Source organism: Hirundo rustica, chromosome 6, assembly GCF_015227805.2.
Source record: "Hirundo rustica isolate bHirRus1 chromosome 6, bHirRus1.pri.v3, whole genome shotgun sequence".
Classification (NCBI taxonomy): domain Eukaryota; kingdom Metazoa; phylum Chordata; class Aves; order Passeriformes; family Hirundinidae; genus Hirundo; species Hirundo rustica.
The window spans coordinates 23,414,081-23,554,960 of NC_053455.1; the positions used below are offsets into that span (position 1 = coordinate 23,414,081).

At 45.4% G+C, this 140,880-nt stretch overlaps 6 protein-coding genes across 8 annotated transcripts; 3 read left to right on the top strand and 3 right to left on the bottom strand.

Annotated features, from left to right (window-relative positions):
* Positions 1-2,999: 2,999 nt before the first annotated feature.
* RPS6KL1 (ribosomal protein S6 kinase like 1) lies at positions 3,000-10,847 on the top strand. The gene is made up of 10 exons (XM_040066677.2): positions 3,000-3,237; positions 3,524-3,648; positions 4,461-4,553; positions 5,351-5,398; positions 6,167-6,299; positions 7,655-8,521; positions 9,338-9,427; positions 9,581-9,663; positions 9,949-10,044; positions 10,168-10,847. Exons 1-10 carry the CDS (start codon positions 3,000-3,002, stop codon positions 10,276-10,278), a joined length of 1,884 nt encoding a protein of 627 aa, XP_039922611.1. The 3' UTR covers positions 10,279-10,847.
* Positions 10,848-12,895: 2,048 nt separating this feature from the next.
* Positions 12,896-29,175, bottom strand: DLST (dihydrolipoamide S-succinyltransferase). The gene is made up of 15 exons (XM_040066177.2): positions 29,057-29,175; positions 24,593-24,626; positions 23,234-23,282; positions 22,158-22,213; positions 21,777-21,851; positions 21,329-21,384; positions 20,524-20,635; positions 19,874-20,029; positions 19,507-19,592; positions 18,755-18,852; positions 16,776-16,906; positions 16,147-16,220; positions 15,266-15,349; positions 14,564-14,731; positions 12,896-14,107 (listed from the first exon to the last, which is right to left on the bottom strand). The coding sequence occupies exons 1-15, from the start codon at positions 29,123-29,125 to the stop codon at positions 13,973-13,975; spliced, it is 1,383 nt and encodes a 460-aa protein (XP_039922111.1). The 5' UTR covers positions 29,126-29,175; the 3' UTR covers positions 12,896-13,972.
* Positions 29,176-32,917: 3,742 nt separating this feature from the next.
* Positions 32,918-36,249, top strand: PROX2 (prospero homeobox 2). The gene is made up of 5 exons (XM_040066678.1): positions 32,918-32,932; positions 32,989-34,781; positions 35,233-35,344; positions 35,769-35,963; positions 36,064-36,249. The coding sequence occupies exons 1-5, from the start codon at positions 32,918-32,920 to the stop codon at positions 36,247-36,249; spliced, it is 2,301 nt and encodes a 766-aa protein (XP_039922612.1).
* Positions 36,250-52,943: 16,694 nt separating this feature from the next.
* On the bottom strand, positions 52,944-88,584 carry YLPM1 (YLP motif containing 1). Its single transcript, XM_040066768.2, has 21 exons — positions 87,547-88,584; positions 82,112-82,348; positions 81,009-81,203; positions 78,480-79,222; positions 74,043-76,352; positions 71,597-71,702; positions 69,336-69,816; positions 68,058-68,150; positions 67,523-67,697; positions 67,224-67,369; positions 66,695-66,882; positions 66,005-66,067; positions 65,601-65,720; positions 65,143-65,319; positions 64,841-64,924; positions 64,528-64,611; positions 62,964-63,050; positions 59,887-59,938; positions 55,288-55,418; positions 53,708-53,887; positions 52,944-53,344 (listed from the first exon to the last, which is right to left on the bottom strand). Exons 1-20 carry the CDS (start codon positions 88,582-88,584, stop codon positions 53,741-53,743), a joined length of 6,657 nt encoding a protein of 2,218 aa, XP_039922702.2. The 3' UTR covers positions 52,944-53,344; positions 53,708-53,740.
* A 4,478-nt stretch (positions 88,585-93,062) lies between these two features.
* FCF1 (FCF1 rRNA-processing protein) lies at positions 93,063-98,421 on the bottom strand. Its single transcript, XM_040065992.1, has 8 exons — positions 98,343-98,421; positions 98,188-98,255; positions 97,958-98,029; positions 97,530-97,678; positions 97,044-97,116; positions 96,078-96,165; positions 95,533-95,627; positions 93,063-93,434 (listed from the first exon to the last, which is right to left on the bottom strand). Exons 1-8 carry the CDS (start codon positions 98,343-98,345, stop codon positions 93,386-93,388), a joined length of 597 nt encoding a protein of 198 aa, XP_039921926.1. The 5' UTR covers positions 98,346-98,421; the 3' UTR covers positions 93,063-93,385.
* AREL1 (apoptosis resistant E3 ubiquitin protein ligase 1) lies at positions 98,419-139,747 on the top strand. Of its 3 annotated transcripts, XR_005701185.2 has the most exons (22): positions 98,432-98,495; positions 103,574-103,836; positions 104,971-105,030; positions 105,679-105,905; positions 107,536-107,773; positions 108,754-108,923; positions 109,002-109,182; positions 109,890-110,137; positions 111,858-111,935; positions 112,436-112,577; positions 112,982-113,103; positions 114,830-114,905; positions 115,299-115,408; positions 115,903-116,082; positions 116,223-116,348; positions 116,605-116,734; positions 116,817-116,875; positions 117,066-117,155; positions 118,124-118,299; positions 118,477-119,520; positions 137,011-137,153; positions 137,495-139,747. XR_005701185.2 is itself a non-coding variant. In XM_040065990.1 (20 exons), exons 2-20 carry the CDS (start codon positions 103,746-103,748, stop codon positions 118,577-118,579), a joined length of 2,607 nt encoding a protein of 868 aa, XP_039921924.1. In that variant the 5' UTR covers positions 98,419-98,495; positions 103,574-103,745; the 3' UTR covers positions 118,580-121,606. The 3 variants fall into 3 exon arrangements, 2 of the variants coding, with proteins under 2 accessions (XP_039921924.1, XP_039921925.1); XM_040065990.1 differs by lacking the exons at positions 137,011-137,153; positions 137,495-139,747 and having other exon boundaries at positions 98,419-98,495; positions 118,477-121,606; XM_040065991.2 differs by lacking the exons at positions 98,432-98,495; positions 137,011-137,153; positions 137,495-139,747 and adding an exon at positions 100,702-101,304 and having other exon boundaries at positions 118,477-121,568.
* The last annotated feature ends 1,133 nt before the right edge of the window (positions 139,748-140,880 follow it).

A 140,880-nucleotide genomic window follows, 5' to 3' on the forward strand; every position in this document is an offset into this window, starting at 1 on the left:
GCCCCAAATCCAGCAGCATCCAGCATGGACAGACAGAAAACATGTTCCAGCCCCAGTGCTCCCAAATCCCTCATCCTTTCCCTGTCTGTGTACTCCTTGCAGACAGGCAGCTATCCCACAGAACCCAGGGAGCAACAAACCACTGGGTTATCAGCGTCCCTGGGCTCCCTGCGTCTTCTAGCCTTGCAGGGCAAAGGTTTGTTTAATAAGGCTTTAGGAGCCTGAGCTGCAGTAAGATGGTTTAGGAGGAGAGTTATAGGGGAGACGAAACATAAAGTGGCCTTATGCACCAGGAGCAAAATTTTATGGTTTTTTGGAAGTAACTGTAGAGGTGATGTGGGGATTGGCCCAGAGATGTATGATTGTAGCTGATGAAGCCCTGACGTTAAACCTTCACTGGTTACCTCTGGTCTCTCTGAGTGCAGGATGCCACTGAAGCACTGCTGACCAGCAGCATCTCCCAGCCATGCCCGTGCAGGCCTCCCACGTGTCTCCATGAAAATAAAGAAACACCGAGGCCCTAACTTCTTGATTGTGACTTACAGGTCTTTTGCATCCTCACAAAGTTTGGCATTATCCTGCCTGTTGAAGCTAATGATGTTTGCAGTCTCAGCATATTTTAAGCTTTTGCAAGCTCTCGTGTCAATTTTAGCCAGTGAGAAAAAAGGCAGCTCTCACTCCTCTCCCTGTTACTTATCTGTGCTGGTTTTGCTTTGGCAGTTCCCATTTTTCAACAAAGACCATAAGCTCTTCAACAGGTTAATCTAAAAGTAATCCCCCAGATTTAATGTCCCCTGTCCGGCACTGGCATGCAAACCTGGAAGCCCACAGATAAAGGCAATTGTGCCTCAGGGCTGGTACAAGGCTTCTTCCCTTGCAAGGCTTTTCCTCACAGGAACATCCTTGAGGCACTTCCTGCTGATGCCTTCAGCTCACTCTCTTCTGGCCACTTCAGAGGTGTTTGATGAAGAACTTAACCAAGTTTTGTACCCTCCTGACAACTCCTCTTCACACATCTTCCTGTCACCATCACCTCAATATCCAAACCACTCTACAGAAACGTTGTGCTGGATTTTGTGGTTTCTCTGTGCCCTCTGTCCTCTCCAGGCCCACACAGATCTGCTGAAGCCAGGCAGGTGAGTTGTGCCAGCAGCACCCCTGCTCTCATCCCTGACTCTCCTTTGCTTCTTGCCTGCTCGGACTTTTCACTTCAAAGAGGAGCCTCCAGTCTCTGGTGGGAATTAAAACACCCCAGAGACTGTGGGGTATAAATAGGCTGGGCAGAAACAATTGGTCTCTGTTAGGCAGAGGTGAAAAAAGGAACCTGGAAGCTTTTTGAGGAGAAACCAAAGAACCAAACACACTGATTATGTCTGGGCAGTGAGTTGTCTTACAAAGCAGATGGCTTTGTATCCTCCTAGACCTGCCCTCTGAGGCACAGTCAATACTTTCATACCCCCAAAGAAATGGTCTTTGTAAGATAGACAGTGTGGGGCTGCTGGATGCTGAGCCAAGCTATGGGCACAGGCTTCACTGTCCTGTTTTGCTGTTAACAGGCTGGGCTGTGCAAAAGAGCTGCCCAGGCCACCTGAGCCCGGGGAGATCCCCTCCACGTGTATGCAGCATATGGAGTAGTCACAGGTCAGCCACAAACGGGCACTCCTCTGCCAGTCCCACAGCAAGTACCAGGTCTAGCAGGGGCTGAACTCAGTGACTGACCAGGCTGGTGTGGCTGTGATGGCACAGCACAGGGCCAGCTCCTGACAAAATGAAAATCCCCATCTTAGGATCATTTCCTGTTGCAATGGGACATGTACACAGGTTAGCAAGGGATGGACAAAGGAGCAGGGGCCTCCCTCTTCCCAAACAATCTTAGTACAGTTTTTCTAAGGGCATCCCTTGGATTTCATTCCAGCCCTCCTTCCTTTTCAGGTCCCTTGCATGCCTGTGGTGAGGCCGTTATTTAACCTGGGACCAACCACCCCACAGACACAGCAAACCAGTTGGCCAGTTGATAGTAACCACTTGAGCGCTCCTGGTTCGGCAAATCTCCTTCACTGATAACTGCAGTAACGTAGCAGGCCCTGCAAGGCCTCCTGGCCTTCCAAGAAAAATCAGGCTAGGAGGGCAGGAATACATGTTTCTAGAATCAGCCAAAGACCAGTATTTTCCACATACAAAGAATTTGTTAACCACCAGCTGGGATCTCAATTAGGTTGTCACTTTGACACACCTTAATGCATTTGTGCTGATGTTCCCCACGCTGTACATTTGGAATAAGCTTGTAAAACCCAATGAGTCTGCAAGAACTGGTAGAAGGGACGGCGGAGAGCCCGGTGTCAGGGCCAATGGCACCCACTCGAAAGGGGAAATCGGGAAGAGCCGGGGAACCTGGGCTGGCCACGATGAAGTGGCAAGACACACACCACCTTAACTGCGGCAGTGGGGAGCTGCTGGAATGGGTGCAGCTGTCAGGAGGACGGCAGAGACAAAGGCTAATTAAAATACAGCTCATTACACATTATGAGAGGAAGGCAATGCTGCGGCAAAGGCATCATTTAATGAACGGGAGCTTGGTTAATTATGGACAATTAATGGTGAATGAGGCTGACAATGAAGCAAGCAGAGCGACGGCGCTGATGGCGAGTTAACGGAGAGGTGGAGCGCCTGCCTGGGGCGGGGGCGGGACCCCGGGGGGGACCCGGGCGCGGATCCCGTGGGGGTTGATGATGATGAGATGATGATGAGATGATGATGATGATGACGATGATGATGATGATGATCTCATCCGCGGCCAATCAGCACGGCCCGCCCCTGCCGCGCCCCTGCCGCTCCGCCCGGCGGTGCCGGGGGATGCTGCCGGCCGCGCTGCCCAGGTGCGGCGCGGCGGGGGCGGCGGGGGCGCGGAGCCGGGGGCCGTGCCGGTAAGCGAAGGGGCCGGGGCCGACCCCGCAGCCCCGCTCCTGTGTCCCGGCTGCGCGGGGCGGCGGCGCGGGGCCATGAGCCGGGCGGAGGCCGAGCCCTGCTCCCGGGCGCTGGCGCAGGCCCGCGTTTACCTGGGGCAGCTGCGGGGCCGCGTCGTCCCGGCGGGGCCCGAGGGCGGCGGGCGCCGGGACTACCTGGTGGAGGCGGCGCGGCAGCTGCGGCTGGCGCTGGAGCGGGACGTCAGCGAGGACTACGAGGAGGCCTTCAACCACTACCAGAATGGCGTGGACGTGCTGCTCCGCGGCGTGCAGGGTGTGTGCTGTCTCCCGGGGGCGGCGGACCGGGGCATCCCTCCGGGGAGACCAGCCAGGGGACGTATCGGGAGTCCCGTGAGGGGCCAAGGTATCCCTGCGGGGAGAATGATGAGGGGACGGGAAAATCCCTTTAGAGAGAGTGTTTAGGGCGCTGGGGCGTCTGTCCAGGGAGTGCGTCCCTACCGGGAGAAGGGTGAGAGGGCTGGGCCATCCCCCTGGGGACTGTGGCCAGTCCTCCGGGGCCGAGCCGGGCCCCTCACACGCACCCTTTGCGCCGACCGCAGTTGACCCCAACAAGGAGCGTCGGGAGGCCGTGAAGCGGAAGATCACCCAGTACCTGCGGCGCGCCGAGGAAATCTTCAACTGCCACCTGCAGCGGGCGGCGGGGGGTGGCACCTCCGCTGCCACGGTGAGGGGCTGGCCTGGGGGTGGCAGCGGTTCTGCGGCACCGGGAAACGGGGGTGGGGGGTGGACACGCAGGTAAAGCAGCCCCGGTTGTCCTCCTTGTCTGCCTCTGCGAGATGCCACGCTAAGATGGCAGGCACATCGGGCCGCCGAGTGTCCCGGCCTGCCAGTGGCTACAAGGGAGCTGGCAGCTCTTCACCCTGCCTGCAGCAAGGAGCCGAGGCGGGCCCAGGCTGCCCAGGGTACTTCCAGGACCCCACCCTCCAAAGGGTGCATGCTTAGCTTGCTGCCACCGTAGTGGGTATGGACATTTGTGTGGAGACTGAAGCCACTGCGGGGAACCACCCTGTCAAATATTAAAAATGTCCTCTTCCCCTCTGTCATCGTTTCCATCTGTACGGAAATCAAAGGCAATGGCTGCTTTTTGCATTGTGGGAAGGAGGTGTTTAAAGAAGGGAGAAGGGAGTGAGGCAGGGAATGGTCAGAGCCTAGTGGGAAGAATGTGGGGAGAACTACCTTCCACATACATCCCCTTAATGTTGAAACAGTCCAGATCTAGCTTCAAATTTTGGTGTGATTTCTACCTCTGCTGAAAGTGAAAGCTTTCCTTAAAGAATTTAGAAATCCGGGGGTTGGCGAAGAAAATGACCCAGCTGATGTTAAAAATGAATCATGGCTGTTGGAGTGTTGTCTCTGCATGTTGACCAGCTGGGTGGTATTGCTGCCTTCTCTGGAAAATGCAGGGACTTTTTCCACCCACTGTAATGGATAACAGCATTTCTAGGTCCTACATCCTCTTCTTTTATCACCTTGCAGGGCTACAGCAGCCTGCGTTTCCGGCCGATCAGGACACTGAGCTCAGCAGTGGAGAACCTGAGACGGTGTAAGGTTGTGGGAGTGATTGATAAGGTAATGACTTGACCTGGAGATGGGGGCTGAGGCTGGACCAAAGGGAGCATAAGCTGGAGGGTCCTTGCAGCTGGAATGGGAGTACCAGCCCTCAGCACATCCATCAAGCAATGTTGGGGTATATATCCACACCATTCCCACCCAGAAAAATTCAGAGGAGAGGACTCAAGACCCCTTAAGGAACTCCTTAACAATTAACTAATTGGGAAATCTGTTAATGTCCCTGTTACTTTTCCTTACCAGACCTCCCAAGATATTTACAGGGAGGTTTATACATCTTGTTCTTTCCCACATATGGAATCGTGTTTGATGCCCAGGCGCCACAATGGATTATCCACTGGACTCCTGTGGATAATCTAGACTTCAGCAGAAGCTGAACTATTTGGATGAATAAACTAATTAGAAGTTCATTATCTTGGAGTGAAGATGCCAGGCTTACTGTATCCACACGCACATGGCACAGTGCTCTCCACGGCTGTTCACACATCTCAGTTTGTTAGGACTGATGTGATCCTCCTGTCTTGATGAGGCCCAGGTTTGAGCCCAGAAAGAGCATTGTGAAACCCTTCAGTGTGAAGGAAGTAAAACTGGCATGGGAACCACCTCTTGATTTAATTAGTGTCCTGCTTCTTGGCTGCATGGCTAGCCCCTTGCAGATAATCTGTGTTTTGTCTTTCACAAAACTCTTCCAGCTGGGTGGGAGTTTGTTTCAGTTCAAGAGTTGAGTCCCTTGGGTCATTCCTGTAGGCTGTGTGTTGGGTCACCACTTCTGACCAGTACTGTGTGTACTGCCCCAGGTGCAGGTTGTCCAGGATCCGGCCACTGGTGAGACCTTTATACTCAAGGTGGGTGTTTTCGGTTTCATCTGCCTGCTTCTCCCTCTCAGGCTGGGGCCACCTTGTCCAAGCGGATGGCCAGGCAGGTGAGAGGATAAAAAATAGCCGCTCTCAGAGGTTGGGCAAAGTTCATGGTTCCAAAATCTTCTTTTGACTGCCTCAGCCATCCTCTGTGATCAGAAAGGAAGTGGTTCTCCTTGGCCATCTGTTTCTCTGACTCGTAACACTTCAAGCCTGTGTTAAACTGTGTCAAGCCCTGAAACAAGTTGGGAGGTGTGCTCAGTACAAGTCCTAGATTATTTTTCTGTGCCCTTGGAACTAATAATGAAGTACTTCAATAACTGGACAAGGAGGGTCTGGCATGAGAGGGAGAAGCATAATTTCCATCATCATGGAAAGGATTCCCATCAGGGGAAGAGGAGAAAGGATTGGGATGGCAGGTTCCTCCCTGAAGGGAGCAGGGTGGTTGCAGAGGAGTCATTGCTCTGGAGCAGCGACTCTGGGTCCCACAGTGCAGCTGTGGAGTGCCCTACCTTGGCAGAGCTTTGCAGAGCGCTGCCTTGTCACAGCTGGGTGCTGGGGACTGACAGACTCCGTATGAGCTGAAAGTTTGCGCAGAAGGCGCAGCTCCATTGTGGGTGACATGGGAGCAGCCATGGGGCTTGGCAGAAGGCACACTCCCTTCTGGCTGGCCTCCAGCCCTGCCAGGTGCTAGGCTGCACAGAGTCCACGTCCCTACCGTGGTGCTGTACCACCCATCTACCTGTACCTCCTCAGAGCCTCCCCAAATCCCACGTTGAGACACGTGAGCGACAGACCATCATCCCTCATGGGGTCCCCTTCATGGTCAAGCTGCTGTGCTACTATGTGAGTGAGGACTCCATCTTTCTCCATCTGGAGCACGTGCAGGGTGAGTGAGGACAGCCTTGCCTCCCATCTGTGAAGCATCTGGTTTATCCTTAGCCGTCCTTTCTTTCAAATTCGAAGTATGTTCCTCCTCCTGTTTTGCGACTGTTCCTTACAGTGATAGTGTGAACTGTCTTCTTCATAGAGGGGTGGTGGGTACTAGGGCTTGGAGACTTAGCAAACAGAACTGTTCCACTGTGAATTGCAGAGGTTTGACAAGAACTGGCTGGGGAAGTAGCCTAGAAATGGATCTGTGGAGACTTACAAGGAGAAAGAGGTTGTGTGTGTGTGGGCGTGTTACGTGGAAACCAGCCTTAGTCTCTAGAGAGATGAGCCACTGGGCCTCATGGGAGGGAGTGGCCATGCCTTTAAGAAATGAAGCTGATGTGATCCAGCATCTTAAAAAGAAAAACCTCTTCATTTTACTGGCATTGTCTGACCATAAGAGGAAGGTAATGGAGAACGAAAACTAAGTGAGGTTCTTCACCTGAATTGATGAGATAGTTATAAACTCTTTTTTTTTTTTTTTTTTTTTTTTGGTTACAAAAGATCACACTGGCTTTTGAGATCACATCAAAGAGAGGAGATGGAAAATTAGGGCATAAGGGGCAGCAAGCACACTGGGGTTTGGGTACATCAAGGAGGCACACCTGAGATTGTCCCAGATCCTGGTGAAGAAGTATGACAAAGTGGAGGCTTGTCCCATGGAGCATATTTACTCCCTGATGGTTGAATGGATGTGTAGGGAGCAGCAGCTGGAGTCCAGTAATGACAAATGGAGGCTGACGTGTGTTGGAGAACAGGCTCAACTCCTTGTGTATTGCTGTAGGATGAGTTTACAGAAAGAAGCCAGCACTGAATGTAGTGAGGCTGGGAAGCCCTGGCAACATGCTGTGGGCTCCAGGGTTTGCTGCTCTGGCTCATTGCTGACCCATGGCCTCATGCCATGCTGTGGGAGCTCTCTGGAATTTCTGCCACATTGGAAGGAAAGGCTTTCTGGGGAAAGTGGGGATGGCAGTGGGATCAGGAGCATTTCTGAATATGTGGCTTGTCTGTGACATGGAAGTGGCAGAGGTGGAATCAAGGAGACTGGGCAGAATGGGGAGAGGGCTGCTAAAGGAGAAGGGAATGGGACTTAGGTGTGCCAGGTCCTAGGGAAGGCGTGGCACTGGGCATGGTGTGCTTGTAGGGCAAGGGTGTATTCTGCATGAACTTGAGCTTTGCTGCTGGCGAGATTAATGATGTTCAGCAATGACCGCACTGTGTGGGCCTTGGCCTGGGCCTGAATGGGTCCTATTGACAGTGGGGGAACCAGGGATACTTTCTGAATCATCACTTGTTCTCCTTTCTGCTTTCCAGGGGAGACACTGTGGTCTCACCTCCGCTCCAAGTACTGTGTCCAGCAGGACTGTGGCAACTCAAACACTGTTCAAGCTCTGAGGGACCATGGCACAGAGGATGGTGTGGGAAACTCCCTGGGTGGCAGCCAAGTATCCATCCTCCGAGTACTGGGAAACACTGATGCCTCACTACGTCAGGAGCAGTCCCCTGGCCCCTCAGACTCTGGCTCAGGGAATCACTGCCAGCTTCTCCTGGCTCCTGCTGGTGGCAGGGGCGCTGCACCTGGAGGACGGGATCTGAGTGTGACACAGACTGTGTCTGGTGTTGTGGACCATTTTTCAGCAGCGTCAGCCAAATGCCCTGGCCACCTTACCAGCCAGGGCCTGGTTGTCTACCCGTGGAATGATCTAACCAGCAGCACAGGCTGCATATCTGAGAGAACAGACTCACAACAAGGCCTCAGGCTTCCCCAGGGGCTTGTCCCTGTACCAAAGACTGTGAGAGGGGGCCAGCCAGGGGCAGGGCAGCTGCCAACTCAGAAAGCGCCCGAGGCTCCCCAGGCTCAGCTCCTCCTGACCTTGGGTGAGAGGCAGCTTTCTGCAGGAGTTGCCCCGTCCAGCTCTGGCAAACCTGGTGTCCCTGACCCAGCCATGTGGGAGCCCTCATGGGGAGCAAGCCTGACCTGTGGCCAGCTCAGCAAACAGCCACCACCAGGAAAATGCAGGGCTTTGGCTTCCCATGGGCACAGCCGGAGAGCATGGGCTGTAAATGAAGAACAGGTGCAGCTGTGGGCAGCAGAAATCCTCCTGGCCTTAGAGGGACTTCACCAACAGGGGGTATTGTGCCGGGACCTCAACCCCAGGAACCTGCTGCTTGATACAGCCGGTAGGTAATGCCCCATGCTGCTGCCCCAAGGATGAGGGAATTGGTCTCTGGGAGACTACTGCTTGCTCCATTTCCAGAAGCTGTGGACTTTCTCGCGTTTGCTTTGGAGGAGGGAGGGAGTCTGGGAAGGTTTGGTATTTCTGAAATTGGAAGTGTGATCTTACTTAGGTTTTCCAAGTAATTATTTCATGAGATAACTCTGCAGCAGGAGAGTTGAGGGCCATAGCCACAGAAATGCATTACCCCTGCTCCCAAGAGGGGGTTGGCTGCCTGGGAAATCCCAGCCTGGGGAAGCTGAGACCAGCTGAACTGTGCCTGAGGTTAGTGGGACTAGTGGGTTAGTTTTCCCCTGCTTATAGTAACTGCCTGCTGGGGGTGTTCTGGAGCCATCCCATCCCTCTGAGCCATGGGTATTTGCTGTCAGTGCAAGTCCCTGCTCAGCTGGCAACATCTGGGACAAACTGGAGAGCTACAAATTGCTTACGAAAAGAAAAATGCAGAGAGTTTTGGAAGGAGAAAGCTAAGCTTCTCCGCCTTTCCCTTTAAAACCTACTTCTTTCCTCACCACAGCTTGCACTGAGATCTGTGAGCTTGCTGCCCACCTAAGCAGTGTCACCTGTTGGGCACTTCAGGCAAGCCCTAGGAGGGCAGCGGGGGCTGTGTGGTGCCAGAGGATGCTCAGTGCCTCTGTGTTCAGGGCATGACAGGTGCTTGGTGCCCTGGCTGTTCCCAGGGATATGGCTTGGCTTCATGCCATGACCAAAGCCCCAGTGTTGTCCTAACCTTCCTGCTTTTGACTCTGGTGCTGCTCTGCAGGTCATGTCCGTCTCACCTTCTTTGGCCAGTGGACAGAGGTGGAGCCCCAGTATTGCAGCCAGGCACGGGAAGAGCTGTACAGTGCTCCAGGTAAGGGATGTGTCCCCTGGCTTCTCCAGCTCTCTGCCCAGTGGCACCAGCTGGAGAGAGAGAACTTCCACAGGCAGCAAGGTGTGCCTAGCACAGTGTGGCCACTGGTGCTTCCTGCCTCCAGCTCTAACCCTTCTCTGTCTCTTTCTGCAGAAGTGGGGGGGATCATGGAGCCCACTGAAGCAGCTGACTGCTGGAGCTTTGGCTCTCTCTTGTATGAGTTGCTGACAGGAGTGGTAAGAGGCTGAGGGGCTGTGCAAGGAGGACAGGGGAGGAGGAGGCTCAAGGGTTGCCTGCTGTGTAGGGCTGGGAGGGTGCCTTGCCCTGTTTGCCACCTCAGTTCTTGGCCAGGTTCCTTTAGACATATGATTTTCAGTGCCTGTGCATGGTCTGTGGGTGTTAAGGGCCCTGGCTTTTAAATGCTGCTGTGTAGGGCTGGGGTTATGTGGCAATGAAGACTCAACAGGGTGCTCCTACCCTCCTTGGTGCCTCTGCTTACCATCACCCTCTGCCTCCTGCAGCCACTCTCCCAAAACCATCCATCAGGGATTCAGCCTCACACCCAGCTGCATCTGCCAGAGGGCCTCAGCCTGGCTGCTACATCACTGCTCACTGAGGTGAGAGGCTTGGGTGGATGGGAGGGAGAATGGGACTAGAGGTTGGGGAAGGGCAGGGTCCAGCCTGGGTACCTTCTCCAGTGTGCCCATCTGCCCATCCTGTCCCATTGCTTTTCTCTGCAGCTCCTGCAGTACAATCCAAACCGGCGCTTGGGCTCTGGAGGAGGTGGCATAACAAAGCTGAAGTCTCACTCCTTCTTCAGCACAGTCCCATGGAACAAGCTGGTGGGCTAGGCAGGCTGTCCTTCCCCCAGGGAGCTGGGCCCTGGGCTGCTTCCCTGGCACTTGTGACTGCAGGTGGCACTGGCAGCACTGCCTGCTGGGGAAGGCTCGCCTCAAGGGCTGCCCCGAGGTGGGGCACACACGAGGTACACAAACTGACATGTCCTTCTGTTTCTGCTTTTGTTCCTTGGCACCTCCAAAGAGGAAGTGTCAGGCTGGGCCAGGCTGTCTTCTCCAGGTCCTCCCTGGTGGGAAAAGGAACCTGGGTGCCCACCTCCAGGAAGAGGTAGTGTTCCCCTTCTTGGGGCATCCCTTCCTCAGCTCAGCACCATGTCCTGGAACTCCCTCCCTGTGTTTTTTATCTCTGCTGCTACCATAGTGACTCCCCTGCTCTGTTACTTTTTGTGGCTTTCAAATGCAGCCCCTCTGGGCCCTGCTGGCTGGAGCCCAAGCCCGTGGCCTCTGCCCCTCCCTGACTGCATGTGTGTATGTGTGGCTCATTCCTGCTGCAGGGGTGAGACAAGAGCCCTCTGCTCTTCTCCCCCTCTGAAAAAATAAACTACTCAGTATCACTTAGAGAAGTGTCCTTTTGTTTCTGAGCTGCACCAGCCAGGTGTAGGCCAAGCCTGCTGTGGGACAGAGAGCCCCAAATCTGTTTCTGAAAGCTGCTTGGGAGGCCCGGGTTGGTGTCATCCCCAGCCACCAGCACCCTGTGGCCAAGCTCCAGAATGTGGCACTGAGTACCTGGCATCTGCCCTTGTGCTCCTACCTGCCTCACAGCCTCTCAGGTCTGCACAGCTGTATGGCTGCAGCTCAGATTTGGAAGAAATGCCTGGATTTTCTTCCAGCCTTTTGTCATTGTTATGTGGCTCCAGCCTTCCACGCCTTGGTGCACCTTTCCACTGGCAGGGCAGCAGCCCTCGTAACTGTGCTTTGAGCACGGTCATCCCTGGTAGAGCACACAGTGAGGGTTGAAAGGAGTGAGCTCTGAGAACCAGCACAGAAGGAAGGAGGCCAAGTGTAATTCTGTCTGGATTAAAGAAAAAGCACCAAACATCTGTGTCTGCTGACAGCACAAGGTGGAGGCTGTTGTGCCCAGCTGTGGAAGTCAAAGCCATAGGCTGAAGGATGAGCTCACAAGGGCAGCGGTGCTGTTCTGGCCCTGCTCTCCCAGCACCCCTCACTGCTCACTTAATTTCCCACAGTAAGGAATTACTGTCCCAGCTCCTGCTAGCCCACTGCACTAAAGACACCCTCCCAGGCAGCAGCAGGAGCGCTCATCCAGCAGAGGGAAGCAGAGCTCTGGAGAAACTCATCTACACCAGCAAAGGCACGGACACCTAAACTGCTGTGCAGAAACCGGAGGACTGAGCAGGGAGCCGACCACTAAAGCCACAGAAGGCCAGAGAGCAGGAGCAGCTGAGCCTGGGGCTTTTCTTCTCCATGGCAGCCCGCATTGGCTGAACCCTCCAGCTGCAGCCTTGCATCCCTGCCCACCAGCCTCCTTGTCCTGTGATTCAGGAGAGGTTCAGGAGGAAAGACCCTGTGTCCAAAGCCACACCACAGCATCTTGCAACGCAGTGCCATGGGAGTCACCCGAGTCAAAAGAAAGCTTCAGGCACTCTCTTACAGCAAACCTTGACAGGGCAGTTAAAATAAAGCCGTTTGCTGGGCTGCATTATTTTAAGAGTTTGACCGTACATTCCCTTCCTGATTGGTTCAAAGGCCTCATTTATTGCAGCTCCAGAATAAAGGCTCATGTACAAAGTCAAGGTGGACCCTCTGAATCCTGAACTAAGAGGCTGAGTGCAAGCACCATTTTTAATTCAAAACACTCTCTTTCACTCAACTTATTTGTGCAAGAATTAGACTCTACCCTTCCCAGAACAAGGAAGGGTTTTTTTCCTCTTCCCCTAACCTGCCTTAGCCAGGGCCAGGCAAAAAAGCTGATTCTGCACTGTTTTTGTCCCTAGCTGCCAGGAAAACAGGCACCAGTACTAGGAACTGCTCTCCCTTTCATCCACATGGCAGCTGTGAGTGCAATTGTTTTCTGTTAGAAGAGAATGCCCTCTTCACCCACAGCCAGGAAGGGTAAACCATCTCTGAAGTGGATGTCAGGACTGGGAAAACTCTGCCATGATCCAGGAGTGATTCTGTATAGTCCCAACAAGGACAGCTTCCTGGGGAAGCACACAGCACCACAAACAGCTTCTGCTGTTCCTTCCTCTTCCTTCCTTTCTCCTTCTGCAACAGCATGAATTACAACTCTCCCCTGTTGCAGCAGTAAAAACCCAACTTCTGAAAAACTTTATGAGCCTGTCCCAGGTCTCCCTTTTGGCTATCATGCCCTTTAGCAAACACTGGCAATTCCTCACCATCTGTAACAGTTCTGTTAGAAAAGCATGACTTCCAGCCCTAAAAACCTCCTCTTTGCTGGGAAGAGCCAATTCCTTGGCAGAGAGTTTGAGGACAGCAGTGTTCACAGGCAGAGAAGACTCAATTTACTGCCACCAGCGATGAGCTCAGCTCCTACTGCCTCCTTTCTTTCACCACCAGCTAACAGGGCTCTTGCACTACACTCGGGATGCTGCCAATGCCGGAGCCCTCGCCCCCTCAAACACACTCCACCTTGCAGTCGTTGCACGGTTTTATTTCATTTAAAATCCGCTGTGTTAAATATTTTTGTTACAAGTTCTGTGTAGGGGGTAAGAGTAATAGACTCTGCAGGCACTAGCAACCCCCTCACCCCTCGATTCATGTGTGCGCTATCGGATTAAGAACCGCCCCCCTCCCCCCAGAACCGGCACCCGTGGGCTGGGATGTAGATTACAGCGAAAGGCCCGGCCCCTCCCGTGCGTGTGCCGGGAGCAGGCCGGGCCCCCGCACGCAGGAAGCCAGCAGTCAGATCCGCCGCCAGTGAGCTGTGAGTCAAGGAGAGTGGCTGGGGGCCGCTTCTCAGCCCCACGTCGGGCATGTGATGGTGAAAGGCTTGTCCCCAGGAACAGCGCTGCCTCCACAGAGGTCACGGGCTCTGCCCACCCCGACAAGAACATTCACGCCACAGTGACTAGGCTGCTGAAAGACAATCTCCACGGGAAAGTAGGGGAGCTGCCACCCCGTGTTACTGTCTGTGGAGGGAGTGTTACTAGGGCACTGCCAGAAGCATGACACCTACCTCAAGCCCTGCTCTGACCAAAACTTTTCCTGCAAGTGGCCTCGGGGTCAGACCACCCTTGCGAGGCAGATGAGTGTGAAATATTTTCAAGCAAACGTGGACAGGACGGTAGCCTTTCCTCTCCTCTGCCTCCCAGGAACCTTAGTGCTAGGCAATAAAGCTGAACCTGCCACGGAGGGGCAGGGAAGGGTACCCTAGCACAGCAGCAGCAAGCAGTTTCCAGTGGTATAGGACAAGCTAGAGGTGAGAGTTTGGTGCTGTGAGGGAGAGGACGCCACACAGATGGCTCTGGAAAGGCAGTGCCGTTCAGTGGTCGGCCCACTGCATGGCAGTTCTTTTGAGATACTAAACCTTCATTAAACAAAATAGGAAAGGAGGTAGGAGCTATCCCCGTAATTCCCTCTAGGATAGCTCCAATCACAGAGGAGGGAGAAAGACTGGAATGACCCCTGCCAGTTCCTGAATGCCCTGCATTGTCCCTGCTGGTGCTGCGGCCCTGTCCTGGGTGGGTTGTGTGGGGGTGTGGCTGCCCTACAGGTCGAGCAGCAGCACGCGGGGATCCTCCACCGCTGCCTTAATCTTGCGCAGGAAGGTCACGGCCTCTCTGCCGTCGATAAGCCGGTGATCGTAGGTCAGCGCCACGTACATCATAGGCCGCACCTCGATCTGCGGAGGGACACGGCGATTAGCAGCTCAGTGCTCCTGCCTGCATGGTCCCCTCCGCTGAGCTCAGGAACACCTGGCTTTTTAACACCCCCAGTCCTGGGGTCTGGCCCTCCTGGATGTGTCCTGCCTGGCAAAATTACCCCCACCCAGGCTGGGGCCCATGCCACATACAAGATCAGGTCCCTTCCTGGAACTGTTCCCTAGCATAAAAGCTACAACCTCCTCCTTCCCACACCTAAGCAGATTATAACCAGTTTGCCCACTCACAGACAGGACGAAGTCCCCTGCACAGCTCAGGCAAGTACCAGGGCCAGCAAAGGTGCCCTATACCCATTAGTCTCTGCTCCTCCTTCACACTAAAGTGTTTCAGAAGTGGCACCAATCCCTTAGAAAAAGGCCCTCAGTCTGCTGAGCCCTGTCCTTTGTTCACTAAAACCCCTGTGCAGGTCCACCTACCTTGCCTCCCACAGCCACAGGCCTGTCAAAGATGGCATGCATGCCTAAGATGGCAGACTGGGGTGGGTTAATGATAGGTGTTCCAAAGAGTGACCCAAAAACCCCACCATTGCTGATTGTGAAAGTGCCGCCATCCATGTCTTCAATGGCCAGTTCATTCTTCCGTGCCTAGAAGTAAAAGTAAGGTCTTAGAAACTCACACAGACCACAAAGAGCAAAGAACAAGGGTTTGGACGCCCACTCTACACTCTCCAGGAATAAATACTGATTGCAAGAGCTTTTCTTATTGATCTGTTAGCTGAAAACCATCACAAACTGCTCAAAAATGCATCCCTGTCCTTAGAGTGAACATCTAGTGGCTTTGGGGAAGGATTCTCTTGCCTTTGCCTCCAACTCCTGCTTTTGCAGGAGACAGACACAGGGACTTCTACCCCACGGCAGTTCAGCCTTGGCCTCTAAAGACAAAGGTGAAGATACACCAAGTCACTAATGCATAGATTGCAGTCTTCTGGAAGGGCAACAAGTAGAGCTGTCCTAGAAGGCAGAGGCACAGCCAAACATGTAACTGGATCACTCCCCACACCACAACTCAGTGTGTTAGAGGTCAGAGATGATGACACAGAGACCAAATCAACACATGCTGATCCCCCACTTCCAATTCCTTCCATTCCTCCAAAACCCTCTTCAGAAAACTTTCCTTACCTTCTCTCCCAACTCGTAGATAGCACGTTCTATGTCAGCAAAGTTCATGTTTTCTACATTCCTAACCACAGGGACCACCAGACCCTGAGGAAAAGCAAAGTCCATGAACAGCAAATTCAGTGCAGTGACACATACATACCTGTCATGGGGCAGGAACCTGGACACAGCCCCCTAAAGTTCCTGCCTCCACCTCAGCCCACATCAGCTGGCTGGCAGAGATGCCTCACACCCTAACAGCCTGACGGGAAACCTGGCATGACACACATCAAGGGCTGACACCTAAAATTGAGCCACCATCTTCGCCTTTGCTAGCCTATCTCATAAAATCAACTAGGTCTGTCTGGAGCCAGCTCCACATTGATAAATTCCCAGGTGAGGCACTGGGAGACTTCAGCTGGCACCTCTTTATGCTGGGCCTCTCCTAGACTTTGTGAGAAGACAGTGACAGAACTTCAGTCCTCATCAAATCTCTGCCTCACAGCAGAACCTTCTAATCAAGAAGGTAATTCACTAATTCAACATCTGTAACTCCATCTCATACTCTCCCTGGATAGAAACATCTCTGTGGAACAGTACAGCAAAGTTAGCCAGAGGACACGATGTTCAAAGCTTTTACTGCCTATGTCACGGATTCATGACAAGAAAGCGTTTCCCTAACCTGGCCCCTACTCATTAACAACTGAGATTTATATTGACCCTGTTACCAGATCTCTTATTAAGATTAATATAGTAGCAGAATATTCTTGGCCCTCCGTCTTCTCTCACAATCTATCTCAGCAGTTTCTGCTGCAGCAGAGCACGAAGCTGAACTGGCTCCAAGTACATGATCATCCCATAGGAAAGGCTGTGGGAAGCATGGACAAGGCATCCAAGGTACCTACCCGGGGAGTTGCTACAGCGACACTGATGTCCACATAGTCCCTGTACACAATCTCTTTGGTCGTGTCATCAATCACTAGGAAGAGAAAATCTTGTGTTACATATGCAGAACCTAGGATCAAGTGTTTGGCAGGCCACAAAATCATAACAACCTGCCCCTGTCTAGCTTAAACGTAACTCCAGAGAAGAATGAGCCCTTGCTGTACCTGTGGGAGAGGCACCAGGATAGACAGAAAGAAAACAGTCCACACAGCTCAGTCCTCCTCAGTTATTCTCCCCTTGGTTATTCTGTTCTGCATTTCAGCAAGCACCTCTGACACACCCAAGAACTGCACTGTGCCTACAGCAGCCACCTGTACACCAGCTAGCAGGCTCTGCCTTCTGCAGGCCCCTATGCATGGCCCCAGCCCCACTCTTGTTTCCCCTTCCTGAGTCCCTCTTGGCAAGCTGTCCTCTAGGGCCACCAGTGGCTTTAGGAGTTCAGCTGCAGTGTGCAGGACTGTCCCCTTTTTCCTGTGTATTTGACTTGCTTCTCCAAGCTACTACTCCTGCCATGGACTTGGCCATTCGCTTTCCTCCATTCTGCTGTGTTCCCTAGACATGCAAGTCACCAGCAAGGGTGACCACTCACCTGCATTCACAACAGGCTGGTCCTGCAGAGCAAAGGCTGCAGCTTTCACAAAAGCTGACATGAAACCTAGCTTCAGGTTGTGCTTTTTCAGAAAGGTATCCTTGTGTACAGTTCTCATCTCCCGGATGTTGCTGCAAAACACACGATAACACTGGTGAACAGGGAGTCAAAAAAAACCACTGTTCCCTCACCCTGTAAAAGATTTCAGTGCCAGCCCAAAGGATGTAGATCTGCACCACTGAGTGGGAAACCTCCAGCCTGCTGCAAAACCCTTCACCTATCATAGGTACTGAACAAGAATCAAATGGAAACTGGTCCTGGACCACGAACTGCACAGCCAGGGTAAACCTCCAAGGCCCACACTGCCAGGCACAGAAGCAAGATGGGGCATGGCACATTTCCTGCTTAGGTTTGATGTTGCCACCTATTCTCTGGAGACACGAGAGCTCATACCAGTGTGGCACCACAGACAGCAACTGCAAGTGTGGCTGGGCGGACACAGAAGGATGAAAAAAACAAGAAATGCCAAAGTAGTGAACAGGCAGGAAATGAAATCGAAGTGATCAAAGGAAAATACCTCAATCACTCTGCAAATTCAGCACAGGACAGCACAACACCAGCTTTGTACCCAACTCTCTTGCTTTGGGAGTTGAGTGAATATGAAAGGAATTTTCCCAGGTGCTGTAGCAGTGGGTGCCAGTCCACTCACAGCTCTTGACCAGACAAATCATGTTTTCTCACTGTTTCTATTAATCAAAATTGAGGCCCTTTACAAAATATTAACCAAGCTGTGTTTACAAGCTCTGCCTATTCCAGGCTAATACCAGATGCTGTGGAATCGCACGATTCATCCCTTCCCCATTCAGAGACCTTGAGTCTTTGAAGAGAGGGTTTCACCAAGGAGCAGGATTTTCCATGGTTTCGAGTGTTTGTTTTCCTGCGCCTAATCTTGTTTAGGGTTAGGATTACTACCCAAAGACATTAGTGCCTCCCAAGACACAAGGACTGCAGCAATGAGGGTTCAGCTTGCTATGGAACTGGCTCATTAAGGCCTCCACCTCTCAGACACTGACCCCTGTGGGAAGCAGGAGGCCCCAGCACAGGTCCTCACGAATCAACTTCACAGTAATCAATCCAAACCACATTACCAGATGCAATGAGAGCCCCAGGCTGGCGTAAAGCGACACCTCAATGAGCCTCTGAGAGGAGATATAGCTGCAGCACTTCCCTCCAATAAAGACTGTTTTGCCAGCCTTATTGTTCTGAGACCCAAATATTTACATGTTTTGTCTTAAGGAGTAGCATAGGATTTCACAAGGCAATTTGATTTGAGCACAATTTCCCCTTAATGCACTGTAACATAAGCTGCCCATCCTCCAAAGACATTAGTGTGCTCAGTCCACGCAAGCACTTGAGTCAGGAGCCCCCCACCTGCTTGAGAGGATGGGGAAGGGTGCTGGTCTGTCTCTGGAAAGCTGTACCATCTGACAGCAAAGGCCTTAGGCCTAAGCAACGCTCACCTGAAAGGCTGATGAGCCCTGGAGAACTAACTCACTGGATGTTAAATACCTCCAAAAGCAGTAACCTGGTGGAGTGACAGAAAGTAGATGCTACATCTTGCTGTCTTCTAACAGCCATTATAAGCAAGTGATACTAGCCCCTTCTGGTCTTCTGCTCAACATTTACCAGTCTTCCACCAAAAAGCCCACAGAAGAGGAACCAGAGACTACCCCTATTACAAGTAGCAGATGGCTCCCAAGGAATGACAGGCCATTAGGAAGCTTTGTACCCCCTCATACCACAACACCACGGCATCCCGAAGAAGCGGTGCAGACTGTGGTACACACCTAAGAAAGAGGTCTCAAAAGACATGCTGCAAATCTCCCCAAGGAAAACCTGCAAGGTTTTGACTGCTATTTAAAGATGATGGCCTTCATCTGTTTCTATTCATAAAGGGAAAAAAGAGGTTTGCTCCTCACCTCATATCGATCTCATTGAAAGTGGTCAGCATGGCACAAGTATTCTGAGCCTCTTTCAGCCGCTGAGCAATACGCTGACGCATCCTATTCATTTTCACCTGCAAATTAAAAAGGTATAAGCAGAAGCTGCCTCAAGCTCATCCAAGTGCAAAATGCACAAGAAACCCAAAAGGCCCTTCTCTTGCCATCTAATTGACTAGATGCCCAAGGCCAAGGTTTTCACTGTAGGTCAGGAGCACAATGGGCTGAGGAGTTTATTTCACTGCTCAGCTCAATACACTGTTCACTTAAAAAGCAGTGCTGAAATGCATCACAGTATAGCTTCTTCTGACCTCTGCATTCCTCAAGACCTCCAAGCATGTGGCTAACGTGAGAAGAGCAGGACTGCTAAGAAAGCAGGCTGCTCAACCATGCTCTCTTAAGAATGCACAAGGTAGTTTCAGCAGCCTCAACCCTTTGCTGAAGGCTTGTGTACAAACCAAGCTGATCACACTGAGTCCTTCTGTCCTGAGTCAGCAGAGCTCAAGACAAGACCTTTGCCTAGAAAAGACCCGTGCCAGATTGGTCCAGGCTCTTCCTCCACAGCACTCATAAGCTGTTCCCTCATGCAGAGAATTTTCCCACTTGTCACAGCTCTACTGAGCTGGGTGTGTACAGGTGGATATGGACACGTCTGGAAAGCTGAAGGCTTATACCAGAGATTATCACCTAGCAACAGAAGTGCGGGCAAGGCCCCTGTTCCCACAGCTTACCCTGTGCTCTGATCTGGCACCTTTGGTGGGCACTGCCTCCCCAGGAGAGGCTGCTGCTGGGGCTGCAGCCGGCTTCACAGCAGACACTGAGGGTAAAAAACACATCAGTCAAAACCAGAAGCCAGGTAGAAAAATCCTTGAGGTAGAAAGCACATTTGAGCTCCTTGTTTAAGCAACACAATATGGAAGCAGCCCTGAATTAGGCTGGGAAGGTTCCAGGCACAGCTGAGCAATCCAGTCTGGAGCATGCAGGGCAATACTGTGGGAGGCCTTCACCATAAACGCCTCTGTTTGCTGTCTTTAACCTTACACACTCTCCCCTAAAGAAGAGAGACTTGAGAACAGGAACAAATGGCTGTTGTCTCACCTGGTTTGCTGTCGATGGGCTGAGCTGACACAGGTGGCACTGGTGGCATTGTAGTGGGAATTGGTGCTGCAGCAGGGGGAGGAGCAGGCGCAGCTACAGGTTCAGGGGCTGCAGGAGGAGGAGGGGCTGCTGCTGGCTTAGCCTTGGCAGGAGCAGCTGAAAGAAAAGGAAGAACCATGGTAAGACCACCAACTTTCAGCAGCAGAGATCTGTGAGTCCAACCAACCTAACAAAAGTAAACCCTCAGGCGGAGTGCCTTTATGTTCTCAGTACTACTGAGCTGACAGAAATCGCCACAGGAGAAGGCCATTGTGAAAGTGTTTTACTCATCAACACCCCTGACCTCCTCACTGGAGAAGGCTGGATGCTACAGAGAAGAAGGCACAGAAGGGAATGGAAATAGGGGAATTCTCAACTAGTTATAGCTAAGAGCTCAGCCTCCTCCAGAGGGAACAAAAGGGAAGATTCCCCTCAGAAAGAATAAAATGATGCTTCTCTAACTGACAACAGGAGTATTTTCTTCCAGTTATAGAGGCAGAGAGAGGAATTATTTAACCTCTCTCAGGATCCCTCTAAATGCTTTGCTTTCATCTTCAGAAAACACTGGTGGAAACACAAAGGCCTATGCAAGTTATACATGCCTGACTTACCTCCAGTTTTCCTGAGTTTGAATAGAGGTGTCCCCCCTTCCACTTTGCCACCATCGGGTACCAGAAGAGCTTCAATCACACCAGCTGCTGGGGCTGGAACTTGCACTGATGTCTGAAAAAAAAGAAAATCAGTGAATTTCTCCCAAGCATTGGCTGGAGAAAAAGTGACCAAGAGAAGATGCCAATATGTGCAGATACACATTATAATTTGGCACAGACAGCAGCCATGTCTAACACTATTTGCACCAGTTTTTCACACCCTCCACCAGGATTTCGTGCCAACAGTTAGAAGCCTTAGGAGAAGCTGGCAGTGTAACTTATAGCCTGATCTCTGGGGTATATCAAGAACTGACCCACTGCCAGCATCTTCCTGACAGCAAAGCTGAAAACAGAACTCGAGAATTCAGCAAGAACTTCAAGGCTTAACATTCCTTTCAAGGGTGGGTAAACTTAAAGCCTAAATTTAAAACAATCTGAAGACAACCTATGGCTTGCAGATTTCTCCTTTGTTTAAACACAAACAAGTTTCAAAACTCAAAGCACTCAAACTGGAAGGAGGAGTAGAATTACAGCTCCAATAAACATCAACACCAGTGATGATTAATCAAATGGATAAGTAAGGGTGATCAAGAATTCTCACTTAAGGCACAGCAAGTTTTCATACTACATGAGAAAAGCTTTTCTCCATGAAGAGAGCAGGAGACACAGTCAGGGCCCTGCAGGCTCTAGGAGCTCTTAGCAGGAGAGAAGCCATACAGGGTGCCTGCTATAGAACTAGAAAAGGTTTTGGTCCAGAAACTCCTACCTTGTCTGTTTCAATCTCACACACCACTTCATCTTCCGCCACTGTGTCTCCAACAGCTGAATGACAGATATGAAGACCACTGTGAGGAGGGAGGTGTGCTCCAGCCTCCCCTCTTTACCCACAGCAGTTTCCCACACTAACCCATAAGCTTTTCATCCCAGTTCTCTACAACTTCTAAAGAAAAGACTAGCTCAAGCAATCTACTGCACAGTTAAGAGTCTGATTCCAGCTTAGACATCTCCCTTCATTCAACACTACCCCTGACAGAGAGGTGATGAGGCAGTAACTGCAATCCTTACCCATTAGGAGAGCTGTAATTAAATGCCTCATTTGGCACAGACTGAAAGGCACAGAGCAGGACGTTAGCCAGTGAACTGTAATGCATCCCCAAGGTGTCCAACACAGCCATAAAAGCAAGGAGAATTGCAGGGAAGAGGCAATTGCTTACCTTTCTCCCACCTGACATCTCCTTCTGTGACTGACTCTGCAAAGGCTGGTGTGTTCACCGTAACCACGTCATCCCCTGTGAGAGAGACAGACTTGACTGCATTCAGAGCTAAAAATTTATGGCATTGCTTCATTCTTGTCATCACAACTTGGCTAAAGGGGGTGGGCCATCAGATATCAAACTGCTGTCCGTCTCCTTGCTTCAACACTGATCAACATTTAAACACCAGAGAAATTCACATTAGACTGAAAGGCACACAGTGACAGGAATGCCAGACAAAATCTTTAGGGCCCTGGGGATATAACCCTGAGTCATCCATGCAGGCAGGACAGCAAGAGCTCTCAAAAGAAGCATCACACTAATTCCTGACTTTTTACTTACTATGCACCGCAGTGGTTCTGAAGTAGCGGACAGTGAAGACACTGGAGCTATTTACTCTGCAGAAAGAGAGAAAAGTATCAACACAGACAAATGTTCCCCTGCAGGCTGCCAGCACCAAGCTCAAGCACATTTCACATTTGCTTAACTGATGTGAAAGGCTGCTCAGCAATTCTGATGTATTTGTTTCAAAGGACTCCTACTTACTGTTCAAGTTGCAACAGTCCAGTGAGAAAGGAAAGGTTACATCCTACTATCATTAGTCCTCTCAGAAACTCAGTGAGATTTTTTCATGTATGGAATTTTAATTTAGACAGACAACCCAACAGAACCCTTATGGCTTAAGCACTGATTAAAGGGTGACCTGGCCAGCCCATGCAATGCCCAAGTGCCCAAGACTAGTGCAGCAACAATTTTTTTACCTCCAGATTAGGACTGTCATCTCTACAGAAGTTGTTAGATTGCTCAAATGAAAAAAAAAAAAAAAAAAAAAAGCACCATAAATTGCCTATGGCAACGCTTCCAAAACACAGCTATTTCCCTCCACCACGTTTCTTCACAGGGAGCTGGCAATCCAAATCATTCCAAAGGATGATTTTTACACCTAATGACATCAGATTTGGAAAACTGAAACAAATGTGCTTTAGCATTTCCTCTAGCACAGGCTACTTTGCACAAACAGTCCAGTATTACAGGCTTTTATGCATGTACTCTTGTAGTTATTTCCCCAAATACATTTTTAGAAGACCACCTCAGTAATGTAAACCCTGACATATGAACAACAGCTCTGTGAATGAACCCACTTCTCCTGACAGAAAATCTACCAGGAGACCACCATGGAGCAAACAACACCTCTAGTCAGATAATCAAAGAGCAGAAATCCATTTTTCATTGGTTTCCTCACTCTTATCCCTTCCCTTCTCAGTATCTGGTTGCAGACAAAGCCTGTTTTCAGTTCCCAACCTGCAAAACCTAGATTTCATGACAGCCAACCATATTCCATTTCTCAGACCTCAAATCTTATCATGGCTAGAGCAGCCCCAGTCTCCCCACATGACACTTTTCCTGTGCATACTTACACAAGCTTCCTGCTGTTTGTGTAAGCCAGTCCTTGGCTCCCAGACACACCTGTGAATGAGAAAGAAGTTACCCACAGCAATATTATCCAGCTGTCCAGCCCTCAAGTATCCCTGTCATATAAAAGGCGGCAGAGGACACCGCTGCCCACCCTGAAAGAAGTTTGGGACCAAATGGGGAATATACCCATGCAGACACCTCAGTGCCATCAAACCTGTCCAGAGCTTGCCAAGAACAGTGGTCTTGTCTTCATCTAGATTTATAGGGATGAGGAAAGCAGTTATAGCTTCACAACAAAGCTATTAAGGATAACTTTGAAAAGGGCAAAGCAGCAGCTGCCCTGTTCAGAGCAAAACCAGGAAAGAGCTATGAGGGACTACCTGCAGGACTGCTGAGTTATCCTACCCATATGAAGGGTAGGAGCAAAGTATCATCCCTGTAAGAGGCACCCCCAAGAAGTCTCACAGTCGCAGAGACAGCTAAGGAGGAAAAAAGGACTGAAAAGAGGGTGTAGGGCACAGCAACAAGCCACCATCATCCCTCTTCTCTGTCCATTCCCTGTCCAGAGAAATTATTTTCCAAAACTCACAACAGGGAAATACTTGCACAGCTTCCCAGTTTCGCATACTCCACTGTCCCCTTCCCACACTGCTCGTATGCCCTGACACTGCAATTTTTATTATGAACTGAACTCCCGTCCTTTGTCTCTTGTAGAGCACAGTTTTCCAGACTGATCCTAAAGAGAGTCAGTGTAGTAACTGGAAAACATAATTATCTCAATTACACAATGCCAGAGGGAAGAACCATTTCCCCACTTTATTTTTTTAAAAAGCAACACAATTTCTACACCATCCCCTACTAAATAGTTGATATTGAACTCTAGAGACCAAAAAAGATAAGCAAATTTAACTGGTTTTACAAAGTGGAATCAGAAGTGAGTGAAGTAATGGTATATAAACATAGTACAGCTAGAAAAAACAGAACTCTAAGGAAAAACAGTTTAAGCACTGAAGTGGAGTTCACAGGCACACCAGATTTGACATATCTCTTAATATTCACCCATCATTCTCAAAGGAGTTTATTAGAGAGCTAAGGCTCTGCAACAGCATGTGCTTCAAGTACTGCAATGCTTGAAATACACTGTGCTGCTGCTGGGAAATCTTCACCAGAGCCAAATGGATCAGGCAGCATTTACCTCAGGCAAAGGAGGTACTCCTTTGGAGTGGAAACTTAGCTCATTCCACTGCTTCTTCACTACATGACTGATAGAAATAAACCCCAATTAGACCTACTACCAACCTCCATCATCAGCTCTGTTCTTTTCTAGGTAGCCTGAAATGAAATAAAAGTGTAAGACTCACCAGACAGAGGGCATCTTGCCAGAGTACAGTTCCCCTGTCAGAGAGAAGAGGATGTATCAGTATTGCAAGAAGACAAACTCACCCTAGAAGGACTTAGGTTTTCCCCTGAGATCTGAATCAGACATGGGACCCACCATTCCCATGCTCCAGTCTGCAGGCATGCCACTTTCCCACAGTGTGCCAGAGCAGGAGAGCACCTATGCCCTTCTCTATCCTTTGTCTCCTGCCAGGGTACTTTATGATGCAGTGATGTTACATTTGATGCTTTCATCTTCCAGTTCTGGATCCAGAAGTTTTGACCTTCTCATGTACACTTTCCTCCTCAAGAAGGAACAGATTTCAAATAAAATCTGTTATGAACGAGAAGTTAAAGGGTAGGTACTGGATATGATGAAAAAACATCCCATGATGTTTACTCCTACAGTCATGAATGCAGCATCTAGGGTTTTTTTCTAAAGCTATGGAGCCTTTGAACTCCATAAGGCCAGAATGCCTCTCAGAGGCAAAATTTCTACTGCTGCCATTTAGCCAGGAATTCCACATTCTTTGATGTTTCACTTCATACCTATGTAATCATTGACTGCACTCCTAGTTCAGCATAACAGTGCTCAAAAGTAGAAGACATTTCAAAATATTCCAGTTACTTCCCCTGCTGCTATTACATATTTCTCTCACATCAAACCTGCAGGATTGGAGAAGCTAGGAGCTCTTCAAAAGCAATAGGAAAATAGCCCCATAACCATGACTGAAACGCACTTGACTTGCTTAGAACAATACCACCTTGAGAGCTCAAGGCACTCTTATCCAGCAGCTAAGGTTAGGTCTCCTTCACACCTTCAGCACCTAAAGTGAAGTTTGCATACAAGTCCTGATTTCAGCTTCAGCAAAGCAAGCTGGATGGGATATAACTGACCTTAAATATCAAGATAATTTTAGGAGCCGTGTGGCAAGACAACACAGACACCAAGGACCAACAATATACTTAAGCTTGGCACACCATCTACAGGACAGCTGCAGCATACAAAAACATATTCAATGAACACTTAGTATCAAAACTACTAACAGTAGTTTTGGAATCAAGCCCTTGGTGGTTTAATTATCCAAGCTTATAAATGGATTTGACTTGTTGGATATTAACACAGAGTGAACTCAGTGATCAATGGGCAATTCAACAGGGTCATGATTAGCTGTGCCAAGATGCAGGCAGCCAGTCTGACTTGCAGCTAAGCTCCAGCACAACACCATGCAGCTACCCTGCTTGCCAGTTCACTGCAGGGATCAACAATCCTGAACCAAGAGTTCTGCAAAACCAGCCTGTGGCAGGGCCTGTGGAGCCCCTGCCCCAAGTCTGGCTGGGTAAGGGAAAGCAGGAAGCACTGTGCCGACTTTGCAGAGTCATCTTGAATGCTACAATGCCTAATCTGGGTACAGCACTGGCTCCTGCTAGTTCAGATCTGGTTTGTGTAGAGCCAGCTCTAAGCCAGGGTCAGGAGGACTAACTCCAGCTTAACTCCACGGTGTCAGCTGTCTAGAGCACCACAATCCTCAGCACTCTGTATTGATCGTATCTTCTCTATTTTCTATAGCGTCCCAGATAGCATGGGGTCAATCACAAATGAGTATCAAGCAACCTGAGTCCTCCCCCTCTATCCATTAATGTTTCCCCAGGTGTTTAATTAAAAAAAGTGGTTAAAGGCATCCCTAGCATGCCAGACAACAAATTGTTAAGAAAGGAACAGCCTCAGACTGAAGCAAAACCATACAATTTTATTTGCTTAGCACCAGTATACTGAGGAGTTAAAACAAAAAGGAAAGTTTAGAAGGCCTGTCCTAAAATAAATCGCTGTAAGAAAACGCATCTGCAGCTCTCTTCCATCAGTGGTGTGAAGTCTCTGTTCTACAACTGCAGCAAAATTAAGGAAAAAATTGATATCACTTTACCCTCTGTCTTTTAGGTTAAGAAATTAGGTTAAGAGCTTAACATGAGGAAGCCACTAATAAAAGATACTGTGCTTTCTCTGGCTTACATTCTGCAGAAATGCTGTGTGTCTATCTCTTAACTACAGTACTTCAGAAATGAACATGCAGCTTCAGGAGACACCGGACAGGGCTGCTTCCTGTTCCCTTCTCCTGAAGGAAGCATTTTGAATGCATTTCTTCCTGGATAACTTGGCTAAATGTGCCCTCTGCCTTCTATTGGAGCTTTTTTAGTGAGAATGGAAATATTTCAGTTTTGCTACCTGGCATTAACACTTTGGGTCACTTTAAAAAGACAGCCTTCACTTGGGGAAAGAAGTCTTGGTCTAATTAATCAGTGACTCATGTACCAAGTGATTAATATTTCCCTCTCGTTTCACATGACTTATCAGAATTGTTTTTATATCTGTTATTACGTCAAAGTGACCCTGGCATGCACCGTCCCAAGCCACACCTTTCAAGAAGCCATCACCTTCCAGAAGGTCGCTACACACTGAAATGAATGATGGAACATCAGCTAAAGCAACAGCCTGTATATCAACAGTGAGAGACCAGTTCAGGTGAGGAATCTGATGAACTTGACGGGGCAGCTCATTTCAACGGAGGCAAACCAGAAGGCAAACCAGTGCTGTGCAGCTCCAGCAACAGGCAAAGCAGCAACTGAGTCTCCAGCCATGGCTTCCTGAGAGCAAAGCAGCTGCTGCTTCAACGATGAGCACAAACCACTGCTACACGTGAAAACCCCACTGCATGGCTTTCATGGGTATCAAAACAATTATCTACAGCATGGGAGGGCAAATGCCAAGATGGGATGGAGATAACAATGCTGAGTGGTGAAGGACAGTGTTACCAAGACAACAGGCTCAGAACTCCTCCAGCATGAGGGGAAGATCAAACAGGGAAGAAAAAGTTCTTTACCAACTCCTGCCCAGATAAACAGAAGGATTTGATTCTCAAAGCATTTTACACAGCTCCTGATCAAACCAATCTTTTCTAGACTAGCTTTTCTCTGGACTTTTTCACGTATCCTTCAACGCCTGCCTGTCCTTGCCCAGACGTGCTACAGGCCATTGATGCGCATTTGTGGTTTCTACTTGATATGAGTTCAGGACCTTTTCTTCTTTTACAGACAGTCAAAATCCAGTAAACCCTTCCTCACCCTCACTGACTCCACTCTTCTCCCATTCAATCCTCCACTTCTGAATTTTGTACATCTACTGTTCTCACTTCTGCCAGCAGAGGTTTGCGAAGTCCTGGAATTTCTTTCTACCTCTCCAAAAAGCCTGTATCATAATCATAAATAATAATCATCATAATCAAAATTTATTTCCAATATCGCTGCTCAAATGGAAATCAAACCGCTACTACAACTTTTCCAGTACATCTAACAGATTAACTAGCATTCAGCCTAAAACCTCCTGATTTTCAGACTAGTTTTGTAAAAGATATCAATACTCCATCTGACTTCTCTCTGTTCTTTATAATTACACAGAATCACTGAGAGACGATAAAGCGTAAATATCAATAAAATGCCATTTTAACAGCTTGTTTAAGCTGCATTATAATCAATTTGTCTCTACATATATGTATAACAAACTGTAACTATAGTTACGTGTAAATTGTTCATAACGCAGTTTTACATGTATACACACGTATTTATAAACACAAATGTGTCATTACATTACAATTGGTTGTCAACACTTCTTTGCCTACGTTTACAGGATGTCTAAAATCGAGTCTCATGCTCTTAGGCTCCAGCTGGTCACTGGAAGAGAAGTGATCTTTCTCATCCTATATGCATGCACATATATGTGTGTACACATGAAGCCGTGCATGGTCGCTATTTAAACGAAGATGCGTGCAGCAGTCACTGAACGACAGGACCCAGCTGGCCAAGGGCAGCCTCAGGGTTAAGTAGCTATCGGGCTCTGTCAGCCCACGCTGCAGCCAGCAGAGGTTACCGCCGTTTGCAGCGGTTCAATGACTGCCCTGAAACCCAAGCGCACAATTTAAACAACAAACCGCATACCGGCTTGTTGCCGTTCCAGCACCGGGCACGCCCCGGCCGGGGGGGTCTCTGTCAGCGCAGGCCGGCGGCTGCCAACAGAGAGGGCCCCGAAAGCTACAGCCACTGACAGGCGGGGACGGCGGAGCCCGAGAGCGCCGGCGTTCGGACGCCCTTCCCGGTCGGCTCTGCCAGGTGCCGCCGCGCCGCCGCCCTTCCCGCCGGGCCGGGCCGGGCCGGGCGGCAGCGGGGCAGCGGCACTCCCTGGGAAGGGGCAGCGCCGCGCTCACCGCAGCCCCTGCTGGGGGACAGCCTCGCCGCTCCTTCCCGCGCCCGGCCCTGCCGCGTCCCCGGGGCGGCGGCGCCGAGCGCCAGGCGGCAGGGGACGCGTCCCGGTGCCCTTGGCGCCGCCGACCTCGCCCGCCCAGCCGCCGCCCTCCCTCGCTGCCCCGCTCCCCGCGGCCGGTGCCCGCGGGCCGTACCTGTCGGAGGGCGCGCAGCGAGCGGCCCAGCGCGCGGCCGAGGCAGCGGGACCGCCACAGCGGCACCATCGCGGCGGCGGCGGCGGCGGCGGCGGGAGGGGCCGCAGGGCGGACACCGGAACCAGGCCCGGCGCGAGGCGGAAGCGCGCGGGGCCGGACCAAGCTCCCCGGAGCGGGGGGAGCAGCCGGGGGCGGCACCATCGCCGGGGGGCGGGGCTGGGCGGCAGGGCCGGGCCGGGGCGAGGGTCTGCTCATAACACTGCTTTGTGTTACCATATGTGCAATAGTATACGTATCGATACATTCTATGCAATATATGTGATATTAAATATTATTCTTTATAGAGCACGTGCATATAAAATATCTATGTATTACATATGTTTATATAAACACATGCATATGTATATGTAGATGTTATTATATGTAATAGCATATGTATATGTGTAATAAATAACCCCGTGAGTTACGAAGAGTGCCGTTTCATGACGCTCTTCTTTGAACCAGCTCTGGTCTGCCGCAGGGCAGCTGTATCCGTGGTTTTCCTGCTCATCTTGGCAAAGCATGGTGCTGAGCTCGTGTGGGATGATATTGCCACAAGCATCTCCTCGTGGGATGCTGCATGGTTAGAAATGGGCAGTGAGGTCATCTCACCATGGCAAACAGGAAAATGAGTCTATAAGTAAGTCCAATAAGTCCACCTATTCCTCAGGTGTGCTCTGTATGTTGAAAACATTTGAGAATTCTCCAGCCAGCTTCTGTTTTCTTCCTGCCTCCAAGCAGGGAACCACAGGTGGAAGAAAACCTGAGGAACCTATTTACAGATTCTGACAGTCAGCCTGGGATAGGTATAGAGGGCTGTCTGGCAGCCAGGCATCTCTCAAGGAGCCAAGTCTGGGTTATGCACATGTACTTAATTTAGCCACTGCTTAATAATATATGAATGGTAAACTGCAAGCTTCAAAATATGAGATCGTTTTCAAAGGAAAGAGGTTGAATAAAAATCAACAAGGGATAGTCTCTGAGGCTATGAGGATGAGCTGATTTCTCTAATAAAAGGTAACTGAGCCAGAAAGGCCCTCTGCCAGGGACTTCTCTGTGATCTGTCTTTCAAAGGCTAATATTCTTGGACAATACTGACCACCTGATGTCAACTGCTTTTAGCCACAGTCTCCTGCCTACTCAATGAATACACTAAGCATTGCCATGCTCAGTAAGCATGTCTAAGCAAAGCAGATGAAGCCCCAGGAGTGGCATGCACGGCTAGACTTTGCCTACCCACCCACAGCTCCTGCACAAGAAGTGTCTGAACAATCACATGTGCTGTTGGGGCAGGTAGGTTTGTCCCGGGGCTGGGGGCAATATGCCAGCTCTGGTGGTGCTGTCTTTAAAGCACCCTGTGAAAAGTAAGGGACTCTGTGTTGCTGCTTTTCCTCTTGTCCCATTTCTCGGTCATGTCCTATGCTGCAGGCCTCCAGAACAGCCAAAATGCCTCCGTGCCCCTTTGGTGCGGGATGTTGGAAATGCCTGGCCACTTTCCATGGTAGCTGGTGGGGTCTGGGCCAGCTCCTTCCATGCCTACGGCACTGCTTGTCAGCCTCCCCAACAGTTCATCATCCTGAGTCCTGAATGGGATTTCCGGCCAAATTCCAGGGGAAAATTGCTCTCCCGGGCCTCTGCCCACCTGGGCAGCCGGCAACTCAGCACCTGACGGCCCTTGCCTGTCTGGCTCCAGGGGCTGTAAGAGTGGGATACAGCACAGAAGGCGGCTGCACGCTGGTGTCGGAGCTGACCTCCTGGATGTCCATCTGCATATTCAGAAGTCGTTCCCAGCTGGTTGGCTGCCTCCGGCCTCCCCACTCCCTCTTTAAAGGCCCCCGCGCTCCCGGGGCCGCCCGCGGGCACCGCGCTCCCCGCGCCCCGCCAGCCGCTGGCCTCGGCACCGCTGCCACAGCGCAGAGGGATGCATGCGGCGGCTGGGGAGGGCTCTGCGGGGGATTGCCGTCTGGAGGGACGGCGCGCTGCTCCGTGTCCCGCCGAGGGGCACTCAGGGACCCCGTCTGGGGTGGCTTCAGTTTTGGAGAAGGCACGCTGCCCTTCCTCTTCCGAGCATCTTCATTTCGTTCCTGTCTTTTTCTTCAGGTAAGAGGAGTCTCGGCTGCTTTTTAGTGTTCTAGAGGGTGGCACTAGTGAAAGTTGCCAGTAAGAGTAAGAACCAAAGCGCACACCTGTAAACTTCGTGGGGAAAGAGCCTCATCAGCAGGAGGAGTTTGCTTAGGGCAGCTCCTTCTAGTCCTGCGGTGCCGGGGATGCCGTGGTGGGGAGCCAAGGCCACCCACAAGGAGCCGCCACAGCCTGGGACCGGAGGCTCTGCCCCTCCCTCCAAATGTACAGAAGAACGGTGGTGCTGGAAACCTTAAGCAAGTGGAGGTCACCTTGCCAGCTCTGAGCTGATCTGCTTAAAAGGGGTGTATCACCCAGGTTCCGGGGGGCTGGGAAGCCTCAGCACAGGGGACACGTAAGCTCCTGACATCGCTGTTGAGAACAGCAGACGAGGGAAATTGTGAGCAAGTGTCGAAAGAAGGTGTTTCTATAGAAAAACAAGCGAGGTTACAAGAGCGCACCACTGAGGAAAGGATTAAGGGTGGGTGGGATCTAAGGCCGCAATGTGCTCGCTGTGTGACTTTGCTGGGTGCAGACGGCAGGCTGAGAGGCAGCGGCAGGCAATGGTGGAGCTTGTAACACAAGGACAAGGCAAGATGTTGAGAGCTGCCGGCATCCCGGCCTTGTGCTGGCCGTGGATGAACTGAGCAGTTTGAAAGACCCTACAGCAGACTCCTAGGAAAATGAAATCCTAATGGTCAGGACAGGTGGGGAGGCAACACAGATCAGCATGTGGTGTCAGATAACCCAGAAAATACTTGGTTTGTCAAGGCTATGGCTCTGTAAAAGGTAGAGCTCTCCCAGACACCTGCCTGGAATTCAGGGGTGTTTGAAGAAAGACAACCTTCTAAAGATCACTGAGAAGAAACCCATTTCCTACACTGCCTGGAGAAGGACTTGGCATGGAGCAGTTACAGGGACAGGAGACTGATGATGTTGAAAATGATCAGACATTTCTGGGAATAGCAAAAGAATCTCAGACTTTAAAGGAGTCTGGAAAAGACAGGAGCTGTCCTAATTTAGTGATGCAAAGCTACAGCTAATTAATGCAGATAAGGAAGAAACATCCCACAGGGACAGTTACTGTGTAATTGCCTGGGATACAATGTTTTACACCTTCTTTCGCAAAGCTGTGTAAGCGGGGAATGAGTGGAAGGGGTGGATCCCTGCTTGGGAGCCAGAGTGACAATTTTAAGCCTGGGACTGCTGGCTCAGTATTTTTCTCTTCCCTGATAATCCCCATCCTCATTTCTTTTATTCAGTGTTTTGCCAAGCACTTCGGAACCCCGTGTTGTGTTAGCCTGAACATCTCGGTGTATCCTGCTCACAGCAGGTCACATTGCACTTTTACCCTTTCTGTGCCCTCCTCCCCCAGCCTGTTTGTGCTGGCCCAGCCCCCAAGAGCTGCCACCCTCCCCCGTGCCCTGGGGGCTCTGCCGGCTGTGTGCCGTGAATACCTTCACCAGGGATGCAGCCGCTGCTCTGTGCTCTGCCAACACCCAGCAGCACCCAAGCCCACCCCTTTGCCCAGGTGTATGCGGCAGAGGGCTCTGCCTGGTGCTCCCTGCCCTCATGCCTGAGTCCACGAGCCCCGAGGGCAGTTTCCCGAACGCCTCTGGTGCAGATGCAGGTGGTGATGTGGGAAGTTTGTGCTGCCGGGCACCGCCGGGCCCAAAGCTGCTGAAATGCACTCTGGGCACGATGAAGGCCTGGCTGGTAGGTGGGAGTTGTGACAGTGCCCAGGGCGTTGCTGCTGTCCTGTGACATCTCAGGTTCAGCATCCTGTGACTGCTCACAGGTTTTGCAGTGCCTGGAGGTTTCTGCCTGGGTCATTCCCTGGTGAAATAGTTTTTGCAGGGGAGCAGGGATGCCACAGAAATCTGGGAGGAAAAAAATCTCTGGACCCGTGCTTGGAAAGCTGCTCTATGAGGTCCTGTTTCTTGCTCTTTCTCCAGTTCCACACTGCTAGCAGGCTGAAACATCAAACATCTTGGAAGCCTGCCAGTCTGCCCAGGCAGGAAGAAGATACGATGGACAGCAGGACTGGCTTTGAGCAGGACAGAGACTGTGTCACTTCAGGGCTTGGCCAGGGGCTGAAATTGGAGCCCTGTTTCCAGACTGACGCTCTCTTGCCTTCCCCCAATGCATCCCTGATACCACAGCTCCTCAGCCACGCAGTGGTTGGCAGGAACCTGGATCCCACCATCCTTTTCGCTCCCTCTCAGGCAGTGGCCCTGCCTCATGACTACAAATGTGGTGCATGTCCTGGAGAAGAAGTGCAAGCCCCGGCTTCTCCCAGGATCTGTGTCCCAGCTCCTGTGCCCCGTGCTGGTGATGGGGACCAGCTCTCCAAGCAGCACCCACGGGAGCAGCTCTGCGACCAGCACTTACGAGCCAAGCGGGCCAGGGTGGAGAGCATCATCCAGGGCATGAGCCTCCCACCAGCCCCTCAGGCATTTGACACGAGCCCAGAGGCAGCTTTCAGGCGTGAGAGGGAAAGGGGTGGTGAGATGCCCCAGGAGAGCAAGAGGAAGCCAAGGGTGCCCCAGCAGGGTGTGGGGGCAGCTGGACGAGTGGCTCCCACAGGGGGCAGTTCCCACGCCAAGGGCTGCCAGCAGCTGAAAGAGCAGCTCTGCTTTTTAGAGCAGCAGTTGAGGTGGCTTCAGGAGAAGTTCTACCAAGTCTGTGACTCTGAGGATGCTGCCCAAACCCAGGAAGATTCTGAGAAAGCACAGCCACTGCCTGGAAAGCCTGAAGACAGACTGAACAAGGACAGTGCCACTGCCACCACCAGCAACCCACGCCAAGTGCCTCTCAGGGGGACCGTCCTGGAGGCGTGTGGGCTGGAGGAGGCTGAGGACAGAGGTGACACAGGTGGCCTGCCCTCGGCAGTGAGGGTACTCTCACAGACACTGAAGCACGAGCTGGCTGTGGTGACATCCCAGGTAGTGGACTCTGTCCTGAAGGCCGTCTGGCAGAAGGCAGACAGCCACATCCAAAAGCAGCACCACAGCTTTCCAATGCTGGGGCCAGATGCCAGGAGAGAGTATTCTGCTCCTGGGAAATGCAGAAAGCCACTTGCTAAGCCATCTCCTATGAATACACCAGGCTCCCTGGGCTCACCTCAGGCTGAGGTCCTGCTGGCAGCTTCGGGGAAGAGCCCGGGCTCTTATGCCGGCTCCTTCAGTTCAAAGGGGGTCAGAAAATCCTCTCGGGTACCCAGCATGGGTTATTCACTGGGCTCAGCCACCCCTGTCCAGCACAGCCAGCTGTTGAGCCAGTTGTTGGGCTACAGGCAGCACAGCCTCTGGGGCAGCGACTCTCATGAGAGCCCATCTGCTCTGGAGAGGAGTTGTCCAGAGCCCCTCAACTTGCACTGGGGAACCGTTAAACTGAGGTCATCAATTGTGAGGCAGCAGCAGCACCATCCCCTGTCCCTGAGCCCTACCAACATGGAGAGTATGGCACAACTGCCAGCTGGCAGAGATGGCCACAGTGAGCTGCCAGCTGCAGATGATGGAGCGCCCTTTGCCTCAACCCATATATCCTTTGGGAGCAGCTGGAGGTCCCTGGGGAATGTGCTCCCCTTGTCCTCTGGAGCCACGGCTTGGCACTACCCCTTGCTGGTCTCTGCAAGGCCAAGGTCCCTGCTGCTCCACAGGGGGCTAAAAAGGTGTGGGCAGGAAGAGTCCTAAGCCATAGAGGGGCATTGCCGCTTCTCAGGGTTGGTCAGATGCTGCAGCGTAGCTCTGAGTATAAGCCAGCAGCTACCAAGCCTGCTCTTGGGCCATACTGAGGGTCCTGTCATCCTAAACCATGAACAGATGTCTCATGGAAATTCTGGTTCTCACAAGACTGTGAAGTGCTGTGAGGAGCATTAGGGAATCCTCAGGGATTCTCAGGGAAAAACCAGTGGCTGTCCAGCCAAGGATGAACCCCCTCTGCCCCACTGACAGGCCATGAGGGGACATGCTGAGCTCGGGTTTGCTATGTGTAGGCTTTCCTTGACCCCCAAGGCAGATGCAGGAGGCGCTGACCCCCGGGCATCTGAAGAAGGCCAAGCTGATGTTCTTCTTCACCCGTTACCCCAGCTCCACTCTGCTGAAAACCTACTTCCTCGATGTGCAGGTAAAAGAGCAGCAGCCAGAGCTGGTGCTGTGCAGGGCTCCATGGGGAACTATGAGGAATGGGCTGCTCTTGTGTTCCCATGCCTTTCTGGCAGGAGATGGGGGACAGCACCTATCTCTGCATGGGCTGCCCAGGAGCAGGTGCACAGGGCTGTGGCAGACCTGGGCTGTCAGCTCTTCACCCTGTGCAACTGAGGTATTCAGATTAAAGCACGCCATGAATGTGCCTTCCACTGCAGAGACGAATCTCAGTGTGGAGAACACCTCGGACACCCCAAAGTCATTGCCCCAGCTGGTGCTTTTGCAGCTTTGGGGCAGGGCTGGGTTTGGGCCAGTCCAGCAGTGCATGGCTGGGTTTCCAGGGGCTCGTGAGTAGGGAGGGTTCAACCTGGCATAACACCATCCTCTGGCTCTCCCCCGACCAGTTCAGCCGCTGCATCACCTCCCAGCTCATCAAGTGGTTCAGCAACTTCCGTGAGTTTTACTACATCCAGGTGGAGAAGTTTGCCCGGCAGGCCCTGTTGGAGGGTGTTGTGGATGCTTGCACTCTCCAGGTCTCCCGGGACTCGGAGCTCTTCCGTGCCCTCAACACGCACTATAACAAGGGGAATGACTTCGAGGTGAGGAGTGGGATCTGGGGGAAGGGGGTGGTGGCATTTGCAGGGGTAAGGAGGAATCATGACATGCTACTGTCACTGGCTGATGCCTGTCTTGCTGCAGGTGCCAGGGCGGTTCTTGGAGGTGGCCAGTCTGACCCTGCAGGAGTTCTTCAGTGCCGTCAGGGCAGGCAAGGATGCCGACCCCTCCTGGAAGAAACCCATTTACAAAATCATTTCCAAACTCGACAGTGACATCCCAGAAGGGTTCAAAGCTGCCAGCTGCTCCCAGGAACTGCTCCACAGCTGAGTCTCTGTGAAAGCAGCTCTGGGTCGTGTGTGCAGCCACCACGTGCTAAGCACCTCATGGGCACTCTGTACAGTGCCCGTTACTGGGGTATTCTCTCTCTGAGGGCCATGTGCTCTCTGTAAGACAGCTCCTTTGGTGAGGCCTGTCACTTGCCTCATACGCTGGGATTTTATGCTGTGTATTTTATTGTGCTGCTCAGAACTGGTGAGGACTACCAGAAGGGAGGGACAAGGATGAAGCCATCAGGCTGGAGCCTGAGAAGTTGCCCTGCCCCAGCTCTCCCCATGACCCTGGCTGAGCCGCCTTCATTCTCTCTTCCAGAGGGTCACAAGCAAGGGCAAACAGCCTTGCTGTTTATAAAACAGGAAGAGGTCCTAGTAGTGGGCAAAGTTTCCTTGGCACAGCAGACTAGCGGATGTACTGAGTCCAAAAACATGACTCAGTTTCTGTCCAGATACAGCACACCAGTGTCCAAAGAAAACAGCTGGTGAATTCCAGTATTTCAAGCACTCCATGGGGATAGTTGTTCCTGTCTGGGATATGTAAAAACTATGTTTGCTGTAGCCAGCAAGAATAACACTCTCCTCCACCTCCCCTGTGCTGTTAGACAAGACTCCCCCATGCAGCTGCATGCTGTGGCCAAGCAGGTGTGTGCTCCCCAGCAGTGTTCTCTGGGATGCTGGAGGAGAGCAGGGTGCACAGCCAGCACTGCTTGGCACTACAAAGAGCCTCCATCAGCCCATCACCTGGGAGGACAGCTCCATGTTAAACATCCACCCATGCTCCCTCACACCGTATTCCTGCTGGCAAAACTGCCCCAAGCATCTCTGTTCTGCATGCTGCCCTTGGTGAAAGAGGAGAATGTTATTTGGGATCCATCAGTCCCTGAGGGTTTAACACAAACTGGGGAAGAGCTGGGCCTTGACATCTACAACCCCAGAGCTGTAAGAGTTGTAAACTCAAGGTTTCTTTACCCTATGACCAAGGCCTACTGACCACTTTTCTACTTGATGGAGCATGGTGAAACGTTTTGTGTTAAGGGCTCTCTAATCCTGACAGAGAGGAGAGGAAAAGGCTGTGAAGAGGAGGGAGTCCTGACAGAGGCATGGCACTAGGACACTGGGAGGGCAGTGCTGAGCAGCAACATACCCACACAAAACCCCCAGGGAGAAGAAGACGGAAAAGGTCAAGATAATTTTGGGTGTGCTGTAATGTGTCACCTAGTACTAGAGTGCAGCAAGTGACTCTTGAGAGGAGAATCACAGCTCCAGCATCAGACGAGCACATGGGGTGATCCACAGGCAATGCATCTAGAGGAGTAAAGAAGTGGTAACATCAGGACACAATGGGGAGCTCTGAAATAGGGGCAGTTTGACAGTGGTTCCCCCCATCACGAGCGTGGCCACCCAGATTTCCTGCTTCTTTTTGTATGTTTATTTATCCAAGTTTGTATATTTTAAAACCTCAACACCAAATTTACTTGATTCCTTTTTAAATAAACAAAGTGTTTAACTTACCCCTTTACATCCCTATAGACCTATTTGATAATATCTGTTCTCAAGAGTTATTCTAGGCATTTCTTGCTCTCTGTTGGGAAAAATAACACCGCAGCAAAAGGGCAGTCCTTCTGCCAGCATCTCTGTGGGGTCAAGTAGGCCCCACTAACCAACATTAGCTCCTTTAAACCTGCCCCCTCACCCCAATGCCTCATTGTTGGTCTGCTCTGAAGTACAACTTGTGAGGATCAGGAACGGGGCGGGGGGGAGGGGGTGTGGCTGCAGGCAGACAGAGCCATATCCCAAAGCTTAAGGGTGCTGGACTCATATGTACATCATCAGATAAATGCTGCTGCTGGTACAATGAATGTGCTATTTCTGCAGACAACACTGACCTCAGAGCTTAAGTAATGCTTTGGATAGGCAAAACTAAAGCTGCTAGAAAGGGAAATGATGGCCTGGCTCAGGGAAGGGTCAGCAAATTCATCTGTCCGTAGCTAAATAATGAGGGAGCATAAGGTACAGGTTTACTGGAGGCATCCTGCTGAAACAAAGTCTTTTTACACAGAGTTCCTGGTGGGGGTAGCAGTTTCTTACTTCTTGTGGTGACATGCAAGTCCATGAGTGTCAGTAAAACAGCAGGTGGGGCACCAAGGACAAGACAGTGCCCCAAATCACAGTCATGCAGTGACTGAGGTTGTAGGAGATATAGGGAGGTCATCTTGTCAAACCCCCTGCTCTAGCAGGGCCACTGAGAGATGGTTGCCCAGAACTATGTCAGAGGGGTTTTAAGTATCTCCAAGTAAGAAGGGACTCTACAACCTGATAATTAATGAAGACATTTAGCAGGATTGGACTATTTGCAGCAGTATTTTTGCTCCAGTGGTTGCCATATAAGTACAAGTGGGAACTAGAGCACAGTGTATTACACTGGTTTTTGTGAAATGTGGGCCAGTATGGCCACAACAAATACCAGCACCTGGCATCAGTTATCCTTTGCCTGTGATGAGGTCTCACTACTTGTATCCATACTACTTGTAGCCTAATGGGTGCCCATCACAGACAGATTCCTACTGAAAAAGTGGGTCTGCTTGGAGGGCTGAGGGGAGAAGGGGGAGCTGCTGCCCACACAGAGACTATGGCCATGACTCCCGTGGCTGGGCTGGGCTCTTGCTTCACCATTTCCCACTAATTAGCCAAGGAAGCAATTTGGGTAGTGCAGTCACTACTGCTGAGCTTCACCTTTAAATAAAAACTCCTTTTCCTCCCTCTATCCAAATTTCTGTGGTATAAAGACCACAGGCACCCATAATTATCTCCTCTAGGAACAATTCCTTGAGGCTATCCTTTTACATTTCCAGTCGCATTCCTAGCCCATCTCCAACAACACATCGAATCCACACAGCTATACAGCAGCAAAGGCTGCTAAATATTTAAAATCACTGATTCCTGCCTCCAGGCTGCAGAAAGAGGGAAGTGTGACCACATTGACTAAGCTGGCAAGGCCCTGAGAACCCTTATGTACTCCTCTGTTAATACTTACCATAAGAGCCCTTATTATCCATGTGTAGCTAATTAGAGCTTGAAGAAGTTCGTAGCGAATATTTGCCCTGTGTACCAAAACAGCTTGGGGGAAACTGACAATAAAACATATGTCTCTCCTCTCCTGCACCTGTCTACTGTGACTGAACCATCCCTAGAAGTTCCCAGCTAAAACAAATGTTTGTGTTTCCTTGAATACACAATTCAGATGCTTATTTGACATCAGGGCAGCTCTCCACGTAAGTCTCCCTTGGTTAGCCAGTGGCCCATGTTCATGAAAACTCAATATTTGCTGTCCCATTACATGCATTGGAGAACAGATTAATCCAGGTTATAGTACAATTACCACATTTGAGAGATCTGATCTTTCTCTGGAGAAGACAGCCCTTCCTCTGCCTCCTGTGTGCAGAGCTGCCCTGTGCTGCAGACCCAGCACCACCTGAGGGAAGGTGAAGTGATGAATGGAGACACTGTGAAGAGCAGCCTTAGGATAAAACAGGCTGTGGGGTCACTCAGGACAGAATGGTATGTCTAGCTGATAGCAAAAGCTTTTTCCTTTTGCACACCAAATAATAATGTATTAGTTGAACCATGGACCAGGAGATGGGGACTGGGGCTCTGCCAGGTGCCAGCTTCATAGCAGCAGCCAGGTGAGTTGTTCTCCCTTGACTTACTCAGTGAAAAGCCCTGTTCTGATAGTGGGACAGTGGGAAAGGAGCCACACAGCCAGGGCTGCCCTGGCTCCCCAGCCTGCTGCAGCAGCTCAGGTGCAAGCACAAAAGCTCAAGTGCAGAGATGAGCATGGTGGAAAAGAGAGATTGGGAACTTTGCCCAGACAAGACACCACAGGCTGGTGCACCATGACAGGGAGGCCATCGTGCAGCCCAGGGGCTTTTGAGGGGGATACTGTGATCAAAGGTACACAAAGGAGTGAGGGCACAGTCAGCCTCTGCTGGAAGCTGTCTCCACCACCCAAACCCCACAGGTTGGTACTTGTCTTGGAGGGGCTGCTAGAGAAAAAGCAAAAGCACACATGTCTATGTATACCTAAACACCAAACCAATAAATCCATTTTTAAAAGCAAGCCTGATAGCGAAGGCTTGAGAATGGCTATTCAGGTAAAACCAGGGAGAGCTGTGCACAGATCTCAAGGAAAAGCAGATTTAGGTCAGCACTCAATACTTGTGAGGATGCAGTTCATATACTAATTCTTTCTCATCTAACTGTATAGGCTGCTGTGTGGCAGGTGAAGTCCCATGTCACTAAGTCTCATGATTTTCCTTTTTTTTCCTGGTAACGTGCAAACATTAGAGAGACCTAAAATTTGAGAAGATTTCTGATTTTCTCCTTTTTAGATGGCTTTTAGCATTTTTACAGCAAGCAATCCCATCTATCATCATCTTCTGAAGTATTTCTACAGGCTTTCCAAATTTAGTAATGTTATTTAGCACTAGGCTTTTGATTAAAAATTTATAGGGCAATTTTCACTTTATGTACAAGGGTTAAACATTGTTCTTGTTTTTGCTAATCCAATAAAACAGGCACTACAGATTACCTACTAAGCAACTCTTAATGACACAGCATAAAGTCCAACTGGCATGAGCTGAAGTGGCAACTTCTCTCCTGGTGTTTATTGCTTTCTCACTAGTTGTTCTACTAGATTTAAAAGGATCATTTTTAAAAGAGCCAGTCTGTACCCACCACCATCAATTTTTTTTGTCTTACTGCAATCATGGAAAATAAGCAGCTAGAACTAAGCAGTGAAGTGATAAGGTGAGAATATGAAAAATACAAATAGAGGGAAAACCATGAAACTTCAAGGAAGATATTTTACTGGATTTCCCAAAGAACATTTGTGTCATCCATAGCTTTACACAAAGAAACGATAAAAATACTTCATATTATTTAAAAAAATAAGCCAAGTACCTAACACGTATGCGTAAAAACATATCTATACATATTGATATAAAACCTCTCATCATTTGATTCTCAGAGAGCAAGCACAGATTCTTCAACACCTTAAGTAATTGTTTTTCATTTCTAGTTTCCAGGTTTTCAAGAAAAAGTAACTATAAGGAGAACAATAAAAGCCACCAAGAATTCATGCTCAAGGAAAAAGTGAGGCCAACCCTATGCATCTCTGCATGTACTGAGACCCTGTGACTGGCAATGCATCCTGTGTTGAAAGAAGAACAATTACAAAGGCTGGTTTTAGATAAAACACTTTTAGAATAGTATCTACAGTTACAAAGGTAATGCTGTAAAATAGTGTTTTTAAAACCCAGCGTGCTCGCCCCTCTTGCGCAACCATTATAAAGCAGAACTATCACCTGTCCATGTTTCGCAATGTCCCAGGCTGCAGCTGTGAGCCCACAGATTTTTTAGTTGTTTCTTTTGAGGAAGGCTGTGCCCATACAATGGCATTTCCTTCTGAGCACAGAACACCAGGTGCTTTCTAGCTGGCAGTGCCCTTCAAATAACCTCTTGGGAAAGCACAAGCTCCAGTGCAGCACCCGGAGTCACCACTGCTGTCAGAGCCTCACTGCTCTGTGACTTCAAACAAACCAGTTATTCTGCTGCTACCTAACCCCTGAGATTCAAAGCAATCACCTCAGTTTCTGACTAAACTTTTAATAAGTGATGTTATTTAAAAGATCAGGGCAATTTTTACAGAAACTGGAAGCATCAGGAAGTAAGAAACACCATCTCGGTAATGGTCTTGTCAGTGAAAGCATTCATGGCACAGATTCCTGGCTGTAACAAAATTGTAACAGATCAGGCCAAGATGGGAGTGTTTGATCTGGTGACAAACGTTCTGCTTCAAGAACTTCATGGAGCTTTGATTATTAATTGAAATGTAAAGAAGTGACAATACTATACTCACCTGTATGTCAGCACTTAACTGGAGACATGCCCATTAACACTGTATGATTTGCCTGTGTGAGCATTTTCCAACCAGCAATGTAATCAGGATGCCGCCGGCATCGTTTTCTGCATTTGAAGCGTCCTGCTGACCAGGAAAACAAAATCCTTGCAGATCCTAGGCTTACTCATAAAGATGACCGCATGTAATTTTTTAGAAGGAGCCACCTCATGCTAGGAGGAATTATCTTTGCACTGGCGTTTCTTGACAAGCTACCGTGGAGAAGATTGCAGGGGCACAGAGCATCTGTTTGGTGCAGAACAGATTGTTGCCGTGTGAACTCTTGAGTAGTCAAGAGAAAACTACAGAATCCTCTTTCTCCTCAGCTGCTGTAGGGCTGTTTCTATAAAACTGCTTTGGGTATTTCAAGTGAAAAAAAAGCAATTTCTTTCCTTTACACCCTCAGCACCACCAATGACTATCCCATTCCCTGGTAACAAGTATACTGGTTTGATATACTCTGAACACCGTACCACCATCTGTGACCATTTACCTCCGAATGTATTGGCAATTGAAAAACAAGTTTTGCTCTTCACTGTGTCATGAATCACAGGCCAACATTTATGTGGGAATACTCTAACTTGACAAATAATGAGTATGAAGGCCTCAGTCAGTCAGCAGATTTGCAGTTATCACCACAAGATCTTACCTCTCTTAATATTACTGTGTGGCCTGCTATGTCAGCCAGAGCCAACCACCAACCTCAGGGCCATCCAACTGTTTTCTGCAGAGGCTGTTCTCTTGCAAATAGTGGCAGCAGCAGTCCTTTGCAGACCAGCTTCTCATTGTAAACGATGCTGGAACCAGTGTGGGAGGCGTTCCTTAGGAGCACAGCACTGACATCACCTGAAAGCAGTGTGTAGTGCCCCAAAGCTCTTTACAGAAAAGTTTACTGTCCCTTCCATAATCCCTGAGACACAGCCATGATCCAAGGATCTTGATGCTTTAGCAGTTTGCAAAACTCAGTTCACCATATCACAAAGCTGCTCCTATAAGCCTTTTGATGATAGCTCAATTGTCTTTATTCAGTCTATTATTGAATGGTCATATGTTTGCAAAGATCCAGTGGCTTTTCCACTGGAAATAAACCATAGAATTAAAAGTCCACACCCAAAACACAACATCTCTAGCATGCTGGAAACCAAAGTCAAGAAGGATTCTCAGACATACAAAACAATAATTAAGAAAGCAGGGGGAGGAGGTAGAGAGGACAGAGAAATGCAAGTACTGTAGATGTAACTCAGATATCATGCAAGAGTAAAACAGAAATCTATAGAAGTAATGGAGTAATGACAAGGTAAATGTGGCATTTCAAAAAATCAGGTCCTACATGGTAAAGATCTACATATGATAGCTCTAAATCCTGGTACAAATAAAGGAGCACTGAGAATTAACAGGGAGGAAGGGTTTATGCAGATGCCTGTTTTTCTCCATAAGACATTTGAACAGAACTGTAGCACTGGGAAAATGTCCTGCCATGACAACTCATTTCTGCACTGATAAGATTGAGCATAGTTAAGTTATCGATAAATATGACCATAGCATGGCTTTCAGACATTCCGTGTGCCTCAGCACATGAATCCACATCATACACAGTTCCAAATTACAAGACATTCATCCCCTATCCCACATGAAGACGCAGCATTCCCCCAAATGCAAAATGGAAGAGGATGGAGTCATTAGAATAAACCCCTAGATAAAAATCAACTTAATTAGTCTATGAGAAGCATCCCTGAAGACATGCATCTTTGTGCCATTCCTACTCAGGTAACCGGGCTTATCTGCTCCACATTAACTGTTCAGAGCTTGGCTCAGACACATCCTGGGCGCAGGACGGAATCCCTGTGTGCATAGGGTTCAAGGGCAACATGTCACTGACTGCCAGAGACAGGCTGCTGCTTCCAAAAGCAAAACTGCTTTTAAAATAAACCAAATTCTGTGACAATGACATCAGCAAAAAACCACAGCCAAACAAAAAAAATCCCTAAACAGTTAGTAAGTGTAAGTCAAAAAAAAAGTGGTACCTAATTGCAAAAGTGATATTTTACATATTATCCCACTTTCAGAACCTTCATCTTTTACCACAGTAAGGAAATAGGCAAAAAAAAAAAAAAAAAAAAAAAAAAAGAAAGAGGAGTCTGACACTGAATGCTGAACTCCAATTCTTATTTTTTCACAATGTATTCCTACCCTTTTAACTTTCCAAAATTCCCTAGAATATTGTCCAATCTTGATTTTGCTGCTAATTATACTCTTTTTTTTGCCAGGGAACATGCCAACTATACGCATATTTGTAAAATATTTTAATAACATTAATGATTTTAAACTCATTATTTCCATTACTTCTTGTTGTATCGAAGATTTGGTACAGTGAAACTAGTAAAAAAAAGCACCTACATATTGCAGAAAGTTAGTAATGTCTCTACTACGTATAGACTCCATGTGTACATTCAGCTACGCTGAACTCTACTTGCCAGGCGTATGCAACAGACACAAAGTCTGAAACTTGAAAAACAGCAGAGCAGAACACTCTGAAGGCCACATACAGGTCTTGAATCTCTGTTGGATAGGACTAATCCAGCTGGAGAACTGAATGTAGAGGAAACTAATCTAATAACTCACATTTAATTATATAATACACGAGGTGCATTACATATTTATTCATGACCTGTTCTAGAAAACGCATTAAAATTATGCCCAAGCAAGTTAATGATCACAGGACAGAAGTTCTTTATTTGTCTCTCCTGTACCTCAAGACTAGCAAGTGGCTTTTACTGTTGAAAAAAATGTCCCTCATCTTGATGCACATAGCCAAGAACAAGTTAAGATAAAAGGAACTGCAACAACAATCCACAAAAGAAAAACCAATGTATATTACATTTGTGCAAGATTATAGTCATCTCATTACTAACCCTGGACCACATGCAGACTTCTAAGTAGTGTGTATTTCTGAAGTTTTGTTTCACTAGGAATGATAAACTGCCCATGCACAAGAACACAGCATCCACATTTTCTATTCACAAAACTTAACCCCAAAAACTTCATACACTAAGAAGAAATATACGAGTGAAGAGAGAAATGTTGCAATATTCCTTGAGAAAGACAATCTGTAGGAGATTGTTCATCAGTAACAGACACTGTTGAAAAACTTGTCTCCAAAACTGCAATGGCTGCTGCTGTGCCAGAGGATGTAGTAAAGAACAGCCTTTGAGAGAGAAATTCTCTGGACAACTGTAGCTTTTCAAATGAAATTACTTATACATATAATGCAAAAAACTATCCAAGCAGAGTGCAATATGACATCATACATGATACAGTCAGCATTTTTGCATAAGCTAAACATAAACTGTGCCAGTTTTAACTTCTAGAAAGTCCTTTCCTTCAACACAGCATGCTGCTAAGTCTAGCCAAGGAACAAGAGACGGATGGAAGTCTGCAGGATTCAGATAACCTTCTACAAGCCAGCACTGGATACAACTGATAAGGAAGATGATGAAGAAAGATTTATCACTGAAGGTCACAGGTGGCAACAGTTCCCCAAGACTGAACCAAAGTCAAACAGCCATTTCTGGTTTTACTGAGGTAAATCTAGCTTTTGAGTTAGATTTTAATTTTGCTCAAAATCTGTCTTCAAATAGAACATAACAACGCATGCACTGTTAGCATACTGCTAGCAATGCAGCATACTCACCAATTTAGTGTCTCTTCCAAAAGATTTGTAAAAGAATTGCTTAAAAGGCACCTGAATATTCTTCTCAAGCTACATCTAAACCATATACACGGCAATGAGACTACAATAAGCAGGCTTTGAAGTAAAAATTAGGACATTTTTACCCAAATTAACCTCGGGGCCATCCCTTCAGCCTTACAGCCAACTTTCTCTGGCTATGGGAGAAGGGAAAGGGGATACAAATAGTTATATTCTTAATAAAGCAACATGTAGATTGTAAACTTTTTGGAAAAGAATATTCACGTTTCCTCCCTAACTATAAAGTACTTCCTGCAAACTGTGTAGCAATCATACTATACATTGTGGAAACAGTTCACATTAGAGCTGCAAGTTTGTTTCATTATTACAGATCTCAGTAGTGCCTCCGGATCAAGCTGAGGTTCTGAGGCATCTTAGCCAGAGTACAGTTACCAGGTTCTTCTACAAGAAATATTCTTAGTGTTTCAGCTTCGGTATTTATCCTTATTTTTCTTCACTCCAAGAAGAAAAAACAACAACAAAACAAAACAAAACAAAACAAAAAACCCCCCACAACAACAACAACAAAAAAACCCCACCCAAACCCACAAAAGATGCAATAAAAAACTCCGGAAGGCTTCAGAAGTATTATTTCTTACTACAACATATTTAAAGACTTTACACTCCAAAAGCAGCTATTAGCAAGTTAAATCCCTTTTTCCATTAGAAGTCAGCAGTTGTCAAGGTTTTTAGGAGGATATATATGACCATTCCATTTGATGCCTCTTATTAAAGCAGAAGAAAGATCTTGTTTCATGTTTATACAGTCTGTAGGTTCAATGGAGCACAAAATCTTGACTGTGGACTGCAAGCGATACTCCACACAAGAGCACAATGTTAATCACTGGTGGCTTTTTTTTTTTTTTTTTTTTTCTTTTTTTTCCCCCACAGACAAGTGGCCACTTTTCCTCATGAAGTAGAAGCTACTAGTTTATAAGTATCAGGCAACATGAAAATCAAATTACTGTGGAATAAATATAACTTTTTTCCCCCCCAATTTAATCCTAACATGACTTCAATACTTTAGTGCCATCTGGTTGTCATTACTTGAAAAGTCTTGATTTCTGTGTGACTAATTGAGGAGTACAATGAGACTGGCTACGAGACTAGTTGATCTGTCCACACCTTCAAAGAAAAGAATTTGACAACTGTAGTTCAACGGAAATGGAAAAACAAACACCTCAAATTATAGCAGTAAAGACTCATGGCTTGCATGAAAGTTTTGAGCATTCCCAGATGAATCCATTGAAACAATGCAGGTATTTGTCAGCAAGGTTTTCTGTCCTTCAAACAGTAGTAAGGTCTTCTCGAAGAAACAGAAGCCACATATATGGAACGGCTTGCACCTGGGTCAGTAGCAGCGGTCAAATAAAACTTTTATTACTATTTGTATCAAACTTACCAAAACAGAATTTAAAAAAACCCCAAAAAACTGCTGCTTAAGATATCTTGTCATCCATATACAGTGTATGTCACCACTAAAGTAATTTTCAATACAAATATTTAGATTTTCTTAATTTAAAGGCTATTTACACTCTGACACCAAGAAGACAGGGTTCCCTTTCTGTGCTAATTCCAGAGAGTTAATATCCTACAAGATATAAACTGAAAAAAAAAATTAGATTTGAAAACCTTTCTTTTTCCTTTGGTAATGTTTCAGTTTACATGGAACCCTTAAAAAGCTTCTTCCAGACAAATTGCTTTCTAAATCAGCTCGCTCAACTATATTCTTGACCCGCAGGCAAAAAATGGCAGGGATTAAATTTAAGATTCTCCTCCATAAACATATAAGCAGCTAGTAGCTAAATCAGACATCTCTGACAGTGGAGCTGCTACACATTCTACCCACACAAGACAGATTCCTGCTCTGATAATTAGAGTAAAAGTAACTGAACTCCTTTTCCTTTTTTGGGTTTGGTGGGTTTTTTTTCCCAAAGAACCACTGCGGTTATAATTTCTCTCCAAAGACAGCAACATCACAGGACTTGGTGATGACAACCTTGCAGTCTTCATGTATTCCTCAGAGTACTAACAGTACAGTTACTGTTTGAACAGTTACTGTTCAAGCAGTAATTTCATATAGGAATATACAGGTCACAGCAGATAGTTCAGATGCCATCCTAATGCAAAGTGTTAGGAATTTCTTGTGTAAAGCTGAACATTCATTCATACAGGTTTATCTTGACCAGTTATGGCAACAAAATTGTCCCTGTACGCATGAAGAAGGGAAACAGTACAGAGAAACACTTGACTGACTGACACTCCAGAGCACTAGCCAGAGGGAAAGGTTTCCCCTCCCAAAAAGATGCAATCTGAGAGTTCCACGAGGCAGAAGAATCTTAAGAAAAAATGAAACTGTGCCATTTTCACCAAGACAGACTTACATCTTCAGTTTTGCACACTGAAATACTAAATCCTACAATTCAAAGAGACTAGAGCCTCCTGTCTAGAAAACTAGCGCAGAATAGAAAATATAAGCAACTTCAAAACACGTTCGCCGCTCCATTTGCAGTAACTTGCTGTGCCTTTATTTAATAACTTGAGCTTACCTGATTTAAGCAAAATCATGAATAAAAATACATTCTTCTTCAAAGGAGCATTAAACATCTAGAAGGTGGTAATTCACCTCAATGGAATATTGCCATTATTAATTTTCCAATCTACATGCATGAGGAAGACTTAAGACTCCAGGCTGCGGATTCAGTACCATGCAAATTTGGAAGGGACATTGCAATTGCAGGAACATTCCACAGGTAAGAATAAAACAGGAGTTTCACCATGAAGAAGTGATTAATCTTGAGCAGAAATTAGAAGTGTTCCTTAGAGTAAACAGTCCTTTAGTTGGCTGAAGGATTCTGACTCACACATGTAGAAATAGATGAGCAGAAGAGAAATCAATTTCAATTCAAGTTTTATGAGAGAATAAAGACAATTGCCCTAGAGACACAAACAAGGAATGTGCCATTCATATTTTAAATTCTATGAAGCTATTGTTCTTTCTCTTCTCATTTCTACTATGACAGGAAAACTAAATATAACCACAGTTTAAGAACAGTTGATGCTGCAAGCGTACAGATCTCAACTGCGATGGTCACCTCTGCTCCTCAAATATTTTATCCCATAGTAAGCAAGTTGTCCTGCTGCAGTTTGATCCCAAATTGTCAGTGAACCACAAGCTCAGAATTTGGAACTCATTTTCCAGAAGTAATCTGAGAAACATTAAATAGTGAAGAGAGACATAACAGAAAGGAACCACGTATCCATCATTATTTAGCCTCCTGAGGATGCATGCCATGTGAACATTCCACAGGCAAAGAAAATGCAGTATTGCTTCTCCTTTCCAATCCTTGTATGCTGAATTACAATACTCCAGGAGAGTTCCAGGCTTTCAGTTCAGTCAGCTCAGTTACCTAGCTGCATGCTGCCAGGGACAGCACAAACTTCAGAGCAAAAAACCACATCTTGCTTCCACATCCAGCTCAACCATGTTTCTTCAAATCCCAAGGTCTGTCCAGTATTGTGTGGGTGGAAGCAACATGAATAATAAAATGGCACAACCTGCTAAGGAAAATTGTGTCCTAAGGGCACAAAATGATTCATCATGACAGCTGCATTTATATAAATGAACGAAGTATTTTTTTCTTCTGGTAACAATAAATTTGTTTAGGTGATAGCAAGGTGTCCCACAGGCAGAATTACTTTATTCCTTTGAAAAGGATTCTCAAAGTGTTCTGATGATGCTGAAATCTCAGATTGGGAAAAACTAATTTTGGTTGGTGAGGTCATGTTCTCTCTCATTTAAAAGCACACTACTTACAGACTATTCTTCTGCAGGAATCATGTAATGTGACTTGCAACTCACACTTCTATGATAATTTTTAACTATTCAACTCCATTAGATGTAGGCTTTTTGGGGATAGGTTGATATACGTTTCAGTGTAATGTCATAACTCTACTTTTCCAGTTCAATCCTTTCAGAAAAGCCTCTACTGAAGTTCTACTCAGTATCTCCATAGTTACCTAAATGGTTGCTTTGAGATTAAAAGTCTTCTGAAAACAGTTAAAACAATGCCTTACAAAGAGATAAGAGCAGTGATGTATTCTATGCATCAATAGACAGGCAAGGAAAAACTAATGGACCGGATTAACAAAGATGATTGAAGCAAAGTCCAAAAAATGCCAAACCCAACTTGATGTGTGTAAAGTAAAACTAACTTTATCAATATCAATTCTTCCCTTCTAAACTGCAAGGTGAGTTATTTATCTTTGATGTAAACATTTGAGAAAACAGGAAAACAAATTTCTAGAACTGATCTCAGCTGAGAACTGAACTCGCAGCTATTATTTCACTCTTTCTTACCGTAGTCAGACCATCACACTTAATGAGCAATCCTACTGTAAAGCACGAGGTGACTGAAGATGACAGCTCTGCTCTACTCACATAGCACAGCATGTTGCACATTCCCTTGCAAAAAACATGTGTACTTTTCTCATCAGACAGGTAGCTTCAATATTAAAAAAGCAAACTGACTTGAAAAAAAATGAAGTGTCATAAGAAACTGCAATTCACATAAAACACAGTTTTAACAGTCAACTTTGCTGAGAAGGTAGCAACTCCATTCTGCAGCAGCTGATGTTTTTATCAGAGCTGAATTTTATAAAGTGATGCACCAAAACAGCTCACCTTAGACTTAGCACAATTGCATGCATGGTCAAAGATGGATCATTATGTGAGAGTGCTAGATGCATATCTCCCTATTTAGTCAATGAAAAGTTGGTATTTGGTCTGCTTAGTGCTGTGAAAAGTTCACTGACAATATCAGCGTGCAAACAAGTAAGAACTAAATCAGGACCAAGACAATGTATTCTATACTGAAGGAATGTACTTCCCAGACAAAAGCAAAATCACTAATCACTAACCTCTAGTCTGGAGCCAAGCAAGGGACTAGCTAGCTATTATCAGTTCTGTCAGCAGCAATGATGAATTTTTCCTTTTTGCTTGATTTCTTCAGTCACTGAATGCTAGCTGCTATAGGTTGTAGTTCTGGCATAAGTTATTTTCTTTCGCAGCCACTTCCCATCAAGAAGTTGAAGACTGATCTGCTAAACATTCAAACCAATGGAAACAAATGGCAAAGATTATATTGATATAATGGATATATTGATATTTCTGTACTAAAGAAGGGGAAAATTTCTGAACTTCAGGAAAACAACAAAACCCAAGCCCTTCAGCCTTTTCTGGTCAGTCTGACAACATTCTACAATAGTATGTTTTCATAACTGAATTTTGCTTTAAACTTCAAGACTGATATATTTTCTGTCTGTTCTCATCAGAGTAAAGTATAATTTTATGTATATTCTCTGCTCGTTTTTCTTTAGTTCTACATACACCACAGAACAAACAGCATGACATAACCTCTCGGTATTATCTGCTAAAATAATTTAAATTTCTTAAAACTAGTAAACAATAAAACTTCTGTCAGACACTAGCCATTTAAATGCTCCAGAAGTACTCCATAGTCTGGAAGGAAAAATGTTAGAAAAGGATCTGGTACAGACAAAATCACTCTCCGTTCTTAAGAGTCAAGAAACAGCATCAATTCATGGTGTTCCAAAAGAACTCCTGTATTTTCATGGAAAACTGAGTATAGACTGAAACCCATTTTATACATACCTGAGAGTAACTTCTCAAAAGTGAAGCTCACCTGATTTCCACAGCAACACACAGTATCCATTTCTTTTTAACTATTAGTTTCCCTTTGTCAACAATTCTGTCACAATTCAAAGAATACTTACTTAGCAACATTTTGAGAAGTATAAATGCTATATAAAGTACATGCACACAGAAAATGTGCACTTAATACCTTCTGTTTTAAAAATGCAGCATTCAGGGAACTCAATATTAAACATATTCAGGGCATAATACAAGTTCAACTGTTCCCCTTGTTTCTAAAGAACTTTTAATCATACACCACAGAGTAGGCTGAGAAGCAGCCAATAAACCAAAACATTTGAACAGCAAACAAACCTATCTATTACAACCATGCTCTCCTTTAACAACCTGAACTACCACCACACTAGAGCAAGCTGATTTGCCAACCTAGACATAAAGCACAATGTAATCACTCAACAGAGAAGGAAAATTCATTTTCCTCCCTCAGAAAGATCAGGAGAAAAAATTCAATTCACCATTAAAACAGCAATTATTTTCAGATTTAAACCTCTTTCTTGGTTACAACATTGTTAATGCAAAGCATTTGCTTTGAAACCTGGGAGGATAAAAGAAAGTTTTCATCAGCAAACCTGATGCTCTACAGAAGTGATATCCCAGCATTATGAAGAATCTGTACCACTTTTAATAGTGCAGACTGTTATTTGTTCATCCTTTTTTTTTTTTTTTTTTTTTTTTTTGTAAATCAAGCTTAACACATTTATCGAAGGAAAAGAAGGGTATAACTTCTGGTCTTTGTCACTTTTTTAATGATGTATCGCTATGACTCAGTAGACTTAAGAATAGAATGAAATACCCTGATAGGGATCAGTGTTGACTAAAAGACATAGTAAGACCAAAACCAATTTTCTAGGCTGTCCCTCAGAGAACTCTGTAGTACCTGTTTTCACATTGAACAATAAAGACAAGCTTTTTATATGCTGCTACCTTGAACATTACAGAACCACCCAACACAATTCATGCTCACGTAGTAATGAAAATTTGACATAATTGAGAAACTATGATCCAAACATAATGATATTCCTGCTTTCCAGGAACATGAACTCCTAAAGGCCAGCAAGACCTGGGGTCTTAATGGAGCTGTCTATGAGAAGAAGAGCAGGTGAAAAACCTAGAAGACAGTACATCTGTACATGGACAGTACATGAGCACAGTACATCTTCCAGGTAAGGATGGTTCTGAGCACTAACATGTGAACACAGACCACACTTAAAACGTCAAACAAAAACCATACTATATGGTCCACCAAGAACACCGAGTTTATAGTGAAATTTATTGTTCTGCTTCCTAATACAATAAGCTACAAGGTACATACAGTATAAAACGAGAACATCCACAGAGCAAAGGTGATAAACATTCTGTGATGGTACAGTGGAGGTAACATCTGTCTAATCCTTCCACTTTATCCCACAAAGAGCAGCTAAAACTACTGACCCTCCCCCTCCCTCCCCTCCAAAAATATTAAAAAGTAAACTGTCTCTCTCACTTAGGAGCAGCGGGATTCAATGAGTTTTTTGAGGGCACTGGTTATCCCCCAGTATCTCAAGAAGATTGCTGAAACTAAAGTAACAAAGAAAAACTGTGAAGGTGGGAGTGACATGACCCATGCAAGATGCTCATGACACCTTGGTTCACTTCTCCTCAGAGCAAATGGCCTGTAAAGAAAGGAAAAGTTTGTTATGTCACATAAACCAGCAATTAACATGGTTAGAATTAAGATATAATAAGCAACATCTGAACTCAACAGGACTAGCAGATACAGAGCTCAACTACTCTTAATGAAACCACAAGCTTCCTTGTAATAAGGTTGGGAGATCTGATAGCTGATAATCCTTCCTCCTTTATTATCAGGTGCTGTACAGAAGGGTGCATGTTGACACAGGCACAGCTGACGCCTATTATACAAAGTTCCAAATCAAATAGCCTTGTCTGGGAGAGCTCTAACAATGGGGTGAACTGCAGCTTCAACTCTTGAAAAACATCAAGGCTATAAACACACAGGAAGACTGAATATTTACCTTAAAGGCACAAAAATCCACTTAACCACTTTTTCATATATACTTGGTGCGGTTGAGGGCTCTCTCGGCAAGGTGACCACTTTCATCTGTTATCTTCTCCCAGTCTGTTTGTCCAACAACAAAACCGATGGCCCTTTTCCTGTCAGCATCTTTTTTTTCTTCTAGATCTGCCCATCGCACCTATCAGTGCAATAACATCCTATCAGTACAATAATCTTCCAAGAAATCCTGATATGAGTATAGGCTTTCCACTGCAAGCAAGAATACTAATTTCTACTCATTTTCCTTACAACAGCTATTTTTTTTTTCTGATAGGTGAATAGGGAAATTATTTTTAACTGAATATACCAGGTGTTCTATGGAGTAGAAGAAAGATACAGATGATAAGCTTTTTCCATTTCAGTGCTATAGCTCTGAGAGTTGAAGTGTAACTACTGCAATTATTTCTCAGTTCAAAGCAACACTTTCTGCAGGAAGAATTATCCAAGACTCATTTACTGTTTTAATTTTCTGGGGAATCTGTCTTTCAGTTGCACAATGGAAACATCTAGAAGATGACTATGAAACTACAGAAAGACAGTGTTGAAGAGCAAGTCAGCAATGAAAAAATGAATGAAAGACAGTTTTCTTCTCTAGCTTCTGTGATACATTTCTATTTAAAATTTTCCACTATTTCTTTGCACTAAGTAACTTTTTCATACATATGTTATTTCCCCATCTTTACATCTCCATATCTGCACTGCACCTCTTCATGGTAATGCAGATCCCTTGCATTTATCCTGCTCAAATATACACAGTGAACACCCCCAAAACAAAACATCAGTGGGAGGGAGAGCAACAGGAAGGAGGGAGGGAGAGATGCAATGAAGAAAGGCTACACACCAGAAACTCAGCTGAAACACACCACTGCAGGACAAGAAAGAACAGTAAGTGAAAGCATTCTTCTTTGCCAAACTGAGTAGTCTCATTCAGGCCCCTGTGTTACTGGGAAATGTAGCCTCATCAATTTTCCACCAGCACATCCCTATCCACAGTCTACCTGAATTTTCCCTGACATTTTTACTGATAAGGAATGTCAGTTTTCTTCCACCATGACCTCTTCTGCCAATGCCTTAAGTATCTCCATTTCTTTCAGACACACTGTCCAGTCTTCTATTTGACATTACAGAGCAAAACAATATCCAAACACCAACAGTTAATTCAAATTACTTCTAGTGGCAAAAGCTGGCCTTTCTATTTTGGAGAGGGAAAAAAAGCATTGCCTCTTTCTATTACCTCTCTTTCATCTCCCTCTATGACTTTCCCCCTTTTTTCACAACAGATTTTAAACATGCAGCACTTTCTATTCAGACCATGTTGTGCATAGTTAATCTGCTTTATCTACAATTCCTAGCTCTAACTAGTATGTTTACCTCTGGAAGACCCTACTTGCAAGCATAATCTCTTACAGAATCTAAAGGAACAGCAAAATGAAAAGTGAGTCAATGAAATTCCCGTATTCATGGACATTGAATGACTTGGTTTCACAGAGACCATTAAAGGGTTTTATACAGACAGTAATTCATTTGAAAATTTATTACCCTTTTCTTTCCAGGTTCAGAAGCACGTGTATCATAGTCATCTGGAAGCTGCAGATAATCTTCTATCCTGCTGGCAATTGCTTCCCAGTCACGTTTTCTTTTAGTGCCAGTCCGCAAACCATCCAGCTTGTCTGAGAACAAACACAGAGCCTCAGCGTTAAGGGAGATTATTTCTTCTATTATTCACAAAAACAAGACGAAGGGTGGAAAACTTTTCAAAAGAGCAGCAGAATTTGTACATCCAGCTTGTCTTGACAGGTGTAGTGATGAGAGTTGAAATAAACTAGAGAAGACTCAACACAGTTTTCAAATTTTATTGATCTTTCATTTTAACTGTGTGGCAATAACACTCTGTGTTGTTTTCTATATGAGGGAGAAAAAGTTTGCTCTTCCAGATCTATATGGAGTCTGTCCTTACAGGTACAATATAGCCAACAATAGGTAGGAACCACAGATCCATCTTTCTGTACTTGAACACACTACTAAAGCTGTAGCATTTTTCCCAAATTTGGGGATCAATACTGTGTCAAACATGGCATACATGCAGTATCAGGGAACAAGTGGCAATTATATCATTTAATGCATCAAACACGAGTTTTTGAGATACTGTTTCTAAACAAAATGCTCCTTGGAAAGCCTGATCCTCCCCTTTCTTTTTCTCTCCCCATAAGGCAAACCACTTAAAAAGTCTTCCAGGACTGGGATAAAAATATCTCAGAATCTTTTCTTTCATGGTGTAAGAGGTCAGTCATGAATATTTGAGCAGCACACTTGTCCAACAGTCCTCATTTTCTTCTTTTTCTTATTGAACCGATACAACATGAGGAGAAAGAATTCCGTTCCTAGGTTCTAAAATTTTATTCCTCTTTAGACACTGATTCTCAGTAAAGAAAACAACACCTTCTTGAAATTATGTGGCAAACTGTCTTTGGAAAGGAGATGAAACATTAATTGAAATATTTTGAGCAACAAAACATGAAAAGAAAAACCGGCTCTACAAGTCAAAGGAAATTCTGTTACTTCTGTCAATTTAAACTACCAATTTATAAGCCAACAATTCAAGTATGTGTAAAAGGAACACTAAGCTTGGCAATTACATTCATGAAACCATTACCGGTGATGTTAGAAATATGTTTCAGAAGTCACTGTTGTAATTAAATTCATCCACAAAAGGCCTCAGAAATAGATCAAATACAAGGCAGCATTATTTTCGGGATAGCAGAGGATGATCAAAGGTATGTACTTAGAGAAGGTCAGTTCAGAGATGAGTTTTTTTACTTCATATGGGAGAGAGAAGAGTAACAATGGAGAGAATATGAAGCAATGGTACTGTAGACATGCTACTATAATTTAAAGGCCATAAACTAATGAAGTTATTTCTCCCTCATACAGCTCAAAACCTTTTAAAAACTCCACTTTTGCCCCATTTCCCTGGATCAGATACAGAATTTCTAATAAAACATTATAATCCCCCTGCTTCTTGAAATAGCCAACATTTAGGAAAAATGTTCAGAATATTTGTATCTATTACATGATTTAGTTGAGGTTCTTCTTTTGCTCTAACTTAAATATGCCAAATTTGATACTCAATCTCCACAGAAAGGCAACACTCCCTCTAGAAGACAAAATTGATTTATACAATATTCCTCTGTTACTCCAGCTCATAAACTACTTGCACTGTTTCTCAGTATTACTTTCAATCAGTGTAGCTCATTTGTGGCATTAAGCATTTCCAGAAAAAAAAATATATATTGAAAAGGAGATCAACAAACTCATTGAGGAGCATTTAGGAACACCAGGAAGTGAAAAGTGAGCTCTCTGTTGGCAGATTCCTGTAGAGAGACATATTCCTGTTGGAAGGAAGCTATGATGCAAGCTCACCTCATTACCAGAAGTAACTTAAGTCTCCCACTCCCTGCGGCACACCGAACAACTGAAAACATCACTGATAAATGTGTAATGCTCAAACATCAGTAGAGAAGCTCACAAGCTGTTCTGAATCTGCAGTTCCCCTCTGTCCCTTTTTGTTACTGCTACAAAGATTTATTATAAAATGTTATGTCCTTCCATGTTTGAAGCTGGATTTCTTTTCCAAAGGAGTCTGCTTCCATCCATACTATTGCAGTTCAAGGTACATGTGTCATGCAGTAGACACTACACAAATGTCAAAAACCTGCCACAAAGGATTATTTCAGAATATTCTTTTCTGAAAATGTGACAAGATGCCATTTTGTAACACTGGTACTTGTGATTGTTTATGGCTGATGATTATTTAAACTACTGAACATAATTTTATCATTTCAAATTTACAAACAACAAAGCAGCAGCATTTCCACAAAACTTAAAAACTCACCATTAGAATTTTTAAAGTAACATCTGAAAGTAACTAATTTAATTAGCTCCTTCAAAATCTAAATAAATCAATCAGTTAAATTTTGCCCTTCTCATACAAAAGCCACAAACTTTTATGCAGAATCCCATTTTATTCTAGAGCAAATTTTACAACGGTATCAAAATTTCAGCTATACCAAAGCTCATTTCTCCATTCCGGAAAGTTTGTAGAACTTGCACCTTGAAACAGAGCATTGCACTAAATACTTCTGTCAAATTTTAAAAATGAGAGTCCATTACTTTAAATTTCAGTATAAGAACCTGTGCGCACTATGCACTGAGAAGACCCATGAATAGACTTTCAGAATAAAATTCTGGCTGTGCACAGCACATAAGGAAATGATAAATCACACACACACTTAAGAGGAATGTAAGAATAAAGTTAATCAGTGCTAAAGTGAGAGCTCTGAGGCATATGTTTGGTGATTGTCACAAATCAGTGTTTGCAGCTAAAGAACTCAAAACTTTTCAGACATTTTCTCAGGTTTATTACAATCGGTGAGATCTTACTGTGCTTTCCTGTAACAGCATCTACTCAGAAAGAAAACAAAATGCAAAACAAGACTCAGAGCATCATTTCTGGAGTCTGCACTTGTGTCATTCTGCAAATGTGTGCCCTCTGGGACTACTGCAATAAACCTAATGGGCAGGTCAGCTCCCAGGAACTACCTCCGTTTTGGAGTAAACAATGCACACCACAGTTTACATGCCTTTCCAGAAATAATTATAATTGGTCATCTATTGTGAAGTCTTACTGTGAGCTAAATATAGTAATTCTTACTCACAGACTGCAAGTGCTTCTAATGTACACCTTGAGCTGAGAGTTGTCTGTCCTGACAGAGTAATTTTCCAAAGAAACCGCATTCATTACATAGGAATGCCTGGCTTTTTTAAAACCTAAGTTCTGTCAGAATTTACTTTTAATCTATAGTCCTACATATATATATAAAACTGAATCTAGAGGGTAGTTGTAAAAGTAAAATTGTGAAAACAGATTTAATAGAAAGCCCTTCTCACCATATGGATCTGTGTCTTGCAGCATGCTAACATCCAGTTTGTTAATGAAGTTTGCCTGTTAAAGGATTATTTCAACACCCTTGCAAGCAACTTACTTCAGCATAAAAGTGACTCTGCTGCTTGCTCCCCATTTTACATTTAAGTGGAGACCATATAAAAATCATGTGTTTTACATTATATTTACACAAGCTTTCATTATGCAAGGAAACGCAACACAGTTCTTAGCATATACTTAAGAAATAATTTTACACGATTAAATAAATCATTGCTTATGACAAAAATGCAGAGCAATCCTAACTTAATTGTCTAACTGTACCTGTTTGGTATGCCAAAATCATTGAGTACAAGATGCCTCTGCTTGTACTGCAGGTGCTTGTACTGCACATCACTGATATAATCCACAAGTATTTATATGACTTAAAAGAGAGCACAGCAGCAGAAGAGATGGTGTACCTAAGCCCTTAACAGCAAAAGGTGAAAGCCTGCTTTATGTAAGCCACACCACCTAATGCTATTTCTATGGTGCAGTTGTGATTTTCTCACAGACATGATATAAAAATAGCAGTTCTGAGCAGACTGTCTAGACAAAACCTTCATTCAGAACTTTTACTGTTCAGTAAAAAAACCCCCCACAATAAAATTGATTATAACGACCAGAAACCCCTTTCCATGAATAATCCTTTCACTATAGCTGTGACGCATGCATTTCTGCCTGAAAGTTGCTTTTGACTTTGACAGAATCCCAATATCAGCACTAATGAATCAGCAACAGACGTCTCCAAGAATGCAAGTTACCGATGACACTTAGGAAAAAAAGTATGCAATATGAAAAAGAGTACTGTGCAATGTAAGTTGACTCTTTCCTTATATAAAAATAACAAACACAGAAAGATGAAGTATATAAATACTGGTGGTTTTTTTTTAAATTTGAAGACAAAATATTTTCCTTGAACAGATGGAATACCAATTAATGAGTATATAAAACGCTGATGATTAGAAAGTAGTAAAGTCCCCTGCCTCTGGCAGAAGATAAATTCCTTTTCTGTATAGACGCTTTTGCAGTTTCACACACATGTATGAAATCAATGCATTTATTTGTCTTTGTAAGGAGGCACAGTAAAAACAAAAATTCAGGTCTTGCAAACATCATTAGATATCAACTACAAGAAACAGGAAAAAATAAATACCCACCTAGCTTTGCCTCAGAAGTGTCCATCTCCCATTTGCTTTTCGGAATGTAACCCTAAATCATACACAGAAAGAAGCTCGGAGGATTAGAGAGAGACACATATGCATATCACTTTTGAACTGGAAACAGCATTACAATGGGAGTTTAAGGTATTTCTTTTTGTAAGACACAATTCTCATTATCAGATGGGGACCAATTACTTGGTATTTCAGAACTTCTGCATCCACTTCCCATTCAGCGCTTTCAGCAGCCCTTGCAAATCATTACAAGAGTGCTGCCCTCTGCAAACAGACCTCCAGAATAAGTCTAACAGATAGCAAAGGCACTGCGTGCAGTTACTGTATCGTATTATCCCGGGTGGCAAAGTCACTGCAACACAACTTTCAGGCATAAAGCATATTCAAAGCTTTACAAACACAAATGAAAAAGTTACCGTAAGCTCTTATGAACACATTCTCAGATTTAGAACACACAAGCTTCATTTAACTCCTTTTGAAGGGATGTACTAAATTCATATATGAGTGGTTGATCCATAATTAAACAACTTTTTTTTTGTTTAAATCAGAGTATCTGCTGAGTCACTAGGAATTAAGTGTTACTTTAAATTTAGAAATAGTACTCTAAGCGCAATGATTCTTATAAGACAATTTTCCCTACAAATAGTACCACCATGTGTAATGATCTTTAGCCAGTTTATTCTTTGTAAATGAGCATAATGAAAATAAATTGGCAAAAAATGTATTTATTTTAGTTAGCTTTTTGTTATCTTTTCTTTTTATATTCTTTGACAAGTAAATTGTTACTAAGCAACCCTCATTTCAGCTATTCAGATTTGGTATAAAAGTACTTATATTCCTCTGCAACCACATAAAAAAGCTCAAGGTATTGAATGTAAGCCCTGTGAGAATTTAATTACTTTTTAGAATATTTGTTATTAGAGAGGGAAAAGAACTACTCTAGAAGATTTCAAGAAGAAAACAAACAATGCACAAACCGGTTTTATTACACTAACATCTTTCCTGCTTTATTTATAGGTTGCTCCCACTGTGGTAGAAATATATGTGTATTTGTTAATACTATGTGTTACTAAATTAGTGTATTCCAGTAAATTCCAGAGAGTCACACAGGATTTAATTACGTTCAGCACTGCTCTTAAAAAAAATCCTTGAATGACCTTTTTTTCTACCAAGCATATTATCAGTGACTAGAGGTTATCAGATCTCTGGATTTTCTTGTTTTTAATCAAATCTGCAATTAATGCAAACCAAAACAGTTTGTGCTGCAATATTTCCTTGTAACAAATAAATAAACTTCATGTATATACATATATTTATACATTTAAACCAAGTTGCACTTTAAAGCTTGCTCAAAGTTTACACCACAGCTAAAAGCCTTCATTAAACAAAGTGACGTGTGACACACTGGTGAGAACACTAAGTTAAATCTATCAATCATTCATACCATCAAGCACAGAAAAGCAGGAATTGTCTGAATGCTACAAACAATCTTATGGGAGTTAATAATAGCAAGAAGAGTGGCTTTGATGGTGTGAAACAGTCTATTGTGTGCTGAATCTATACAATATCCCAGTTCTCAAATAGGATAAGCAAAGATTCAGACTTTACCCTTTAGTACAAGACAGTTGGATATTTCAAGGATATCTGCCAGATGGCAGGAGCTTCAGACCTCCCTTTTCTCATAGGATTAAATGCAGTAAAAAGAATTGCAGAACCCTTATCAAATGCTCTCAAAAAGGCAAGAGATACCAAATAGTGTCCTGTTCCACTTTCTGTCTGACATAATTCTCTGAGATTAGCCATCTGACTGAATTCCAGAGATTACATACAGCAGATGATGCTTTCCTCTTTTATGTATCTTGTGAATCTGAATATAACACATTCTTATGTGCAGATTACTTTTAGTTATTTAATAATTTGCATAGCTTTCACCACCAAGCTTTCTCTTTGTCTCAAAGAAAAGGCCTATTGTTATAAGTGCTGTATATCAGGACACTCCCCCAAACCCATAAACACACACATACACACACAAATTTATGCACAGATGTCTCAAAAGCTAAAGACAACTTTCTCTTTTCACTATATCTCATGGAAATGGGAGTAGGAGCCATATTCCTGTAAACATGGATGTCTTTGAAATTTTCTAATCACACTTTATGCAGTCTCATATTCTGCGCCAAAGAATAATTTAGTAAAGAGAATGAATGAGTCATGTTGAAAAAACCAGACGTTTATTAAAATCCACTTTTCCTAAGCTTCTTTTAATTCTGATTTCAACTGCTTTCTGACCTGCCACTTCTGAGGAATAGTAAATTTCCATCAAGGAAAAACACTTTGCTCAACTCAGACATTCTTGGTTACTTCCTGTTTATTGAACTTTAACTGCTTGGTTGTGGGAACCAAGATTTGAGATGTTCAACTCATCAAGCATGGACCAGTTGCAGCTCCAACACATACCAAGAAGTTACAGCAGGAAGCCTTTTGTAGCCTTTTAAATACATACCTAAAAAAGGCAGTCCTCAGGGCAGTTCTATAACCTTTATTTATCCAAGAGGCCTAACGCCTCACCTTGGAAATACCACTTGACAAACAAAGTCAGTCAAACGTGGTAGAAAAAGCAGTCTTCGTAACTGTTGTCATATACTGTGACAGCTGAGGAGAGTTCTTTAGACACGTGAAAGGAAATAACCTAAATTAATCTTTGCCCATTGTTCCCATCCCTCCACCTCATGTAATTCTTACATTATCTGGAAGACAGATTATCTGGAACACAGGACTATTATGTACTGCAATTTAAAATGTCTTTAAGAGGCACGTTACCATGCTCACTGACAGTACTGTTTGTAAGCACATACTCATGTATTCTTAGAAATAAATTAGGAAGAAATAATACGATTTATCATTAAGGTTCTCTTAGAAATGTTTAAGTAAAAAACTACTAGAAAAATGTGTCTTAAGATGGCACTGCTAAGAACGGCAATGGGTTGGCACTTGTAGGGCTGAGATTCTCCCTCAGACACGATAATGAACAATTTTTTAGGGATGGCTGATGTGTCTCCTACCAGTTCACTTTCTTCCTCCTCTGCTGTGTCCTTCTTGACTTCTTCTTTCTGGTCTTCAATATTTGCATCAAAATCCTCCATCTCTACCTGTTCCAAAGCACATGCACAGACTTACAAGACACTGCCTGGCTTTTAATTATTTTCTTTTTAACAGAGTAAGTAGAGATGTCCAAATCCAAATAGAAAAGAAAGGATTCATCTTTGAAAGTATGATTATGCAGTATATATGAATACTGTGATCATTCTGGATTTCCTCAGAAGCATGTTCTTTTCTAGCAACAAAGTGACAAAGAATATTCTTCGCAAAGATTTTCTGGAGAAAAGCAAAAATTGTTCATTCCTTTCTTCTACATACATTCTTTGTGTTACCACTATCTGTAACAGCAAGATACTTCTCTTGCTTCCCACACAATCACATTTCAAAATTTGTAATCTCAGAAAAAGTAGCCATCTATATATAACTGGAATGGCTGTCTCCGCATAGAACATCTCTACTGAGCCTTTATCTTTTGCATATTTAAAAATCACAGTAAAGAATAACACTAACCACAGAGTTCAGCAGAACAAAATACAAGAATGCTTGAAGACTTGCATCTAGCTTTGCTCATCTAATGCAATACTTTCTGGGCTCCACAGCTGTACTGGGGACTCATGCATACACTGTAGAATACTTAAAACTCTCCAGGTATGTAAAGTTCTTTACATAATTCGCAAAACCTTGTAAATCCCAATCTGCTGTTCTCTGAGCCTACTTTGGAGTGGAATCTTTTGCCGTCCTCTTAAAAGATTACTATCTTCCACTACAAAGAATTTGGAGATTTAATAATAACATGCAAACATCATGACAAATTGCAAAGACCCTCTGTCTACTTCAGCAGTTTACCAGTTTCTATGGCCATGCCAAGAGCTGTTCTGACAGCAACAAGTAGCTATGGTTCATCCAAAAAGACCACACAACTAAAACACTAATTTATGCCCAGAGCTCCTGACACAACTTCCAAAGAAGAATGCAACAATACAGTAAGCTCACACACCAAAGATGCATGTCACAGCAAACTGCAAATAAAGTAAAAAGGCAATTGTAACCTTCTGCTACATGTTAATTATTTCTTCAATCTCTGCTAAATGTTTGTATTTCTCAATACAAGGACTGAGTTTGAATTTTTTTATTTCCTTATCTTACTTTCTACAGCTACTTTCTCAAAATATGATCTAAATAATTCAGTAACCTGCAAAAAGTGCTGAGTTTCATCTAAGAGTGCAAAGATTCTCTTTAATCTCATTAACTGGTTTTCAGCAGTTGCTACGAGTAAAGTGACTTCAACTATATCTCAAAGATACCTAAGTTTGAGCTTCAAAAAGGTGATAAAAGCTAAAAATGTACCTTCATGTTTGGCGTAATTTATAAGAATAACGAAATACACTTTCCTGTCACAGTGATTCTGGCTTTCTAAAGTGCCTTGCTTATAACTGCCTCGCTGTGATCACATCTTTGCCTGCTTTGTAGTTTCAGAATAGTCACATTGACCTAATCTGCAGTTTTAGCAAGTGCAGAGATTCTCACCTCTTCGATAGCAGCATCCTGCAACAGAGAACGGATGTCCAGGCGCATCATGTGGCGTGGTGCTGCCTCCCAGTGATCAGACATCTAACGAAACACACACAAAAATGAAGCACCTCTAAAAATCTACCAGATTCATTAGAAAATTTGGTTTCTGATTGCTAACAAGATGCAGCTGCACTTCAGTAATTTTAATCAATGCCATGAAATAACTACCAGTACTTCTTAGAGGAAAAGTGTAAGCATTATGTAGTGTGTAGTTTTCAAACAACAGTGGGCCCAAAAGCACAGTATGACTCCAGATGTGTACAGTTACCCTGCTGATATCCTTTAGCTTGCGCCCATGAATATTCCTCTTGGAACACGTCTGGTTATCTGCACTCATTTCAGCTAAGTAGACCTAGAAAGGAAAAGACAGTATTAAATATTGTTATGCAATTTTTAGAGCTCTTTTTCTACTTTGTGATACACTCTGCAGTTGTACACTTTAAGAAAGGTAAACTTTTAACTATACACCACAGTTTTTTTCCTGAGTGTGGGAGACACTTTCCATTCAGAAGCTCAGAACCATCAGTATATGGCTGTTAGCAAGTTCAAATGCTATTTAGGCTCCATTACCTCAAACCCCTTTGTTTTTGCAGCGCTCCAAAACTGTTCAAAGTGTCGCACTCTATCATTGATGGCATCGAGGATAATGAAGGGAAAGAAGCCGTCATCCAAGGTCTTTTTGAAAGTTTTAAACATGCTGGTACGGTAGGTCTCCTCCATTTCAGCCTCATATTCATACTCCATCACCTTTACCAAGGACAAAAGCATTAAGAAAGAGGACATCTATAAAATGGCTAATATTCAACACCTGAATGTCATGACCACAAAGTACACTAGTGTGAGAAAAACACTTTCCAGGTCAGTTTTTAAAAATTTGCTCATACCACCCTAAGTTATATTGGCTTGTTTTGAAAAACAGCCCAGAGACCTCTGCACTCTTCCCACCCCACAGACTGGAATTCTGATTGCCACTGTTTTTCCAGAACATCTTGTTTCTTTGTCAAGAAAAGCAAGAGAATTAAGACTACCTTCTTTTTAACCTTTTTCCCTGTATCTGGGTCTCTCTCCTCTTTCTCCACTTCAGTGATAAAGTAGTCATCCAGGCTGAGCACTCTTGGTGCAGGTCCTCCACATTCTACCTCCTTATCCTGGGAAGAAAGCAAAACGAAATCATATACCTTTGCTGTAAAAATTACATTATGCTACACAGATCTTCAAAATACTTTTGGTCAACAGCAGTTCTCGATACTCAGAACAATAAGAGAGTAGTATACCTCCTGCTTGCTAATAGAGGTGGAGATTCACACAGCACATGAAGACATGGAACATGAAATAACAACAGACACGAATCCCTGGCAAACAGAAAACAAACAGCAGAGGAAGCACATGTAAAAGACAAGCAGCACTACACAGTGAGTGCCTGTTTACATACCCTGATCAGTTTTGCTACATGTGTCTTTCCACTGCCAGGTAACCCTCTCATGATGATCACAATCTGAAACAAAGATCATGTAAGAAGATATGATACTGTACTACATTTAGCAGACTCTCTTTTGCAAAGATTTTCTTCTAGAGAATTATGTGCTGTGAGCTCACACTTTTGCATGTCGTCAAACTCTCACTGTTTTAAAAACCAGGCAGTGAGAAATGGTAGTAGCTCCACATAATTCAGAGTTTTTGATGTTAATCATCTCAGCAGTTTAGGCTGCATGTTATAGATCTGGTTCAGTTTCACTAATTTCTTTCATTCAACTGAATGAAACTTACCTAAATGTTTTATAGCCTAAATTGTGTCCTTCCTTACATAATATGGTGCATTGCCAAATCTCTGTGTAAAGACAAGTCTTCCCCCGATACATCAATAACCAAACTGAAGACCTCAGAAGAGGCCAAAATACCTTAATATTATACACAAAATTGCTTTGAGCATTCCTAGGAGGTTTACCTCTCCAGTGGACTCCTAATAGCTATGCTACAACACCCTAGGCATTTGCAAAGGAACTAAGCTGACTTCCAGAGCTTCCTCAAATGTACACTTGTTCGAACATATTACATCCACCAGCATTTTACTGAATACAGACCTTGTAGGAACTAATTGCTGCTTTCAGAATGTTATACTCACCCTCTCTGGCCTGCTATCCCGTCCTGGTGGCTTTAAAATATCATCTACATTTTTAGATTCTGGCTTCCTTTCTACTCGTGGAGCAGGTGGTGGCTGACGAGGCATTGATGGAGCAGAAATAGGAATCCTTTCCTCAGGGTAATTTCTACGATCACCTTCAAATTCCAGTGTTTGGACAGAAGAATTTTCTTAGTTCAGTAAAATAAAAAAATTAAGATGTTCATGCCCAGCTGAGCTGATTTAAACAGACCTTCATTATTTTAAGTTAAATTCACAGATATGTCCTCAAAATAATTAAAATTTCTGATCTTAAACCTACTGCAATCAAAGACAGTTTTGAGCAGAGTATATAGCTGTTTCATTCATGATCTCATCACCGAGAAACAAAACTGAATGCCATCACCTAACGAAAATTTCCTGAATTATATATTCTGAACAAACAAGTACTGCAAACCAATTAATCTTCATCTCTGCAAGCCCATTATTTTTCATAATATTCTAGCATGACTTCAAGATCAAGAAACTGTACCTCCAAACATGGAAGGCCCATGATCATATGCTGGACGATCTGTCTTTCGTTCATATGGTGGTCTTTCAAAACCACCTCGCCTGGAGGACGGATGGTCTTTCTTGTCGCGGTAAGACTGAGTTCTTGAAGGTGTAGTAGGAAGAGCCCTGCCAAAAGAGTATTTAGTGCATTTAGTGTATTTTTGTAAAAACTATGGATTCTAGAGTGAAAAGCACATGTACTTCACAGGGAAAATGGACAGCGTGATACACACCACATCCTCAACTGCATTAATTACACAGTGTTTCAAAATCACGTACCTATCATCTCGGGGATGCCTCTCTTTTTCAAATCTCTCTCGTTCGTAGTCCACAGAACCCCGATCTCTGTGCAATTCCCGCTCTCTTTTGAAATCCCGATGATCTGTGTTGGAATTACCTTGACGCTCAAAATAAGGCTCACGATCTCTTTCTCTGTTGTAGCGACCTGGATGCTCTGAAGGGAGAAACCCAGGGAAATCCTAACTACTATTTTGGAAAAAGAAGGCAAGAGTGCAAGAAAAGTATACGATATATGAGCTAGGATGGACTTAATCGGACACTTTTTTCCAAACCGTAACAGACAACCATACCATGCAATCCTACTTAAAGCCACAAAACTGAATTTGTAAAGTGGCTAGGTTATTGACTGCAGTACTCCTCTTGAAAACATAAACTGTTATTCTTATGGACCTCTGAAGGAAATGAAGTGGCTGCAGCTTAAACAAGAGTTACTTAGTTTGAACAAGCTTTTAGTGCCTTACAACTTTTCTTAAGAGCTGACTAACTGTTTGAGAGCTAGCCAAGCACATCCTACCTTTTTGAAATGTTTGCCTGTCTGGTAGAGGTTCTGGACGAAGTGTTACCCTCTCCCCATATGGAATCTGTTCCACTTTACTGGTGGTTATATCTGGTTGAAAATAAACCAAAAAATAATTAAGGTTTTAAAACATGTCTTGCATTTTCCTTCCTTCTCATGAAAAGTAATCAGCCAATGGCATTAAAAGTGACAAGAACAAACTAGCATAATTTCTTTTAATGGATAATGCAAGAAGAACTTCACATAAATAAACAGCACCATGGTTTTTAAAGGCTGAAGTGAGTTTGTGTGTGTGTATGTAAACCACTCTGTCTTAACAATGGGACTTCTGCCTTTTCAGGTGAGTTCAGGCAGCACGCAGTGTTGGAAAATTATAAACATTAAAATTCTCAGTAAGTTTCAATAACTCGCAGAACTACTGTAATGTCAAGAATAATATCAACTGAAAGCCTCACAACTATGACTTTTTTTTATAACAGCTTTTAGTCAAATATCTACTTAATGGAACAGATACGGCTTCCAGTCCTGTTATGGTAGTTTAGAGAGAGAAAAAACAGTCTTTAAATGACAATGCACAATTTAAGAACTTCTTTATGACATGATTTCACTGCAGTTAATGGAGGGAGATCAATTCTATTTACAAACTAGTATTTCAGCTTAGCAGAAACTTGAATTTTAGCTTTGGTAAGCTCAATAGTACAAAGCAGAGCCCTCCACTACTTTTGTGTTAAACACCTGTACAGGCTGCATGCCCTGCAGAACCAGACTGTCTCCCTCTCTGGCTAGAAGATACCTCACACCCATTATGCAGTATAAAAATAACGCAAACACCAGACACATTTGGCTTTAAATCACTAAGTCACACCTAAGAACTGTAACCATCCAAAGTACCTTCTAGCCCAATTACTTCCATACTCACCTACAAAAGGATTAAGGGAAAGTATCAATATCAATCTAAATACAACACATAATTTTGTGTTTACTAGGAACACCCATGGCTATACACCATTCATGGGACAGCAGCCATGGAATATACACTGTTTACCAACACGAAATAGCTCTTTCTAAAACATTGAAACACTAAACTCAGGGTCATAACTGGTTAAAAGTTAGACACTCCTTATAACTGCACTGCTCAGCATTACATCATTAGTATACACAAGTCTACACATCAACTGCAGAACATGCATACTTTGCATGACATACTCTTTTAAAAAAAAAGTCAGGAAAACTAATTGGCTCTCTGATACATATTAAGTACACTGCAATACCCACCTCGCCCGTGGCCATAATCCACCGTTTGCTGAATGATGGGTGCTTTAGGAACTGGTGGAATAACTGGAGGAAGGGACACTGGTACAGCTGATGGAATGGAGGTGTGGATGGCAGGTACTTTCATAGGTGAGGAGACAGGTGGAGGCATCATTGACTCCTGTTTACACAACTTGTACTCCATATTTGCACCTTTATCCTCATTTGTGTCCCACAGTCCATGGAAAGAGTCCTCATCCCAGCGTTCCTGTTCCACAGCAGAAGGTGATGGTTTTAAAGACTGACCATGACTTGGGATTGTAGTTGGAGTAGAAACTGGAGCATGTGGCCTTGTCATAGGTGTAGTAGGCCTTGCCACTGGGGCACTTGGTCTCGTCACAGGGGTGGGCTGTCTGAACAACACGGGAGGCTTTATAATAACAGCAGGAGAAGGTTTAATAGCTTGGGCTTCTACTGGTGCCTCTGAAGATAGCTGAGAAGAGACCTAGATGCAGAAAGCACTTTTAATGTAGATCTGTAAACTAACCTTCTCTCATCCTCAGTTTGTGCAATGGCAATCGGTAGTCAAATCATACACGTTTTCTAGCACCTCCATCAAAGTGCTACAGGTAGGAGGACTATTTTTAAAAACTGGTGGCTGATTTGTGTTTGCTCACTATGTGAAGGCTTAAACACTACTTATTTTCTTCAAAATAACCTTACCAATTTTAGCTCCAGTCGGCCTATCTCAGTTCAAAAGTGTCTACTGTTTTATTCCCAAAGACTCCTGCTGTCTGCAAAGATTCCTGCTGTCTGTGTGAAGGCAGAAAATCTAAAAGGAAGGCAGCTTGGTGAGATGCAAAAGGATTGATAAGGCCAGTTTCTTTGTGGAAACCACTGGAAAAATTCACAGAGAGCAGAAGTACCCGGAAAGACCTTAATAAAATCAGTATCAGAAGAACATAAGAAATTGGAAGGTCTTGCCTAGTGGAAAACCAAACTAAAACCTTCATGAACCAAGTATCCACAAGAAACCCCATGCCTTACAAGACTTTTCAGCATCACAGCAGATGCCAAGCTACAGGCAGCCTTATTAGCAACATGCAATAAATATTGCAGAATGGTTGTAGATACAAAGCTGAGCGCTGTAATAACAGCTCAAAGTCACAACAGAAATATCTGGAGACAGGAATTCCAAGAACAACAAAAGTTGTTTGAAAACCTCTAGGCAGATGAGTGAAGTAGTCTGAGATAACAAAATATCAAAATTGAGTAACTTCCTAAGGGCCTCAACATACCTCCAGTTCTTGGTAGGAAATCAGTTCCGTTCTTTTACTTTACAGACACTGTAAAATAAGGAAGCAGTCACCTAGGCAAAAAGAAAACTTGCAGTGCCTGCAAGTGTTATTCACTGCATAACACTTCTCTGGATGGAAGGACAAAAAAAGGTTGGTCTGGCTAAATGTCAGACCCAGAAGACCTTATGGCTAAATTTATTGGTGTGAGTAACTTTGGGGTTAGGATGTGATGAAGAATAAAGACTGTGCATCTGATATCTCCTCTGACGCATATTTAACACAACTGTTTACTCATTCTAGGAAGGATTTATAAACCTGTGTTAGCATGACTGCAGAAGTTCAGTTGATCTCCGAATTATCAAAAAACCCAAATACAAGCATCTGAGAAGAGTTCCCAGAACTAAACAGGAAATTAAGCAGTAGAGGAGTAGTTGTATCACAACAGGACAGATGTACACAAACGTGAGTTTCCATGCACTTTATGATATTCTAGAAGGTAATAGGAATTCCCAATAAAAACAGCATACAGAAGGCTAATGCCCATGCTACATTGAAATATCTCAATTTCCAATCGAAGTATCCCCAATTTTTTCCAGCTTCAAAGAGGACATAGCTCCTGAAGTAGGAAAAGCAGTGCAAGTTGAAAGAACTTAAGAAAGGAAAGGCAGGGTCTTCTTGTGAACCTTACATCCCTGTTTTGGAAGAACTCACCTCTTTTTGCACATTATCCCACAGCAATCTAGATTACTGAACCTCATGTGCAATCATCCCTGATGGGTATTCTTGGAAGACATGGTGGACTGACTGAGTATAAAATGCTCTGAAAAATTTAAAGAAACTAAGTTGTTTTGCCTCAACAGAAGAGAGCTAAGGTTTGTAAGGATTGCTGGGGAGGCATTCCACAGAGAAGTCTGACCATCAGTGTGTAGAACTAGTTCAACATACATAAATAGTAATTACAACCAACATGTAATCAGATGACTTTACCTGAAAGGCACCTGGCCTTGTGCTTGTGTTCTGTGATCTTGGAGAGTCCTGGGTAGAAATGTCAGGTTTGAACTCCTTCAGCTTCTGTAGCTGTTCTTTTTGCTCTCTGCACATGCATCATAAGAAAGTATTATCAGTCTATAGCTTAAACGAAAAATTAAAGAAATCAATGCTCATGGTGAAAACACGTTACACTAGCATCAGAGACAATGCCAAAAGAAGAAAAGGACACAGCAGGCTTTACATGGGCAATGCTGTGATTCAGGAATCCCTGTTTCACATCCACCTAACCATGGAGGCATTTAGTGTATTAACCATGCTTTTTGATCACAAGTTTCCTCAGACATGCAGTTATGCTTTTGCGCCTTGCCAGAACCACTCCATTTGAACAGTGCAGAGCAAAGCTGGATTTTTATCTTCTGTCAACACCTTCTGCAAGCAAGAAACCCTTTGGAAATGCATACATAAGTGCTCTCAGTTACTTGCTGTGGTTCACATGGTAACGGGATTGAGGCCAGCAAATCACAAGATTCCAATACATAAAAACCAAACAGTGAGACTAACTTTCGCTTCTTTGGTTTATATATCAAAGTGTAATTTAATACACAACTAATACATAGTCTACAGAGCAGAGACCAGGTTCAGCTGTAATCACTGGATTACAAAGTTCGAGTGAATATTATTTCCTTTCCCTTCAGTTTTTGTCAGCAATTTTTAATCTAGGTGTTTCAATTGCTAATAATACTGCGCATTGAAGCAGTTTCTACATAACAACTAAGAACGGGATCCCTCTGCAACAAGACATAGCAGAAACCACCCTAACTAGTAACGCATCTGTTCAGTGTTCAGCAGAAGAGGAACTTGGCTCAAAGAAGAAAACGTTCCACACTTTGTAAATACAAAGAGTAAACTGAGCACTACACTAGATCATAAATACAGAACAGTCTGCAGCTGAGAGTATGCTGTCTTATGCACCATAAAAGCAAAGCCAAATGAAGGCTTTAGTTTTGGACATGAAAGCAGTTATGTACCACACTACTGATACAATTCTTGGCTCAAAAAGTCCCCATAAAAATTAGTAAGTTATCTCCATAAAGTTGTTCCTACTGTTCAGACTTAAATCACCTACCTATAAGAACCTAATGAGAAGTACCAATGTAACTAATTTTAAGATTACCCTCATATTCCACTAAAAATCTGTATCTTGTTTATATTTCCCCTTTTTACTGGCTTTAAAAGATGTATATGTAATTACTTTTTACATTAAACATTTTAGTGACTATGTTTAAAATATTTCAGCCCTAATAAATCACTCTTGTAGTAAATCCCAAACTATGCTCCTTAGCCTAAGTGACTGGTTTGCAGCTAGTCACAATAAACAGCAAAACATATGGCAGGCAACTGAGGCAATGGGAAAGTCAGGAAGCTGAAAATAATCTATTACTCCAAACTTTTAGCAAGTACTACTTTATAATACAGATTTCACAGTTAATAACACTGTTGAATTAATCTAATTGCAGTAAATTATTATTCAGAATAAAAGTTCTTCCTTTTTAAAAAATTATTTTTCTTGCATTTTCGCATGCAGCTAAGACCTTCCATATGACACAGGTGCTCAGCAATCTTACGAATCTGAAAGCAAAACAGCCTGAAGAAAGTTGCAAAACATCTCTCTTGTGAAATGGATCCGGTTGGAAGGGACCTCAAAAATCATCTCATTCCAGCCCCCCTTTCACTAGATTAGGTTGTTGAAAGCCTCATACAGCCCAGTGTCTCCTATTACTAATTTCATAATAAACACTTATTAAAGCCTTAGGAAGTTTAGTAGCTGCTCTCTAAAAATGAAGTCTTGAACTCCTGAATTCATATCCTCCTAATTGTTTTTATCACTCCTTTTATGCTGATTCCCTGAACTTAAGATCAACCAAATTTGACAAAATTGTTTATTGACAATATTGGGTTTCAAATGAGGAAGCTCTACAAAAAACCCAACCAAACAACCAAAAGCTCACCTATGTTTTAAGTTAAAAGTGAGCAGTATCCAAAAAATCAAATAGGTCTTAAGAACCACATTAATGTAGAACTGGAGGGGAGGTACTAAAAAGCTATTATCACTAAGCTCATCTGACACCATCAAAAAGACTGAAAAGTAATTATCCACAAGTTTATTTGAGGATAACAAAAAGATTAGCCAGGTGATGGTACAGGTATCCTCCTGGAAAGTAACATACAGGGAACACCATAATCACGGGGAAAGGGACAACCATCTATTTAAGAAAAAAAGTCTATTTACAAAAGCTGTGATAAAGGTACCCCAAATAACTTGTTCCACATGAGCTCCTACTATCATGCTGTGAGTGAAAGAAATGAAGCCATTACTGTGTTGATACAAATAGATCCCACAGAATAGGATTCCTATTCAAAATCACAGAACCAGGTAACTCACCGAAGCATTTTGAGCTCCTGGGCAGCCTTAAGAATTATCTCATGCTGTCTTTGGCTTAGGACCATCACTCCTCCCAAGGACTGGTCAGAGTCCAAGTTTGAATCTGCTCCCAGCATATCAGAGGAATGTGAAGGTGGAGGAAGGGATGAATCTGAGTGGTCATCCAAAGACCGCAGTCTCTCTCCATCATCTGGATACCACCTATCCGACAACCGTTCCCTCTCCCAGTCAGTCCTTTCAGGAAGATAGTCTTGCTTCTCCCGCCACGTGTCGTATCTTTCTGGATATTCTCGAATCCTAAGCTCCCCCCTGTCTCGGAGATCTCTGTCATAATGATCTCTGTTCCTATCATCCCTCCACCTATCTTCACGATACCTGTCCAGAGGTGGAAGGGGTGGTAATGGTGGTAGAGGGGGGATATCCAGGTCACGATTCCCCATTTCTCTGTCATCCATAGGTCTCATGTCCCAGTCTCTATCCCATTCTCTGTCTAAATCTTGATCATAAATATCTGAGGATCTTCCAGTTCTATCTAGATCTCTCTCTAGTTCCCTTTCTCTTGGCCCTTTCCAGTCATCCCACCACGAATCCCGTCTGTCATGATCAGATGATAAAGGAGGTAGTGGTGGTAAGGGAGACAATGGAGGCAGTGAATGGTGGGATTGCAACCTGTCATCCCTGTCATATGCATCTACAGAATCATCCGGATAATCAGAGTTGTGATCTCTCCAGTACTGTTCTCTTTCCCAGTCATCCAATTGCTCACGCTCCAAAGACGGGTCATCTTGACTATCTAAAGGAAATTCCTCCTGCATTGTATCATTTTCACGACCCCAAGAACCCCTGAATGTTTCATCTCGATGGTACGGAGGCAATTTGTCAGGGTCATCTCCTAGGTGAATGGGTTTACCCATATTGCCTGTTTCAGGTCTTCCTGCTTCTCTCTCATGGCTATCTCCCCTCCTGATGGGACACCTTTCCCGGCTACCTGCCCGCCGGACCAGGTCCCTCTCTCGGCTACCTGCCCGCCTGACAGGGACCCTCTCTCGGCTACCTGCCCGCCTGACAGGGACCCTCTCCCGGCTACCTGCCCGCCGCATGGGCTCCCTCTCTCGGCTACCTGCCCGCCGCATGGGCTCTCTTTCCCGGCTACAGGCCCGTCTGACCGGGCCTCTCTCCCGGCTTCCTGCCCGTCCCCTATCCCAGCTGCCTGTCCGTCCAGGTGGCTCTCTGTCTCGGTTAGAGAATACCCTCTCATGGCTATCTGACCGTCCACCCAGACCCCTCTCTCGGTTGCCTGACTGTCCATCTGGCATCCTCTCCCGGCTGCCTGACCGTCTATCCGGCATTCTCTCCCTGCTGTCCGCTCTCCTGAACATTCCCCTGCCACGGATGGATGCTTGCCTAGCTTGCCCTCTGCCTCTATATACATATCCTCTACCACGGCCATCGTCCATCCTGCCCATTCCCCGGCCATGGCCATCATCCATCCTGCCCATTCCCCAGCCACCATCCATCCTTCCCATTCCCCGGCCGCCATCCATCCTTCCCATTCCCCGGCCACGGCCCATTCCCCAGCCACGGCCATCCCCCTGCCCTCTGCCACGGCCCCTTCCTCTGCTTCCTGGTCCCTTTCCTCTATCTTCATGCATAAATGGCCCTTTTCCTCTGCTTTCCGGTCCAGGTAGGTCCTGGGTGCTATCTGAAGCAGTCAACTGGCCATCTGGTGAATCCAAATCCTGATTTTCCGTTACAGGGGCTACTGTATTCTGGTTCTGAATAGGTGGGGTGGGTGCCTTGGACTCTTCTGCCTGCTGGTTGGGATCATGTGAACTCCATGTCCACTTTTTAGGAGGGTCTGAACTAGGTTCTTTGACTTCAGGTTTGGATGGTTCCTGTTGAGTGTCTGTCACGTCCTCACTTGGCTCAACTGGACCTGTGGTCTGTGCGTCAGGAGTAGATTCTGTTCTGTTTACAGACTGCTGATCACCATCTGTGTCTGTAAAAGGTTTTTTGCTTTCTGACTGTGAGTCTGTCTGTGCCTGCTGCTGCTGCTGTCCCATTTGAGGCCTGGGCCCCATCCACTGTGGACCGCTAGGTCGTGAACCGTGTCCCTGTGATGCATTTGCTGTATAAAACTGTCCTGCTGGTCCTCGTGGGATAGAGCCCCATCTACTTGAAGACTGTCCATCTGTATTCTGTCGGTCAAAGCGTGACCTGTATCCTTCTGAGCGCTGGGAGTCAAAACGAGGTCCTCTCTGTCTTGAGCCTTCAAATTTGTCATATCCTCTCCCCCGAGGTCCATCAAATCTACAGATGACACAATAGAAATTTTATTCAAATGAACACATCATATTAAAATCCTATAGATTAATTTTATGCAAAATACAGAACTCATGTCTAAAGTCAAGTCGCTTAGATTTTTGGGATTCACAGTCGCACATCATTGGATGAATCAGGAAGGCCAAAGCATGGCTGAAGCTGAACTCTGCAAGGGATGCAAGGAGTTCCAAGAAGGGCTTCTATATGTACGTCAGCCAGAAAAGAAAGGTCAAAGAAAGTATACCCCTTGGACAAACATGACTGGCAAACTGGTAACAGTGAATGCGGAAAAGACTCCGATACTCAACAACTTTTCTGCCTCAGTCTTCACTAACAATCCCATGCCTCTTGAGTGGATGGACGGCAAGACAGGGACTAGGGGTGCAGAGTCACTCCCATGATAAGAGAAGATCAGGTTCATTATGACCTGAAGAACCTGAATGTATGTAAGTCTATGGGATCTGCCACTCTCCATGGTATCATGAAAATGGTGATAGTCAGGTAAAGTGCCTGGTGACCAAGAAAAGGAAAATACGGCACCTATTTTTAAAAAGGGTAGAAGGAAGGACCCTGGAAACTACTGACTTGTGAGTCTGACCTTCGTGCCTGGGAAGATCATTCCAGAAGCTATGCTAAGACACATGGAGGACAGGGAAGTCATTGGAGACAACCAGCATGGCTGCATCAAGGGCAAGTCCTGCCTGACCAACCCAGTGGCCTTCTATGACGGAGTGACTAGTGGATAATGGAAGAGCTATAGATGTCATCTATCTGGACTTCTTTAAGGCATTTGACATGCACCCCCACATTCTTTATTCTAAATTGGAAAGAGACGGATTTGATGGATGGGACTATCTGGTGGATGAGGAACTGGCTGGGCAGTCACATCTAGAGGATAGTGGACAACAGCCCCGTGTCCAGATGGAGATCATTGACAAGTGGTGTCCCTCAGATTACTGGGATGAGCACTGTTTCCTATCTTCATCAAGACATAGACAGTGGCATTGAGTGCACCTTCAGCAAGTTAGCAAAGGACACCAAGCTGAGTGGTGTGGGTGACATGCCTGATGGACAGGATGCCACCTAGAGGTGCCTAGGAAAGTTTGAGAAGTAGGTCCATGGGAACCTCATGTGGCCAAGTACAAGGTCCTGCACCTGGGTGAGGGCAGCTCCTGGTCTCAATACAGGCTGGGCGACGATGGGATCGAGAGCAGCCCTGCCAAGAAGGACCTGGGGGTGCTGGTGGATGAAAAGCTGGACATGAACCAGAAACGTCTGCTCACAGCCCAGAAAGACAACCTGTGCCTATCATTACGTATCACTGAGCTCTAAACCAACACACATAAAAAACATGCACTAGTAAGTCATGAAAACAGTCTGTTCAAAACTGCACATCCAACAAATCCCAGGAACAGAAACACTCTTTAAAAACTATGAGGAGATAGAAAATGATTCATTTATATAAAGTTCATGTACATTGCTTGCAATTCATAAATTATTATTCATGATTGATCACTTTGGAAGCAAAAAGAAGGGAAATAATCATGAAGATATTATTGCAAAGTCTAGCAGAGTATTGTATTGTAAAGTCTAGTAAGGACAGAAAAAATTGAACAGAACACCACTGCCCTTTGATTCAGCAAACACCACACTAACCCATCTCTAACTAATGAGCAGATAAACAGATGTCATTTTTGCACCCTGATATCATGTATCAAAGAAAACATTCAAAACCCAAGATCTTGGATTAAATTATATAGCAGGTATAAAATCAACAAAGACATCAAATATTTACAACAGCTTTCTTTTTCTCAAAGCAGGAGCACTGTTTCTCTGTGAATGAAAAGGGCAGCACTCCCAAGCCCTTCACCAAAAAAAGAAAATGCAATCTACTCTAGATTATGCTCAGATGAAAGACATCTATATATCCTTGCTTTAAAAATATAAATACAGAGAGCATGGTGTACATATATTAAAAACAAAACCTCCATTGAACAAATACACACTTCATACAACCTCAGAAAGATTTGAGAATCAGATATATATTTCATTTCTTAAAAAATCACTGAAAATCTTGTAGCCTGGAAAATGTATAAATCAACAAAACATTCTTACCTAGGGCCTCTAGGGCCTTCAAAACGTGCTGATCTGGGAGGATCTGGAAGCAATCCACCTGACCTCACTGGTTTATCCTGCACAATAGGTGTGTGTGTTGAAGACACTGCAGAAGTGCCTTTCAGTTCCCCACACTGTTGTTCAGATGAAATATTTACAGTTTGTTTATTAAGATGACCTTGAGACTTTCCGTGGTCAGATGAGCCAAAGGATGAACCTGCTTGAGAATGATAGGATGAATAGCTAGTTGAACTAGCTGTTTTTGATGGATAGGTACCAGGGGTGGGAAGGAGAGCTGGCCTTGGTGTTTCAGTAGCTTGACTGCTTTGAGAACTGGATCCTGAAGGGACAGAGGAATTGGATAACTGAGAAACAGAAGAGAGAGGCGGGGGGACCAGTGGAGGTGTAGTTGAAGGTAAAGCTGGAGGCATAATAGGAATGCCACCTTGACCAGTTTGGGAATATGGAATAAATGGAGGTGGCAGCGAAACATTCGCAGGATATTGATTCTTCAGATTTTGGAGTGAGGTCACTTTTTCCTGCAGATGTGACTGAGTGACCTTCATCTGTTCATCCCATGCTTTCCACTGTTTCTCATACTCTTGAAGCTGGTCTTTGTGAGGGTAGGTTTGAAGCTGATGCTGCCACTGTTGGTTCATTGATCGCTCCCAATCTTTATGAAGCTGCTGGAACTGTTTTTGCTGTGCTTCATAATGTCGCAGTTGCATGTCCACTGACATTGTCTGCAACGAGATGACAAGAATAGGTTCAAAATACCTTAGACAGTCAGTTGCTCTCAGAGGCATGTATTTCAGAATCACTTGTAATATCACAGTTTATGATTTGGCTGCAAGCCTGAGGAAGAACTACACTGAAACAAAAGCAAAAACCAGTGACATCTAAAGACATTGTGAAAATGTACATATTCTATGACTATAAACTCTATCTATGTAAAGAATACTTCAACAGGACAGCTGAAGAAACCTATAATCTGTATAAACTATATTATTACTGAATCCTAACAAAGCCCAAATCAATATTCACATATATACACTATGAGACTATTTCTCAAGGTTTCAGTTTTTGCTATTAACCTGCTCAGAACTGCATCAGCTATCTGCAATTCTTCTTCTCTAAGCCTTTGCCAGATCTTATTTGCACAAATGAAGTTTCTTTCAAGGAGTTCTGTCTTTCATTATGTGAGGATATCATAATAATCATGGCTTGATCTTGCCAAGATTTTTAAGGTTTACCCAAAGAGATTTAAAAAAAACCCCATAGACAGCCCAACCTACAAAGAAATGCTTAATGTATGAAGTCTACCTACCCAGTAAAAGCTGACTCAACTCTCTAATGCAGTAATCAACTCCTACTTAAAAGCTTAAAGCTTACAATACTGGTTTCAACTGATTACTTGAGTTAAAAATAATGTGAGATACTGATTTTCTTAATTACATTTACTGTCTATTTTTGGCAACTTCATTTAACATTGTAAATATTTATTTTTGTAAAAAAGAGCAGCTTCCAAATTACTCTGTGCAATCACATGTTTACCTGAGCTTTCTGAATTGTTTCTCCAGTGGCAAAACATTCAAAGCTGAGTAAATTCAATACTGTGTTCAGCTTCACTCCTGTCCTGGTTTAGGGCGAATCTGGGAGAAAACCCCTGAATAGGATCCCTCCAGGAGCAAACCCAAATGGCCCCTCCCCCAACCAGTCTGGGAAAGAATTTCCTCAGAGAAGAGTGGAAAAGACTATTTTACTTAACAAACAAAGTGCGCACAAGTACAAAGAATGAATAATATGAAACAATAAAAACTCTCATTCTGGAGTGAGATGGCAAATTGAGAAAGTTCTTGCCGTGGGTGTAGCTCGGCTCTCTCTCTCAGTCTCTCATCAGTCCCAGTCCCTCCGCCTCTGCTGGAAAATGCCAAGGTCCAGGCCCCGGTGGGCCGCAGGTGCAGCCCCCAGTGCTCCCCTGGGTTTTTTCAGTCCAGAGCAGGTTTAAACAGTTCCAAGAAAAAAAAGAAAAAAATAGTCCAGGGAACTTCTCTGCCCTAGCTAGTTAAAACTAACTAAAAGCAAAAAGATCTCTGTCCTGCAGTCACTCCAAGCTTCAGCTGAACACTCCGTCTGGAGAAGAATGTGGAGGAGTCAGGCAGTTCTCTCAAAACAAACTCTGCGCTTCTCCTTGCTCCCCCTTTGCTCCCAGAACCAGTCTTAAAGGCACAGCACTCAATATACAGCACAAACAGAACAGACGACTGGGAATACAAGCATCATAAAGTCACCCTAGGACATCTAGGTATATCTGAAAAATCTTACAAGAAGTGTAAAGTCTTGTACTTCTCATCCTACTGAAGCTTCATCACCATCTGTCAATGCTTTCTTCATTCTGAGGTTGAGTGACAGTAGGGAAAATGGATATAAACTTCTACCCAACCAGAAAAAGCAGCTAGACAAATGAGCTAACCATCCCACCTGGGTCACCTGGGATGTATATCAAACACCACCTCCTTAGTGTCTCACCTCTAAGTGTGGAGGCTGTTGCATGATCTGTTGATACTGCTGTACTATCTGCTGCAGCTGAGCATGCTTCTGCATTATCCTCTGATACTGAAACCCAACCCGGTGATGAGGGTGCTGTTGCCATTGAGCTGCTGCTGCTTGCAATTGCTGCAATCTCAAATCCTCCTCAGGGTCATCAGGAGGTTCAATATTGAGCTACAGAAAAAGGCAAATAAATAAATGAAAGTTGCTTCTATCAGAAAAAAAAATACACTTGATCACTACACATTTTACAGGAACTTTCTCACTGTTCCTTACTTTATTACTCTATTTCAGTGTTCCAGTCACCCACAGCTTCTGGAAGGCTGATTTTTATCCCACCTTTTCTTAATGTGAACACATCTTTTCTTAATATGAACAGTCTAATCTAAAGGTTAGGCTGATGGCAATTAGGTTTTTCATACATAAAAACACTACCTGCAGGAAAGAGATTAATGAAAATCTGTTATCTGTCACAGCAAACGCAATGAGAAACAGTGGTTCTTCATCGTGAAGTAAAGTAACTCCAAGTGCATTGTTTTTGCCACTTTGTAGGAACCTGCGTGCTGTAAGTTAAAGTGGAGCACATACTATTCAAACACCAATTATGACCTCCATCTATTATACAGTAACTGTTACTGAGCATGCTGACAAAAAAAACCTCTGTGCAAAATTCTTGGCTTTCAGACCAACTCTAACACACAGAGAGAAGGGGAGCAAGAATTCACAAACTGACAGAGAGAAATTAAGAAATAGTGTCTTAAACACAGAATTCCCCAACTACATGATTGTGCACTTTGATATCATGAGGTGCTCTCACAGACAAAGATGACAATGTTGTGGAAGGTGCGGGGGAGTCAGCTCAGACCTGCCTGGTGCACGTGTGGGTGAATATGTAATGTTATATACAAGAAGTGCATTTTCTAATTGGTGCAGCTTTAGCAAATGGTTTTTTTTAAGACTGCTTCACAACAATTATTGTTACAAAGCATAAAAGAGAATTTGATGATTTAATTGATTTAATTTTCCTGAGGTTTTGGCTCATCTAGGACACAAACGAAGTGGCATCACTCTACATAGCCTACCTGATTTTCAGTAGATGTAAGAGAAGACTCATCTTCTTTGGATGCTGGAGGCAGGGATTCATTAAGAGGAGGAGGTTCAGACTGCTGAGCTGAAGCACTCATTTTCCCTTCTTCAGACTTTGCTCTCTGCTCATCCTTCACTACTGGACTTTTCATCTGCTGCTGTCCCTGCGCATGGGCTTTTGCCCTTTGCTGCAGGCTAAGCAGGTGCTGCTGGTACCAGTATTGCTGCTGTTCCTGTAATAGACATACATTTTCTAAGATAGTTTTCACAAGAAAAACAATAGAAAATCATTAATGATAATCACTAGAATCATACTGTAGGAAAGTTTTTTAAATTATTTTGAGGAAAAAACTCACTTCTTCAGCAACAGCATTGCAACGGATGTCAGAAGATCAAATCAAAATTCAGAAACCTCTACATGCACAGAACCCACAACAGAATTTACTTTTTACTCCATCATGCTTACTACTTGATAACTATAGCAAACAATACTAACAAAAATCTGGAGCACAGGCAATAATAAGCAAAATTACTACAGAAATGCTATATAAGTACCACATTTAACGGTTTTAGAGCTTTTTATATCTAAGAACTACAGTAAAGAGAAAAAGAAGGAAATGTACAGAAGAGATGAAGAGGATGAACAGAGAACACAGACATCAAGTAGACTGAAAATGACAGCTGAGAAATTGTGAAGATGTTTGAACAAAGCTATGGAAATTAAAAAGAATAATCAGAACCAGTATATAGTGAAGATCACGTATCATCTGAATTCTCATTAATCCTGATTTATTCAATAGCTGAAGAGGAAAGTGGGTATGGTTGCACCCCAAAAAGGATCCATTTAAGAAATAATAAGCTTTCAGTTTTAAATACTTCAAGGTAGAATTAAGAGTAGTCAAGGCAGATGACAGAAGCTTCAAAAAGTAAGCTGCCACTAACATAAAGAACAAAAGACTAAAGATAAGTATCTCAACACCTAAGTAGTAGTGTCTTAAAGAGACCTGATTAAGAACCAACGGTCCTGTATCTCTTCCAATATGAGAAATATCAGGCAGCAAATGAATGGAAAGATATGTGGGAGGCTGCTCTTCACCTGACGTGGTCTTGAACCACCAGAGTCCCTACTAGAGACCTCTCCAAGGGCTAAAATTTTGTGGATTCAAGACATAGCTTGGAAAAGTCTATGTATTTTAAAAATAAATACACCATTTACAGCTAAGGCAGCTCCTGTATCTTAGGAAAGTATTGCTACACCCTTGATTTTTAAGTTTTTCTCTTAGCATGTGCTTTTAGTCACTATCAAAGATAGAATAATAAAATACTGTACTTTTTGGTCTAACCTAGTGCAACCATTCTTGTGCTCTCAATTCCATCACCTCTGAGAATCTGTGACTGATCTCCATCTTTTATACCTTCTGCTCTTCCTTTCCATCCAAGCATACACAGTTAAGAAAAAAATACCTATATAAAAGCCCGGTCAGAAACAAAAAATAATCTAAAAGATGCAGACATTTTAAAATAAAAGTGTGACAACATCAAAGCAGTAAGTGCTGTCTGGTGAGATTTCTCCAAAGTGCATCACTCTGCCCATCTTAAACAGGTATAAAAAAAGAGTAACTTTCTGCTAGAAACCTACCTCATGCTCAGATCAGAAACTATGTTTTCTGATATTGTGGTAGCAAACACAAATATGGAGGTGTATTTTTTTTTAAAAATACATCCGTAACTTGGAAATGAGGTCAATTAAAGGAGAGACTATGCTTCATATTAAATGGATCATGCAATTGATCAAGCCATGAATCTTTTTGACAAGAATATGTCTTAGAAGGGCTGCCATAGTTTTGAGTGGAAGATAGACATTCACAATGCAGCATGAACTCTGTCAGAAACCTTCAACAACATGCCAAAATAAGTGCAGCTCAAGGCAGGAGCATACTTCCTCAGCTATACAAAAGCTGATTCAACTACCCATCTCAAAAGGCATTATAAGGTGATTTGCCATCATGGTGCTAGATGCTATGATGGGTGAGCACATGTTCTATTGCCACAAAATTGTAGTCTCCACTGATGCATTTTGTTTCCTCCTCATTCCACCAACTGGACATAGGGCTAGAACTCATAATAGGAAATGGCCCTTCCATAGCTATGATAATATAATTATGTTTTACTTTCAGCAGATGAGTCAGAGATATCCATTACTGTGCTATCTGAAAAGCATGAGAAAAGTAAAAAGGTAGATTTTTACAACTTAGAGCAAAACAGAAGTGCTAGTGTAGAAACACTTTCATGATGAAAAGTTCAGTTATTTGAGTGCTTACCTCCTTCACCATGACTTGTCATTCAACTGGACTTGTAATTTTTCAAGTCCAATTATAATCCTTAAGACCAAGAAAAACACAAGCATCAACACAGGCTTTTTTCCATCTTTGGCTGACCAAGAGTCTAGGCCTGTCGCATTTTACAGGAACACTGAAACCAGCACTCTCAGCTCCTGATCACAGGACATACCACCAAACATGTTAAACCAAAGTCCACACCAAAAGACTACTCCAAAGTTAACATAGGTGACCCTAGGCCATAACAAAATACCTATTTTGGGGGACGCTATGTCCTTTACAGGTGAAAATTGCAAAGGAATAGTTTAGCACCCTTATAAAACAAAGGGGCTGCTTAAAGAGCACAGCAGTCTGCTAAATGGTGAGGTGGTAAAGCTGAGGTAGATTTAACAGATGTAGATAAATACATATTTATGGGTACAGGTGTACCCACGCATCCTCAGAGTAGGAAGAGCATTGCCAGCAGGTGGAGGGAGATGATCCCGCCCCCCTACTCAGCCCTAGTGAGGCCACACCTGAAGTGTGTGTCCAGTTCTGGGCTCCGCAGTACAAGAGACACTTTAACTCCTGGAACAAGTCCTGTGGAGGGCAATGAAGATGCCAAGGGAATGCAGCATCTCTCTCTAATAAGGGCAGGCTGAGGGAGCTGGGCCCGTTCAACCATGAGAAGAGACAACTGAGAGGGGACCTTGCCAATGTACACAAGCATCTGAAGGGAGAGTACCAAGAGGAAGGATCTGGGCTCTTCTTGGTGATGCCAACACGGAAAGGGGCAATGGGCAGAAACTGATGCACAGGAAATTCCACCTGAATATGAGGAAGAATTTTTTTATCATGCAGGGGACTGAACACTGTAACAGATTGCCCAGAGAAATTGTGGAGTCTCCCTCACCGAAGATATTCAAGAACTGTCTGGAATACACAATCCTGTGCCACGTGCTCTGGGATATGACCCTGCTTGAGCAGGGAGGTTGAACCAGATGACCCCCTGTGGTCCCTTCCAATCTTATCTATTCTGTGATACTGTAAACAAATAGGCAGCATACACTACCCAACTATCAGCTGGAACATTAAGGAAACACCACAGTTATTTGAACTGGATTTGACAAGAATGCAGCAATTTAATCCAACTATATAGCCATGGAAGAAACTACGCTAAACTCACGATACTGTAAAGACAAACAACAGTATCTTAAACAGGAAAGGAAAATAATAAAACACTAACTCATGGCAAATTGCATAATATTTTCTGAGTTAAGAGAAAAACACTGATATATTTGTCTGTAGCCACAGTTACTGTGGGATGAGAACAGAAAGAATTGCTTTCAATTGCCAGTTTAAACAATGGCTTAGTAGGGTACCACAAATGACAAATTACACTGTTTCTTTACTCAGCTTTTCAGACTACTAACAGGAAAGCATCACTACACTTAGCTTTTCCTATTCCTACTGTGTAAGAACTTGTTACTCCAAATCCCATCTCATTTTATGGCTTAAGATAGCCAAAATTGTATCAATCTGTTATAACAAATTTATGACCAGGAAAGTATCATATTCCTTTTGAATTAACACTGAATTGTGAATGAGAGCAAGCAAACTACTCAAGATAGAAGCTGTTTGTATAAACACTCATAAACCAGACAAAGTAAACTTCATCAGTATTCTGCTGCTTCCATGTGCCCACCACAATAAAGCACTATTTGCAACTCTTCCAGAGAGTGTTTATTTTATCACTCAGCCTAATAATTTAAAAAGTCAACAAGCTGCCTCAATACCAAATTAACACCACTTTCTCCATGCGACTTCTTGAGGTTTTGGTTTCATCTCTAAAAATTAAGTCTTGATGTTATCACTGTAAAAGATCGATTAGTACTGTCCAAAACCTTCACAAAACTAAGTGAAATGAACTGAAAGCACTGCTTTGCCAGGCAGTAATTAGTTATATGATACAAATGTAAAGATGGAATTTACATAGATACAATTAAAAAGGTGTCCCAGCAATTACCAAATTTAAAGTGTCAGTGACTTCAATGACACAATAGGAATTTTGCAAACCTAGCTTCAAATCAGAAACCTAAGATCAATTTACCAAAAAAAAAAAAAGAAAATATTTAAGTAAAGCAATTTTAAAGTGTGCACTTTTATTTTGTTCTTGCAGGTGGATCCCAATAAGATAACCGTAAACCCATGCAAAAGCCTCAGTGAATCTGCCTGACCCATGTACACAGCTGAGGGCTTCACACACATGCCTCGCTGTGCATGCTGAACCTTAAGCCTGGATTCTCCCTGACAATGCAGTTGAATGGTCCCATCAAGTTCACTGGAACCGGTCTCATTTAGGAAGTCAAGCATGCAAATATTTTGCAGTATTTTGGCCCTAGTCTACAAATATAAAATATACAGTAATAACATTTTTCACTTCAAGGCATTTCAGAACATTTCCCTCCAATGCCCTATGCAATTTTTTGGAAGATCAAGGACATACAGCACAAAATGTGGATTAAGTCTAAGTAGAGGGCAAGTACGTACTACAACAGATACATTTCTGCAGCTTTAACTCTGTGTGATAAGATTAAAACACTCACAAATCTACACTGATCAGGAAGACAACTGCAACTCAGCCCCTTAAAAAAACTACAATAAAGAAGTCACTGAAGACAAATGACATCCCACAACGTGCAACACGCAAACAGACTGCTGCATCTCACAACAAGCCAGACAAAGCCAACAGGGGTTAGGTGCAGGTTGCCCACATGCTGTACTTTGGAATACATTCTCCAGGGACAAACGCACTCTCCAGAAAATTAAAATCAGCCAGGATGAACACATTTCCCTAAGCAATCTTTCTCGAGAAATGCCAACTTGTTACATCCCTACTACCACCACCACCACTGGATAAATCAGCCTTTATGAAGCTTCCCCAGAGCTGTGCCATTACCACACTTCCACGGATTGCGTCCAAATCCTTTCAGTATTATGCAAATGTGGTGTGTTTATTAACTGCCCTTACTCGCGGACCTTTGCAACACCCGGTAGCTGCCAGCGGCTCATCGCCACCGCTGCCCTGGTTGACTCCAGTCGGGCCGCCTTACCTGGGGAGTCATGGTGGAGGGGTCCGGCTGCTCCGTGCCACCGCCCTCCTTGGCGGCACCTTGCGCGGCCTCCGGCTGGGCAGCGGCGGGCTGGGGCAAGGACGGCTGGGGCGGGGGGAAATGAGCCTGAGATGGCTTGACCGGGGGAGGGATGGAGGAGGCCAGGGCGGGCTGAGCGGGCTGGGAAGGAGAGGCCTGGGAGGAGTGCAGGTAGGGCTGGGGATGTGCCATGTAGCCCTGGGCAGGAGGCGGCAGGTAGGGCTGGGAGCCGGTGGCCGGTGGGGGCTCCAGGTAGGAGGGCGGAGGCTCGGAAAAGGAAGGGGGCGGCTGCGAGGCCTGCGCCCGGGACAGGTAGGGCTGGAGCGGCGGGGACTGGGCTGGGGGCGGCTGGGCGGGGGGCAGGTAAGGTTCGGCCTGGGGCGGCGGCAGGTAGGGCTGGGCGGGGGGCAGGTAGGGCTGGGCGGCGGGCTGCGGGGACTGCGGCGGCGAGGACAGCTCCATGTCCATGGGCACCGGCTCGGCGGGCACCGGCTCGCCCCAGTCACCGTGCCCGCCCGGCGGCTCTTGCCCGTCGCGGTCCCGGGCCGCGGGGGGCGGCTTGCGGGGCGGCGGCTCGCGGTGGCCGTACTGCTTCTGGTAGCTGCGGACCGGCGGCGGCACCGGTGGCACCGGCGGCTGCTGCTGCCAGTCGGTGAAGGAGCCGGGCAGCGGCGGCGGCGGCAGCCCCGGCGGGGGCGGCCCCGGCGGCGGCGGGGGGCCCAGGAGTACGGACTGCAGCTGCTTCTGGTGCATCTGTTGGAGCTGTTGCAGCTGGGCCAGATGCTGCTCCTGCAGGCTCAGGAACCCCGAAGAACCGGCGGGCGGCGGCGCGGCGGCGGGGGGCGCGGGCCCCGGCGGCGGGTAGCTGGGAAGCGGCATCGGCGGAACGGCGGGAGGCGGCACGCTGGGGGGCGGGATGGGCAGCGGCGGGGGCGGGATGGAGGTGGGGGGCGGCGGGTAGTGCCCAGCCGCCCCGTACAAGCCCCAGGCCGGGTACATGGCGGAACGCGGAGCGGACACAGGCCGCGGCGGCGGCGGCGGGCGGCGCACGGCGCCTGCGCGGGCAGGCCCCACCCCCGCCGGGCAGTCGAGCGTGAGGGCCGCGCCAGAGCGCCGCTGTGGGCGGCTGGCAGCGCCGCCTAGCGGACAGCTGCCTCCAGCGCGGGGAGGGGGCGGAGGGGAGCCGGGAGCGGCACATCCCGCCCGCCCCGCCGGGACCACGGGACGGGACGAGAGCGGGCGGGACGGGGACGGGCGGCAGACGGCATGCGCTGCGGCCTCCGTTATGCGTAGGGATGTCGCCAGGCGCTCCGCAAGCTAGGCTGTGCATGGCGGGCCCGGCGCTCCCATGGTATTCTTGGGACTGCGGCGCCGGTGCCCTCGGTTACCCGCGCTGAAGTACGAGCTAAACATACAAGTATGTTCTGTAGGCAGTTAGCAGTGATTTATGCTAAGTGCTGAACTCCATCGTAGGGAAGAGGTGGGTGTGTGTATGCGTGAATTCTGGTAGCTGGGCAATGAAACGTGGCTACGGGTCAGGAGGACACCAGCACTGCATGTCTCTGGTCTCCTTTACAAGCACAAAAAAACTGAGCAATTTTTGTCATGTTCAGTCTCTGGTTCGTGGCTGTTGAACCAAGGATCCCTGGCCAGTGGAGAAAGGCAGGTGTGGCGGAAAGGTCCTAAGACTTTTCAGTCAGGAGAAATGTCAAGAAAATCACATTGCTCGGTAGAGAAGCTTTATCCTCTCTGGTGGAAAAGCTGGGCTTTATGTTAATTTGTTGTTAAATTTCAGGAAATTCACAGAGGAGATACACCATGAATCTGCAAGAAAATATTTGACTGAATTCAACTGAGCTGCAAATATTTAATACCTGAGTTCTATGGGCCAGTTTACTCACTAAGCTTTTGAAATTCTGTCCTTCCCATATAGGGAATTCCTATTGCAAACATCCTTTAATTTATCCTGCTGATCTATTCACTCTACATGAATTCTCTTGTGATCAGATTACTAACAGCTATTTCCTGCAGGCAGGTCTCTCCCACTATTTTTGCTGTTTGTTGTAGCTACTCAATATTGTCAAGAAACTTGCTTCTTCTCTTAAGAGGGAATACATGTGCCTAAAGACTTTTAAGGGCAATTGTTTTCCAGCCTACATTGTGGAAGCCAAAATGTAACTTCAAAATAACTTGACAGATGCTTTTTCAATATTCAAATCTGGTTTGGGTTGCAGTACAGTTGACTCCCACCAGACAAGATACACTGGCTTTACCCAACGTTACCTTGTCCTTAAAACAACACTGTTAAGTTCACATTATGCCCTCTGATTCTTTTATTCAGAATATGTTTTGTTCTTTTATTCTGTTCAGTCTGTAACATTAAAGGGTGCCATCATGTTGGTTTGGGGTTATTTTTTTTTAACTAGCTCACGTTCTTCCTGCTTCTAAACACTATTATACCACATTTCAGTGACCCCTCGATTAATCAGTGTCACATCTTGGATCAGCAGCCTAAATTTCTTCATCTGGTAAGGCAGTAGTAATCTCAAACTTTCTGGTGGCTCCAAAAAATAGTAGAAATTATTTTCTACTATTCTTTACATATATTCAGATTTTCTTTATGTGGTGCGCCCGTATGTTCTGTCTTCTGAAGCTATGGAAACTGGCTACAGCAGGAGACAGGATGTTTGCAGGGAGGCTGAATTCTCTAGTTACTAAGAAACACTGCAAGCATCTGATATCTAAATCCTGCGCAGGTTTAAACCAACTGCCAGAGTTGAGTCAGGAAGGAATTTCTCTTCTGGTTTAGACTGACAAAGTTCTGCATTTGTGGGAACATCAAATGTTCTAGTTTACCAAACTCTTCCCTGTGACAATGATCTTTCCTCCTCTGACATATGTAAATTGGATCAGACACTGGGATACCATTGTGTGCATGGAGTAAATACTTTCCTCTGAACCAAGTGTTTGGTACACAGATTCCCTGGCACTGCAGGAAGAGCAGCTGATCATTCAGGCAGTTGTCTCCTGTCCTATTTATCTTCTGACCAGGCTCTTTGAGCTAACAGCCAAGTTTTTTGTCTTAACCAATTATATTCAATTAATGAAAATTTTGTGATGGGTTTGCTCACTGCCAATACTTTTTTCTGCTCATCCTCCAACTTTCCTAACACTTTTTTTAGCAATTGCCTTATACCTATTCCAGATTCCTCCTCCTTTTACTAAAACAAGGCATAGTAAAAAAGGAATAAAAGATTTCAGTAAATGAGGACATTTAGTTTGATTCCTACCCCCCGTTCATGCTAAATACATATATTTTCATGAAGTCCCTGCAAAAGGCATTCTGATGACAGGTTTATGTTCCCAAATTCATCAGGCTGTTGTGCCTTTGACCTCTTCTGCACCAGAAAGACTATTATCAAATGTTACCCTAAGTGTCCATTCCTTTCTTCTTTCTTCTCCAGTCTCCTTCTATTTCCTTAGGTTAATTCAAGTGAAGTTATTTGCACTGGAACAATTCTAGTTAACTATTGACTCAAAGAAGTCTTTCGAGACTAGAATTATTCTGAAAAGTTACAGAAATCTAATCCTTCAACTGTTTCTCAGTCCTCACTTGACTAAGCATGGGCTTCAAGTGTTCATGACAATACTTGATCATTAGCTTAAAGAAATATGGATTGGATTGAGACAACAAAACCAAGGATATTATTTTTGAAATGTACGTATTATATACTAACTGTAAAATCTCTCCATTGTTGGCTACTTTCTTTCTGGCTGAAGGTGGAGAAAATTAACTTTAATTGTAATAGCCTGGAAGGGGCTGAATTTTCAAAGTGTCAGTATGCTGTTATTTCAGGGATGTTTAATAGGTGAGCCTGCAACAAGCAAAGAGACAGCATGAAGGGTAGGTCTGATGTGTTCCCAAAGTTTCCTGCAGTATTTGTAGAGGTATGGTGCTAGCCAGGAAGTTACCAGGATGTCAGAGTATTTCCCAAAGACCAGAAATTACCTTCACTGCATGCTATCCAGCACACAGCCAACCAAGTTCATTAAAGAATTGTTACGGTTGGACAAGACCTCCAAAGTCATTGAGTCCAACCATTAACACAGCACAGCAAAACCCACCACTAAACCATGTCTCTAAGCACCCCATCCACACTTCAACACTTCCAGGCCCAGTGATTCTGCCACTTCCCTAGGCAGCCTGCTCCAATGTTTGACCACCTTTCCAGTGAAGAAATTTTTCCCAATATCCTATCTTCCCATGGCACAGCTTGAAGCCATTTCCTCTCATCCTGTCACCTGTTTATCTGGGAGAAGAGACTGATGCCCACCTGGCTACATCCTCCTTTCTGGTAGCTGTAGAGAGTGATAATGTCCAGACTGAATGCCAGCTCCCTCAGTTGCTTCTCATGAGACTTGTGCTCTAGGCCCTTCACCAGTTCCATTGCCCTTCTTCAGACACATTACAGCACCCCAGTGTCTTGTCTTGTAATGAGGGACCCAGAACTGAACACAGGACTCAAGGTGCAGCCTCACCAGCACCAAGTACAGGGGGAGGATCACTTCCCTAGTCCTGCTGGCCTCACTATTTCTGATACAGGCAAGGATGCTGTTGGCCTTTGTGGCCACCTCTGCAGCCAAACCAGTGTAAGGGTCTACAAACTATTAAGGTTCGGAAATTTTCTTAATTATCCCAAGAATATAAATTTTCAGTCTTCTCCTGCACTACACCTCCAGCATTTTGGCCAGGAAGTGTGCTTTGGCATGTTGGCTCCTGGTGACCCTCTCCTCACGACACAGCAGAGATGGTAAGAGCAAATTATATTGCTAAAAATGAAGGAATAATGGAGGAGGTATGAGAATGCAGAGTTATGGCTTTGAAATACCTTTCCCCCTACATTTCTTCATGTGGCTTAATAATTTCTTTTCCCTCCCTCCCTGACCACTTCCTTCCCTGCAGCAAATTCTGCAGGTCTCTGGAAGACTGTTTATCTGCAACCACTGTTCTTATTCCTCCACAACAACTCTGCTCCCAGCCCACATTATTACCTTTGCGCATTAGACACTTTCCTTCTTGTCCCTGACACGTAACAAAAGTGGTAAGGTTTTGAGGGGCATAGGACCCAAACCAAGAGGAGAGAAAGACTGGTCCCGATCCAACCCTGCCCTCCACCACTCTAAATGTAAGTAAAAGAACCAGGCTGCCAGATAGCCAAGTACAGGAAGAGCAGTCTGACAGGACACTTAAACTTCATTCACTGTGCAGTTGAATAAAAGCCCATCAATTCTGAATTAAAATCTAAACCGCTTTTCCAGAGAAAGCCACCAACTGGTGCAGATCTGATGTCTTTTCTGCAGAATGCAGATTATGATTTGACTAAACAGGTCTGAGGTAGCTTCCCAAAGGAATAACTGTCCCACTATAGATGCAGCAGTAAGAAACTTTTAAAATCTCTTGTGGCTTCACTCTCAGCCAGAGTTGCATCATCAATATTTAATTCAGAATGCTGAGATCACTTTTTCCAATGATCCTGATGCAGAGCTAGGCACATTCTTGGTCCTGCCATCCTCTCACTTCTCCCAGCTGTAGGTAATTGGACCAAGGCAGAGGATGGATGAATAAAACCAGACTCTTCAAAACAGCTTTTTCTTAGAAAAACAAGGTTAAGAAGTCAGTTTGGTGTTATCCACAGTCATATGAACAGAGTTCCAACAAAAGAAGAAAGCAGGAGGGTTGGAATCAGAAGGACCCTTATCCCAGCTCACAGTCCTGGCATTGATGGCTTGACTGGACAGGTTAGAATCGAGGAGCTCCATAATCATCTGGCATCCTCTCAATATTGTACCTGAGAAAGAAGGAAAACTTATGAAGACAATCTACTCCACTTTGCTCCCCTCCCCAGGGGTAGTGCATCTATCCCCTCTCCCTCCTCAAGGTTGCACTACCATCTCAGGGATTCCTGCTAGGCCTTGGCTTTTGTGTAATAAGTTTGGTGAAGCATCCCTTGACCATACCAGAAAGTCTTGCATGACTAAGATAAGAACAGCACTGACTGTACTGGGAACTCTTGTTGCCAGTCTGTGGCGAAGGATGAGATTGTCTGTCATCCTCTGACAATACTATCTAAGTCATGGCCTCAGTGGAACGGTACCAATGTTACTAGTTTTGGAAACTAGTAGTTACCAATCTGGATTATGACCAAGATGAAAAATTTATACATGACTAAAAGCAATCATTTTGTGACCCTATAAGCAGTGGTCTTAAGTGAGGCCCTTAGAGCTTTCCTGGACTGCCATGGGCTGCACCAGCACCTCTCTCTGAGCAGAATGCTTCTTGGTCTCAAGGCTGAGATGCTTGAAGGACCGTCACTCAAGCCTTGCCTGTTGAGAAATGCAGAGGCATTCCACGTGTTTCACTGGACCTGAATTTTTAACTGGTACCTTTATACCTTTATTATTTATACATCTTTGTGTCAGTGTGCATGCATGTGAATTGGCTGAAATACTTTTTACTGAGTATAGTATGAATATTGCTTCCTGAAACTATAATTAAGTCACTGTTATAGTTGTAGTAAACCCTATTGAATCACTTTATAAATGTTAAGTCAGTCAATGATTAAGTGCTTTTAAATTCTAATTAAGACAGAGACTGTTAAGACTAAGTCTGGGACTAGGATTGGATGCAGCTGCACCTGGACTCCATCAGGAGTCTGGAAAGCAAGGAGATCCTTACTGAACCTTGTGACTCAATGGGAGGGTCTTCATTTGGACTCCTGGTCTCCATGCAAAACATCCTAAAGTGATATTAAGTCGATTTTTCTTTGCCTGCTTCATCCATGTAGTAACAGAACGAGCCTTGCCATTAAACTCCATTAAGTTGCACTGCTACAATCGTGTATTAAAAGGTGGTTTTGCTAGTGTACCTTTTGACAGTGATTCTTCAAGTGGACTAAAGCATTCATTTGTGACACCTATGCAGCAGCAGGCTTACAGGCAGACTGAATAGCAAGAAGCATTGTTGCATTTCTATCTACAGCTCAGATCCCCAGGAAGAAAAATATTACCTCTGAAAGTCAAAACTCTTCATAAGTTTGCTGTTATTCTTCACCTTAAACTCAGCAATCACACATCTCAAAAACTCACTGTCTCCAGAGAAGGAAAAACCCTGTGGTTTTGTAAGATCTGACTTACAATTTAAGAGCAAATCACCACAGAAAAAAAATTTTAGACATTCAACTTATAATTCCCAGAATCATTTTGATTGGAAAAGACCTCCAAGATCACTGAGTCCAGCATTTGACTGAATACTACCTTGAGAGTCAGACCATGGCACTAAGTGCCATGTACAGTTATTTCTTGAACACCCCAGGGACGGTGACTCCATCACCATCCTTGGCAGCCTTTTCCAACAATTCATGGCCACAGTGAATATAACAGAAAAATCTTTTGAGCCACGTTGTAATTATAGATCACGTAAAACTCTACATATCTATAGCAATCAAGCTCCTAATTTCCAACATGCTGCACTAGTATCCCTCTAAGTTGTTTTGGTTTCTAGTTAAGAAGCAAATTCAGTCTCTTAGCTGAGGGTACACACAGCTACCAAACAGACTATTGAACAAGAATGGTTCTTTTCTTCAAGAACCTGTAGAATGTATTTGCCTGGCAGTCCTGCTGCTGCCAGTAAGCAAAACTGATCTATGGACACTGGCCTTAAGGAAACCACTTCTTCAGGTAAAGACAAGTGAACATGTAGGCTGCAGTAAAATGGGTCTGTGATCAGTCTCTTCCCAGCAGTAGCTGTACTTCAACTTCTGTGTAAATACCAGGCCTTTTACTGCAGCCTGCACTACAGACAGTGAAGGAGAGAAGTATGAGGTGACAGAGTCCCTGTCAGACAAGAACTGCACTAGGCAGGATTTCTTCCTGCCAGGGGGCCCTTACCTGTGCCTGGAAATATACATTATAGGCACTCCAGGGATTTTTCGTATTCTCCGCTTGAGCTCTTTATCCACTGTGGCCACAATGTAACATTTGTGCTGCAAAAAAAGAAGGCGAGTCAGATTCAACAGCAGCAAACCCCAGAAAGGAGTCATGGCTGACCAAACGTTGCTATTCAGTGAGCTCACTGAACACAAGGTGGCTGACAGTCCTTACCAGGACTTGTACAGACTTCTGCAGCAGACTAATAACATTCTTCTGCCCATCAAAACAGAGTCAAGAAATCTCCAAAACTCTGTCCAGCCTTTCAAGCTGACAGCTTTCCCATCCTAAGTGCTTCTTGATGCTATCCTATACAACAAGAACGCTCAGGGAAGATAATACCTTGCATCAAATAAAGTTCCTAGTTGCTAGTGTTAGAACTGAAAATGCCTCTTGGTGAGATTTTATAGTTACTCTGTGGGAAATTTAAGTCAGTCAGTAATTAGGAGGGCTCAGGAATTTTTAGTATGTTAGCACGCTATGGAAAATGTCAGAAAGGGAATTACCTGAGTGACCCTCTGCACCAAGCAGTCATCGGCGTAGGTTCCTTTGTGCATACACGGCAAACGTTCAAACCGAGGGTCCTTGGCAATTCTGTGGGGACATAAAAAGCAGCATCACAGCAATCAGACAGGAACACAGTATGGAGGAACAAGAACACCCCTTTCTGTGACATACAGAACACTGTTCTCAAAACAAGGGATGAAGGGATGGAGTAAACAGTAGAAATGACCTGCAAAAAAAAGAATGCAGTTTGTCTACTTATTATAGGTAAAGTACTTCTTAGTATTGGTTTGTTGGGTTCAAAATCTGAACAATGTTGGGCCATTGCCAAACCAAGTAATTTGAAATAAGTTATCTTCGAAAAAAATAGAACATCGGGCATGTGATCATTTGTATCATGCATAAAGGGACATTTTACCTCCTGTCTGAAGGGCAACATCAAAGCTGTTGAGTGTACACACTCATATGCTTTACAACACAGCAGGCCAGAATAAAAAGAACAATGCATCTGAGTGATGTACATGAACTCCATTGGACTAGTTTTGTACAGATCACACAATAACCTGGCTCTAGATTATCAGTACTTGGTACCTACTCATACAGGAATAACATGAAGTATGAATGGAAAGTTCTGTAAGACTTGGGTCACTTCTTTATTAATTTTTAGAAATTCTATAATTACGTGTTTTTTTTTTTTTTGAGAAACAGGAAAAAGCATTACTTTGAAAGTCTTAGGAGGTTAAAAGATTGACAGATTAATATTGTGCATTCATACCTAGCATTCAGTTTCTAAAACTTGAGCCATTGTACTGATCTCATAGAGACAGAGAAATACAACCAAGTTCAGGACCCTGTAACAACCTAACCACCCTCTAATGCGGGAGCTCCAGTCACAGCAAGTGTTTTTCATTTTTAATTTACAAAAAAGCATTAAGTTCTAGAAACAGAGAAGAACAGCCTGCACCTACCTTAATGCCACACGGTACTTCTGTCCTAACTTCTCAATTTCACCCATTACACAATCTGTGATACACGGAATACCTAAATGCAAAAAAAGACTATATTAAAACAAAGCTGTATTTATTCCCAGACCCCTTCATACTGCCCACATGCCCCAGAATCATAATGGAATTCTATAACGTATTACTTACAGTGACAACTGATAATGTTGCAAGGTGATGAAATGTAGAGCCACCAAGTTTAGCCATGTCATGGTAAATTTAGATTTTTAAGTTATTAGTACTCTACCCTTGCTGAGATTAGCATTTTAAAACCTTTACTTGACTGAAACCAGAGACATTGCCAGAATTACCACAGCTCCATGATTACAGCACATATTCTTTTTGCAAGATTTTTGTTATTCTCAGCCAGTGGCATGAGGTTGACAAAGCCCATTACCAGCACATTGTGGCACTGTGGGGTCTGAAGAAGCTGTGAGTGGTGCAGAAACTCACACTTGGCATAGAGACAGTCCATCATCGACTGCACTAGGTCCAGTTTGGCCTTGATGGAGAAGTTGATGAAGTTAGTGTCAACCAGGATGTGGTAAGGGGGGCCCAGTTGTGTATTATACTGGAAGAACAAGCAAGAGGGATGCTGGGGGCTGCCAGGAAAACAAAGAATTCAAATCAGTCAATTGCATTTAACACCACCTCCAATTCTACAACTTGCACAGAACGAAAGTGGGATAATGAGCAGAAAGACCCATGAGGCCTCCTGCTGCCTCCCAAGCACAGTCCTTCGGTTTGGGGCACCACTTCTTCTTCTAACAGTATCGCTCAGAAACACGCTCAGTTCCAGGCTGCAGCGTGGCCGGCCCTCCTTCCTTCCTTTTCTCCCTCCCCTCTCTTCCCTCCCTCCCCGGTGACTCGGCAGCACTTACACCTCCCGCTCTTTGATGGCACTCGGGTCCTCCTTCTTCTTCACGGGGGCTTTTGCGCGATCCTTCTCTTTACTGCAAAGAAACACAGGCACTACTGGGGTACAGGGATAAGGAAGGGCTGCCAGCGGCGAAGAGACCTGGGCCGGGACCTCCTCCGGCCTCCGCCGAGCAGGACACGAGGACGCTCCAGGACCCGGCGCAGGACTGGGCCCAGCCGCAGCCGCACTCACATGCGCTCATCCCGGAGGCTGATCATGCGCTTCATCACCGCGTACTTCCGCGCCTTCTTCTGCTTCCCCTGCAAGCACACGGACACACAGCCGCGATGAGCTGAGGAGAGCCCCTATCCCAGCCGGACCCCCGGCCCGGCCCGCTCCCGGCTCACCATGCTGATCCCGCGGGTCCTGCCGCCGCCACGGCCGGTGTCCCCGGTGCGTCACTGGGCCCCGCCCCGGGAGCGCGTCATCTCCGGCTGCCAGCGCCGAGCGGCGGCGCGGGGCAGCGGCAGCCGGGATTGTGGCCGTCGTCGGAGACCACGGTAACAGCGGTAGCAGGTTTCCCTCCCCGCCGCCTCGGGTCCCGGCGCGGGGAACGGGCTCCCGGGGCCAGGGAGCTGCAGCCGCAGCCCGGCCGCCCCACCTCGCCGTGACGGGCGTCCCCCGGGGTGACGGCCCCGCTGCCGGCCCGGAGCACCCGCGGTGGGCCTGGTACTACCGCGGCGGGGTCCCCGCGCTGTCGGCGGCGGCGATGGCTCCGAGAGGGCCGCGGAGGGGCTCCCGGCGAGCGGGAAGAGCCGGTTCTGCCTGCCCAGCGGCGGCGTCCGGCTCTTCACTTCGGCTTAACCTCGCCGTCTGCGCCGTGCCGCGGGGATATCGGGGCACCGCGGCTGGAAGGGGGCGAGCTGGCGCCTGTGGAAAGGCCGTGGGGATTGGTGGCCCCGCCGAGCCCGCCGCTGCTGCGGGCTGGAAGGGAAACCTCAGCGCAACAATCGCCCTCCTTCCCCCTCTTCTCTGTTTAGCAGAGCCGGGACGTTACGGAGGTTTTCAGCCCACCCACTTGAGCTCGCTGGACTGTTTTGGGGTTTTTTTTAAGAGTTAATGTAGTGCTGGTTTTGCCACGCCTTAGCTCACGAACTTCTTAATGAAAAGCGGTGGGTTCTCGTTATCTGTAGATCTTACCTATATTTGTGATCAGAAACCTTAGTGAACGAGCATAACGTCACCTGTACTTAATGCAGCCATAATGGTGTAGTCTGACCCAAAATGTCTTTTCTGCACATGAATGGAAATGTTCTCCAGGCTCTCGGACTGGTCCAGGGCACTTGGTTTCTTGTGCCCTGTGTGGGGAAGGGAGAAAGGCCTTTCTGGAAAGCTTCTGGGATTAGTGAGATCTTGTAGCTGTTGGAATCTTCCAAATACAGACGGTTTTATCTGGTGTGGTCAGAAAAAGCAGCCAATGAGGAATCACTCAGGAGTTTTTTCCTGAAGTGGTGACCTCTGTAGAACTGTAACTCATACTCTGACAATGAACAAGAAAATTAGACTGAAAGAAAAACTGTGTTGATTAGGAAAACCACAGCTAACTTTCCACCGGAGTGATCATATCTAGCTTAATTGTTGTTTGAGAAAATGCAGTTGGTAGAGCTCACGTGCTGCTATTCAAGTGACCCTCAGTGGTTTGGAAAGAGAAATAATTGAAGAAGGAGGGGGTAATTTGCTTTCTCTACTGATGTGCAGCGGAGTAAGTGGCTGAATTTTGTCCTGACTCAGGAAGCAGATTTGGTGTCAAGATGAGACTGGCCTGAAAGTTGCCATCTGGCAGGCTTGCTATGTTTGAGGAGGACAGGAGGAGCTGACAGCACTCGTGGTGTTTCATTTGCAATGAAAAGTCCTTAGACTTAAGCATTTGACAGAACTTCCCTTCCCCTTCCCTTCCCCTTCCCTTCCCCTCCCCTTCCCTTCCCTTCCCTTACCTTCCCGTCCCGTCCCCGTCCCTTCCCCTTCCCGTCCCCTTCCCTTCCCCTTCCCTTCCCCTTCCCTTCCCCTTCCCTTCCCCTTCCCTTCCCCTTCCCTTCCCCTTCCCTTCCCCTTCCCTTCCCCTTCCCTTCCCCTTCCCTTCCCCTTCCCTTCCCCTTCCCTTCCCCTTCCCTTTCCCCACTGTTTTATATATCTTGTACGTAAATGCATATGACAAATTCCATCCCTAGTAAGAGAATGACTGTTTTTTGTAGACACTGACCATTGATGCAGCTTTTGTCCTTGACAGCTGATACTGGATCCTGCTTAGTGCTTTTTGTGCTGACTTTTCAGTTTTCTGTGAATGTATTTTTAAGTTAGGTTCTCATGGACATTCCTGTTCATTGGTTTGTGCCTGCTTTACTCAGTGTGAGAAAATACTGTCTCTTTCACTAGAGAGTAGTTGTCTGTGCATGACATGAGACAGACGTGCCATTGGTGGTAGACATTTGTGCACATGGATTGAGAGGGATTCTGCACAGGGATAAATGGTTCTCTTACCTTGATTGGATGAGGTAGTATTATCCTGCAAAAGGGCTTTCAAACAAAATTAAAGATTTGTTGTTAAGAGAAGAATGGCAATTTATCAGTGCACCAAATAAAATCAAGAGGCATAGAAGATTTTCTAGGAGCTCAGTACATCCATTCTGTGTAGCATGCCCCTAGCTGGTTTTGTAGCTGTAGTCATGTGAATGTGTCATAACTATGTTACAGTTCCTTTTATATGTGTTACACTTGTGCTTCCTTCTGGAGCTCTGCACTGTGCTCCTCTGGCTTCAACAGCGGCAGTAACACAAACTAAATGTATTCCCTTTACTGAACTTCCTTTCCTTGCTGACTTGAGGAAGCAATGGCACTAATGCAGTTTATTTTATGATTCCAGGCTGTCTACCGTGATTATGCCAGCCTTGAGTCAAACGAAGGTGAAGCTTTCAAATCCCCATTTTCCCTGCAGGTGGCAGGAGACCATTGCTTGCTCTGTCCTTGGATCAAGATTATTAAGACCTGTTGGATAATTCAGCATTTTTTTTTTTTTCCAGCCTAGCTATGATTGCACCTTATATACCTGTTTTTCAGAATTTATTTCCCAGATTGTTACCCAGCAGTTCTTAGCACAGATACCATTTTCATTCACATCTGTATTCTGTTAAGTGGGTGGCAGTGTATCTTGGATACCACCTACTTGCAGCTAGGTTCTTCATCTCAATGTGCTCCAGCTGCAAGAGTACCCTTAAAGCTGCTGGCAGTGAGTAAGCTAGAAGGAAGTTGGTTGTATAACAGCCTCTTCATCTTTGCTGACCACCCGAGTTGATGTCTTGTTTACCACATCAGGTAGGAATAATAAAATGACAAGTTGCTGTGCTGATTAATTAATATAACTGAGATAACTGATTCTGTGTGTCCAGCAAGTTCAAAAATTCTGCAAACCAGATCAAGAAATTCAGGTTCCAATTGACTTAAAAATCACTGACGTTTAAATGATGGATCTTTCTTTTTCTATGCCTGAGGGAGAGGCTGTGTGATCTGTGGTGTGCCTAACAGAAGGGAAGGAGTTGTGGAGTGAAACAGAAATAGCTTGAGTAGATGAACCCACAGAGACAGCCTTGTGGGGTTTTTGTGACATGGTGAGACTGGTTCTGGAAGATGCTGGAGGGAGGTCTTGTAGATTCCTAATATTGATAAGTTTCTGTGAAATTCCCCAGCTGTGTCGGGAGCAGTCATGCCTTCCACAGCCAGGCCAAGCTGGAGCAGAGTTTTGACCGGTCATTTGTAGCACATCTTGGATGTGTACCGTGAAATAACTAAAATACCAAGGAAATTGCTAAGTCTGTGGTCCATAACACCCAGAAATTTATGAGTTTTTACCAGGGGGGAGAATGAGAGTTTATGCGCTGGGGACTGCAACACTGTTGCAGTGAGGAAAAGCCGAGGAAGGAGGAAAATAGGTGAGTGGGTGGGACTTTCCTTGAGATGTGGGTGAGGAAAAGACAGTGAAAGTCTGGATGTATCTGCAGCACAGCCAAAAAGCTCTGCACAGGTTTACTGGTTGATTTTCATGTGCATTAGAAAGGTCAGTAGAAGTGCGTAAAGGCAGCCAGATCTGTATGTTTATTGGCATGGAGGGAAATAAGAGCCATCTGAAGAGGAGGGCAGAGGAGGGGGGACTAAGGAAGAAGTGACAGCTGAGGTGGTGGCATGGCAGGCAGGAGGAGCACATCACTTCCCCAGAAGAGGTGACTATCTTAACAGACAGCTGCCTTGGTGAGCCTGGTTCTGTTCTTTTCGTTCTCACTCCTTTATGTAATCGGTGCTCTGAATGAGCAGATACTGATTGTGTAGGCTCTGTGGTGTTTCTTCTGGCATGTGTCCTGGTTTTTGTGGGCTGCGTCAATCCTTGCTGTTAAATTTTAATTTTTTTTAATCTCATTCCTGACAGTAAACTGTAATTTACTGGATGGTGCTGCTGAAGCTGAAATCCTTTATGAGGATTTCAATTTCCTGTATACTTAAAACAACAGTACCAAACCCAAAATCTAGTTTGCTTCATGGTTCAAGAATTGTGAAAACATTTTTTTTCTTTTATTTTGAGGCTTGACTACAAATAGCACTTTAAATCTGGGCAAAATCAGTTTGAGAATATTATGTAGCATTTTGTTGGGTATGAAGCCTTGAAGGGCTATGTGATTATAGAATGGTTTGGCTTGGAAGGGACCTTAAAGGTCATTTAATTTCAATTCCCCTGACATGGGCAGGGATGCCTTCCACTAGACCAGCCTTTTGTACAAAGCCCCATGGCAACTTGGTTGGGGCAGCCACAACTTCTTTGGGCAACCTGATCTGGTTCCTCACTACTCATATTGAAGAATTTCTTCCTTGTATCTAATCTAAACCTACCCTCTTTCAGTTTGAAGTCCTTCCCTTTCTCCTATTGCTACATGCCCTTGTAAAAAATCCCTCTGATATTCCAGTACAGTTGGCAGTTCTTCATTCTCTCAGTCCCTGCATTTGTCTTCGTGACTTGGTTGGTGTGGCTGGAGCAGGTGGTGAAGACTCAGAGGAAAAGGTTGTTGAGTACCTCAGCCTTCTCATTGTCCTGGCTAAGCAGGTCTCCTGTTTCCCTTCTGGAGGGGGTACATGTTTTCCCTAGTCTTTCTTTATCACCAGTGTACCTATAGAAATTTTTCATGGTGCCCTTGACATCCCTGGCAAGGTTTAGTTCTAGCCGGGCTTTAGCTTTTCTAACCTGATCCTTGGCTGTTGAGACAATCTCTCTGTGTTCCTCCTAGGCTATCAGTTCTGCTTCTGTCTTTAATACTCTTTTATGAACAGCATGCAGGTTCTTAGCTGCTCCATGAAACCTATGCAGGCAAGGATGTGTTTTGTTCCATCTTGAACGTGCTAGTTTCAGGGATTGTGACAGATAGAGGTTGAGGATATGGTGAAGCTTTGCACCTCATCAACAGTGGTGCTTTTATAGCACCTCTCATGGATTTGATGTCTAGTGATGCTCTTGCATCTTGCACCTCTCGTGTTTCTGTTTGCTAGATTTATCCACAATGTAGACATCTAACGTTTCTCTCTCCTTTTTTTAATTTTCCAGGAAAGCTAACAAACTGCATGCTAAAGGAAACAGCACAGCAGGACAACCCTTTTTTCCACAAAGAGGAAGAAACTGCTGTGCTCAAGTCCTTATTTTGCAGCAGTGATTCTGTGATGCAAGTTCCAAGAGTTATTCTTTCTGTGATTATCTTCTCTATGGCCTCTTCTTGCTGATGCTTGTCCCAGATCGGGGCACAAAGCGGAAGGATGCTGAAGAATGGGTATCCTCCTTTTGGCTTTTAGAGCATGGGCACTTATGTAAAGGTACGTGATTGCTCTTTGGTCGGGGGGCTGGACTATGTGCTGAGGCCAGCAAAGGGGATTTGCTGGGCTGAAAAGTCATGGCTGTTGTTGGAGGGGAAATACCTCGTCTAAGCTTTCTGCCTGCTGATGTCCGTTATTGCTGCTGTTGAGATGACTGATGAATAACTCCCCTTTTGTGTTTAAAAAAAAGAGGCAGCTTCAATGCACAATGTAGCTTCTCACTAACTGAATGGTGACATGGTGAGCTATATCGTATGCATCACTGTATGCCAAATCCTTTGTCTAATTGTCACACGTGTTCCTTGCTGCTGCTCTTGTTCCATCTGTCAGCTATGTCTTATCAACCAAACAGCATGTTGTTCTGGGTGTGGTATTTTTACTACATGTTTGTTTAGCAGTCTCCTCACTGAAAACTTGAGTCTAGTTTGGTGTCTCTTAAAATTGCTGTAAACTAAATGGTGTACAAACAGAAGGTTTTAGCTTTTGTGTTGATCAGTGAGAGTTTCAGCAGAGAGGCTCCACTTTGTGGAATTGAGAAGGAAAGTACAAATGGACTCTTTTCCAGTTGCATTTGTACATTCTGTAGTAGACTTTCAGGGCAAAATTAGATTCACCTCTGCCCTAGAAGGATTTTGTTCTGAACGAATGGGGATGGTCATGTCTGCAAGTCTTTTATTCCATAGCTTTTTCTTCCAAGGTTGCTGGCTAAGGGTCAGCTTCTGTCCATTTTGTTGGCAGCTCCTGCAATGTGCTTTTGTATCAGAGTAAAAGATAACTTCATGGCTTGCAAGTAGGTGTGACAGTTTGGATGAGTGGCTTTGGCCACTGTTGTTGAAGTTGGTGATCCTGCAAAAATTGTCTCCTTCCTGAAGTACCCAGAGCCTGCTCTCACTGTTTTCAGAGAGATGATATGTTGTCCTTCTTTGAGTGGGAATCTGTGATGGAGGGAGAACTGCTAATTGTAGCATGTTGTGCGGTTAACATATCTCAATCTTATGGAATAATGCTTCAGGGATGTCCCTGGAGAGGAAGACAGGTGATCAATAGGCATTTTTCTGAGGAACCATAGATTAAATTTAGGCCAATATGTGTGAGGAAGTCACTGGACTGGACTTGGCCTATTTTGTGTTCTAGATGCAGCTGTGATCCTCGGCTGTGTGTCTCACCGAAGGGACCTGATGTTTTACATTATTGGTAAGTGAAGTAAGGGTTGCCACTGTATTTAATGACCTCTCCATAGGCTTTAGAAGGGTTTCTTGAAAGCCTTTGATTTTAGTTCATAGTTTACCTAAAAGACATGAGGTTACTGTCACTCCACGCTGTGCCCTCCACCTAGCAGACTTGCCTTGACCATTCTTCTTGATCCTAAAATCCTTTCATTGGCCTAATTCCTAAGCCATCCCCTTACTTTTTCTTCTGAGAACCAGTGGAGTTGCCTCTGTAATGCTTCTTAATCCAGCCATAATGTGATGTGCAGAAGTTGTCTGGTTATCTGTTTCCCTTAAAGGAATCTCTGTAGTTCTAACTTGCAACTTGAAGGGAATTTCGTGTCTCTGTTGGGATGTCCACAAGCCTTACCTGAGACTCTCGACCACCTTTAACTATTTCCTTTGTTTGCAGTCATTTGCAGAGTTTTAAGAGACTTGATGTTTTCTAACCTTACTTGTATCATAACACAAACCATAAATGTTCACACAATAGCATCTGCCTTAAATACCTAATTTGCAATTGAGTAGAATGTTGTTAACAGCAAGGCATCTTTGGCTGATGCAGGGGGGAATTTAGAGCCTGACTCAGCCACCTTGGCTTTTGCAACCACCCTTTGTTCTCTCCCTGCTGCAGGTGGGATCACAGTATCTGTTGTAGCTTTCTTCTTCACCATTAAGTTCCTCTTTGAGCTTGCCGCACGTATAGTCAGCTTCCTTCAGCATGAGGACCGGGAACGCCGAGGGGAGCGAACTATTTATGACTACGTGCGAGGCAACTACCTGGATCCCCGGTCCTGCAAAATCTCCTGGGATTGGAAGGACCCCTATGAGGTGGGCCACAGCATGGCCTTCCGAGTGCATGTAAGGCAATATTTTTGTTTCTGTGCAGCTTCGGGGGCAGGAATAGAGGTCTGAGTTAGGGGTGGGTCTTCAAATGTTTTTTTAATCAGGGCTAAGCCAGATGTAACTGAGGAGTAGGCAAGCTGTCTGTTTGTGCCATCTGCTCCGTTACTATGTTGCAGAACTTCGTAAGTGTATATTTGAGGTTTGTGCTTCCTAAAGTCTAATCTCCAGAATCCTCTGCAGAGCTGGAGGGGACCAGGCTTGTCCTGACTGCTGCTTCCTTTACTGGGAAGTGAGTAGGCTGAGCCTTGCGTTCAACAAACATGGAGCTGTCTTTTGGTTGTGCAGCTGAAGTTGAGGGTGTGGGAATGGGCATTTTACCAACCCAAGAGCTGTAAAGCTTCACGGCCACTCCCCATTAACTGCAAAATGGATTGTTATTCTGTCTGACTTGGAAAAGCCTGCCAAGGACTCTTGTTTCCCTCTAATCCCAAAAGGCCAAGTCTAGGGGAAGTAAAATGAGTGAACACAGAGATTTAGGAGCTATGTGGAGAAAGTTTGAGCAGGCTGTGCTGGGCTTATGTGCCTATCTTTCTATCCCACCTTCCCATCCAAGGGGGTATCAACATATGAAGAAAGGTTCAGCTAGGCTGCCATACCCATCCCTCTTGGGAAGGTGAAGAAAACCCTTCTGCTTGATGGTGAATGAAGAGTTCTACCTCCAGGGCAGGCAGTGAAAAAAGCTGAGGGGAAAGGGATTTGTTCTGTTCCTACTATTTAAATTTATTTCCTTCACCTTGCTGACACTCAAGACCTCCAGCAATGTGCCTTTCCACTTCATGCTTGTGTGCAATTTGCTTAGCCCTTTATTCAACAACAGTAGCTTTGCATTCACTAGTTTCTCCTGATGTCAGTCAAGATGCAAACTACTTCAGGCCTTGCACCCTCCCTTACTTAGAAACAGGGAATAATAGTAACTTTTTTCTGACTGCAGGCTGATTGCAGATGGTAGGCAGGCTCTGGCCAGCAAGCTGCTGGCTCTTGAAGGGCCATGCATAGAGTGTTTCAAGGTGTAATTCTTTCCTTGTAAGGAACTAGTGGTCGAGGTATGTAACCTTCTGAAATTGTCCAGGAGATAATTTCGGTGATTTGAGCTGCCTGTGGTTTTATCTAATGTGTTGTTTTCATTATGATGCTTCTTAGCAGTAAAGATGGTCAGCTCCTTAGATCAGCATCTTCATCACACTGTTTTCTGTAACAAATTGTTAAGAGTTTTTTCAGAGCTTAGCTTTACAAATGAACAAGATCTGCTTGTTTCTCTGAAAGAGTATGGCTTTACTTTTTTCCTTTTGCTGGTGGGTTCTCATAATTTCTGCTCTAATATTGCACTACAAGTGCAGATGGGAAATGCCTAAAGGCATGTTCTTTTCAGGGCATGCATTTGAACCCCAGCACAAAAGAGAATGGGGCTATTCAATGCCCACTTGTCCCTGTTCATTTTGGAGAACAGTCTGCGTGACAGAGCTGTCTATTAATTATTTTTCCTTTTCTGAGCTGAGGTACTTGCCCTTCCCTAAGACAACTTGTTTTCTCTTCCTCTGTCTGCTCTATGTTTTTGCTGACCTGAACTTCTCTGTTTCCCATGCAGTTATTCTATAAAAATGGGCAACCCTTCCCTGCTCACCGACCTGTGGGGCTGCGAGTTCACATCTGCCATGTGGAGTTAGCAATTGATATTCCTGTAACCCAGGAAGTTCTTCAGGAGCCCAATTCCAATGTGGTGAAAGTGGCTTTCACTGTGCGCAGGGCTGGGAGATACGAAATCACTGTAAAACTCGGTGGCTTGAATGTGGCCTACAGCCCCTACTACAAGGTTTTCCAGCCAGGTAAGATCTAAGTGGCCCTGTAATGATTCAAAGTAGATTTGGAGGTATTGGAGGCCCTTAGGTAAATGTGTTTCCAGCTAAAATAGGCAGGTGACAGGGAAGGGGTTACCCTTCACCGTTTTCCTCCTGCCATGTGTAGATCCCAGCAACAGGCCCATGAGTTAAACATACTTGTGACTATCACTACATAACAAAACAGAAACTGCTTTACAGAACAAGTCATTAGTGCTACTTAAAATCCCTATCCACTTCTGTCACGTTCTCCATTTTGTAGTAACTTCTTCATAATCCATCTAGTAGTCAGAGAGTGCCTTTTGTGAGTATTGAGTTATTTGTATCTGAGTTGGAGGTGCTGTCATAATTTGCTTCTTCTTTTTCTGAATACCCTACTCTATTCTTGTAAGCTTCTGGAGCAGCTGATACCTTTGATTACACACTTCTGTAAAAACATTTCCTTTTTATCCATCTAAAATTTGTTTTCATTTATTTTTGTTTTTTTGACCCCAGTTGACATCTTTTATGTTTCATGTATATGTTACTGAAAGGACCTCTATTCATTGCTTTGAATAGATACAAAGATTACTAAAATATCCTTTCAGAAAGAAGAAGCTCAGGTGTAAACCATATAAAGTTTGTTTGGTAAGCTGCATTTGCAGCTTTTCTTAGGTGTCAGCTAGGTTACTGTACATACAGTAGGAGCAAGTTCCTGAGCAGAAAGTTAGACTGATGTAAAAGCATTCTTTAGAGGACTAGTAAGTTAGTTTGCTTTATTAGTATTAAGTCTCTCATCCAAGGCACATGCTATGCACTATGCCATATACTTCAGTGCTCAGATACTTGGCTTTTTTAATGCAGGGGCATAGAATGTGTTTAGATTTGATCCATTTTCGAGGGTATTGTGCCCCTAGTTGCTTTTCTTTTGCTTTCTGTAGCATCACCTTATAATTTGTTTGACTCTAAATTATTGTTGCCTGCTTCAGGAATGGTGGTTCCCTCCAAAACCAAAATTGTGTGCCATTTCTCCACTCTGGTGCTGACCTGTGGGCAGCAGCACACTCTGCAGATAGCTCCCAGAGATGAGTATGACAATCCCACCAGCAATTCTGTGTCTCTGATAGATGAGCACAATTACAGCCTCTCCATCCATGAGGTGAGTGCAACCTCGCTCCTTGCTGCTTGGCTTCAGGTGAGCTGGAGAGCTCCTTTTATTAATTTGTTTTCTGTTTAGCTGGGTCCTCAAGAAGAAGAGAGCTCTGAAGTGGTGTTTGAGAAGTCTGTGGTGTCCAATCGGCAGACTTGCGAGGTGTTCTTCCGACTCACCTTGCACTCCAGGGGATGTTTCCACGCCTGCATCTCCTACCAGAACCAGCCCATAAGCAATGGTGATTTTGACATCATTGTTCTAAGTGGTGAGTTAAGACCTAATGAGTATTCATTCTCCAGGTGTCCTCTTGCAAAGTGCTTTGCACGCTCATGTAGCAAGCAGTTCTGTTTGTGGCTCCCCTGCAGGCTGGTCACGCTTACTTGCTAAAGGAAAGCCTATTCATTTAAAAATGCTAAGATAAATGAATTTGCTTCTAACAGGGGAGATCTCTGGGGGCTGATACTCTCTGATCTATCAGCAGATAAAAACAAGTGCTTTCCCCCTATTTCAGGGGGTTTACCCCTGAAATAAGGCAATTTATATTGCTTGCTAGTACTTAGCATCAGACTCTGTCATGTATTGTATGTTAAGTTACATAGAGGAAGAACACTGCATGTAACCTATGTAGGTTTAAATTTTTTTTTTACAATGCTGTAATTCCTGGTTTCTTTGGGAGTGAGCCAGGCTGCAGTGTGGCTGTCAAATGGCTATGCCTTCAGGCTGAGGCTCTGAGAGGGAGGTTCTCTATGCCCTTTTTCTTCAACCAGTCACTAACAGACAAATGGCCATCTTGAAATCTCTTCATCCCACTCCTGGGTTCTCTTTATCAAAGTTTCACTTGACCGGTTTTCCTTTGGATGTATAACCTTTTCTTTAAAACCAAAGTCACTGATTTGGTGGTGGCCTGTGCATTCTTTTTCATTCTTGTCTCCATTAGGATTTACACAATTCTTTCATATCTATTTCCCTCAGAGAATGAAAAGAACATTGTAGAACGCAATGTGTCCACCTCAGGTGTCAGTATTTATTTTGAAGCTTACCTTTACGATGCTCCTAGTTATACCAACACTCAGTGGCAGCTTCCCCCAATGCACCTGAGTTCCTCCCAGCGCCGTCCTTCTACTGCAATTGAGGATGAAGATGAAGATTCTCCTTCTGACAGCCAGACCCCCGAGAAAGTGAAGAAGCCTAAAAAAGTGTACTGCTATGTGTCACCTAAGGTAGATATCATAAGGTTACCACGCTTGAGTGCATTTTTAAAGTATGCTGTAACTGAATAGTTTCCTGGTGCTCTGTATCTTAGCTCCAGATTCAGAGGCATCAGATTTGGTTTAAAAAAGCTTTGCTTATGGTAAACATGGAGCTTGTGACTGAGAATAATGTTAAAATGAGCCTTGGAAGTTTTAGGAGTGTGCTTTAGGACTTGAAGTTTTAGGATTGTGGTTTTAGATTTTAGGATCTTTCTAGGTCTGATCCAAATCCTACTGGAAATTTTCTTGCTGATTGTTCAATAGATATTCTGTTTGCCTTTCCTTTGCTTTTTTCAGGTCAGACCTGCAATTTCTATTCTCAGTTTCTGATACCTGTAGATTTCAATTTGAGAGAATCTCATCTTCTTAGATTTTGTCTTTGTCCTGTTTCTGGAATGTTTTGCTGAAAAGAAAAATGGAAAAAATGGTCAGAGAACAAATGGTAAATTTATAAGTAGAAGAAACAGGAGAAACTGAGGGTTCTGTTGCAATAATATGTTAACTAACTATTTTGCATTATTATTGCCTAAAAACATTCAGAAACTGGAAGAAAATTCCTCTAAATCTAATAATGAATTTAAATTCATTTTGTTCATCTGTATCTTCAAATGCATTCTGAAAAATGCAGTGATAAATACCAAAGTAAAAGACTAATCCAGAAATTGCTTTCCTGCCAAAGGGAGAAAGAGGACTGTGAAACAGTTATAGGATGGAAGGAGCTGCTAGAGATTTCTAAATCTGTGCTGCACATGGCTCTAAGAACTGACTTTGAGCGCTGTGTCATTGTAAGCTCAGCATCCTTTCATCCTTGGTGTACTGTTTTGGACTTTCATACTCTTTTCTATTGCATTACCTGGCAAAGCAGATCACCAGAAGTGAGTGGGTACTATTAGAAGCTTCCTTTAGGTGCTGAAGTTGTCAGTGTGATTCTTAGGCTTCCATAATTGTATCCCTGGATGTCTCTATGTATAGAAATAGAAACAGCAGAAAACTGTTACCATGCTGCTATTTAAAAGAGTTGTTGTTCATACTTGGCTCATTTGTGGACAAATGCTGTTTGCCAGTTTTTCCAGTCATTGCAGCTAGGAAAGGTTTGTACAGGAAATGGTTTTCTTTTGTCTAAAGATGCTAAAATTTCATCTTAACTTGCTCTCCAGAAGACATGAGTTGCACAGTTAGTCATTTGTTCTGTCAGAAATACACGGAGAATAAATTTCTGTAAATCTCATGGATTTAGCAATTGCAAGTGCTTTTTAAAACATGTTTGAAATGGTCATGGAAATTAGGGAGTAATAGGAGTAGTCCATTGGCATGACATACCAAATTGTTTTTGTCAGTGCATTACAATCTTGTCCTGAATTCAGCTTCTCAAGTGTACTTAAGATTACTTTCCAATTAGACTGGTGACATTCTTCTGAGCACAATAGCTTACTGCTATAAAATCTGTGTCATGCTGTCCCACATGTGTCATAAATGCATGCAGTGAAGTCTTGCTGACAAGTTGCTTACAGTTCTGTGGAGCTTTAAAGGTTCTAAAGTATTGTGCCAAATGCTGCAGAAACCTGTTCCTGGGCTTGAAGGGAGGTCTAGCCTTATGGATCTGTCCTCTGCCTCATGTGTTTCAGGGACAACCCTGAACATTTAATTATTGTGTGACACTTAATATTTTCTTTTCCTTGTGTTTATTCAGCAATTCTCAGTGAAAGAATTTTACCTGAAGATCATTCCATGGCGCCTTTTCACCTTTAGAGTGTGTCCTGGCACAAAGGTGAGCCTTTTTCCATATACCTGTCACTGCACTTCTATGTTGTTAGCTTGTCATCCTTGTGAATCAGGGTCTGTTTTTTGGAGAGAAGGGCTTCCACTCACAGAACAACACCGTGTGGCATAAATTTCAACTCTGGAATTCCCTCTCAGTGCCTAAGTTCTGCTAATATTTGTGACTAGGAGCCAGTCTTGTCACTCTTTCCTGCCTTTTGTCCCAATGCTGGGCAAAAATCTTGATAGCTTTGCATTTTTTTTTGGCTGTTTTCCTCATAACCTTCCTAAAATGCTGTGATTGTGTCCACTGAAGCCCTCAGACTTGTCTGTGAAGTTTAAAGCAGCCTCCTAAATAGAGTCTTGATGCTTGAAATAGTTTTCCTGATAACTGCATACACATGGGGGAGCAGAGAAAGTCTTAAGAGCACAGGTGGTGTTGCTCTGAACTGAACATACTGTGCCTTCCACATGATGGGTTTACTCTTTCTTGCATCTTTTTGCTGCTAGTTTTCATACCTTGGTCCTGATCCTGTGCACAAATTACTGACACTGGTGGTGGATGATGGGATCCAACCCCCTGTGGAGCTCAGCTGCAAGGAGAGGAACATCTTGGCAGCCACTTTCATTCTCTCTCTGCATAAAAACATAGGTAAAGGGACAGTGAGGTGGGTACAGTAGTCAGGAAGTTAGCACTTGAGTCTGCTAGTTTCCCTGGGGAATAAAAATTGCCAGCACCGAATGACTTCTGATGAGAACTCTGTTTTCTGGAGTATCATGCTCTGTCCCTATTGGTGCTTCCAGTGAATGTACTTCATCACAGCAGCTGTTCCTTTACAGCTTGGCTTCTGTAAGGCTCTTTGAAAGTGCACCTGTGAGTATGAATACCAGCAAGATTAATTGCAAAACTACCTTAAGAGTTCTGTCTGCAAACCTTGCTGTGGTAAATGCACTTTTGGGCTGTAAAGCTGTTCTGTGCAGTTAATCTTAGGAATGCTCTGTAGGTGTTTGAGGTTTTGACAGCTCAGGCCTCACCCAAATTGTCACTCTTCTCAGGAGGCTCTGAAACCTTTCAAGACAAAGTGAACTTCTTTCAGCGAGAGCTACGTCAGGTGCATATGAAAAGACCTCATTCGAAGGTCACGTTGAAGGTCAGCCGCCACTGTCTGCTGGAGTCGGTGAGTGCATGAGCCAGTTTACTTCAGCCCAGTGCTTCCTCCATCCTTTTTATTCTGCTCAGTGCCTAAAGAAGGCAGACTGGAATGTGCTACGGCAGCCATGCTAAATTTGGTTAATCCCTCTGGTTCAAGGCAGATGCCAGCAAGGCAGCTTGAGAAGGAGTCATTAAACTTTGGAAAGAACTGCTCAGGGAGGTTGTGGAGTCACCATCCTTGGAAGTGTTCAGTAAATGCCTGGATGTAGCACTTAGTGCCATGGTCCAGTTGATGAGGTAGAGATCAGTCAAAGGTTGGAATCTATGATCTTAGAGGTCTTTTTCAACTTGAATGATTCTGTAAAAGGATTCATAGCTGGTAAAAGTAGGAAATGTGCTGATGTTACTCTGTCCCTTCTTTACATTGGAACTTGAAGCCTGGAGAGAGACTGTCTACCTGGACTAGATTTGGGAGCAGAACACAGAGCTCCTGAGTCTTTATCTACTGTTTTGCTGGCACAGAGCCATTCAGCAAGATAAGCTGTCAAGTCAGATGTTCCTGAGCTGCATGCGATCAAACTCTTGCATCAACAGGCTACTAGTAGTGGTTCAGAGTGATGATAAAATATTCTGTAGAGTCTCTTAGTAAAATCTTCACCATTTCTGACCCGAACTGTTGTGTTTCCAAGATAAAACTTAGTCATTCATATAATACAGTTTTTAAGTGACATTCTAAATGCTTTGTATGCTGGGGAAGCAGTTACCCTGACTTATTGTTTCCACCTGTGTCTCACAGTAATGTTGCAAAGATGGAAAGAACATTTCTGAGGAAAACAGCAGTGGCTGGGATTTCCCTTGATTTATAGTCAGTAAATCTGTGTTTCAGAATATTTTCTGCATGGACCAGCTTGCAGTGTTTATGAGATTATGTTTCAGTTAATAGCTTGGACGAAATTACTCAATTTCTAAACAGTATTTCCATGACTACTTTTTCCTGTTATTTTGGAAATTCCTGCACTGTCTTGAGCACTGTTATAGTCTAGTAAGACAAAATAAATCCAGTGCCATAATGATGACGATGATAATAATAAAAATAAATATAAGCTCTAGTGACCAAAGTCGATAGGCACAATGAACATGTTTAGTCCAAAGGTGTGATGTTCTAACCCGTTTGCGGATAAACTAAGCCAAAACTTCCTGTATGACTGAAAACTACCATGTAGCTTTTTGAATTTTCTTTAGTTGGAGTCCAGAATTAGGGCACAGGAAATTTGAGGCACTTGGGATATTTTATTGCTTTTTTACATCGTGACTTGCTGTAAGTATGAACTCAGTAATTCTCTTCAAGCTATTTTGTAGTGCTCTTTGAAACATTCCTATTTAAAATCTAACTCGTGGGCTGAAAGTGCTTTACAGAAATTGGTCCTTCCCACAGGCATTTTAATACTTCAAACAATACTTTACTGCAGCCTTGAGAGTGATATTTCTGTGCTAAGACCTCACACTGGTTTTAAGATGAGCTGTATTTTATGTGGATAATGTGTCTCATAACAGAAAATGAGGAATTGGCTTCTGTGGCTTTGGACAAAAAAAAAAAATTAGACCTTAGGTGTTTCTGATTTTTACTTTTATACTTTTGAGTGCTAGACTATTGGGGTTTTGTGTTTTCCCAGTCACATTACAGGACTGCATATTGGGTGTGGGGGGCCAAGCCGTAATGGTTGCTGCTATTTTCTTTTTCTATTTTTCAGTCTTTTAAAGCAACACGAAATTTTTCTGTTTCTGACTGGAGCAAAAACTTCGAAGTGATTTTTCAGGATGAAGAAGGTGAGTTATCCTGTGACTGTATATGCAGAGGTAGCAAAAGGAATGATGGTGGAGTAGTTTTGTCTGAAATTCTGGTTTCTTGTAGTATGTCCATTCTTTTGTGGCTTTCCAACGCTCTGATTTTCTCACAGATGTTAGTGAATTATCCTACTGGTGCTATTCTATACCTACTTCACATAGGGACCCGAAGCCTTATGTAAATCCTGCCCCTCTACCCCTAAAAAAACCTCAAACAAACCAAAAAAACAACTAGGACTAGATTTAGGAGAACCTGTAGTTTTGCAGTCCCTGTTCATTGCGGTGAACTCTTGTGTTGGGTAATACTGAGCAGCATGCACGAAACTCTTGAACTGATGGCCCAGTTTGTATGACCTAGCTTGTTTTATTTTGTAGCTCTGGACTGGGGAGGTCCACGCAGAGAGTGGTTTGAACTCATTTGTAAGGCATTATTTGATACCACCAATCAGCTGTTTACCCGCTTCAGTGATAACAACCAGGCCTTGGTGAGTCTGCAGTTCCTATGCTGAATGCACAGAAATGTGACCGCCGATGGTTAAACAATGCTGCTGTTAAGTGGTGTGCTACCTTACTCATTCTGAAGCTTGCCTTCGTAGTCACTTCCAGTGCCTTTCTCAAAGCTTTGCTTAATGGTCTTAACCCGCTGAAGTGGCAAGGAACTGGCTGGATGAGCAGTGGAGGGTGACAAGTCAGCAGGGGAGGCTGGATTTTTGGGCAAGAGGAGGTGACATCAAAGTGTTTAGAGGTTTTGTTGGGTCTGAATATTTCAGAATCCATTTCTGCTCTCATACAGCTTCTTGCCTTTGCATGTGAAACATTTCATGTTCTTCCTACGCAGGCTTAGGCATTGTCTTTAAGGACATTACACTAAAGCTTCTTGACCAGCTTGAGAGACGTAGTGACTGAAATGGTCCCAATATTTGCTATTTGTGCTAGTCAGTCTGGTACTTGGGTATTTCATTTTGCTTCTTCTTTGCAGGTGCATCCAAACCCAGGGCGTCCCACGTATTTACGACTCAAAGTGTATGAATTTGCGGGCCGCCTGGTAGGAAAGTGTCTGTATGAATCATCTCTGGGAGGTGCTTACAAACAACTGGTTCGAGCTCGCTTCACTCGATCCTTCCTGGCTCAGATCATAGGACTTCGTATGCATTACAAGGTAAAGCTTCCCCGCCCTGTCCAAAGCCTGTGTTGATCTGGGGAGAGGTTGAGTGCTGGTGCAGTAGCAGACCCAGAATTCTGGCTAACAAAGTAAGGGGTTTTTTTGTTCTTCCCTCTATTTCTTATTCTTTCACACAGTATTTTGAAACGGATGACCCAGAATTCTATAAATCCAAAGTGTGCTTCATACTGAACAATGATGTGAGTGAGATGGATCTGGTCTTTGCTGAAGAGAAGTATAGCAAAACAGGACAGCTGGAGAAGGTAAGGGAAACAATTCCTGAAAATGGGATAGTTTGACCCCTACTGCCTGTAGCAGTGGGGACCAAGAACTCTGCTATGCCCTAGAAAATTGTGCTTACTCTGGGAAGTAACTCCTTTCTTGGTTTTTTGGTGGTTTTTTTTTGTTTGTGTGGGCTGTGGGGTGTTGGGGTTTTTTTTGGGTTTTTTTTTTTGTGGTTGGGAGTTCAGTTTTGGGGACTACTACTGGTCACACTCAGGTCAAGTATTCTGTTTTCAGGTGGTAGAGCTGGTGGCAGGAGGGGCTCAAGTACCAGTGACCAATGAAAACAAAATCTTGTACCTAAATCTGCTTGCACAGTACAGGCTGGCAAATCAGGTTAGAGAGGAGGTGGATCACTTCCTGAAAGGTAACATGCTGTGCCTGCTCCCGCTCCTCTCTGCCTTTATTTCCCAGGGCATAGCACATGCTGCTTTTTTCTTCTCTTCCAGGTCTTAATGAATTAGTTCCTGAGAACCTCTTGGCTATTTTTGATGAGAATGAGCTTGAGGTAATTGCTGCCTCCCTAAGCAGCTCTACCTTTAGTTCCCCTCCTGTCTGACAAATGGCATGCTTTCTGAATCTGGGAAAAAGCCAAAATGTTTCTTCTCTAAGCACTCTAAACTTCTGCAATTTGCACAGTAGCTGTTGCCTTGTTTCCTGGGCTCCTGACTTTCTGACTGCAGTCTCTTGCCTTTCAGCTGCTTATGTGCGGTACTGGAGATATCAGTGTCTGTGACTTCAAGGCACATGCTGTAGTGGTAGGAGGATCTTGGCACTTCCGTGAGAAGGTAAAAGAAAGGGTTCCCCTTCCTACTTGTCAAAAAAAGTTATCCCAAATACAGCAGAATTGGTCAGAATTTAGGTTTTCAGAAGGACTAACTAAAAAATTCAGGGGTCAGGTAGGACTGCACACATTGTGATATAATGCTTCCCTCTAGAGAGATCCCTTCAGCCTGGCCGACTAGAGGTGATGCTTAATCAGATACCAGCAAGTAAAAATTGTCCATAGTGGTCTCTTTAAAAAAAATCCACCACAGCTCTAACTAAGAAAAGTTCAGCAGGGAGTCAGGAGGAGTTGGTGGGAATTACTGCTACTGAAGACGTTCATGGTGATATACTTATCTCTTAAGAGATGCTTGAAAAACATGCTTGCAGCCCACATGTAGTGTTTGGAGCTTAATGCTTGTGGTACTACTGATGTAGTAGCCTAAATTTGTACCCCCTAATGGTTCTCATCCCTTTCTGCATTTCCCAGTGGGAGGGGTATGGGAATAGTAGCAGCTTTGTTTAGAAAAATAAAGGAAGCTGCCAAAACACCCCAGATGATAAGAGATAGAAACTTGTATTTTCAATCTGTAAACACTGGGATGGTTCCACTTGCCTGCAGAATTACCAGATGATGTGAAAAACCAAAAAGTTAACATAGTGCAAGAAGGAAGTGCGTTTTCTGCACTGTAAACCTTCCTCATTGCCTATGCAGGTATTTCTGAAAATAAAATCTCTGTGGGGAGAGCAGAAGCAGAAGAAGCCTTTCTGCTTTAAGGGAAAGGGTTGGTAGGAGGTAATAGCATGGGACATCTCTTAACTGATTAGGAACTATGTAATACTTGCCTCTAAGTGTCGCCCTGGTAAAACACATCTAACTGTTGATAGAACACTTGGTTGTGAGGGCAATTGACTGATAGTCTTGCAAATTGCTAGTACAATTGCTTGATTTCCTTGGCTGATCTGTCTTTACCTTTCCTGGTTGTAACAGGTAATGAGGTGGTTTTGGACTGTGGTCTCCAGTTTCACACAGGAAGAGCTGGCCAGGCTTTTGCAGTTCACTACTGGTTCCTCTCAGCTGCCTCCAGGAGGGTTTGCTGCACTCTGTCCATCTTTCCAGATCATTGCAGCTCCAACTCACAGTACTTTGCCGACAGCCCACACTTGGCAAGTATCCTGGGGTGGTAGGACTTTCTCCATTGTGCTTTTGGGAATGACACCAGCTAGTTGTGATGGACAAACACTTTAATGTGTGTGATTCGTTTGTCAATCCATCTAAAGGCAGCTAATGGGGATGATTCCCTCTCAGACCTAGTTTGAATGGATTTTTTCTTTTTTTTACAGTTTTAACCAGCTGTGCCTCCCTACTTATGACTCCTATGAAGAAGTGCACAAGATGCTGCAGCTAGCTATCAGCGAGGGTTGTGAGGGATTTGGCATGCTGTGATTTCCCCTTCCCAGGAGACCATTTAGCCTCTCGGCTCCCTGGGGCAAGACCCAGGTTCAATCCTCTGCTTGTTCTCCTTCCCTACACTTGGGCAGTGGAGGCAAAGCAAAGAATCCATGTAAAGGAATTTGTCATCCAGAAGATGTCATGTGGCCTTTCTGTATCCCAAATATGTCATCAAGAGCTCATCTTTTCCCTTTTCCTCGTTCTCCCTTTGGTTCAATGTGAAAAAGCAAAAGGACTGGTGCATTTGTCAAGGAAGATATTGCACTTGATTTCCATGCACCCTGTATGCCCATCCTTCTGTGAGAAGATGAAGTTCATAAGCAGAAGTTACGTTGAGGTGCAGGAGATCTGCTGAGCTGCCTTTACTGTAGCTCTCTAGGAGGAAGAGGGAAGACCAGCATGGAGCTCTGCTGGAAGCCTTGGCTCATAGGGAGTCTTAGTAACTTCCTTTACCTTGGCTCAACTCCCTCAGTGATGCTCCCTGATATCACATTATGACTCATGAGGAGAATAGAGTTGTCCATCCTTTCAGCATCTGGCCCAGAAGGGTTTCTGGTTCTCCTTCTCCATCTTGCTCTGGATGCTGTTGTTGTCTGTGCCACAGAGAAAAAAGCGCAGTATCCACTGGAGGGAGTAACCCAAAGAGGAAAAAAATCTAATTGGAGCACAAGTGCTGGCCCTGACAGTGATCCTGTACTACCTCCGCCAGGGTCCAGCAGCAGAAGCGCCCTTCTCCAGCAGTGGCTGGTAATTAGCCTCTGCAAACGAACTGGAAGAGGAGTTTCTCCTCCACTGAATGTTTCTGACAGTTGATGTTGCACAGGAAGCTATTCCATGCCCTTGCCTCCTTTTCCCTTCCTCAGGAGAGAGAGTATGGGCATGAGTGTGATCCTTCAATGCTGAGCACCAATGCCTATCCCACATTCACCTTCAGGGTATGTATGTTATGTGGTACCAGTGACAGATCAATAAGCAGCTACAGTGTGCACTGTGCTTGCAATTGTTGGGATGATGGTACTGGACAGAACATGGTACCTCCACCCCAGCATGCCACAGGATCTTGGCTTCTACCTCTATCATGCAGCAGCCTGAGGCTTCTCTTTCTCTACTGCATTTCAGGCAGAATATCCAGGGCATTGCTGGTGCCTGGAGAGCAGCTAGATTTCTGCCCTTCCAACCTTCTTACTATCTTTCTTCATCTTTCCACATGTTCCATTTAGTGCTGTTAGCTCTCCAGTACAAAACATTAACTAGAATTTCACTTAGGTGGTCACTCAGCAGCTTGCACCTACCATTGTCTGGCTTGTGGGGAAAGGAGTGGCTAGACCAGAATGAGAAGTAAGCTTATGACTGGGGTCTGTTATAGTTGGCAATCTGTTCAGCCCTTCCCAGGGAAGTAAAGGGAAGGGGAGTCTAGGAATCACTGAGTTCTTCAGTGAAGCAAAATTCAAGATCTTTGCTTTCTGCAGTCTACAAGTAAGTCAAAGCCATGCAGGAATCAAAGTGGAAGAAATGCATTGCTACTACCTGCAATGTAATCTTTCATTGGATTATGGAATTGCTGGATTTCTTCCAGAGTGGATTCTCAGACTGGCGTCCTTAAGCTAATTTTAGAACACTACTGGATAAAATGTCACATCATCCTCTTCAGTCCCCTTCTGCTGTCCTCAGGCTGATCCGGTCAGACCTGAGCACAGTATGGATATTTTAAGTTAACTATGTGTGTTTTTCAAATATAGCTTAGTTGAATTGACTGGGAATTTGAGGGAAATATTCTCCATCTATAAATTTTTTTTAAAGGCAGCATCTTAGTCATTCTTGGGCTGAGTGTGTTACTTCTGTTCAGAAAAAAATAAGCCATTTTGGTGCCAAAAAGCAGTCAGCTGAACTTTGAGACTACTCAGGGGGATTTCTTTGCCTTGTGAATTCATTCGCTCACTGGCACCAAGGTGCTGCGAGGCTGCCAGCTTGATAGCTGCCACTGTTGTGCTCTGACAGATCACATTAGTAGTGGCTGTTCTCCCTTTTTTAGTGCAGGCTGCATTCTGCAAGGTTCTGACCTTCTTTGGGTGGAGAGTATGGTACCATTTTTTATTTATACTGCAGGTGGCTTCCATGGCCGGTAGAGTTACAGCTCCTGTGTTTACCATGCCACTGCTTCAGTGCTTTCTCCCGGGACTGAGAGGAGGTGGTGGTGCTCAACTCCAGTTTCTTGGGAGGTGTAGCTTGGTGTTTTTTCCATATTGTAGGCTCACTTGGTTGAGGATGTTTTCAGTCCCGTAGCTATGGGCCAGCTCTGACAGTGACATCTCCCTCAGGAATCTTCTCCCTTCTCTTGAGCTGGCCTTTTTTTTATTCTGAGGATGAAGTGGCTGACCACTGAGTGGACTTCTACTGGAAAGAGCTCCTAAATGCTTCTCATTTTACTGCGGCCAGCACCCAACACTTCCCAGCAGCTGTGAAGATGCCAAGGACTTCCTTCTTAACGCAAGTGCAGTCAGAACTGGGATGGGTATTAGTCAACTAAACCCAGCCCTTCTGTTTGCACAGGCCCCTAGGCTGCCCCCGTGTTCCTGAGTTCCACCACAGTGTTTCTAAACTTATCTCTAGCTTTACACCCTTTCCCAGTACAGCCACATTTAATGCTGCCCTTATGCTGGCAATGGGGATGTGCTTTGGTCACCTATACTGTATGTTACTTCTGGCAGAGGCTCATTACTTTCCTTTTTTTATTCCTTATTTATTGCCACTTAATAGAGGCTCTTCTGTAGAAATCCTTAGGATCCTGATACCATCTTAGACAGGTTCTGTGTTTCCTGAAGCTGCTTTGAGGTGCAGGGGGCCTGTACCTGCAGGCCATGTTGCATGTTTATAGAAACCAGGAGCTGTGGATGATACAGGTCAAATCCTATTTCCCTCTGGTGAATTTCTGGCAGAGTTCAGCCAAAATTTGGAAGCCTGTGGTTGTAGTAGCTGATTTTGTAAATAGTTTGTATAATAAATAAAATATTTTAAAAATGCTGCCTTCTCAGCTCAGTATTCTTTCCGGGCTTTACTGAAGGAATCAAACTGGTGCTGTCTGTGGGCAAGGGGCCTCTCCAGGTCTTCAGATGTCTAGCAGAAGTCTGGTGCAGGGGGGAGGGTATGGTTCTCCACCTTTCAGGATGACTGACTGAAGTCAGGACCTGTGAGCTTTTGGGAAGAGGCAGGACTCTGGGCTGGGGCTTGCTGGCTAGTGTGAGGCCTCAGTGCAGGTAGGCTGGAAAATGCTGTGGAGCAGCTAATAATGCTAGAAAAATATTAAGGACTCTTTTATGTAAATTAATAATGCAGTTGGTGCAATCACTTTTCTGTCTCTCTGTGTATTACCCTGACTCTTTGAGCTTCAGGTACTTGGAGGGCTTGTGCTTCACAGTACTGGATTAGATAAAGCCAGGAGAAGAGGGGGCTTTTGAGTCCTTTACACCTTAAGGATTAAGATCATAACTCTAAAACTTGAGATGATTCTGCAAGATGATTCTGTGTCTATTAGCATTTCTGCCTGTAAAATGATGAAACACTATTTTCTGGGCTGTAGAATATTTAGCCTGTCCTCAGCCAGCAGAGCATTGGCTGGCTGTATGTGTTCCACCACATAATTAGGTGGATGTTCACACATGTGAAAGCAGCATCTAGTGTTGATTCTGGCTTTCAGGCCATAAGCACTGGCTAAAGAAGAGAGTGAGTGGTGCATGTGATTCTTAGGGATTGCCTCTAACACTGTGTTGGGTCATGGTATTACTTAAAGGCTCCTGTGGCAACAGAATTGTCTCACGCTGGACTCAGATGAGGGAAGCTCTACAAAGCAGTTGTGACATTATGAATACAGAAACTGAAGTTCCAGTGTCCCCTGGAAATTGCAGATGTTCTGAGTCTAGAGCTGCTGGAGTTGGGGCCAGGGTATTAAAAGGTGGGTGACTTTGCTAGCAAACCTGGCATGAGCAAAATGATACATAGCAAGCCATGTGGACGTGCCTTTACATGCCATGACCAGTACAATTCATAGGAAGGGGGCCAAGTTGAGCCTGGAGTTTTTAGAAACTATCTGTTTGGGTGTGAAGGAGAGAGCTCAGCATGCTGGATTACTTTAGCATGAAGTAAGTTCTAAAGTTTCAGCCTGTCTTTACAGGATGCATGATATCATCTGGCTGCTCATATTGTCCATCCTGATCTCCATCCAGCTTCTTGTGATTTCTTGGAGTGATGACAGTGCCCTGTTGCTGACTCCACAGCCTCCATTTATCCTGGCACTTGGCATGGAGTCGTGGCTCCGAGAGAAATCATGCCCATGCACTTCACGCCGGAATCCTACATGCCCCAGCTTGTGTATTCCACAATAGCAAAGAGTTGATATCTTTGGATCCTTGACTCCGTACGCAGCCACTTGACCTGAGGTGTATCATGATGTGCTGCTTGGGAAAATGGATTTTTGTGCATTCAGTTCCTCTGCTCAACTTGCTTTGCCTCACTTGTGGAACTACAGAGAATTAATTTCTTCAGATACCTAGATGAGAAAATGGGGAAATGATGCTTGATTTGGATAAGATCTTGTTCTTACTTTCATAGTGTTATGGCTGAGTTGGTCAGTTGAACCAAGCTGTAATTCCTGGTTCCCATAGTGAATTACTACATTTTGTATGGTTTGGGCTGTTCTGCTACCGTCTTGTGTCTGACTAACCTGGCACATGAGCACAGAAAGGGTTTGAATGTGTGATTACAGGACCTCTGAAAGGGAAACATTTACAGCAAGCAGCCAAGCCGACCAGAACCTCAGCCTGTCTTGGCATCAGCTGTACAGTGCAGAACCAAAGATTTAGAATCTTCCTGTTAAACTCTTTGGTTTTTTATTGAATGCGTGAGAGATGCTAATCTCTGCTTTCCAGAGCATGAAACTTGATTGTAGGAGAGGAGGTGTTACTGCGTGAATGTGTTCATTTTTAGACATAATTTGCTGTAACTTCTTTTCAGTAAAACAAAACAGCTGTAGCTGAAGTTCACCCAAAATTCCCGATGAGTCGCTTCCAGCTACCCCTGTGCAGGAATGGCGTGCTACGAAGTGTGTTGGGGTCTGGGCAGTTGCACACAGGGTTGGAAGGGGGGAGTGAGGCTGAGGGCCAAGCCTCTCCACCTTGCTATAAAGCTACGATGAATACAGACAAAGGAAGTGTAGCAGTGTACAAGAGATGGAGAAACTGGAACTGGCCTAAGATTGCTCCAGAGTTTTCTCTGAGGCACATGAAGGCCACAATGAGTTTAGGTGGTTTTGGGGGGAGTGACTCTGCATGGCCAAAACCAAATTCTTCTCACTCTCTTGGGGCAATTCTCTGCTAAGCTGTGAGTATGTTGGCCCATACCTGCCCCTCATTTTAGGGATTTGTGCTAACATAATACTGAAGGCCTGTAAACCCATGCAATTTTCTGAGTAATTTTAGAAATCTCATCTCTGACCAGAAGGAACAGCTGTTTGGGGCTTTCTTGTGCTCCAGTAGCTGAAGTGTGAGGTTGCTTTGAGATAAGACAGTGCTGCTTTTACAGCAGTGAGTGAAGAAATGCACAGATATAAAATTCCCTGCAGTCCTCTTGGAGGATGATTAAAGTGGCTGAGAGGGTTTCAGGTTTGTCTGAAGAAGTGGTTTGCTGAATAGAAGCTAGCTCAGATTTGCGGAGGATTTTATTGCTGGTGTGAAACAGACTCAGACCACCACTTAGGGAAAATTGGCAGCCTCTTCTTGTCTGTGACTAGAGCAGTCAGCAGGGGTATTCAACCTTCTCTCTCCTAAGCCCTTTCACGTTGAGAACAACATGCAATATACTAGCAATTGTCTGTGTTGTTGAAACTAAAAATTATAGGCCAAAAATGTTGCCTTGGTGCCTTCTAGTAAGACATTGAATGGTTGCCTTTGTGCTCACCCATTGAGAGCATCTCACTGACTGCTGTCTTCTATGCTGACCAGTGCTGTCTTATTTCCTTCTGCTCACTCGTTTCCTGTCCATCTTCTGTTCTTTCTCTCCGTCTTATTCCCCATCCAAAAGAGCCTATGGACTCTCTGCATCCAGATGTTGCATAGCTCCATGCACAATGGGGCCCTGTTTCAAGACGGGACCTCCTGGTGCTACACAGTATTGCTATTAAGAACCGAGGGCTCAGTTATAGATAGTCCTAGGGCTGTCAGGGTGGAGGGACTGGGCAGCTGCTGGCTGTTCTTGTAATGAATCTTTTGGGGTTTAGAAGACTTCCATGACATCCTCCCCGGAGCCCAGGTGCGCCCCGCTCCCTGACTCAGCTGCGTGCTCTGAAGCCTTGCTGCCCGGCAGCTTTCCTAGCCGAGCCGAGCTGCCCCGGGATGCTCGGGTGCGTCCCTCGGTGCCGGGACCGCAGCCATGCGCAGCCCTGCTGCGCCGGCAGACCCTGGCTGCGGCTGGTTGGCCGCCAGAGGGGGGCCGGTAGCTCCCTGTGAGAGTGGCCAACTTCAGCTCTCTTCAAACCGTGCCGTTTGACTTACACTTGTATGGGTTTGTTGTTTTGTTTTTGTTTTATTTATTTTTTATTATTTTATTTTTGTTCAGCAGACCTCTTAATCTAGCAAACAAATTGGCTGGTAAAGTCACTTGCTGTGCTTCTAATCCCCAAAGTGGAGTGTGTTAAAAGTGAGCATCTAGAAAGCGTCTGCTGGTTCTGTACATGTCCCTGTTGCACCAGTCACCCTTGCCCTTTTGTTTTCCAACAGGCAACACATTTAAAATGCATGAAAGGAAGTTGGATTTACATATGTATGATTAACCTGCAGCATTCTCTCAGGAGACTCAGCACAAATAGCTTAGTAAGAGTATGTGCTTAATACGAACAAACAACAGCAGTAGCACTAACCAGATTAGATGTGCTCCCTCAGGCTTGAGACACAGGTTAGTCATCAGTATGTGAGGAGAGAAGGAATTTTGATGTGTGGACCAGGAGAGCAGAATTGAGCTGGTGCACTGAAAAAGCTGATATTCTCTTTTTAGGACTCATTATAGCATAATTGAGTTTTTTTATTAACTGCAGTCACCACTAGCCTTTCCAGAGAACCTGGGAGTGTGGAAGCTGATGTGAGTTTGGACGAGTTGCAGTAAGTGACTGGAACAGTGCAGCAGCTCGAGGGACAGGAGGGGAAAAAGGACCCTGTTACCACCCTCTGGGGGGCAACTGTCCTGAAGTGGCCCCTGCACAGGCCAGTGCCTTCCTTGAATACTCTTTACATCAGGTTGTTTTTGAGTAGAGGTGACTTGGGCCAGCTAACCTTACACTTTGCAGTTAGTGGTGTCAGTAGCCTGTTGGCACTGCCCTTGGAAAGTGCTCTAAGAATGTCTTTCTAGGAGTTGGCTCTGCTGTGCCTCATCCCCTCTGGTTCCTCCTCCTGGGCCAGGCTGAGCTTCATTTCAAGTTTGAAGTGGCTGAGTGTCAGAGGAGCTGTGTAACACGTACATTACTGAGGTGTAATGCACTTGATGCTGTGGAGCTAATTCAGGCCTGAACTCTGACAGCAGTGTAAGGAGCAGAGGGAAAGGCACCAAGTTGGTCAACAGCAGGCTGGAAGGTGGTAAAGAGTCGTGGGACTGGTGATGCTGGACTCAAGAGGCATCTTCAGATTCTAGTGGAGAAATGCTTCTGGGTCAGAAGGTACCTGGACCTTCTGATTGCATTTCTTAGCAGGCTCTCTGATGCTTAAGTGCTTGGTTTAATGCTGGAGATTTAGGATTGCATGAACAGGTAGCCCATGGAGATGGGAAAAGGAACAGAGTTTGATAAAAGGTAGTGGTGTTGAAGTTTATAAGAGACTGAAGGAAACACACTGCTTTTCATGCCTTTGTCTTGTTGAACAAGGTCAAAGTGACAGCCAGCAGGGATTGAAAGGCAAAAAGCACGTGGCTAATCAAAACTGTCTGCTCCACATATGGACTGAGGAAAGCATGAGCTTTCCTGCTTATCCTCCTAAGGGCATGTAAGAGTGTGACATGCATGTGGATAATGAAAACATCCATGGCTAAATAAGATTTAAAGCAAATAAACATTCCTGCTTCAGGGCCAAAGCCTGTCTTTGACAGACAGAAGTTAGAAAGGAGGGTTTTTTCTGCTTTTCTGGTCCTGTGCTGGATGCTGACCTGGAGGAGTGTTTGGTAGCTCGTCGCCCTAGGCAGGAAGAATAAGGTAGAATCTACTTTAATCCTCAGTCATAGATATTTTGCTAATTAGGCTTGAGCCAATATAATACTTGAGTAAGGAGCAGGCATATTCTTCACAAAACTGGGTGCTAATGTCTTTCCAGAAAACCCCCTCCCATCTAGGGGAGGGCCATCCTCAGCATTCTGCTGTGTCTCTAACAGGGACTACATGGAGAATGGGCTCTTTCTCCTGCCCTGTGGTCCCAGCACAGCACTTACCGTGTTCCCAGTGGCTGTATCAGTGTAGAGCTCCATTGAATATGGTGAGAGGTCTATGACATTTCCAGAGTGTCTAGGAGTCCGCTGTTAGTCAAATTTCAGAATTACTGTTCTGTTTGCTGGATAGCTAATTTCCTTTTCACTCTCTGAATTGTTGTATGGGTGTGGGGGGATGATAAAGCCTGAGCCTGGAAGAGAACTGTGTTGTGGCGCTGCATCAGGGAGCCCCACACCTGTGCTCTTACATGCCCTGGAGCTGGCAGACTCGTGGCAGGGAGAGTGCACTGCTCTGTGAGGCCAACACCTGCCCCGTGCCCTTCTTGAGCTGTAAAGCCTGCTTGTAGATAAAAGAGTATCCTTTGTCCTCTGTGGTCTCAGCCTAGAGCAGGTTTGAGGAGAAGGAGGGTTGACTCCTGAAGCTCATCCTTGGTGAGCCCCATGGATGCAGCTGTAGTTTCTTCTCTGCCTCCTAACCTTCATGCCTCTGCCTGCACCTCATCCTGTGCCTTGTTCTCTTCCATTTTTGCTCCATCCCTTCTGTTTGCCAGTGTGGCAGTGGAGAAGACAAAGCATCCTGACGAACTCTGGCTTGGCCTTCTCCCTTTTGCCCAGGCAGAGGACCCTCTCCAGTTTTCTCTGGCTGCCTTTTGCCTTTCTAATCAGTCATGGTAATTTACCCTGGCACTGTTTGGCAGGGACTGTACCTTGGCATCATGAGCAGCCAGGGTCAGCTGTCAGCCTCTGAGCCATGAGCCTAATGCAACAGAACAGATGTAGGTATTTTTTCCAAGTTTTTCCTGGGCAGCAGGATTAAAGTCTCTGTTCTCAGCTGGGGTCCCTGCTGTAGTCACTTCCCTCTGTGTTACACAACACCCTATTAAGAAGAACAGCACAAACATATTCATTGGGATCCCTTCCCCCAGCCCTACAAGGCCAAGGAACAAAGGCGAGGGAGGTTTCCAAAGGCTGAAGAGCTGTCTGTTCGGTCCAGGAGCCTGGGATAATCCCGCCCAGCTATCCCCCTGTGAAAGGGCTCTGCCTCTCTCTGCTGGTCTCCATCCTTGTGGTTCCAGGGGTGAGAGGGAGCACAGAGAGTGGTGATGGTAAAAGAGCAGTGGGGTCATGTTGTTCTTACACACATCTGGCTGTATGAAAACTTGAGTGAGTACCAATGCAGGGAGCAATTACTGTGGCAGCAGCAACCCTGCCAGGCCTGGTGTCTGTGCCATCCCACTGAACTGGAGGCTTCTGAGGGTGAGTGTGTGCATAAGCAAGCAAGCAAACAATGGTGTGTGATGAGAAACCCCAAGGGGTTTCGTGGTGCTAGCAAGGGAGAAGGGGTAAGGTGTGGTCCCTGGTCTAGACATGCTTGAACTCAAAGGTGTCATGTCCTGAGAAGATCCGTGTCTTCTGGTTGCAAAAGTACTGCGAGAGCTTGCTGGAAATGGAGGCAGTGTGCTCTCCATAGATGATCCTGAAGTGGCTGGCCACAGAGAGGGACTGGAGGCACCCTTGGTGCGCAGAAGAGGGCTTCCCCAGCAGACCAAAGGGAGCAGTCGAGTCCATGTGAGCACATGAGGATCTGCTGCCTCTGTGCACCAATTACTTGCTTTAGCGACAAAAGACCATAAATGAACAAGAGAGTTAATTAGGCCTGCAGCAGGCCAGGTCTGGAAGCCTGCAGAGCTGAGAAATTTGGAAAGGGTTCAAAGGCACAGGGGGAGGAGAAAGTCCTGGAGCTCTAGGTAGCAAAGGTTCTGCTGATTTTTCCCCTCAGAGAGCACCAAGAAAAAACATCTCTGACCTGAAGGATGGTCCCCAGGAGGGGGAGAGACCGGCTCCTGGCAGCATCTGTTTGTTCAGGCCTCCAGGGCCTGAAGGGCTTAAACAGCCTGTTAATTCACTGCTTCGTACAGCTGCAGAGCCTTCGTCATTGCAAGCCAGCCTCCAGGGCAGCGTGTGCAGTTGCGAGCCAACTCCTTCACCGTGGTGCTCTGTGCTTTGCATGATCCACTGAGCTGTCAGCAGGGCTGGGGGGCATACTGCAGCTGTCTGGCCCATGTCTAGTAAAATGCTTGCAGCAGGTCCTTTCCATCTGCTTTGGCCCAAGAGTGACCCTTGCAAACCTCCTCTCCCTTGCAGTCGCCTCAGCAGATGGTGGGACGGCAGATGGAAAGAGAAATCTCTGAAGCTTTAGCAACAGAAAAGTCTGACCTTGTGATACCTCTCACTCCACCAACCACAGGTACTGGGTTCTTGCAATGCCACCTTAACCTCCTGAACTGTGGTCTCTGTGCTCCTTCTCCCACCCCCTTGGAGCACCTCCTGCTGCCTTCTCTGGACCTCAGTGGAGGCTCTGGATGGCACCCAGTTGGAAGAAAGCCTGCCCTAGCTCTACAAGCAGAGTGGAAAGGGGCAGCCATGTTATGAGGGAAGCTCATAGCACAAGAGCTGAGGAACACTGGTGCTCTAGATGATGTCTTGTTGAAGTCTTGGGTCTGTGATTTGAGGCTGAGGGTGTTCAGCTGTGGTGAATCACTGCAAACCACTTTGAGCAGCTGCTCTCGACTACCCTCTTTTGTACCCTGGATGCATAAGGTCTGCTTTGGGAGGAGGGCAGAGGGTCCTTTCCCTACCCGCAGTTGTGGGGACTGCAGGAGTTCAAGGAGCTGGAATGGCACGCTTGGCCTGTGGGAACACTGGAGGAAGCTCCAGCTCAGCAAGGACATTGGGGACAGCTGATTCATGTATTGCCTGCCAGACTGCACCAGCTGCTCTGGAGTCAGGACTCAAACTCAGGCTTGGTTGCTGTTCCAGACTTTTCCTTCACCTCATTTGTTAGTGGTTTCAGATGCAAATTGAGTGGCCGGTACGTGGTGGCTCGGTTAGTTTTGCAGGGCTCCTTTCCAGCTGCCCTCATTCAATCTGCCTTGCTGGTGGGCCTGGCTGGATGTGAGCACTGCAAAGGTCCTGGAGGGAATGTGTGGGGCATCCAGGTTATAGTGCTGTCACCTTCCTCTCTGTGTGATGGCAGTGGTTGGCTTGGAGAGCGGACAGGCCCTTCCCAAAACACAAGGGATGTCGACGCATCCAAGTACAACGCAGAAGTGGAAGGTTTGCTCTGCAGAGGCTGTTCACCCCACCTCACATCAGTACAACACAGACAGCTCATGAGAGTTGATTCTTCTTCCTGCAAAATAGCTTGTGCAGGCAGTGTGGACAAGAGGCAAGAAAGAGAGTGCAAAGAAATATCAGGATCGAGGAGAAAAGCTTGGAAAGGTTGCCAGCCCTGCAAGTCCAAAGATGTCCAGGGGCCGTGTAGAGGGGTTCCACTGTAGTGTTTGGTACCATGCCCAGCCTGAAGCTCTAGCACCATTTAGTAGGCTGGACCAGCCTTGGCCTCAGTCTTGTTTGGCTGGATGAAGCTGTTGTCATCATGTCTCAAGTACAGTATCATCATCACTTTTTAATTCCTCCAATGAGGTGTTGCAAACAGATATAAATGTGTTGTAGCAGTACTTTGGAATTAGACTTGTCTCGGGGGGCAGGCACTGATAAGTGTTAAGAGCTGTTTGTTTCCCAAACTCTTGTGTTTCTGGACTGGTTTCTAACAAGAGCAGAAGTCACAAAGCTGGGGGAGAGGCTGTGTTCCCCACCAGAAACATCCTGAGGGTCTGGGAAGGGATCCTAAACTGGTGATGCCCTGCCAGCTGTTGTGGTTAATAACCAGGGTAAGGTCATTGGTAGTGTTACCTGAAAACTGCTATTTGAGTTTGCCCTGGTTCAGTGCCTGCCCCTGGGATTTCCTTGGCAGCTGCAGGGGCAGACCTGGGTCTGTGGACATGGGTCCCCTGTGGGAAGAGGCTGCTGTGATAAATGACCATCGATGAATAAGAGGAGAAGGGGCAGGAGGAGAAAGTTGCCGAAGCTTTAACTCTGGTGAGTGCAGAGGTTCCGATCTGCTGGCAGGCAGGGAAGGGTTTCTGGCCAGCCAGGATGTTAACAAGCCAGAGGTGAGCTTGGGTGAGTAGGACATCAGGATGCATTGCATAAGTCAGACTTAGAGTGCCACAGAAAGCCTGCAGGGAGATTAAATGTCTTAAGTGTCATCAGCTCTGCAGAGATAACGAGAACCAGAAAACACCAGGAGGTAAAATGGGACAGACCTGTGAAAACAGGCTTGTGGTCCTGGGATCCTCATGGATCTGTGCTGGCTGCAAGAGCAGGTAGGGAGGGTGGCCAGTGTCGTCTGGTGTTTATGGAGGGGCTGAAGAGTCAATCCTCCTAAATCTCAGAGGCAAGCAAATCTGAAAGACAAAAGTCTTCCTCCCAAGTGATGTCCCCTGCTCCTCACCTCTGCTTCTTCAATTGTCTTGAACGGAAAGCGAGAAACCAGGGAAACAGCAAGGGCTGGATCTGCTATCACTGTGTCTGCATGGTCAGGGAGAATGAGGCTCCAGCCTTAGCCTCTTAGCCAAGGCCCTGTAACTTGGGGGTTGAAGGAGCTACTAGGGACTGGACCCAAGAAGTGTAGCTAAAAGGATATGCAGGTCCACCGGTGTCACACCTCCAAGAGGGGCACCTCCACCCCCTCTGATGGTGACCAAACCCATTACAACAAAGCTGGTAGATGGCCACCTGTGTCAGAGGTTAGAAAAGAGTTAATGATGCTGGAGCAAGTTGCCCAGGGAGGCTGTGGAGCCTCCATCCTTAGAGGAGTTCAAAAACTCAATCAAATATGACTCCAGCATCCTGGCCTGAGCAGGAGACTGGGCCCTTCTCCAGAGGTCACATCCCACTTCAACCAGTCTGTGAGTGTGTGGGAGAGCCCCAGGGGATGATTTCCACTGCCAGGACAACCTGCTTGCTTGGCTGTGGCTGGGAGGTTCATAGCTGGCTGAGGCAAGGAGAGTAGGAGCTGTTTTCTCCTCACCTCCTCTGTGAAACAAGAGTGATGAGGTCCTTCACCACTCCCTTGCTTATGCCAGTCCTTGCAGGGCTGTGGCTGAGACCTGCAGGGCAGGAGCACTCCAGGGCACAACAGAGTGCTTTTGGAAGCCATCTGAGCAGGGCCCCATGCCCTGGTTCCACGCCTCCCGATGGCAGGCAGGGCTATAAGAGCAGCTGTGGAAATTAGGCACCAGCAGCCACCCGGCTGTCTTTGGCATTAGGCCTGGATGGGTGAGGGTGAGGGCAGGGTTATTTCACAAAATAGCGATGCAGTAAGTGTCTGGTGGGGTTTTCTTTTCCTGGTTGTCTCCTTGCTGGTGCCATGAAGGCTTGTGGTAAAGGGCAGATGTTTGCACTTGTACCCGTGCCTCAGGTGTGTGCCTTCCTCTGCCCACACAGGCTGTGTTCCCAGGCTTGAGAGAAGCTCTGTGTTGGCTGTGAGATCTCAGGCTGGATTAAGTGGCAAAGGCAAATCCTCATCTTTGGGAAGAGCACACTTGACCTTTGCCTCTGTAGAGTTACACTCTCCCTTGGGAGGAAGCCTTGGCTCAGCTGCTAAACAAAGCACTGGCTGTCATGAGCAGGACCTGCCTGCCTCAGGGAGGGAGGGCCTGGGGAGGGGGTCAGATCTATAGTCCGTGGGGAGGAAGAGACAACACACCCATTGACCTGTAAGCTTAGAGCTGACCAGCTCAATTTAATGAGAAATGCGAGCTATGCTGCCTCCTCTCAGTAAAAACACACCATCTGGAATGGTCTGGGCAGATGGGCCCACTGGCACGTGCAGAAGCATCTTGCTTGGCAAGATCCAAATGATATTTTGAATCCCCTTCCCTTATTTTCCAACCTGTTCTCTGTTAGGTCTGGCAGTGCCTCTTAACCTGAATTCCTTCTAGCAACTTTGTAGGTTCTTATGGAAGAAGCATCCAGTAGAAAAACTGGGCCCTAGCATGGACTTCAGACAGTGTTATACGTGTGTGCTCTGTGGTAGGAGCAGCTAAACATGGTGGTTCTCCCCAAGCAGTGACCGGTGTACAGCTCTCACATTAATCCAGGGAGTTTCTCCTGCCCTCTGTTCTATGAAATGTGGCTCACTCTAGCACCAGAGGGCCTAGCAAAGTATATGGGCAAACACAGGTCATGTGGGGTGGTCTCTTTTCCACTTTTCCCTCAGGTTTTTAAAACAAATACATAAAGACAGAGAAATTGGCTGAGTGCAAAGCACCATAGAAATATATTTGTGTCTTCATCACTAGAGGTACACTGTTTGAAGGGTTGGGGTTACCCCTGACCTTCACACCTTTATCTCTCCCCAGGCTCCTCCACTAAATCCTCTTGAATCTGGAACCACTTTGGATTAGTGACTCTAAAGAGGTAGTTCAATATTACTGAGAGCATGTGAGTTTGGGAGGGAAGATATTCACTGGGGTGGAGCTGATGAAAGAATCCATGTTTGCCCTAGTCTCCAGATGGATCAATGGTCTCCAATAGTGCTCAGACACTATGTTAGCAGAGTGGTTTCTCTTTCAGGGATGATGAGAGTATAGGATGGTAGTCAGCATTGCAGGATAGGGATGTTGCCTTCACCTGCAGGTGGACTGTCAAAATCGAAGGAGATGAGAGGACTGTTAATCAGCTGCTGATTAACTTTAGTCCAGACCATCTGGAGATCTTGTGGGAAACAACCACCACATTACCAAAGCTCTCCTGCATGCTGAGGGTATAGCTAGCTCCTGCCTTATCAGCTTCACAGGTTGGTCGCGTCTCTTGCCTCAGTCACTCAGGATCCAAAGTATTGGCTGTGTTTCTGTTGTTGTGGGATGACTGGAAAGAGACCAATGTCTGTACAGTATGTTACTGAACGCTTATGTGGGAGCTCTGTTGTTAGCACTGGTGTGAGTGCTGAGAAACATCTGAGAAACAAATACAACGAGAGGGGCTGTGCAGGTGAAACAACTCAGGGCAACAATGTTCCTCCTTTAGATCTGCTTGGTGCTGACAAACCCATTAGTGGCAGCTCGGTGTTGCTGCTGATCAGGACTCTGCTGAGAGCAGAAGCCCTGGAGTCTGTTGGCAGTTGAGCTTTGCACAGGACCAAGCTGATGGAGTCAGTATCCCCTCCCAACCCATATGGTGCAGATTCACAATTCCGAGCACGTGGAGTTTCTGGGAGATATTTGGCTGAAGTCTAGGCTTTGTGTAGCTGCGTCAGCAGGTTCTAGGGTGGGAAGGGCACTGGATTTCACTTCCAGTGAAAGTGTTTCCTTCCTACAGCCTTGCTGACACAGCTTCCTGGACCACTATTGTCAGGAAGGGGCAGTTCAGTTTCTAGGGGAAGGTGAGAGGGAAGAGAGGCTCAGCCCAGCCTGCATGGGGCGTGAGAAGGGCACCAAACCATCCTTGTAGCCCAGCTGCTTCCTCCACTAAAGCAACCAGACAGAGTTTCTGCCGTAGTCAGACTGTTTGGAAACATGTTGATAAACTTCCAAATGTCTATTTTACAATCCAGATGTGCTAGTCTTGGCTGTAAACCCTCATCTGAAGAACAGGTGTGCTATAATGTTTCTAGCAGTGGCTCTAAAGCCAGCTGGAGGCTTGAACTGAGCAGGCGCCAAGGGGCTGATGCCATATAGGATATGGATACTAGGGCAGGGACAGGTGATGCAGAGAGCTGTAGGTCAGCTGTAGTTCATGTCGACTCAGTCAGGCTGCGAGGGAAGAAATGGGCAAGCCGTAATATCCCTCAGCCCCCAGGCTCTGCTTAGCAGCACTGGAGCTGCTGCAGAAGAGGCTGCCCTGCTTGTCTGGGTAGCACAGATGCATCCCTGGGGCACATTGGCCTTGGGTGGATCTGTCCTGGTGAGGAGGCACAGGGCTAGAGCTGGCCACCAGCCTCTGTGGTTTCTCTTGACATCCCCAGGAGCTCTGTGGTCTGGGAGGCACTGCATTGCCATGGGAACTTAAATAAGTGGAGCAGATGCTTCCTTGAGCCAACCTTCACATGCACTTTTGACCTGAAAAGCAGGTATTCCTTCTGGGCTGGGAAAGGTGTCTTGCTGGGCCTGGATTCTGGTTTCTTCTAGGGAGAAACACCGTCCCAGTGGAAGGACTGGTGGCAGCAGTGGGCTACCAAAGAGGGGCACCAGCTCCCTGGCGTGGGAAGGACAGCCAGCCCTAGGTGCAGGCTGGCAGGAAGCTTGTGGATGGTGGGGATGAGGCAGGGCACAAGGTGTTGCCTCAGTTACACCTGGTGCCTGCAAACTCAGACAGGAGGTCCATGCTGATAGCCGATTGCTCTACTCCCCAGATCCCAAACTTGCTCTCACATAGGATTTTAACTGCACTGTTGCCTCTCAGTGATTTGTGTAGCCTAAAGCTTTTGTCAGTGATGTTCATACCCTCCATAGCTCCCACAGATGCAGCCAAGCTTGCAAGGGAAGCAGAGCCTAACCGAGAGCAACCTGTCATAGGAGCAGCTGCCTTTGCTGAAAGGGGGCAGCAAGGTGGGGGTGACTCAGGCCAGGGTCCATATGGGTCCCATCTCCTCGTGGAACAAGAAACCCAAGTGTCATTGAGAGGGGTCCCCAGAGACAGCACTTTTCCCGCCACCTGAAGTGGCCCTGGCTATGCTCTGTGCCCAGCCAGGAGCATTCAGCATCCCCATGCCACTCAGTGGGCATAAAGCTAGCTGTTGCTAGCTTTTTCTGTTGCTTCATTTTCATCTGCTTCCAGATTGCACTCCTGGCTGGGGAAGAACTTTCCTGCTCTGCAGCCCTGTCTGTCTTCCTCCTGGTCCTCTGCAGCAGGAGCTGCCCAGAGACCAGCCCAGCTTGCACAGCCTCAAAGCAGGCAATTCTGACCTGATGCTGCTGATGCAGGGATGTTCCCCAGAAATATCAAGAGCTCCCCACCTCCTTCATTCCTGCCACCCTCCAGGAACTTCCCTTGGGTCAGGGATGCAGAGTGCCTGGCTCTGGGAGGGAGGAAGGAGAGGGTCCCTCCCACGTTGATGGTGCCTTCCTTGGCTGCCACCTCTGCTGTCAGGGCTTGCCAGCCTTGAGAGAAGCAGGTGGCTGCCTGTGCTGATGGCACTGCTTTGTGCTCGAGCTGGGCAAGTCTTCTGTGCCTGCTCAGATGGGCTGAAATGGGGAAATGGTCTCCCCATTTCAAGGGAGAAGGGTGGGAAGGCAGAGGCATAGCCTGAAAATGCATGTCAGAGCTGAGCACAGAAGTAATCATCATCATCATCAGAGAACATTGTCCCTGTTTTTAACTCCAAACTCCTCTGGGAGAGGTTGGAGAATCACGAATGCCATCTCTTTAATCATGTTATGGACTTGTGTGCCTGGCATGGCCCCTGTCTGGGTGGGAAGTGGATGCTTCCCCATCTCAAGCATTTCTCAGAAGATTGAGCCTGATGTGGTGTGGCAAGAAAGGGGGCTTTGCTCATCTTCTCCGCAGCTGACCTGCACCTGTTTATTTCCTTGTTAGACTCTCATTCATCATTATTCTTATTTCCTGTAAGACTGTGAGTCCTTTCTGAAGGCTGTGTGCCACACCTATATGTAGCCACCACCTGACAGTAGTCAGCATGGCAGCTAGTGAGGGAGACTTGTGGAGCTGTGATGTCACCAGAGGGCTGGATTCCCAGCCTATGAAGTCATAGCTGAGAAACTGGGTACTTAGCCTAATCCGAATAATTACCCACTGGGACTGTAAAGTGTCAATGCGCTAGTCTGTTGCGTGATGACTATTTAAGCTCTAACACACGCCACCTAATAATTGCCACTTTTTTCAGTTCCCTAAGATTCACTTATTAATAAGCTATTAAACATCCCCTTGAAATCATTGCACTCTAATGAGCTGAGATCACTGCTCACACAGTGATTGCGGTGCCTGAACTGGTGGGAAAGCACCTAAAATCCTGTGATGGGTATGAGCCTGCAATCTCAGGATGGCAGAGGAATCAAACTAATATGCAGATATAACCTCACCCCCACCAATTATTCTTATTTTAGGGTCGACCATCATTGATGGGCTGAAGAACTTAAAGTTGAAGTTCCCCATGCCCTGGGCAGCCATGATGAGGTTCTTAAGAAAGGAGCAGCAACCTGAAGGAAATTAATCATTGCTTTTAAGGAAGATTGCTTTGGAATCAGAAGTAAGAACGAAACTACTTTAATTGCAAACACTCTGTAGAATTAGAAGTTTGATCCAGGTTGGGGGGTTTTTTTGTGTGGGTTTTTTTTTTTGTGTGTGTGTGTGGGGGGGGCGGGGGGGGGGGTTGGGGGGGTTTGTTGTTTTTTTATTTTTTTTTTTTTTTTTTTTTTTTTTTTTTTTTTTTTTTTTTTTTTTTTTTTCCCCTGATCTTTTTGTTGTTAAGAAGTTCAGCATGGGAGGGATTTCTAAGGAACAGTTTCTTTGTCATCATCTGGGCATTGCCTGGTTTCTTCTGTCCTCACTGCTGGATCAACTGATTTGCATCTCTTATATTTTTTACAGATTTTGGTTTCCTTCAGAAGTACTGCCTGTGAAGTTGTACCAGACACCAGGAATGGAGACTTTTCACTTAGGGGAGGACCTCAGGCTCTCTGCATACCCTCAAGCTGCAGTTCCAATAGCTGCCACAGGAATACCTATCTGGCACTGAGACCCCAGTGAAAAGGGAAGAGAAGGTTATGGAAATTCACACTATCAGGGCCCTTTCTACTGTTTTCAGCAGTGCCCTGACCCTCCTCGTCTTGGGTCACAACCCATAAAAATGGCAAGGTGTTCTGCTTCCTTCTTCCCATTCCCATTCCCTTTCCTTCCTTAGTGAGGACTGCTGACAAATGAGTGGAGAGCTGAAGTCTCCCATCTGGCTGATGTCCTGAGCAAGCTTGTTCCACAGGGAATATGTGATGCAATGGATTTCCTGGTCAGGGCAGCCTCTGTGCTCCTAGGGCATGATCAGGCTTTCCTGATTTTCAGGCTCTATTCACTGTCCCATGCAATTCCAGCCACAGGTATTGAAGAAGCAGAGAAGCCAAAGCAGCCTCTTGGGAAGAGGGAAGATTGCAGTCAAATCATTTCAAACAGGACTTCATTGATTATAAATGGACAGACTCCCTTGAGCCGCTGTAGCTCTCCGTGAGTCACATTCTAACTGAGCATTCTTTTTTCTCCTGAGGAGTTGTCAAACGGGCTCTAAATAGTGTGATGGATAAATAAGGAACCAGCTGTCCTCTGCAGCCAGCCTATCCATGGCCTTTCTACAGCAGTAGCCCACAGCAATCTCCTCTCTGCCTCACTCTGCACTCCCATCCCTTGGGTTCTGCCATCTGATCCTGCTCTCCTGATTTCTTTTTCCTAGTGGCATGTTTTTGTCTTCTCTTGTAACCTCTTTCTCAGCATGTGGTCTCAGCCCTTGGTAATGCATGGACATACCCTTGGACAACAGCATGACCAAGAAATCCAGTTGTAGGACACCCAGTTGCCTGGTCTGTGCCTCCGTCTCAGAGATTGCCCCGGGTAAATGAGAGCAGAAGGAACAATAAAACCAGCAAACCTTGGCTTTAGACTAGGAACTGGACAATTTCTCCTCTGTTTTCTGACAGCACAGCTTACACAGCTCTTGGCTGCCTGTTGGCAGCCTCCTCCCAGGGGGAAGCCAAGATGTCCCGAAGGCTCTGAGGGATGCACCGAGGGTGTGTGGAGGTGGCTGAAGGGCCAGGCTGTGTGTGTGGCTGTAGTGGCTTGTCTGCTGGGTGGGGATGTCTACTTTCCTGGGTGCCATAATGTGAATATGCTGAGCTGTGTGTATGTCACAGCAAAGGCAATGGGTGGGAATGGTGTCCACTGAGGATTTGCTGGCTGTGTTTGCAAATTCAGAAGCTGTTTTTCCTGCCTCTCTGATGCCCATGGTTACAGAGATCCTCTCCAGAGGTCTCTCTGTACTGTTGCCTTGAAATTTTTTCTCTATCCAGCTCTCCACAGCTGCCATGTTCTCCCTCCTGGTGTGAGATCGCTCTTTTTAGAGAAGCTGCGAGTTGTACCTCTACAAGGCTGGCTCCACACCCCGATTTTTAAGCCAGTGAGGCTGGCCAATCTTCCCCTGTCCTTGAGCCCTGAGCAGGGGAAGCACTCCTTCTTCCTCTGCAGGAGCTGCAGGCAGCTTCTGAATCCATGGAATGTGTCCCATCTGCAGTGCGTTACGGGTGTGCTCTCAGCAGAGGAGGAAGCACATGTGGGTTGTGAACCCTTCTGAAGAGGAAGAAAAGAGGCTAATTAATCGAAGGGATACAGTGCCAGGAACCACATCTGGGGGCCAACTGGCCCTGGAAGCATGGCTCCCAGGTGTTACCGCCCCGAGGGAACTGTGCAGAGCTGGTGTGGACCCGATGGTGGGGTAATGGAGGTGTGAGGGGGCCTAGCACAGAGGGGCCCCCATCAGCACAGTCTTGAGGAGTCCCTTCTCCCTTTCCTTTGTGAGGACTCAAGGTGATGTGACTTATCCTCGTTCCTCCAGGTCACAGCCCCCTTTGACCCCTCTGCCTCTGTGGCTTTGATCCCCGGCTGCCCAAGCACCCCATCCTCTCTGTCACAGACAGGGCAGGTGAGAAGTGCCATCAATGCAGGCTGTGCTTGCTCCTCTTCTCTGCAGGGTCTGATGAACTCCTTGCTTTCTGACCTAGCTATCAGGCCTGTCTCATTCAGCTCAGTGCCCTGGCCCTAGAAAGCATGGACTTGTAGAGGGGCTGTAACTCGTGTGCCCTCGGACTCTCCTCTGGTGCCCTTTCTGTGGCCTAGAAGGTCACATGGTGAATCAAGAGAAGTGAAGGCAGTGAAAAGCACTTTGAGCTGCCTGTCTGAAGGTCATGTCCCCAGAGGAGCCCTGTGCTCCCTGCTGCTGGGGGCTGGACTGTCAAACCCTGTTTGCCAGCTTATTGCCCCATCCTCACTCTGCTGCTGCTTGCTCTTCCCAAGTGCAAGCTTGACCTCAGAAGCAAGCAGCCCAACCATTCACACTCTGCCCGTGTGAGTTCCTGAGCAATGAGGTATTTCATGTTTGACTGCTGAGCCCCCACTGTGCCACATGCTGAAGCCCAACCTGCACTAGGACTCCCCACACCCCCTTGTCCTTCCTCTTTTCCAAAGGGTTTGGTTTTGGAAATGGCCAAATATGAGCCACGGAGCACCTGCACATCCCCCCTGTGGCCTCAGCTCCTTGTGCCAGACAGCCCTCAGGTGGGGGGTTTGGGGGTCACTGCCCACAGCTGGCCCCTGTTCTCCTACAGCACTTCTGTGGGATCAAATGGCATCAGCACGTCCCTGGAGAAGCTAAGGAGTGTTTGCATGTGTGAGGCTGCAAGGAGCTCGGTGTCCAGCCCCAGGGGGTTACTGTAAACATGGAGCTAAGCTGATTTCAGAAGGGATGCCAATTCCCTGGGCCAGGCTCCACCGCAGCCTGGGGTGGCTGCAAGAGATGCCAGGGGGCTCTTGCTGGCTCTCTTGGGTTTGCACATCTCATTGCTCAGCCCCGCTAGGGAGGCACAAGCTCCTGCAGCCCCACTACCGTTTGTGCCACAAGTGCAGGCTCCTGTGTACGTGTTGTCCCCTGGGGATGTCAAAGTCGTCTTCTTCTCTGGGGTGATCCAGCACCTCTAGGAAGAAGGAATCCACTTGTGCCCCCTGTTCTGGGGTCTCCTGCTCTGGCTTTGAGCACTACCCCGGCTCTTAGCTGCTTTGTTTATGGCTTTGTTTATGGCATTGATAATTTTCTCATGTCAGGTTTAGGCACAAGCATTCTTTCCACTGCTGCATGAGAAAGTAATTAGGTGAGGATGGAAAGGACATTCTTCTTCCTCAGAACAAAGAAACAAACCACGGCTGTTACTGGGCATTGCTTA

Excerpts from the sequence above, each read along its gene's own strand:
- RPS6KL1 (XM_040066677.2), top strand. The coding sequence starts at position 3,000 with ATGAGCCGGGCGGAGGCCGAGCCCTGCTCCCGGGCGCTGGCGCAGGCC. Across the intron at positions 6,300-7,654 it reads CCATCTGGAGCACGTGCAGG|GGGAGACACTGTGGTCTCAC; the intron begins GTGAGTGAGGAC and ends TCTGCTTTCCAG. Across the intron at positions 8,522-9,337 it reads CCTGCTGCTTGATACAGCCG|GTCATGTCCGTCTCACCTTC; the intron begins GTAGGTAATGCC and ends GCTGCTCTGCAG.
- DLST (XM_040066177.2), bottom strand. The coding sequence starts at position 29,125 with ATGGTGCCGCTGTGGCGGTCCCGCTGCCTCGGCCGCGCGCTGGGCCGC. Across the intron at positions 19,593-19,873 it reads GCCCATCGACAGCAAACCAG|TGTCTGCTGTGAAGCCGGCT; the intron begins GTGAGACAACAG and ends TTTTACCCTCAG. Across the intron at positions 16,221-16,775 it reads CCAGCCTGTTGTGAATGCAG|TGATTGATGACACGACCAAA; the intron begins GTGAGTGGTCAC and ends TTCTCTTCCTAG.
- PROX2 (XM_040066678.1), top strand. Across the intron at positions 34,782-35,232 it reads TCCTTTGGGAGCAGCTGGAG|GCAGATGCAGGAGGCGCTGA; the intron begins GTCCCTGGGGAA and ends TTGACCCCCAAG. Across the intron at positions 35,345-35,768 it reads CCTACTTCCTCGATGTGCAG|TTCAGCCGCTGCATCACCTC; the intron begins GTAAAAGAGCAG and ends TCCCCCGACCAG.
- YLPM1 (XM_040066768.2), bottom strand. The coding sequence starts at position 88,584 with ATGTACCCGGCCTGGGGCTTGTACGGGGCGGCTGGGCACTACCCGCCG. Across the intron at positions 55,419-59,886 it reads CACTTCTGAGGCAAAGCTAG|ACAAGCTGGATGGTTTGCGG; the intron begins GTGGGTATTTAT and ends GTTTGTTCTCAG. Across the intron at positions 53,888-55,287 it reads CTGAACCTGGAAAGAAAAGG|GTGCGATGGGCAGATCTAGA; the intron begins GTAATAAATTTT and ends TTGCACTGATAG.
- FCF1 (XM_040065992.1), bottom strand. Across the intron at positions 97,679-97,957 it reads GCCATCAAAGAGCGGGAGGT|CCCCCAGCATCCCTCTTGCT; the intron begins GTAAGTGCTGCC and ends TTTTCCTGGCAG. Across the intron at positions 93,435-95,532 it reads ATGTATATTTCCAGGCACAG|GTACAATATTGAGAGGATGC; the intron begins GTAAGGGCCCCC and ends CTTCTTTCTCAG.
- AREL1 (XM_040065990.1), top strand. The coding sequence starts at position 103,746 with ATGCTTGTCCCAGATCGGGGCACAAAGCGGAAGGATGCTGAAGAATGG. Across the intron at positions 110,138-111,857 it reads ACTGCTATGTGTCACCTAAG|CAATTCTCAGTGAAAGAATT; the intron begins GTAGATATCATA and ends GTGTTTATTCAG. Across the intron at positions 111,936-112,435 it reads GAGTGTGTCCTGGCACAAAG|TTTTCATACCTTGGTCCTGA; the intron begins GTGAGCCTTTTT and ends TTTTGCTGCTAG.